Consider the following 130,999-nt stretch of genomic DNA (forward strand, 5'->3'; position numbering starts at 1 on the left):
ACAGTGCTCTACACACAGTAAGTGCTTAGTAAATGTCATTGATGGATTGATTCTGTCCAAGTGACTCCAGAGTTTATACTTCCAAGAGCCCTGAGATAATGAGGTGAAGTACAGAAGGAAGTCTGTACTTCAGGGCAGGGCAGGACATTGCCAAGAAATCCATCTAAACAACAGTAATAATTATTGTGGTATTTGTTAAGCACTTACTACATCCCAAGCACTGTACTAAACTCTGGGGTAGACACAAGCTAATTAGGTTGGACCCGATCCCTGTCCCACAAGGGGTTTGCAGTCTCAATCCCCATTTTACAGATTAAGTAACTGAGGCGCAGAAAAGTGATTTGCTCAAGGTCACACAATAAACAAGAGGCAGAGCCGGGGTTAGAACCCATGACCTTTGGACTCTCAGGCCAGTGGTTTATCCCCTACTCTGTGCTTCTTTGCGGTAATCCAATAATCTATGTAGAGATTCCCAGAGCTCTCCAAAAATTCTCCTTGCTCTTGGACTTTGAGGACCTGCTACTGCTATTTTCAGTAATAATAACGATGATGGTATTTTGAAACACCTACTATGTGCAAGGCAATATACTAAGTGCTGGGAAAGATACAGGCTAATTAAGTTAGACACAATCCCCGTCCCTCTCAAATGGGAAAGTTGGCTGCGTGAAAAGAACCCCATTTTTCTCTTCTTGAAGAGAGAGCTTTAGTTCCAGCAATTATAATTCAGGGATATAAAAGGCGCTGAATTTCTGGATAGACTCTCTTTTCTTCCTCTCTGCATTCTCCTCTCCTCCTCACTCTAACCCGGACACGAGTTATTCAAGTAAAGCACTTGGGAAAACAACCTGGGAAAAAGACCAACCAAGTCTTACTGTTAAGAAGCAGCGTGGTCTTGTTGAAAGAACACTGGCCTGGGAGTCAGGGGACCTGAGTTCTAATCCCAGATCTGCCACTCACCTGCTGTGTGACCTTGGACGAGCCACTTCACTCTCTGTCCTGTAGCTTTCTCATCTGTAGAATGGGGATTGAAACCTGCTCCCTCTTAGACTGTGAGCCTGGACTGTGACCGCGCTGCTTCTTAACAGTAAGACTTGGTTGTCCCTCATTTCCTCCTCTTAGACCCCTCCTCTTCCACCCTCTCCATCTCCCACTGTCCTTCTCTGTCCCTTTTACTTCCACCGAGATCCCCTCACCCCTTTCCTCAGGGTGATCCTTCACCTCCCCGTCCCATTTCCTATTTAAATAACATTTAAGGGCTTACTCTGTGCCAGGTACTGTACTAAGCACTGGGGTATTTCCAAGCTAATCAAGGTTGGACACAGTCCCTGTCCCACAAGGGGCTCACCATCTTAATCCCCGTTTTACAGATAACTGAGGCCCAGAGAAGTTAAGTGACTGTCCCAAGAACACGCACACCTATTCCGTCTCCCAGATTTCATGGGTGCTGCAGCTCAAGAGAGCTGAACTTTGCCAACTCTGTTCTCAATCTATTTCACCCCTTCTAACCCCTTCGGAGGCAAACCCCTCTTCCATCTCTCCTAGTTGCCCCTACTCAGAAAGACAAAGATGGAAACTCACTGGGTCTCTTCATTCTCATCCACATTCACACCGTCGGGAGCTGGTGTGATCTTGGGCAAGTCACTTCACTTCTCTGTCCCTCAGTTTCCCATCTGCAAAATGGGGATTTAATTCCTGTTCTCCCTCCTACTTAGACTGTGAGCCCCAAGTGGGACCTGATTAACTTATATCTACTACGGTGCTTGACACATGGTAAGCACTTAACAGGTACCACAATTATTACTACTCAGCCACTGCCCAGTTTTCCACTCTCCTGACTTACGTTTCATGGGTCATAGTAAGTGTGTGTTACCCTGCATATTTGCATGAAGCTTAGTGAGTAGTATCAACAATTTGAATCAGTCACAAAAACATAGACTATGTATGTGTATATATATACATATATAACTACATGTAATTAATATTGGTATTTGTTAAGCGCTTACTATGTGCAGAGCACTGTTCTAAGCGCCGGGGTAGACATAGGGGAATCAGGTTGTCCCACGTGGGGCTCACAGTCTTAATCCCCATTTTACGGATGAGGTAACTGAGGCCCAGAGAAGTTAAGTGACTTGCCCACAGTCACAGAGCTGATGAGTGGCAGAGCTGGGATTCAAACTCATGACCTCTGACTCGAAAGCCCGTGCTCTTTCCACTGAGCCACGCTGCTGCTTGTATATATGTATACATATATACAAATAAACACACAAATGGAGATAGATATATATATATATCTTGAATATCATAAATATATGAGGTATATTCATAAATATACCTATATACATTATACATGAATGAATATACTCACGTATATATCATATATTTGTGGTATTTGTCAAGCACTTCCTACGTGCCAGGGTAGATACAAGTTAGTCTGGTTGAACCCAGATCCTGTCCCACATGGGGCTCACAGTCTTAATCTCCATTTTACAAATAAGATAACTGAGGCACAGAGATGTGAAATGACTTGCCCAAGATCATGTAGCAGACAAATGGCTTAAGTACTCAGGTCCTTCTGACTCCCAGCTCCGTGCTCTATCCAACTGGGCCATGATGCTTATATATTTTTATACATACATACTCTAGCTATGTTTTCTAATTACAAATCCTAATTGGTAGTTATCTATATGCACATAACTATCAATTTTCTGCATGTGTACATAACTATCAATTAAGATTATATGTTATGATGTTGCTTAGAAGAATGTACTTCTTGTGTAAGAGACCGAAGACTAAGATTGAACCTTGTTATTCATACTTTTAAAAAATTCATAATTAAGCTGAAATAAATATCTAGAAAACCTTCCCCTCCTCCCCATTTGATTTTGGATTAACGCTCGTCTGATTATAATTATTTTTATGGCATTCGTTAAGGGCCTGCTATGTGACAAGCACTGTTCTAAGAGCTGGGGTAGATATAAGTTAATCAGGTCGTCAGAGTCCCTGCCCCACGTGGGGCTCGGAGTTTCAGTAGGAGGGAGAACAGGTATTGAATCCCCATTTTACAGGTGAGGAAACTGGGGCACGGAGAAGTTAAGTGACTTGCCCACAGCTCTAAGTTTTTAAAGGAAATGTAACAACACCCACTGGATTCCATTTTGCATGCAAAAGATCGAGCTCTGAGATCTTTCAATTTACAGTCTAGAGGGGGGGACAGACATTAGTATAAATAAGTAAATGACAGATATGGACATAAGTGCTGTGGGGCTGGGAGGGGGGCATGAATAAAGGGAGTAAGTCAGGGCGGTGCAGAAGGGAGTGAGAGAAGAGGAAAGGAGGGCTTAGTCAGGGAAGGCCTCTTGGAGGAGATGGGTCTTCAACAAGGCTTTGAAAGGGGGAGAGTCGTCCGTCTGACCTGAGGAGGGAGGGCGATCCAGGCCAGAGGCAGGATGTGGGCGAAAGGTTGGTGCTAAGATAGACAGGTCAACTGGCCACTTCCCATGGACCCAGAATGTCACTGGGCCCTATGATGGTTGCCCCAGACTCAGCCCCGAGAGGAAGCGTGGCCTGAGAAAATCCTTACAAGAGCCCTCTGGGAAGAGAAGTTGTGGTGGAGTGGAGAACTGAAAGGAGAAGGAGGCTAGTGGGGAACTCAAATCTAATGGCTTCCATCAGATTGCCGGTCATCTGTGAGGTCAGCAGGAGTTAGAGGCGGCGTCTTTGAGAGCCCTTGAGGTTAAATGATAATCTCCTTGAGGACAGGGATCCCGTCTTTGACTTCTACTGATCTCTCCTAAGTGTTTAGAGAAGCAGCATGGCCTCGTGGAAAGAGCACGGGCCTGGGAATCAGAAGACCTGGGTTCTATTCCCGGCTTCCCACTTGGCGGCTCTGTGACCTTGGGTGAGTCACTTCATTTCTCTGTGCCTGTTACCCCACCTGTAAAATGAGGATTCAATTCCTGTTCTCCTCTTTACTTAGCCTGTGAGCCCTATGTGGAACAGGGGCTGGGTCTAACCTGATTAACCTGTATCTTCCCCAGTGCTTACAGCAGTGCTTGACACACAGTAAGCTCTTAATAACTGGTGGCAAGTGGAAGAAAACCGTGACCGCTGACATTTTCTCTTTGATTCCGGGTCACAATTATGCAAGTTGTTTTCAGTCAATCCATCATCCATCAACCAAGCATATTATCGAGCGCTTACTGTGTGCAGAGCGCTGTACTAAGCACTCGGGAAAGGATGATAGAATCGGTGCCCACAGTGAGCTCACAGTCTAGAGAACCAGCGGTCTTATTCTGCAGTTGTTTTTGGAACTGTCGGCGTAGTCAATTCAAGTTCCTTGAACTTGCCCTTATCAATTCACCACCTTTCCAGTTGAAAGTTGGCCGTAAAATATCTCTCCCATCCACGCGCCCTTCATTCTCTGAATTCGAGTGAGTTTTCACAGCCTTTCCCTTTTCCCCACAGCCTCATTAAACGGGTTCTTACGGAGCATTAGTTATGTGGTATTTTCCTCTATTCGTGAGGATATTTAAATCGGACATAAACTGGCTTAGTAAAACGGTAAGAGCGGGACAGTGCTCCGTGGAGATATAGGAACACAAAGCGTATTACCGAAACGGTCTATGACTGAAGCAACATTAAAACAGAACAATAAAAGAAAAAGGTATGATGACTTTAAAGCTACTAGGGTCTCATAAAAATGGGAAATACATACCTTAGGTTCAGAATAAATCCACCCTGTGGAATGTTTCGAGGGTTGTGATTTTTACCCAGGGAAACCGAGAAGACGAGTGGCTTAGAGGAGAGAGCACAGGCCTGGGAGTCAGAAGGACCTGGGTTCTGATCCCAACTCCACCACTTGTCTGCTCTGTGACCTTGGGCAAATCACTCCACTTCTCTGCGCCTCAGTTATCTCATCTGTAAAATGGGGTTTAAGACTGTGAGCCCCATGTGAGACAGGGACTGTGTCCAGTCTGATTTGCTGGTAATAACAATAATAATAATAATGTTGGTATTTGTTAAGCGCTTACTATGTAATCAGATTGTCCCACATGAGGCTCACAGTCTTAATCCCCATTTTACAGATGAGGTAACCGAGGCACCGAGAATTTAAGTGACTTGTCGAAAGTCACACAGCTGACAGGTGGCGGAGCCGGGATTAGAACCCATGACCTCTGATTCCTAAGCCCGTGCTCCTTCCACTGAGCCACGCTGATACTCACCCCAGTGCTCAGTACAGAGCCTGGCACAGAGTAAGTGCTTAACAAATACCACAGCTATTATTTGCTGACCCCATTCTACTCAACGCCTACTCTCTCGGTGTCCCAAGCACAACGCCTCGTCATTTCCAGATGAAGGTCAGGATGGCGGCTCCTATGTGAGATGCCTGCAACCTGTTATTAGTATTATTGTTGTTGTTGTTGTACCAGTTTGGGGCCCGGGGTGAAGAGAAGATTCAGCTCTCGACAAGCTGTGGGCTAAGTTATCGCACAGGTCAATATCCCCCATTCTCTGGGGCTCATTTTGTTTCAAGCATGTGAGATTCATTCTCAGTGCTACTTGCCTTTTTTAAAATTTTTTTTATGGTATTTGGTAGTGACGATCGGTGCATCTGGACTGCATTTCCATGAGGTGGCTCATGACATTTGTTAAGCACTTACTATGTGCCAGACACTGTTCTAAGCGCTGGGTTAGATACAAGCTAATTAGCACGGACATATGTCCACGGACACAGAGAAGTAGAGTGGCTCAGTGGAAAAAGCACGAGCTTGGGAGTCAGAGGACGTAGGTTCTAATCCTGGCTGCCACTTGTCTGCTGTGAGACCTTGGCCAAACCACTTAACTTCCCTGTACCTCAGTTACCTCATCTGTAAAATGGGGATTAAGACCGTGAGTCCCATAGGGGACAACCTGATTACCTTGTATCTACCCCAGTACTTAGAACAGTGCTCAGCACAAAGTAAGCGCTTAACAAATACCGCAATTATTATTAGTACTAGTATGTCCCATATTGGACTATGGGACTCACAGTCTTAATCCCCTTTTTGCAGATGAGGTAAAATGAGGCCCAGAGAAGTTAAGTGATTTGCCCAAGATCACAGAGCAGACACCTGGTGGAGTTAGTATTTGAACCCACATCTTTCTGACTCCCGGGGCCAGTGTTTTATCCAGTAGGCCTCGCAGCTTCTTATAGTGGAGAGGAGTAAATGTCCTAAAATAATAATAATAGTATCTATTATTAGAGAAGCAGCGTGGCTCAGTGGAAAGAGCCCGGGCTTGGGAGTCAGAGGTGATGAGTTCGAATCCCAGCTCTGCCACTTGTCAGCTGTGTGACTGTGGGCAAGTCACTTAACTTCTCTGTGCCTCAGTTACCTCATCTGTAAAATGGGGATTAACTGTGAGCCTCACGTGGGACAACCTGATGACCCCGTATCTCCCCCAGTGCTTAGAACAGTGCTCTGCACATAGTAAGTGCTTAACAAATACTAACATTATTATTTATAAAGTCCTTCCTATAATAATAATGTGTGGTATTTGTCAGTGCTTTCAATGTACCAACCACTGTGCTAAGCACTGGGGTAAATACAGTTCACCTTCGCAGAAGTAAGTTTCAACTTACTTCTGCTTCCAAGTGATTCTTGGATGGTCTGGAGTCAGATATCTTCCAGCTTGTCTTCAGAGTTGTTTCAAAATTTACAACTACGGGAACCACAAAATCTATTCACTGTACATGGCTTATTTTAGGGTCATCGTGATGAAGATTTAGTATTTTTGTTTAAATGCTGAATTTTCCATTGGAGTGAACACCCTCCCTTGTGGTTAAACATTCTCTAGACCTTCCATGTTTATGAAGTGCTTGCCCATTATTTGCATGTTACTTTTTAAAAAAAATGGTATTTGTTTAATGCTTAATTTATGTGCCAGACAGTGCGCTAAATCCTAGGGTAGATACAAGCTTATCTGGTTGGACACAGTCCATGACGCACCTGGAGCTCACAGACTCAGTCCCCATTTTACAGATGAGATAGCTGAGGCACAGAGAAGTTAAGTGACTTGCCCAAGGCCACGCATCAGACAAGTGGCGGAGTCAAGATTAGAACTGGGATTAGATTAAATCTAGTGATGGACTTTTGATGTCACCATGCACTATTTAAAATTTTTTAAAAATTGCCCAAGAGGTTAATTGGAGTCTGAGGGCTCAGAAGTGAATATGCCATCTCGTAAGATGGGAGTACCTGGAGCAGGAAAAGCATACGTCTTTTTCCCCTGTGGAAGAAAGCAGTGAGGCCTATTGGATAGAATCCAGGCCTGGGAGTCAGAAGGACCCGCGTTCTAATTCCGGCTCTGCCCCTTGTTTGCTGTGTAACCTTGAGCAAGTCACTTAACTTCTCTGTGCCTCCGTTGCCTCACCTGTAAAATGCCTCAGTTACCTCATCCGTAAAATGGGAATTGATTCCGTGAGCTCCATGTGGGACATGGATGGGGTCCATCCTGATTAGCTTGAATCTCCGCCAGTGCTTAGTACAGTGGCTGGCACATAGTAAGTGCTGAATACATACCACAAAAGAGAAAGAACAAAAGAAAGACTTAACTGATCTTCCTCTCAATCATTTCTTTTCCTGTGGCCAAGAACTCAGAATTTTCCCCAGCTTTCTTTTAACTTTTAAAACTACTTCGAGTGGACAAAAGGACCTCTATATCATTTGTTTTATTTCTGTGTGCGCCTGACCAGAATTGTTTGGCAAATCCCTTCTTAGACTATGAGCCCATGTAGGACAGGGACCGTATCCAACCGGAATATCTCATATTTACCCTAGCGCTTAGTACAGCGTTTGGCACTTGGAAGGCACTTAAAAGAGCACCTTCTACAAACTTTGTTATTTAGAAAATTATCTTAAATATACAAATCATCTCTTAGAAAGTGTGAAAACAGGAAAGAACACGGCTCTGGATATGGTTAAATTTTGTTTAATTGTGTGAAGACTGCTAAAAACCCAAAGTGATGGTTTTCACAGTACCTATAATTCACATAAATGACATTTACGCATTAAGCCATTAAATTAAAGTCATTTGCAGGAATTCTGTTGGCTGTGAAAAACAGGACCTTGAATTTCTAGCCTTACGTGATTAAAATGAAACCTTCGAATAGCGAAGGGGTTTGTCGCTTCTTTTCAAACGACATATTGTATAATTTCCAGATTGAATATCTGCGGGGTGAAAAGACGTTCTGTCCTTTAGTTAAATACCAACCAAAGATGACCGCTGAAAATGTGCGTGAAAGTGCCCGCCTTCAAAAACAGAGATGCCCGACGTGAGCGGAGGGCATTAGATTGTTGCCCGGAAGACAAATAATGGTTATTATGTCAGCGATGGAAAGGGACAGATTATCAAAGGAGGGAAGGAATGAAACACAGAAAAAAGTCTCCTTACCGATCTAAGGCGGTGAACATCGTCACGACGCACTGAACTACGGATACAAGAGAGTGATTTCCATGAGTATATAGATTTATAGCGGGTCCTGGAAATCACTATCCTGAATGAAAGGAATCCATCAAAAACCTTTCAGATCAGTAAAGCAGATTAAATGATTTTAGCCAATTGCAAAAGAAAATGCACCATTTTACAACGCTTGAACGACGAATCCTTTTCAATCTACTGAGTCTTTCAAGCTCCTTGGCAACACAGAAGCCAAATGGTCTCTCTACCCAGATCTAGAAAATAATATTGAAAACTTTCCATGGGGCTGCAGTGCTTATCTAAATGAGAATCTTTTATCTAAAACGGACAGTTATTCTCATTTGGCGTGAGATCAAATTATCATCCCTCTCCCCTCTATTTTCCTGCTTACCACCTCACCTTTGCCCCTGGTCCCAGTGAACTACCCTCATGGGACTTTTGTACGTGTCCTTATACCTTGTGACTTCCCTTACCCATTATTTATTTTAACCTAATAGTAATAATAATAATTATGGTATTCGTTAAGCTCTTACTATGTGCCAGGCACTGGGGTAGATATAAGTGTTGAACGTGTTGAACGCAGTTCCTGTCCCTCATGGGCTCACAGTCCTAACCCCCATTTGACAGATGAAGTAACTGAGGCACACTTGGCCAAGGTCACCCAGCAGACAAGTGGCGGGACCGGGATTAGAACCCATGACCTTCTGACTTCCAGACCCGTGCTCTATCCACGTCTCCCCCGTTGGACTGTAGACTCCCTGAAGACTACCCACTGGATCGTAAAAATGATAATTGTGGTATTTGTGAAGGGCTTACAATGTGCCAGGCACTGTACTAAGCACTGGAGTAGATACAAAGTAACTGGGCTGGATACAGTCCCTGTCCCACATAGGGCTCACAGTCTTAATCTCCATTTTACAGATGAGGTAACTGAGGCCCGGAGAAGGGAAGTGACTTGCCCAGGGTCACACAGCAGACAAGTGACGGAGGCGGGATTAGGACCCAGGTACTCCCCTATGCATTTAGTCCAGCAATATGCACGGAGGAAGCTCTCGACAAAAATACTGCTGATGGATTGATTGACCAAGATTCCGTGAAGGAATGGATAATAGTTCTTATTGGTTCTATGGTGTCACTGACATGCCCCCATCCTTGCCAGCTGTATCATGCTGGGGTGGAGAGTCATAGCAAGGGAGGAGGAGAAGCAGCATGGCCTAGTAGAAAGAGCATGGGCCTGGATATCAGAAAGACCTGGGTTCCAATTCCGGCTCCGCCTCTTGTCCTCTGTGTGACCTTGGGTAAATCACCTAACCTCATCTCGGGGAGTAAGAGTTGGAGCTCTATGAGGGACAGGGACCGTGTCCAACCTTATTAGCTTGTATCGACCTCAGCGCTTAGTACAGTGCCTGACACTTAGCACTTAATAAATACTATAAATAAATAAAAAAAAAAGGAAAAGGGCAAGGCAGCGATCCGGTGCAAAGGCCCCTGAAGTATTTTACCTATAAAATGGCTTAAGGCCAAAGAAGCACAGTTGAGTGTCGATTTTCTCCCATCATATCGTGAGCCATTAGCCAGCTGCCAGTGGAGCTGAAATGGTAGATGCCGCCATTTTTCTTGTCTACCATAGCCAGCTATTTTCAGGTTTCCTCTGGTGCCGATCCACCAATCAGTCAGTCAGTCAGTCCGTTGATCGCATTTATCGAGTGCTTACCGTGTGCCCAGCACTGTACTAAGGGCTTGGGCGATTACACTGTAGCAAGAGAACGGAAACATTCCCTGCCCAAATCAAGCTGACGGTCCAGAGAGGGAGATAGATATTAATAGAAATGAGTACAATTATAGATATTCATTCGTTCAATCGTATTTACTGAGCGCTTACTATGTGCAAAGCACTGTACTAAGCGCTTGGGAGAGTACAACGTAACGATAGACACAGTCCAAAAATACATAAGGATGGTGGGGCTGGGAGGGAGGACGAGTAGAGGGAGCAAGTTGAGGCGACACAGAAAGGAGTGGGAGAAGAGGAAAGGAGGGTTTAGTCAGAGAAGGCCTCTTGGAGACGTGTCTTCGATAAGACTTCGAAGGTGGGGAGAGTCACTGTCTGTGGGATATGAAGAGGGAGGGCGTTCCAGGCCAGAGGCGGGACGTGGGCGAGAGGTCGGCGGCGAGATAGAGAGAAAGATAGTAGTCGTTACGGTATTTATAGAGCAACTACTACAGCAGCGCACAGTTCCAAGCACTTTGAGAAGTCTCTTCAAGCTCAACGTTCTCCCCCGTCCCTCCCCGACAGGATACTTCACCATCAACGCGGACCCCGGAATCCAGCCAACCTTGCTCAAGGTTTCAGCAGGCAAGCCTCGCTGTTAGGCCACTTCCCCCACCCCCCTGCCGCTCCTATCTCTTGGCCGACCTCCTACCCACGTCCTGCCTCTGGCCTGGGATGCTCTCCCTCCTCAAATCCCAAAGACAATTACTCGCCCCAGCTTCAAAGCCTTATTGAAGGCCCATCTCCTCCCAAAGGCCTCCCTAAGCCCCCCTTTCCACTTCTCCCTTTCCTTTCTGCATTCATCTCCCCTCCAAGCCCCACAGTGCTTATGGGCATAACTAATTTATTTCTATTAATGTATTCTCTCCCAAGTACTTAGTGCAGTGCTTTGCACACTGTAAGCCCTCGATAAATATGAGCTAACTGAATCGAATTCACGTCTGTCTCCTCCTCTAGATTGTAAGCTGCTTGTGGGGAGGGAACACGTCCGTTATCTCGTACTCTGCCAAGCGGTTTGTTTCCTACAGGCCTTCCCCAAATCCTCTTGGATGGTGCTGGGGAGGGGTGAGAGGTATCTCTGTACCGAGCCCCCCATCGAGGACACTCAACAAGGAGCACCCTCTCCCCCAGTGTCTTTCTCAGTTGCCCCCAAAACATGTCAATTTTGAGGAGAATACCATTTTTTAGGGACACAGCAAGTTCTATCATGTATTCTAGCGGTGTGGAAGAGCAGTCAGTTTTCAATTAGCTCCAATGAGCACACCCGTAGCTATAACATTCTTTAGCTTGGCAGAACGGCATTCAAAAAGAATGACAAAATGATTTCCTACCTTTGAAAACATCAAATGAATCACCTCCAGCCTCATCCTTATAACTGAACGCTCGCCGAGGAATATATTAAAAAGGTAACAACTCTAGCGAGAGAGGAAACTGGAAAGCCAAGTTGGATGGAAGATGGTTGTAGGTATGCTCAGGGTTTATTTAGTTAGCTGAGCCAAGGGGGAATGTCAGTCACCGTTTGCAACGTCCCAGCCCAGTTCATCTGGTGAAACAGAAGCCACGTCTTCAGGATCCTGGGTTCCGAGACTAATGGATTCATGGACTACAACACGCTTGTGATAAGCTACCAATTGGAAATTTGGGCTCCTTTTGGGCTGAGGGCATCCTCCGATGGGATCTCTGCTGTTCGTTGTGGGATATTAGTGCTGGACCGGATTTGGTGGGCTAGGCTTTGAAGGTTAAAGAAAAAGTTAACAGGGCTTTGAAAAAGAAACCAGAAATTGGGCAAGAAGCAGGAAGAGAGATAAAATCCTCTGGTTAAAAATGGAAAAAGCGTACCAGAAAGGTCAGGGCGGGTCTCTGTGGATTTAGCGGACTTTACCAACCCAGGGAAGTCTGTTCTTACTGACTAGATCCTGGAGAAGCATCAGGATACTCCCCAGCTTACCAGGAAGGAAAAAGGAAAATCTGAGGAGTAAAGGTACCGAGGTGTAACTTGTTATTCCGAGGCTCCGGCCTGGTCTCCTTCCCCTCGGGGCCTTTGGGGATCTCCCGGAGCCAGTGAGAAATGTAGCCACGGTGGGGCGTAGAAGTTATCCATTGGTCCGTTTTATACCACTTTATACCGGACTGTCTGGTTTTCGGCTAGTTTGTCCCATCCAGAATTGGCACCAAACACCTTTAGCTCTGGAATTTTTTATTTTCAGGTCCCTCCACCGTGACTTCTGTTGCCAAGATCTGGGACCTCACACGAAGCACCCATGTGGAGAGGGAACTGGGTTCGGGTTCAAGGGTTACGGGTCCCTCTCCCCCAGGGGAAAGTCTTGGCGGGTGGAGGGCCTCGGAACACGGATCTGGGAATCAGAGGAGCTGGGTTTCAACCCCGTAGTTGTAGTGAGAGAGACGAGAAAGAGGCCCAGCGAGTAGATCGGCTTGAGAAGAGGGAGTTGTGCGTGCCAGGGTGCTTCTTATTCTACTGCCAAGAGAAGCAGTGTGGCCTGATGGATGGAGCACAGGCCTGGAAGTCAAAAGGACCTAGGTTCTAATCCTGGCCTCACAACTTGCTCACTTTGTGACCCGGGGCAAGTAAGTCACTTGCCTTCTCTGTGCCCCGATTTCCTCATCTGCAAAATACTTGCCCTCCCTCTTACTTAGACTCTGAGCCCTATATGAGACCTGATGATCTTCTTGCATCTATTTGGGTGCTTAGTACAGTGCTTGGACCATCGTAGGAGCTTAACAGGTATCCCGATTATTATGATCAAGAACTGTCACAGAGCGGTGCGTAGGACACTGTTACGTTGCGTGTCCGGTCCGTGTCTATCTGTCCAGCACTCTTGAGGGTCATTAGCGGCCACTCGAAGTTTCCATAGTCTCAAAAGCCATCTGCTTTCTTTAGGTTTGCTTGGGGAAGAGAGGGTGCCTGCTTTTGTTGCCCGTATAGGTTAACTGGGTTTTTTGGTTTTGCTTTCATGGTTTTTGCTAAGCACTTATTAAGTGCCAGGCACCGTACTAAGCATTGAGATAAATATAAGTCGATCAGATTCGACACGGTCCACGGCTCACGTGGCGGCTCACGGTCTGAATCCCTATTTTACGGATGAGGTAACCGAGGCACAGCGGAGTGAAATGACTTACCCAAGGTCACCCGGCAGGCAAGGGGTGGAGCCGGGATTAGCACACCCAGGTTCTCTGACTCCAGGCCTGTGCCCCTTCCCCAGAGCCACGCTGCCACCAAACTCTATTGCACTGTACTCTCCCCAGCACTTAGCGCAGTGCTCTCCAAACAGTCGTATTTATTGAGCACTTACTGTGTGCAGAGCACTGGACTAAGCACTTGGGAGGGAGCGATGATGATGACCGTGGTATCTGTTAAGCATCTACCATGTGCCGAGGACTGTAGTAAGCTCTGGGGTAGATACGAGTTGATCAGGTCCCACTCGGGGTTCAGAGACTAAGTAAGAGGGAGAATAGGCATTCTCTAAAGGCACTATGGAATGTCCCTGGTACTTTCTGTGTACAACAAATAGACATTGCCTATCGTGAAATAAAGTGACGTGGGGTATTCAGTGGCTCAGAGGTCATATCGGAACACATGCCATTGTGTAGTCCCAGGACCCAGATTTTACTAAGCCTTCACAGAATATAGAGTTCAGAGTGAATGCTACCCGTATTTCAATAATTCTGGCAAAATCCTCAATTTTTCCCAGCAATTCAAGAATAAAGAGCCCAAGCAGAATTGTTTTTTTTCTTCTTGCTTTTTGCCTGAATCATCTGGAGAGGAAAAGTCAAAAAAAAAATGCCTAGAGCCAGAAACTTTAACAACAAAAAACCCCCCATAACAACCACACATTCACTAGCAGATTCATTTTCAAGTCAATAATCCATTCTTCGAGGATTGTTAAAATACAAATTTTGAAGTATGTACAGCAGCTATTTTATGCGTTAGACGCATAAATGTTTTGGGGAAGCAGCACAGTCTAGTGGAAAGAGTAAGGGGCTTGAGAGTCAGGAGATCTAGGTTCTAATTCCAGCTCTGCCACTTACCTGCTGTGTGACTTTGGGCAAGTCAATGCCTCTCTGTGCCTCAGTTTTCTCCTCTGTAAAATTGGGGTTCAATAGCTGTTCTCCCTCCTTCTTGGAATGAGAGCCCCAATGTCCAACCTGATGATCATAGATCTAATCTAGCACTTTCTCCCTGACTCAGAGGCCTTTTGAGCCTAGAAACAGCTCTCTTCTCCTGTAAAAAAACTATCTAACTTGGGTTTTTCTGACACGGTCCTTTCCTGTTTCTCCCCCTTGCTTCTTGCTGTTCCTTCTCAGTCTTTTTGGTCAGCTCTTTCTCTGCTTTCCACCCTTAACTGTGAGTCACCCCCAAAAGCTGTTTTCTGGTTCCCCATCTCACTTTATACTCATTTTCTGGGAGACTTCATCTGCTCCCACACTTTTGACTACCAACTCTAAGTGGACGATTCCCAAATAATAATTATGGTACTTGTTAAGCGCTTACTATATGCCAAGCACTCTTCTAAGCGCTGATGTAGATATAAGCTAATCAGGTTGGACACAGTTGCTGACCGACATGAGGCTCACATTCTTAATCGCCATGTTACAGAGGAGAAAGCTGAAGCACAGAGGAAGTGAAGTGACTTACCCAAGGTCACACGGCAGACAAGTGGTGGAGCCGGGATTAGAACTCAGGTCCTTCTGACTCCCAGGCTCGTGCTCTATCTACTAGGCCAGGCTGCTCTCTTCAGCACTTCTGCAACACCTAACCACTCAGTTTTCATGCCCCTGTCATCCTTAAGTACAGATATTCACAATCTAATCTATTTTAGGGTTTGTCTACAGGTAAACTGTAAGCTCCCTGAGGGCGGGGATCCAGTCTATTAACTGTAGCATTCTCTCCCGAGCACTTGGAACAGCATTCTGCATAAAATAAGTGCTCGATAAATAGACTAGTCGGGTTCAAAACTCAGATCTTGACCACCTGTGCCGCTAACACTCTCATGAGCATTCTACAGAATACGAAGGTTGAGTTGGCAGATGGATTCAGATATTTTCTGCCAATTTCAACAGTCAGTGACATTTAATTCTTTTCGAAGCCGCTAAAGCTTGTGGAGCACTGATACCATCTCAATAATAATTGTGGTATCTATTAAACGCTTCCTACGTGCCAGGCACTGTACTAAGCGCGGGGGTGGATAGAAGGAAATCGAGATGGACTTGGTCCCTGTCCCCTGTGGGGCTCGCAGTCTCAATCCCCCTTATCTAGATAGGGTAACTGAGGCCCACAGAAGCAAAGTGACTTGCCCAAAGTCACCCAGCAGGCAAGTGGCAGAGCCGGGATTAGGACCCGTGATCTGGTCTCCCAGGCCCACGCTCTATCCACTACACTGTGCTGCTTCTCTACACCGTGACAAGACTTGGGTCTGGTCCAGGAACTTTAATAACTACTTTCCTCCATTTTGCACATACCACTGGCAACCCACGAATAGTATTCTTTATGTGGACAAAACAGATGTGTCCAAGGAGTTATCGTCTAGGGATTTTGACCCTGTCATTATGACTGTGGGCAAGTCACTTAACTTCTCTGTGCCTCAGTTCACTCATCTGTAAAATGGGGATTAAGACTGTGTGCCTCATGAGGGACAACCTGATTACCCTGTATCTCCCCTAGCGCTTAGAACAGTGCTCTGCACATAGTAAGCGCTTAAATAACATTATTATTATTAATTTTCCTAACCAGGGCAATGAACCAACCGCCCATTTACTTCAAAAGATTTTAATGAGTCTAGCATTTAGCACGGGCCTGGAAGTCAGAAGGTCATGGGTTCTAATCCCGGCCCCGCCACGTGTCTCCTCTGTGACCTGGGGCAAATCACTTCACTCCTCTGGGCCTCGGTGATCTCTTCTGTAAAATGGGGATGGAGACTGTGAGCCCCTCATGGGACAGGGACTGTGCCCAACCGGATTTCCTTGAATCCACCACAGGGCCTAGTATGGTGCCTGGCAGCTAGGAAGGACTTAAATACTACAATTATTATTCACCCAAAAGAGCAAATGAATCATGAAAACTTGGTGAAAGTAGAACTGCAACTTCTAAAAAAAAAAAAAAAGAGAGAAAGGCTTGTAGTATACAACTATTACTACTATGACAACTTCTACAATTCCACCACAGTTGTCTAGGTACTTCGGCTACTTCCTGGTAGTAAATTAGGGGCCTAATTGCCCCGAGAGCATAGGTTAGGCACCACAGTTAATGGAGCCCATTGTTTTCTAAAGCCTCCGTAATGTTGCTTTTGAAATTGTGGAACTTCACAGAACCCCTTAGACCTATGAGATCCTTTAATCCTCTTCCTACTACTGATACTGAGTTGTTTTTCTTATTTTTACTGCGACCAACATATACTTTTATGCAGGCATTCTATTTCTATCGTGTAATTCCTTCAAGACCACAGCTCCCGATCAAGTCGCCGAGGCAATCTGCTTCCAAAAACTCCATTTCTGAGCTCTTTGAAAACTCCCGTCTTTTCATTTTTACTACTTTCGCTATCGTGCAAATATGAAGTTCAGCATCTGGCGGTTATTTACTTGGTAAAAGCGCGTCGCACTTGAGATTTCGTTTCCAAATCACGTTACCCAGGCCTGTTAAATCCATTCATCTGGCCTTTCACTTTTACCATTTCACTGCATGGTACGATAAACTCCACAGAGGGGGAAGAGGGAGCACGGACAAAGTCCGTTCGTCACCCGAGTCGCTACATCTTTACTTAACCCGAACAGCGCTTCCTCACACCTGTTCCCACACTCCTGTTGCAAACTTCCGCTTGCCCAACCCTTGCCGTACCCGGGATCTCTCCAGTGAATCGCTCACCGCTCCTCTAGCTCTCTTCTGAAAAGTTTCACCGGGTTTCAAGCCAAGGTCTTGGGACTTGGTACGGCACGGTCCGCGACCGTGTGGTTCGAAACGGGTGATCCGGCAGAAACCGACTCCAAATACGAGGCTTAAGAAAAGGGGGAAAAAAATGCCGCAGAACCCGTTCCCCACCCCAGCTCTGACGGGACAACGTCCACTGGCATGTAAAAGCCTTCTCGGGGCACCTACGGCCTGGTTTATCAGATCTTTTTGCTCATTACCGAAGACACGGCGAACGATACATTGAAAGCGTTTCTGGAAACTTCTCATTAAACTTTAACCTTTTCCTGCGGAGCGACATGATGGAAAAAAAGAAGGCCTAGAAGCACTTTAAAGGCACTAAAATATCTTCAACCCCAAAGAGCGGTGAATTAGAAACTCATTAGCGCATCATCTAGAGGTTGCCCACGGTGTATCGTCTGCGTAATCTGGCGCTCTCCAATAATCCAGTATATCGTTAACTGTCGCTCAGGATTTATTCTTCAAAGGTCAAGCCGCGTAAAAATATAATCTTGAGATCTTAAAGAAAATGCCCACCTGAGATCAAAGCACAGCCGGGTCCGCCGTATCAAAGAAAGAGAAAATGGCATCGAGACTACGCAGTCAAGAAATCGCGGTATCCGACGCGGTATTCGTTAAAAGCGCTTACTCCGTGCCGGGCACCGTGCTCAACCGCTGGGGTGGGATGCGAGCGAATGGGGTTGGACACGGTCCCCGTCCCACGTGGGGCTCCCAGTCTCCATCCCCATTTTACAGATGAGGGAACTGAGGCCCGGAGAAGAGGAGCGCCTTGCCCAAGGCCCCACGGCAGACAAGCAGTTCAACGAATAAACTGCCCCAAGTACTTATCTTCTCCAATACCTTACCGGACATTTTACTGCGGTACTGACGTCGGCACCTCCCATCCGCACGCTCCGCTCCTGGAGACTTATTTTTTCCCCCATTTCTGTCTGGCCCGGCGGCGTGCTCACTACTCATTCACGATAGCCGGCCAAGAGAGAAAACACCGAGGGGTTTTCGGCCGTCGCCGCTTACAAAGCCACGAAAACCAACCGCTTTCGGACAGAAATATCCGGCAACTTAAAGATACCTGAGGAAAAATAAAAATTTATTGTTTTGAAAAAAAAAAAAAGTAAACCAGTACTGTTTATTACCGAAAACCGGTCGGGGGGCGGGGAGGGGATCAGGATGGGTTGGCTGACAAAAAGTTTGGTCGGAGATGAGTTAATACATTTGCATATTTATTATTGGGGTTTTTTTTTTTTAGAATAGAACTCTACATCTGGATAAAAAAAAACAAGTCTTAAATAAAGGGATACCTATACAACCCTGGAACCCTTCATCGTTCTGTCGGGGAGCAAAAGCAGAACTGTCAGTTGGTTCCAGCGGAGGGGGGCGGGGAGTCTTTTTGAATCGTTGCGATTTTATTATTTTTATTGGCTTCTCAGCCCAAATCCGCCCCAGCGGGGGACGGGGCCGAGGGGGGAGGAGCCGCGTTGTAGAAGACGGAGGAGGCCCCAACGCCAGCTCGTAGTGGTCTAAGCGATGGCTCTTTTTTGCGCGGGTGGGGGACCGGAGGGGGATGGGGGGGGGGTCCCGCGCGTGCTCTTCCCCTCTGTCGCGACAGGCCATCATCGTCACGATTCAAGAAAAAAAAAAAATAGTGCAAAACCAGCGCCACCTCCCGCGGCCCCGCCCTTGCGGCTGGAAGCTCGTTGTTGGAGGGGGAGGGAGGGAAGGGGGGCCTGATCATTCGTCCGATGGCATTTATCGGGCGCCGGCTGCGTGCTGAGCGCCACCTCCGTCCGGCGCGTTGGGGGGAGGGGGGGCCCGGGCCTCAGTTTCCCCAGCTGCCGAAGCCGATCTCCTCCTTGTATCTGTTGGTGAGCACGTTGGCCTTGCGGGTGAGCTTGGAGAGGACGGTGTGCAGGCCCCGCAGGTGGTAGTGGAACTGCTGCTCCAGGTCCTCCTCGGCCCCCGCGGGGCCCCCGCCCCCGTCGCCGTCGTCGGGGGGCCTGTCCTTGCCCCTGCGGGCCTCGTCGGGCTGGGCCGGGGGCTGCAGGACCCCCCACTCGATGTCGTGGCGGATGGACTTGAGCAGCACGTAGTGGCTGTACATGTCCCGGCTGGGGGCGAAGAAGCCCCCCGGGCCCCCGTCCGGGCCGGACCCCGCCCCCGGCCCCGGGCCGCCCCCCGGGCCCCCGCCCCGGCCCGCCCGCTCGGGCTGCAGGAGCGGCACGTCCCGCAGCAGGCTGGGCACCATCACCGTCTGGTCCATGGTGTTGACGGCGCCGATGAAGCCGTTCATGGCGTGGAAGAGCGAGTGCTTCTGCTTCGACGAGTCGCACAGCTGCATCATCGCCGCGGCCGGGCGGGGGGCCCCGGGACGGGACGGGACGGGACGGGCCGGGCCGGGCCGGGGGGCCGACCCCTCCCTCCTCCTGCCTCCTGCTCCTCCTCCTCCCGGCGCTCCGGGACCCGCTGCGGGCACCGACCGGCTGCGAGGATCGGCTGCAAGGACCGGCTGCACGGGCTGCGGGCACCGACCGGCTGCAAGGACCGGCTGCAAGGACCGGCTGCAAGGACCGGCTGCACGGGCTGCGGAGGCAAAAGGGCGACAATTAGCGATTGGGCCGAGTCAGGCTCCCGGGGTGGGGGTGGGGGGGTCCTCCTCCCCTGCCCCTCCCTCCCTCCCGCCGTCCGTCCTGTCCCGGGCGGCTCGACTGGGGCAGCGGAGGGCACCGCCCCGGCTCGCTCGCCCGCCCACCCGGCGCCCCTCCCCGCCCCGGCGATCGCCCGATACCCACCGGCGCTAGCCCCGTCTCCTCCTCCTGCTGCTACTGCTGGGGGGCGGCTGGAGGAGGCGGCGGCGGTGACCCTCTCCCCATCGCACCGACCGTATTTATAGCCGGGAACTGCTCCGAGGAGGACGAGGAGGAGGAGGAGGAGGAGGAGGAGGACGACGAGGAGCCGCCCCCTCCGGTCCCGGCCCGGCCCGGCCCGTCCCCTCCCCTCCCCCCCGGCCGCGCGGGCTGGGGCTGCGCTCCCGGTGACCGCGAGTAACACGGCGGGGGCGGGGCTCAGGGCGCGCCCCCGGGAAGCCCCGCCCCCCGGCCTGCCTGACTCCCGCGCGCGGGCGGAGGGGAGGCGCGCCCCCGCGGGGCTCCGTCCTTCCACGCAGGCGCGGGAGCCCCTGGTGGAGGGGGGGGGACGCGCCCGCGCATGCGCCGGAGCCCCTCCCGGGGGGGGGGGGAGACAGACGAGGGCCGGGTGGGGGCCGCAGCCGCGCATGCGTCGGAGCCCCCGCCCGCCCTCCGGCCCTTTTCCGCGCTCCTTCCCGGCCGGTCTGCAGGCTTCCGCAGACCGGGCCCGGGCCGCCCCCCGCTTTATTATTAGCTGCTCGCACACAGGGTTGCTTCGCCCCTCTGCTTCCATCCCGGGATTGTTCTGTAATCCGAAGCGGCCGCGGCAGCGAGAGGAGGCAAGGGGGAGCATGCACCGGCCGCGTGGCTTTGCAGCCGGAGCCTGGCCGGCTCCTGCTGCTCGGTCGGCTGCCAGTTGCTTGGGGTTTTTTTTTTTTCCCTTCTCCCCCCTCCCCCTCTTGCAGGCGGTGTGTTTCCAAATCCCGAGCAGCTGCCGCTGCGGGAGAAGTGGGAGGGAAGGGAGGTCTCCCCGGGGTGGGGGGGTCTGCAGGAACCGACCAGCGAGCACGTGGGATCGGTAGCCTCGGATCGCATTTTGGCCGGCTGACGGCCGCTCACCCAGGTAGTTTCCCTTTTTTTTTCTCCTCCTTTCCCCCTCCTTTGGACGAAGAAGGAGCCGGGCGTGAGGAGTTGCTGGGTCTTGGCAGGGGGGAGCGTTCTGGTCACGAAGCCACCTTCTTCCCCTCTAGGAAAGGGAGAAGGTCGGGGTGAGGGAAATGCACCGACGTGAATTCCTTTTTGCTCTCAAGGGTTCACAGAACCGGACTTTTTGCATGGCGAGAAGGAATCGGGCCACCCTAGGATAAGCCACCTCCTCCCATTGCAGGGGCTTTTCCGGGGGGAAAGATGAGTGGAGGGGAAATGCACCGACACGAGCTCCTTTTTGCTTTCCACAGTTCCTAGAGTCGGACTTTTTACATGGCGAGAAGGAATCGGGCTACCTTAGCATCGGCCACCCGCTCCCACTGGGGTCTCTCTGCATCTCAAAGAACAAAAGCCCCCCTGCACCCCCAAAACCTTGACAACCGCCCCTCCGACCACCCATAGGTCAGTGAATTGCCCCCACAGGGCGCTCAGTGAAGGCGATTTCCACAGGGCCCGGGTCGGTGCATTTTGATCCCGATTTCCCTCATCAGAGCTGGATCCCCTCCCCTGTGTCACCCCTTGCATTTCTCCCTCCTTGCCTCCTCCCCTTCGGTTTTCAACATGTCCACCGAGGCACAGTCTAATCCCGCAAATTCTGGGAGGGGTTTCCTGGCTGTTTTAAAACACTTGGCTCGCTCTCCACAAGACCGACAGGGCCGCCAGATGAGGGAAAAATAAAAGGAAAGAAATATAAAAAGTCAGCCTATTTTCTGTATGCACATACTCACACACGGCCTCCCGTTTATTTCATCTGTGGACTTTAAAACCCTTCATCTTCTCTGAAGCAGCAATGAGATGCCCAGTAAATACTATGCTAAAACTCCCGTCACTTATTTTGTCATCGACAACAACGTCGTTAATTTGTTTTCGCAGTGTTTATCCCGTGGATTCTTTTCCGGGAGTCAGTCTTCAATTACCCCCTGAGATAATATGCTTGTCTCTCTTCCCGGCCTGTTCAAAATAAGCACTCACTCAGTCAACGCCAGAAATGATCATAGGCCCCATCACAGGGTCCGAACTGGTTAAAAGGTAGGGAGATAATTTCCCCTCTTCTGAAGTTTATGGGTTTCCCCCACCTCCCACCCCCATAATTATGGAAGACCCGGGGGAGTCTGGCAATGTCTGCTATGGCCCTGTGTCCCTTCACCCAACTCCCACCTTCTCGGTTATCTCTCGCTGTCTAAACTGTGAGACAAACTGCAAAGAAGTATGGGCTTCTCACTTAAACGCCACAGTAGAGAACTGACGGAGGATCTTGATAAGGCAAGGAGGTAGAAGCCTCACAACTAGAGAGCAAAAGACAATACAACTCAAGTTGAAAACACGGATTTTTTTTTCCCCCCCAACCCCTCCATTTCGGAGTGGTTTTCCACTTCCCAGTCTAGAGTTTCTCCGCTGCATTTAGATTTCTCAGGAGTCTAATAACAACCACTCTGATTAAAAAAAATAAAACAACACACAACTAATGGAACGGCCGGAATGGTCGACCTCTCCGTTTGCAAGCAGCTTCTCAAGGCCCATCTCTCATTCCTCGGCAGAAGATAAGGTATCCTTCACGATAAAAAGATAGCCGGTGCAGCTCTGCGCTCCTACCGACTTAATCCCCGACACTGCGCACATGGAACGGGAACATAGCTATCTGTCCTCTCTCCCTTTTCCCTTCTGCCTTTCCCAACAAGCTGGAGTTTGGTTTTTGTCCCCAACTATGCGAGTCCAAGCCATGCCCCTCTCAGGCCAAAGAGAACAAGGTTCTGTTCACCCGTGATCTTGGGTTCTCATCCCGGCACCTCTCCTAGTCTGCTGTGTGACTCACTTTTCCTGCACCTGCAACATGGGGATGAAGACGGTCAGCCCCGCGTGGGACAGGGACTGTCCCCAACCCGATTTGCTTGCATCCACCCCAGCGCTTATTCCGGTGCCTATCACATAGCACTTAGCAAATATCACACTTATTAGCATCCTCTGCTGTGTGACCTTGGGCAAGTCACCTCACTTCTGGGTGCCTCGGTTCCCTCCTCCGCAAAATGGGGATGGAGACTGAGCCCCGTGTGCCTACTTGTTGCCGAATTGTACTTTCCAAACGCTTAGCACAGTGCTCCGCACACAGTGAGTGCTCAACGGACGCGATCGAATGAATGTGGGACAGGGACCGTCTCCAGCCCGATCGCTTCGTCTGGTGCCTGCCACCTAATAAGTGCTTCACAAATCCCACGATCGTGATCGTCCGCAGTGTCACCTGGGGCAAGTAGAGAAGCAGCGTGGCTCGGTGGAAGGAGCCCGGGCTTGGGAGTCAGAGGTAACGGGTTCAAATCCCGGCTCAGCCGCCTGTCGGCCGGGTGGCTCTGGGCAAGTCACTTAACTTCTCTGGGCCTGTTACCCCATCTGTAAAATGGGGATGAAGACCGTGAGCCCTACATGGGCCAACCTGATCACCTTCTATCCTCCCCGGCGCTTAGAACAGTGCTTTGCACAGAGTAAGCGCTTAGTAAATGCCATCGTTTATTAAGTCCCCTCACTTCTCTGAGCCTCAGTTACCCCCTCTGTAAAATGGGGATGAAGACTGGGAGCCCCATGTGGGCCAACCTGGTCACCTTCTACCCTCCCCGGTGCTTAGAACAGCGCTTGGCACAGGGTAAGCGCTTAACAGATGCCGTCGTTCTCGTCCTCACTTCCCTGGGTTTCAGTTACCCATCTGTAAAATGGGGATGAAGACTGGGAGTCCCACGTGGGACAACCTGATCACCTTGTATCCCCCTGGTGCTTCGCACAGTGCTTGGCACGGAGTAAGCGCTTAAATGCCATCATTATTATTAAGTCCCCTCACTTCTCTGAGCCTCAGTCACCCCATCCGTACAATGGGGATGAAGACCGTGAGCCCCACGTGGGCCAACCTGATCACCTATCTTCCCCGTAGCTTAGAACGGTGCTTGGCACGGAGTAAGCGCTTAGCAAATGCCATCACCATCAAGTCCCCTCACTTCTGTGGGCCTCAGTTCCCTCATCTGCAAAATGGGGATGGGGCCTGGGAGGCCCAGGCGGGACGGGGACAGGGTCCAACTTGATGAGGTCGGTATCCGCCTCGACAGATCCCCCCGTTATTATTAGAGGACTAGTGCTCATTTCTGGGTGTGAGCTGCATCCCCCCCCCGCCCCGGGCCCCCGTGGCAACCGAGCGTCCGGGCCCGGAAAGGGGATCCGGCTGGTGAGCGGCCCCGGGATCACCCCATCGCCTCTCCTCCGGCCTCAGCCAATCAGCGCCCGCCTCCCCGCTCGGGCGCGGAAGGATATGCTAATGAGCGCCCTGGCCGCCAGCCAATCGGCGGCCTCCCCTGCTGCCCGGCTCCAATTTTTCCCTTCCGCCGTGTCCTCGCTCCCCCTCGGGAGGGGGCGGGGCGCCGGCGTCCCTAGCAACCGGCTCCGACTGCCCGAAGCCGCCTTCGGGCTCACGTGGGCCAGGCCGGGGCAGCGGGGCGAAGCAGGGATCCCCGGCCTAAATAAATAAAATGGTGGTATTAAATAATCATCATAATAATATTGGCATTTGTTAAGCGCTCACTATGTGCAGAGCACCGTTCTAAGCTCTGGGGTAGATACAAGGTAATCAGGGCGTCCCACGTGAGGCTCACAGTTAATCCCCATTTTACAGATGAGGGAACTGAGGCGCTGAGAAGTTGCCCACAGTCACAAGCTGACAAGTGGCGGAGCGGGGATTCGAACCCGTGACCTCTGACTCCCAAGCCCGTGCTCTTTCCACTGAGCCACGCTGCTTCTCTAGAGAAGGGAAGTGACCTGCCCACAGTCCCCCAGCTGACAAGTGGCAGAGCCGGGATTCGAACCCGTGACCTCCGACTCCCAAGCCCGAGCTCTCGCCGCTGAGCCACGCTGCTTCGCTGCGCTGGGGTGGATCCGGGCCGATCGGGTTGGACGCGGTCCCTTGTCCCGCGTGGGGCTCGCGGACCCCTTCCCCTTGAGGTCACTGAGGCTCAGAGAAGTGAAGCGACCCGCTCAAGGTCACAGAGCAGACAGGTGGCGGAGATAAGGTGACTTGCCAAGGAAAGCGCGCCAGCCGGGGAGTCGGGGGACCTAATTCTAGCTCCATCACTTCTTTTCAGTGACATTCGTTTAAACGCTTACTACGTGCCAGGCACCGTCCCGCGCACCGCGGGAGAGACAGGCAAGTGACCATAATAATAACGGTATTAGCTAAGCGCCTACTATGTGCCAGGCACCGTAGTAAGCACAAGGGTAGATAGGAGCAAATCGGGTTGGACCCGGTCTCTGACCCACGTGAGGCTCACAGTCTTAATCCCCATTTTACAGATGAGGGAAGTGAGGCCCAGAGAAGTGAAGTGACCCGCTCAAGGTCACACAGGAGAAAAGTGGCGGAGCCACTTGCCCAGGGTCACAGCAAAAAAGGGGTAGATGGGGGTTAGAACCCAGGTCCTTCTGACTCCCAGGCTCGTGCTCCAGCCGCTAAATCATGCTGCGTCTCCTGCTCGTCGGCCGCGTGAGCCGGGTCGAGTCACCCGACTTTTCCGTTCCTCGGTCACTTCGGCTGTAAAATGGGGATTAGGATCGCGAGCTCCATGTGGGACGGGATTAGGTCGCATCCACTCCGGCGCTTAGTACGGTGCCGGCACAAACCCCATTAAAAGAAAAGAAAAAAGAGCCTTCCCCGGGCAGGAGTGTGCCTTTAAGCTCAGAGCCGAGTGACCTTCCACAACGGGGTTGTGAGAGGCCCCTTGAGTTTTAGGAAGCGATCCCTTCAGCTGTCTTGCGATTCAACCATCCGGTAACCGCCGGCCAGCCCCAGCCGCGCATGTCACAATCCTCTCCCTTCTTTCTGGCTTCCTTCCCCGTTTCCTGCAGGAAACGTCCCGCTCCCGTGACACAGATGAGTTCCCCGGTTCACGATACCGTTCACTGTATTATTTTCACCGACCCAACTTAATTATCGAGGGTAAAAAAAAACAACCGGAGAAAGTCACCGGGGGGGCAGAAATGGAGTGAGGGGCAGTAGAGCAAATGCTTTCATCTCCCCCAGAAAAGGCCAGAAAAGATGGAGTGGAGGTCCTTTTTAAATGGTATTCGTTAAGGCGCTTACTAAGTAATAATGTTGGCATTTGTTAAGCGCTTACTATGTGCAAAGCACTGTTCTAAGCGCTGGTGCCGGGCACCGTACTAAACACCGGTGTAGATACGAAATAATCCGGTTGGACACGGTCCCCGTCCCACAGAGGGCTGGCCCAGTCTCAATCCCCGTTTTACACACGAGAGAACTGAGGCACGGAGAAGCGACTTGCCCAGTGTCAGGCGGCAGACAAGGCGCCGAGTCGGCATTATTCATTCATTCGATAGTATTTATTGAGCGCTTACTATGTGCACAGCACTACTAAGCGCTTGGAATGGACAACTGGGCGACTGATAGAGACGATCCCTGCCCAGGCTCATCAGAACACAGGTCCTTCTGACTCTCAGGCCGGGCTAGGCTACGCTGCTTCTCTTGGCAAGTAGAATAGAAGACAGCCCAGCACGCGCAATTTCCTCTCCTCAAGCCGACCTTCTCACTGGGCCTCTTCTCTCTCACCCCCGCTCCCTTGCTCACGCTCTGCCTCTTGCCTGGAATTCCCCCGTCACATCTAGCAGACCACAAGTCTCCCCGTCTTCAAAGCCCTCTGAAACCCCATCTCATCCAGAAAGCTTTTCATGATTAATCCCCCCAACTATCCCCCCTCACCCTTTTGCCTCTTCGGTACTTCTGCATCATCTAAGCACTCGGATACACATACATACACACTCAGATATATAAACACATACATGTACGCCCACATCTACATACATATATACGCACGCACATACACACCTATATACATAGATAATAATGTTGGTATTCGCTAAGCGCTTACTATGTGCCGAGCCCTGTTGTAAGCGATAATACGGGGTGATTAGGTTGTCCCACGTGAGGCTCCCAGTCTTCATCTCCATTTTACAGATGAGGGAACTGAGGCCCAGAGAAGTCAAGTGACTCGCCCACAGTCACACAGCTGACAAGTGGTAGAGCGGGGATCCGAACCCATGACCTCCGACTCCAAAGCCCTTGTTCTTTCCACTGAGCCATGCATGTGTTTGTGCAAGTCGCTATTTTTACACTTCCTACCGCAAGCTCCTGTCTGTAATCTATTTTAGTGCCTCTCTTCTCTGCTAGATTATAAAATTCTTGAGGGCAGGAATTGTGTCTGCAGACACTATTGTACTCTCCCAAGCTGTCAGCAGAGTGCTCTGCCCAGAGTAGCGGCGTGATCTAGCGGATAGAGCGCGGATTTGGGAGTCAGAAGGACCTGCGTTCTAATCTCTGCTCCGCCACTTGTCTGCTATGTGACTTTGGGCAAGTCATTTCACTTCCTCTGCGCCTCAGTTCTCCCATCGGTAAAATGGGGATGAAGACGGAGAGCCCCACGAGGGGCAATGGCCGTGTGCAGCCTCATTAGTACAGTACCTGGCACAGAGTAAGCACTTTAGAGATATTGTATAAAAATATATATCAAAAAGAGTAAATCCTCAATAAATACTATTGATTGGTTGATTCAGACTGGATCATGCATTCCGGAAAGTCAGCCTGAGCCCCTCTTAAAATTGTTCAGCGCGTCATCTACAAACTTGGATCTGCGACCTTTAGACATTCGATATTCACCCCGTGCCCAACCTTATAGCACTTAGGTACGTATCTTTAAATTATGCATTACAAGTGATCGATTTATTCATATTAATATCAGTCCCCCCCCCCCCCATAGACCGTAAACTCGTTACGGGAGGGAACACGTCTGCTTCTTCTGTGGTATTGTACTCTCCTAAGTGCTCAGGACAGTGCTCTGCACATAACCAACGCTCGATACCATCGATCGCTTGACGGATTGATTCAGGGCAGTTGCCTTATAGTTGTGGCTACTGCTTATGTGGCATTAAGGCCTTTCCTAGCCACAGAGGCAGATGACCTAACACGAAAAGTTTTCCTAGAATGCCTTGGGCACTCATCTACTCCCATGACCGGGCCGGGGAAGAAGTACGATCGGGGTCCTGTGTTTCGCACCCAGATCCTTACCGGGCCTTTTCCTGCGGAGCTACTCCTGCTTACATTTGTGATGTGACCTCTCAGGGCGCTTGGGAGCAGGAAGGGTGATAACGGAGGAGACGACGGGGGATAGTGGAGGGAACTGGGGCTTTGAGGAGAATGAAAGCAAAATGGATTCAAGATCTTGGACTCTCACAGGCTAGCGGGTGGGTGTGGGGGAAGGCAGAATTGGGAAGAACAAGGTATTTTCTTTGGGAGAAGAGAGAGGCTTGATCGGGAGGGGGCTCAGACAAGGTGTCCGAATACTTTTTGCTACGGGAGCAAATGAAATTGACGGAGGGAGAGAGAGGTGGGAAGGAACTCAGCGCTGCTGCTGATGACAGTGATGATTGTGGTCCAAGCGCCCGGCGTTGCCTTGCTTGAGATCACAATTTATTTTTTTATGGCATTTGTTATGCGCTTGCTATGTGCCAGGCACTGTACCAAGAGCTGCGGTAGATACGAGATAATCGGGTTGGACACAGCCCATGTCCCACACATGGCTCACGGTCTTAAGCCCCATTTTCCAGATAAAGTAACTGAGGTACAGAGGAAGCGAGGTGACTTGTCCAAGGTCATACGCTAGACTAGGGCCGCAGCCGGGATTCGAACCTAGGCCCTCTGACTCCCAGGCCCGTGCTCTGGCCACTAGGCCACGCTGCCACGATCTTCCTTGGTTACTGATTCCTGCCAGCCTGTCATTCATCAGCCGTGTCCGGGTTGTGAGGAGGAGAGAATGAACAAATGAAACGAGGCAGGAAAAATACCAAGGCCAGAGAAACAACCTAAGGCAGGGAAGAAGTCCGAGGAAGGAGAAAAGGAAGAGCTCTGAGGAAAACATCAACCCTCCTTGGATCCCAAATTCACAAGCTTCCTTTAGAAGATAAGCAAACCGGATCAACTGGTACTAGACTGCAAATAGATTTCGTGGCTATTTTTTGGGGTTGTCTCCGGGGTAGCGTAGAAAATCCTAGATCCGATCGTAAGAGACCTTCTTTCTCCAGACAACAGAAAAGTAAAACTTGGTATCCTAGGTCTTGGACTGTAGAAGCAGCTGTTGCAGCGTGGCTCAGTGGAAAGAGCACGGGCTTTGGAGTCAGAGGTCATGGGTTCGAATCCCGGCTCGGCCACTTGTCAGCTGTGTGACTTTGGGCAAGTCACTTCACTTCTCGCTGCCTCAGTTCCCTCATCTGTAAAATGGGGATGAAGACTGTGAGCCCCATGTGGGACGACCTCATTCCCCTGTGTCTACCCCAGCGCTTAGAACAGTGCTCGGCACATAGTAAGCGCTTAACGAATACCACCATTATTTCCATTATTATTATTATTATTGCAGGAGAGAAAGAATCAATCATTTGATTCATTAATAGCATATATTGAGTGCTCAGCTGGTGAAGAGCGCTGTGCGAAAAGTTTGGGAAAGTATAATAGGGGTAGACATGATCCCTGGCCTTAAGGAGCTGGCCATCCAGTGGAATAATAATAATTGCATTATCTGTACGATGCTTTTACTATGTGTCAAGCACTGTAATAATAATCATAATAGTTGGTATCTGTTAAGCGCTTACTATGTGCAGAGCACTGTTCTAAGCGCTGGGGTAGACACAGGGGAATCAGGACGTCCCACGTGGGGCTCACAGTCTTAATCCCCATTTTACAGATGAGGTAACTGAGGCACAGAGAAGTTAAGTGATTTGCCCACATTCACACAGCTGACAAGTGGCAGAGCCGGGATTCGAACCCATGACCTCGGACTCCAAAGCCCCGGCTCTTGCCACTGAGCCACGCTGCTTCTCTGTATTCACTGGTTCACTGTATTAAGCACCGGGGTAGATACCAGATAGATGGGCCAGAAACAGTCCCTGTCCCACATGGAGCTCAAAGTCTAAATTAGGAAGGAGAAGCAGCATGGCCTAGTGGAAGGAGCAGAGGCCTGGGCGTCAGAGGGCCCGGCTTCTAATTCCAGCTCTGCATCTGTCTGCTGCGTGACCTTGGGCAAGTCACTTCACTTCTACGTGCCTCAGTTACCTCACCTGTAAAATGGGGATTAAGACCGTGAGCCCCGGATGGGGCAAGGACGGTATCCAACCTGATTACCTGGCATCCACCCCAGTGTTTAGTACAATGCCTGGCACGTAGTAAACACTTAAATACTATAATAAAAAAAGAGGGAGAACAGGTATCGACTGAATCATCATTTTACAGATGAGGGATCTGGGGCACAGAAAAGCTGCCACTTGCCCAAAGTCACATAGCTAAGTAGCAGGATTAGAACTCAGATCCTCTGACTCCCAGGCCCCTTCTCTTTCCTCAAGGCTATGCTGCCCAAATTATTTTAGTTCTTAGAAACAGACTACGTTTATGGAGACTGAAATTGAGGTACGATGGAAGGGAAGATTATCATCATGGCATGCGTTGCGCGTTTACTAGGTGCCAAGCACCGTACTAAGTGTTGGGGTAGAGTCAGGGTTATCGGGTTGGACACGGGACACGGTCCCCATCTCGCCTGGGACTCACCGTGTTGTGAGGGAGAGGCAAGTGGTTAAGATTTAAAGAAGCTGGTAAGAGAAGAGAAATGAAACTTCATCTATTCATCATAAAGCTTAATCACTCCGTTCCCTGGAGTCCCCCAGCTACTTTGGAAAATGCCGCACATCTCATTATGGGCAGGGAGCGTATCCGCCAGTTCCGTTGTCTCCTACTCTCCCAACCGCTCAGTACGGTGCTCTGGACCTAATGAGCGCTCAATAAATACCACCGATCGATTGCTCCCCGGAACTGGAGCGAGAATCAGGGCGCCGGAGAGAAGACCCCACTTCCTTGCAGAGACATGCACATATCTCACAGTCTGAAGGATTCGTTCTCCCTCGCTTAGTTTGGAGTATCTGTACAGGTTCAGGGAGACACGAGCCAGGGGCTTTAAAGATTTTACCGGGTCTGAAAGTCCGGGAAGAGCCCAGAGAGGTATAATTTATTCTCATCTATGCAAATGATCTTGAAAATGATTTAACAGTAAGACAGCCAGGGCTCCCACAATTAATAATCTTAATTTTCCACTAAGAGGAAATGGGGAAGGTTATAATGGCTCGAGGATGTATATCCCGAACATATTGTAGAGTGGCTGAGGTTCTCTTGGCGGAAACAAACAGAAGACCCAACTTGGAATTGGTCTCAGTGATTAATGCTTGACTTTAGCAAGCTGTCGTGGGCAGGGATGGGGTCCTCCAACTGAACTGTACTCTCCCAAATGCTTATGGCAATGTTCCTCACGCAGGAAGTGCTGAATAGATGCCGTCGACTGACACAGAATCATCCCCGTCGTGAGAATTGTGGACAACCCTGAGCTCCGATAACTGGGCCTCTTCCTTCCAGTCTCCTAGACATCCTTCCGTCTCCCGGAATTCTGAAATGTGGCGGGGAGGGGAAGCAGATGCTACGGAGGCAGAATGCCCTAGTGGAAAGAGCACGGGCCCGGGAGTCAGAGGACCAGGGTTCTAATTCCGGCTCTGCCACTTGCCTGCTGTGTGACTTTGGGCAAGTCACTTCACTTCACCGGGCCTAAGTTACCTCATCTGGAAAATGGGGATTAAGACCGTGAGCCCCATGTGGGGCAGGGATTGCGTCTATCTCGATTAACTTGGATCTACCCCGGCGCTTGGAACGATGCTTGACAAACACCCGTATCGTCGGGCAGAGCTGAAAGATTGCAAATTCTTTATCAGTGAGGTCGGTAAATGATAATCTTGGGCACCCGTATCTCGTGTCTACCATCCAGAAAGCTTGAAAACCACGGCTGACCGTAAACGCTCTGACATCGATTATTCGTTTGCGGTGTAATCGGCACTTCACGGCCAGCCAGTCGCTAAGAAGATTCTATTTGCAAAATGATACTGTCTTTCAGTCACTGGTCTCTTAAGATGTGAAGAGGCAAACTCTACAATACAGTCGCGGCATAAATCATCCATGACAGGAGTGTCTTGTCGAATAATGTCACGCGTGTCGTTCACATGCATATTGATAGTAATCATGGTATTTGTTAAGCGCTAACTGTGTGCCAGGCACTGTACTGAGCACTGGAGTAGATACAAGCGAATCAGGTTGGACACAGTCCCTGTCCCACATGGGGCTCACTCTCTTAATCCCCGTTTTTCAAATGAGGGAACTGAGAACCAGAGAACAATAATAATAATAATTATGGTAATTGTGAAGCGCTTACTTCGTGCCAAGCACTGTCCTAAGTGCTGGGGGAGATACGAGGTAATCGGCTTGTCCCACATGGGGCGCCCAGTCTTAACCCCCATTGTTCAGAGGAAGTCACTGAGGCACAGAGAAGTTAAATGACTTGCTCAAGGTCACACAGCAGACAAGCGGTGGAGCCGAGATTAGTGACTTGTCCAAGGCTACATGGACAAGGGGCAGAGCCGGGATTAGAACTCAGTTCAAGGAGGGTGGGGGAAGGAAGCGGAGCAGGAAAGGATAGAGTGGGGGGGTTACCTTATCACTACCAGAGAGGGTGTCAGATCCAGATTACGGCGGCCTCCACGGCAACCGTCAGTTAATCCATGGCACTGAGGCCTAAATTATTAACATTTCCCATAATATATCCAAAACGGCCAACTTTTTCAAAGCCCATATCTAGCATAATAAAAGATCTCAGTTTTACCACACCTACGTCTTCACGATTCCCCCCCGCTCTAAAGATAATGGCTCCGTGGTAAATTCGGTCCTCCAAGATGGGAAGACTGGGATCCAATCCAGGCCCGATTTTTACGGATACAACAAAATTAGAAAGATGACTCTCAGATCACTCCGAAGAGTTGCAATAGTGTGAAACTCGGAAAGGTCTTGAATGTGTTCATCGTGAATAGGTTGCAATTTGACCCTCTGAATCAGAATTAAACAAGGAAACATATGTTTCCTATCTTTAGAACACTGGTTGTTCCACTCCGTTTCCTTTTGCTGAGAACGGCCCCTTGACTAACAATTTCTCAAGTTCGTCATTTTATGATAAAACACTGGGCCTCCGGTTCTGTTTTTTAAGTATTTTTTTCTCCAGTGTTAATCTCCTGTTTCTAGAGAAATGCACTGCCCCAAAATAATGATCATGGTGTTTGTTAAGTGTTTACTATGTGGCAGACACTTTACTGAGCACTGAGGTGGATTCGAGTGAACCGGGTCGGACACAGTCCCTGTCCCACACGGGACTCGCCGTCTTAATCCCCATTTGACGGATGAGTTGACCGAGGCCCAGAGAAGTTAAGTGACTCGCCCCAGGTCCCACAGCAGACGAGTGGCGGAGCCGGGGTTAGAACCCAGGTCCTTCCTTCTGACTCCCGGGCCCGGGCTCTATCCGCTTTGCTTCTGAACCAAAGGGAGAAGACCAAATCCGCTTTCAGGATTCGATCCAATCTATCATCAAGGAGAAATGAGCAGGCCAAAGTGCTTTATATAACAAATTCTAATGTGGGTGGGCACATTAATCTCTCAGCAACAGATGGATGTCAGCCACTTCCCAACAAGAAGGAGCCCCCCTCAAAAACCAAGACAAATTCAACACGTGTGAAAAATCAGTTAGTCTAAGAAACCTATAAGTGTCCTTAAATAACCCTGGGCAAATCACTTTACTTCTCTGGCCCTCAGTTACCTCATCTGTAAAATGGGGATTTCGACTGTGAGCCCCACGCATTCATTCATTCAGTCGTATTTATTGAGCGCTTACTGTGTGCAGAGCACTGTACTATGGGCTTGGGGGAGTACAATACAATAAACATCCCCATTCCCTGCCCAGGATCAGCTTACATGTAGAGCGGGGAGTTTAGGGATGATTTGCCTGGATCCTCTAGACTGTAAGCTCTTTGCGAACAAGGAACATTACAGTGTTACTGTACTGTACATTACTGTAACCAACTCCGTTACAGTGTACTTTCCCAAGCGCTTAGTATTCATTCATTCATTCATTCAATAGTATTTATTGAGCGCTTACTATGTGCAGAGCACCGTACTCAGCGCTTGGAATGAACAAGTCGGCAACAGAGACGGTCCCTGCCGATTGACGGGCATACGGTCTAATCGGGGGAGACGGACAGACGAGAACGATGGCAATAAATAGAGTCGAGGGGAAGAACATCTCGTAAAAACAATGGCGACTAAATAGAATCGAGGCGATGTACATCTCATTAACAAAATAAATAGGGTAATGAAAATATATACAGTTGAGCGGACGAGTTCAGTGCCAAGGGGATGGGAAGGGAGAGGGGGAGGAGCAGAGGGAGATGGGGGGAAAGAGGGTTAAGCTGCGGAGAGGTGAAGGGGGGGGTGGTAGAGGGAGTAGAGGGAGAAGGCTTTGCACACAGTAAGCACTCAATAAATGAGTGATTTATTGATTAAGAAGCAGCCTGGTGCAATGGATAGAGCACGGGCCTGGGAGTCCCAAGATCATGGGTTCTAATGCCGCCTCTGCCACTTTGCTGTGTGGCCTTGAGCAAGTCGCTTCACCTCCTCCGTGCCTCAGTTATCTCATCTATGAAATGAGGATTAAAACTGTGAGCCCCACATGAGACAGGGACTGCATCCAATCCAATTTGCTTGTATCCACCCCAGCGCATAGTACAGTGCTTGGCGCATAGTAAGCACTTAACACATATCATAATTATTATTATTATTATTATTGATTTACCCCAGCCTTGTAAAACTCTATGGATACGCTCCCCGAAAGATTGCAGACGAAGAGCGGGGCGTTCTGGGAGAGATGTGTCCATGGCGTCGCTGCGAGTCGGAGACGACCCGACAGCGAAAGACAAGACATAGTAAGCGTTTAACAAATACCATAAAAGAGCGAGGGGTTTAATTGCTCTCTACTCGTCATCGGCGACCCAGCGCAATTTAGAAAAATGGTTTTTTCATTTCTAACGTGACCCTAGTTGAACACACATCCATTTAAAATCAGATGAAGTTGTTTCGGACTTCTGGAGGAAACCTGCCATTGCAAACAAGTGGGCCGTAACTGCCCATGCTCAGGATCGAAGCCAGATCGGTGGGATTAAATTTCTTTGAACAGGCATTGATTTAATCCAATTTATTGAGCGCTTACTGTGTGAAGAGAACTCGACTAAACTCTCGGAAGAGTACAATAGAACCGTAAACAGACACCGTCTCTGCCCACAACCAGTTTACAGTCTATAGGACTGAACACCTGCAGCTAAAGCAGTTCCCAAAACACAGGCAGTGGTTTGCTGAGGTTTATGCTTCTGACTCAGCCACTCGCCTGTCGTGTGACCTTGGCCAAGTCACTTAACTCTTCTATGCCTCAGCTACCTCATCTGTAAAATGGGGATTCAATCCCCGTTCTCCCTCCTACTTAGACAGCGAGCCCCGGGGGGAAAAGGTAAATGGACTCGGACAATGCAATCTTGGAAAACGCGTAGCGATTTCACGTGGGTGAAGAGTGAGATGAATGTAAACGTTTGCATGTCATTTTCTAGGTCTTCAAAAGGTAGGTTCTATTTATCTCGAATATAAATATTTGATATCCTGAATTTAAATATAATTTGGGGGATCGAGTGTCTTTTTCAGCAGTCGATTTCTGTGGCGTTCCTTAGGTAATTGTTGAGAATTTCAAGTTTGCATTTTGGCTCTCTGCCAAGATCCACCTTGTCCCCTCTTCCATAAAACACTCTTTGTCCCTATTATTTTCACTTGATAGTAGCAAGCGTCACTGGTTTGCATTTTAAAACATCCGCTGGGCTTGTCATGATGCATAATCTGGAATTTTGCCCAGCCCGGCCCTGCCCTGAATCCTTCCATCAGACAGAAAGGTTAAGATAAAGTCAATTTGTAGAGGAAAAATGGGAGAACCGACCCAGTGCCAAAAGGAAAAACAAGTCCACGCCACTGGTCTTTTCAAACTTCTTCCTTAAAAGGATCGAGAATGGGGGACATGGACCAGGCCCAGAAGGGAAGGCCAATCTGGGAATAGCAAAATGTTGTTGATGTTCTTATTGGTTTTACTTGTACTGCGGCATTATAGAGCTGAAGAACACGATGAATTGAACACCCCATCCTTTGTCTTTGTAACTTTTAGCCAATTCTGTTGAACTTCAAATTGGGTTAAGCTCCTTTTTCAGCCTCAAAGTAAAAACGTTTAGAAGCCTGTAAATGGTAAAAAACCATCTGGGGGCAGTTTTAATAATAACTGTGGGACCTTTTTTTTAATGGTACCTGTTGAGTGCCTACTATGTGCCAGGCACTGAACTAAGCGCTGGGGTAGATACAAGCAAATCGGCTTGTATACAGTCCCTGTCCCGTGATGGACTCACAGTCTCGATCCCCATTTTTCAGATGAGGTCACTCAGGCCCAGAGAAGTGAAGCGACTTGCCCACGGTCACTGAGCAGACAAGAGGCAGAGCCGGGATTAGAACCCATGACTTTCTGACTCCCAGGCCCGTGCGCTATCCACTGCGCCACGCTGCTTCTCATACCAGACGGGCTCTGACGAGGTAAAGCAGATCTGTATATGCAGATGGAGGTTGATTTTGTTCTAGGAGCGATTCCGAATTGTGCCCCATCAGCAGTGCTAATACACGCCGTCATCGTGAAATTGAAACAGACACAATGAGGTCTATTCTTCAAAACTCATAGATGTTTGTTGTCTGCACAATCGAAAGAGAGCACACCAACGCCAAGATTCATTTTTCTACCCGAAACGACGCGCAGATTCTCAAGTTAGAGAAGCACCGTGGCCTCGTAGAAACAGCGGGGCCTTGGAGTCACAGGGACCCGGGTTCTAATCCCCGCTCCGCCACGTGTCTTCTGGGTGACCTTGGATAAATCACTTAACTTCTCTGTGCCTCCTTGTCCCTCCTACTTAGACTGTGAGCCCCAGGTGGGTCAGGGACTCTGTCCAACCTGGTTTATTTGTCATTACATTGTCATTTGGCTTAGAACAGCGCTTGACACATCATCGGCGCTTCACTAATACAATAATAATGATGATGATAATAATGGTAATGATTTGTAGTAAGGAGAAATGGAGATAACTAGGATTCCACCTCAGATGAGAAGTTGTCATAAAATACGGGTGTGGTGATTTCCAAGGATTTGGAAGTTCTGGACTTCTTCTGAATCATATAGGAATGAGCTGGGGTAGCAGGAAGATTTCTAGTTCACTTCCATTTCAATCTGCTTCTTATTATTACTGATAATAATAATAATAATGGTATTTGCTAAGCACTTTCTATGTGCCAAGCACTGTTCTAAGCATTGGGGTAGATTGACCAATCAATCAACCATATTTATGCTTAATATATACTGTACCAAGCACTTGGGAAAGTGCAACGTAACAGTGGGTAGGCACGTTCCTTGCCTACAACGAGATTAGTCTAGAGGGGGAGACAGATATTTATATAAAAAAGAAATTTCAGAGACGGATATAAGTGCCGTAGGGCTGAGGGAGGGGGTGAATAACGGGAGCGAATGAGGGCGATGCAGACGGGGGTGGAAGAGAAGGAAAAGAGGGTTTAGGGAAGGCCTCTTGGAGGACATGTGCCTTCCATAAGGCTTTGATGGAGGGGAGAGTCATTGTCAGATATGAAGAGGGAGGGCATTCCAGGCCAGAAGCAGGATGTAGGTGAGAAGTCAGAGGAGAGATAGACGAGATGTGGACTTAAAAATTGCTTCCTGGTTTCCACATTGTTCCCCCGTGCTCTCCTGCCTCCCACCCCGCACCCCTCAATCCCCACGTCCCCCCCAACTCCTTTCCAGCCTGGCTCTCCTCCCCAACCCGGTGCCACTTGGGTGGTTTTCAGTTGTTCGGGGTCACAGGGACCAAACTGCCTCCATTCCCGCCCCATCCCCGTCCTGGGGCTCTGCACCTCCCAGGAGCAACAGCTGGAGAACAGGCTGGTTCGTCAACAAAAACAAATAAAAGAATAAAGGAAAGTAGTGCCAGATGGGATGAGGGGAAGGGAGGGCGGGAGGAGCCCACGGCAGGAGCCTGGAAGCACAGAAGCAGCGGTGGGCTGGTGGATAGAGCCCCCGGGGCCTGGGTGTCAGAAGGACCTGGGTTCTAATCCCTGCTCCGCCGCTTGTCCGCCGTGGGACCTCGGGCAAGTCCCTTCGCTTGTCTGGGCCTCAGTTCCCTCATCTGGAAAATGGGGATAAGAGCGTGAGCCCCATGTGGGACAGGCACTGTGTCCGACCTGACTAATTTGCATCTACCCCAAGGCTTGGAACAGGGCTTGGCACATAGTAAGGGCTGCTTGGCACATAGTAAGGGCTTAACAAGTACCACAATGATAATAATAATAATGTCATTTCACTGTTCTGTGCCTCAGTTTCCTGATCTGTAAAATGGGGATCGAGACTGGGAGCCCTAAGTGGGATTCCCTCGTATCTATCCCAGCGCTTAGTAGAGGTCCTGGCACACAGTAAGCACTTAGAAAATACCACAGTTATCGTTATTATTGTTATTATCATTAGCCTCGAGAATGGGGGTCGGGGTGGGTGGGTGGGAGACCAGATCTGGAAGGCGTCCAAGAGATTGGGGAAATGGAGGGAAAGTTACCAAGACTATTTTACTTCCGCTAAAGAGTCAGTCTCCCGTTACAACACTCTTCGGGACTTGAAGGAGAAGACAGAACTGGGTGCTCTTAATTACTTACAAAATGCTAATGACTAATAAAAAAACGCAAAACCGTGGATTCGTTCTTCCCAATCATGCGTTCTATTTAGGCGCAAGCAAACCTAAAAGTAGCACACAGAAGCACACATAATTAAAGTCTGTGACAACCTCTAAACAAATATTTTCGAGAGGGCTTTAGAACGTTACTCTCACCGGCTCCGGAAAGACCTTTAACGATAATAATAATGATAATAATTGGGGTATTTAAGCGCTTACTATGTGCCAGGCACTGTACTAAGAGCTGGGGTGGCTACAAGCAAATCGGGTTGGACATAGTCCCCGTCCTAAGTGGGGCTCACGGTCTCAATCTCCATTTTACAGACAAGGTGAGGCACAGAGAAGTGAAGCGATCTGCCCAAGGTCACCCAGCAGACAAGTGGCGAATCTAGGATTAGAACCCATGACCTTCTGATCCCAGTCCCGTGCTCTCTCCACTACACCATGCTGCTTTAAGCGCCCTGAGCCTACTTCTGAACTATCCAGCGCTGTAATGGCAAGACTGTAAGTTCGCTGTGGGCAGGGAATGTGTCTGTTTATTGCTCTACTGTGCTCTCCCAAGCGGTTAGTACAGTGCTCTGCGCACAATAAGCACTCAGTAACCACGACCGACCGATCGACCGTATCCAACCGTGTCGGTTACGGGTGGCCGCTGACAGCTCTAGCGGATATTTGGAGCCCAGGACACGATTGACGTGCACATTTCAAGGCGCACGCAGCGTAAGGGAAAGGCAGAGAGCAGTGCTGCCCGGTGGATAGAGCACAGGCCTGGGAGTCAGAAGGACCCGGGTTCTGGTCCCGGTTCCACCGCTAGTCAGCTGTGTGACCTCGGGCAAGCCGCTTCACTTCTCTGGACCCCATCTTCCTCATCTGTAAAATGGGGATTAAGACCGAGTGCCCCCCGCGAGACACGGATTGCGTCCTCCTTGATACACCTGTGCCTACCCCAGCATTTAGAACAGTGCCTGGCACATAGTAAGCGCTTACCAAATACCAACGGACATCATACGGAATCTTTCGCCGAAGTCCACACTTGGAGAGAGGGAGTCTGGAGTCGTCGTTTTCCCTTCCCTTGTTCTATTTCACACGATTGTCCCTTCTAGGGCGGGGAGATCGGGTCGCAGGAGCTAAGGCAGAGGAAAAGTATTCATCAGCTCTCTCCCATCCTGCCTCTCTTTGTTCCTCTTCTGCTCCAACCAGCCCCCACACTTCGCTCCTTTAACGCCAACTTACTTTATCTCATTTTCATCTCTCCCGAAGTCAACCTCTTGCTCCCACCTCCCTCCTGCTCGGAACTCCTTCCCCTTTCATAATAATAATAATAATAATAATATCGGTATTTGTTAAGTGCTTACTATGGGCAGAGCACCGTTCTAAGCGCCGGGGGAGATACAGGGTCATCAGGTCGTCCCACGGGAGGCTCCCAGTTAATCCCCATTTTACAGATGAGGTAACTGAGGCACAGAGAAATGAAGTGACTTGCCCACGGTCACACAGCTGACAAGTGGCAGAGCCGGGAGTCGAACCCATGACCTCCGACTCCCAAGCCCGGGCTCTTTCCGCTGAGCCACGATATCCGGCACACCACGACTAGCCCTTATCAAAATCCTCCGGGAAGCCTTCCCTGACTATTCTCTCACCTCCTCACCGTATTCTAGCTCCCTTCTCCGACACCTCCGCACTTTAAGTCTTCGCTATTCACTCCCACTCCCAGAACGCTTTCGTACATATCCTTATACTCGGTTGCTTTTCTAACCTGTCTTGTCCTGCCTTATGCCGGCGAGTCGTCTCCGACCCATAGCGACGCCACGGACACAGCGTGGCTCAAGCAGCGTGGCTCAGTGGAAAGAGCCCGGGCTTTGGAGTCGGGGGTCATGAGTTCGAATCCCAGCTCTGCCACTTGTCAGCTGTGTGACTGTGGGCAAGTCATTGCACTTCTCTGGGCCTCAGTTACCTCATCTGTAAAATGGGGATTAAAAGCGTGTGAGCCCCACGTGGGATAACCTGATTCCCCTGTATCTACCCCAGCGCTTAGAACAGTGCTCTGCACATAGTAAACGCTTAACAAATACCAACATTATTATTATTATTATTATTATTATCTCTCTCAGAAGGCCCCACCTCCGCCTGCAATCGTTCCGGTAGTGGATCCAGAGAGGTTTCTGGCTAATAACACAAAAGCGGTTTCCTATTGGCTTGGGAGGACGTGGGTTCTAATCCCGGCTCCGCCACTTGTCAGCTGTGTGACCTTGGGGAAGGCACTTAACTTCTCTGTGCCTCAGTTACCTCATCTGTAAAATGGGGATTAAGACCGTGAGCCCCACGTGGGACCACCTGACCACCTTGTATCTATCTCAGGGCTTAGAATAGTGCTTGGCACATAGTAAGCGCCTGACAAATACCATCACTATTATTATTGTTATTATTATTGGTGGATTCCTTGGTTGGAGGCTGAGTAACTTAGAGGAAAAATAATGTCCGGTGCCTCATCTGAGCCGGACGCAGGCCAGACCAGGTGAAAATCAGACAACCGCAGGTGAGACCTTCCGACGGGTCACTTCGGGCCTGGCTTCCCGTGTATAAATCAGAGAGCAGGACTGAGCACGCTGTTCGTTTGGGCTGTTACCAGGGGAACCAGGGCGGCTCTGAACGCAGTTAACAGAAGCCTTGACAGACAACGGTTTGAATTATGAAGGGATGCTGAGTTTCAGGCAGCTGGGATTCCCTCCTAGGAACTTCTGTGGGCCTGGATTTAGGAGACAATAAGGAAGATGGGAAGTGGCCCAGCTTTCTTTCCAGGGACCCTAAAGGTGAAAGCTCTCTTCGGGAAGATAGAAAGTTCATCAGGAAGTTTGCTTCGTCGGTAATTTAACATGTACTGTTACCCCAAAATAAGATTAAGAGAAGCAGTGTGGCCTACTGGGAAGCGCTTCGGCTGGGAGTCAGAAGGACCTGGATTCTAATCCCCGTTCTGCCACCCATCTGCCGTGTGACCTTGGGCATGTCACAACTTCTCTCTGCCTCAGTTCCCTCATCTGTAAAACGGGGATTAAGGCTGTGAGCCCTGTGGGGGACAGGGACTGTGTCCAATCCAATTATCTCGTATTCACTCGATCGTATTTACTGAGCGCTTACTGTACGCAGAACACTATACTAAGCACTTGGGAGAGTCCAATACGGCAATGAACGGACATATTCCCTGCCCGCGATGAGCTTACAGGCTAGAAGACTGCATCTTAGTACAGTGCCTGACATATAGTAAGCGCTTAACAAATACCGTTAAAACAACGACAACAACAAAATAAGACAACCTAAAAGTTTCTGTCCTTTGATCATTTATAAAAGAACTTTAACACGGTCTAATCAGAAGGTTTTGCATGAGATGATCTCACTACGCTGTTTTTAATCTGCACGTCTTTTCAAAATCGATAAATCTAAATCGCATGTTTCCTAAACTGCTTATCTTAGGGGAAGTCTTGCAGGTTAATTCAAATGACTGCAATAGCATTTTTCTTTTTTTTTGCACCAGTCTAGCACCATCTACTGTAAATTTAAGAATCTGTGTTTCTGTTCTGCGTCTCCCAAAGGCAATATTTAGATTCCAGCAAGAATCTGGCCTAGTTTAACTGCGCTCGGAAAAGGATGAACAGTTTGGGATCAGCAAGCCGCGCTGCTTCTCCCTCAGTCAATCGATCAGAAGTAGGTACTGATCACCTACAGTGTGCGGAGCACTCTGCTATGCTCTTGGGAGAGTACAGAGAAGAAGCTGACGCTGTACCTGCCTACAGGGAGCTTACTGTCCAGCTGGGAATCACGGTCCTATGGCTTATTGGAGTATCGCTATTTAGAGCCAGGAGCTTTATAAATAAATGCAAACAATTTCCTAGGCTACCGTCTCCCAGGAGGTTCACAAGTAGTAAAAATAAATGAAATTAACTCTCTTTTCGACATGTCCGGCATCAATTATTACACGCTCTAAGCAAGTGGCTAATTCCCAGGCGGCAGAACACACAATCTGGTATGTATTTTCAGAGAAGCAGAGTACATATACACACATATATTCACGCACCTGAACCTAGGCACATATGCACATAAACTTGTATTTGTCCTATATAACTGCAGAACGGAGGCTGACAGATTATCGGGAATTCCTACGCCCTCCTGCCCCTCTCCTTTCTCAATTCCCTCTGTGCTGCTGTCGCTTATGTCCTTCTCTTAATGATTACGGTACTTGTTAAGTGCTTACTAAGTGCCAAGCACTGTTCTAGGCACTGGGGTAGAGCCAAGTCGATCAGGTCGGACACTGTCCCTGTCCCACATGGAGCTCACACTCTGAATCCCCATTTTCCAGGTGAGGAAACTGAGGACCAGAGAAGTAAAGTGATTTGCCCAAGGTCACACAGCAGACACGTGGCGAAGGAACGTGGGGAATGGAAGTGAATAGTGGAAAGGATTCCTGAGATGTGATTGGCCTGGCCTGGTGGAAAGAGCATGGGTCTGGGAGTCAGAGGACCTGAGTTCTAAACCCATTTCCGCCACTGTATCGGCTGATAAAATGACCATGAAGAATTAAGAAGAAATACTCATGACATTACCTGCGATTTCACTTCTTTGAGCATTCTTGCCTACAAAACTGAAAAGATTGCAGGTATTCCAGGATATCCGAAGGGCAAATTCCTTGTATCTTTGTCCTATGGAACCGCACTGCTTGTTTTATATGGAATTGTTCTTTTAACTCACCAGATACGCGTGTCTGATTATTGTTGTATTGTACTCTCCCAAGCGCTTAGTATGGCGCTCTGCATACAGTAAGCTCTCGATAAATACGATTGACTGAATGAACGAATCCTGCTGGAGCCTATAATCACTAGCTATCTAGTCAGTGATTTACAAAATGTTGAAAAAAATTTAGATTATTTACGCTTAATGGCACGAAATAGGGCAGGTTTACGTTCTCTTTCGCCTAATCTCTTCTAACCACCGACTTTAAGGAACTCAGCTTTCTCCCATTTATCCACTCTCTTCTCCCACTACACGCCAGCTTGCATTCCTCGGAGTACCTTATCCTCTTTTCTCCAACCACTGACCTCTTTCTTGCCCAAGACCTTTCGCCATCTGGACCTCCCACACTCTTCACATCCACCAGACCACAACCCTTCCTATCACCAAAATAATAATACTGCTAATAATAATAATGCTTGTTAGGTTCTTACCGTGTGCCTGGCACTGAATTAAGCTCTGGGGGAGTTACAAGCTAATCGGGTCCCACATGGAGCTCGCAGTCTAAGTAGGAGAGAGAACAGGTATCGAATCCCCATTTTGCTGAGGAGGGAACTGAGGCACAGAGAAATTAAGTGAGTTGCCGAAGGTCACACAGCAGACAAGTAGCTGAGCCAGGATTAGAACACAATTCCTCTGACTCCCAGGCCCTTGCTGTTTCCATTAAGCCATGCTGTTTGAGTAGGTCAGGGAGAAAAATAACCCAATTGTCTCCATTTCAGAAGAAAGGAGGGAATTCAGAAATTCCAGATATCTGCAGGTGTGCCTACTGGATTTCTGTTCTTTTTTGAGGAATTACAATGATATGTGAATTCATTTCCAAGCTTCTCTCTGGCAAATCCATTGGGTTCAATGTAGTGTTTCCTAAGGCAATTCTGTGCTGCCCAGGTTATTTCCACCTTGATAAAAATAGGGATTTTCTAATTTTAATGGCTGGGAACTTTTCACTTTGAGCATGTTGGGGTAAAAACGGGGAGAGGAAGAAAGGTGGGAAATAGAGACAGGCTGAGCTATAGGCTCTCAGTCTAAATAACCTTTCAGGGCACGTTTCCCCACTCCTCGAGAACCTCCAGTGGTTGCCATCCACTTCCGCATCAAACAGAAACTCCTCACCATTGGCTTTAAAGCAGTCCGTCACCTGGCCCCCTCCTACCTCACCTCGCTGCTCTCCTCCTCCAGCCCAGCCCGCACACTTGGCTCCTCTAATGCCTACCTTCTCGCCGTTCCTCCATCTCGTCTACCTTGCCGCCGACCTCTCGCCCACGTGGGATTCCCCCGCCCCTTCACGTCCGACGGACGGTTCCTCTCCCCACCTTCTCCCTACTGAAGACCCATCTCCTCCAAAAGGCCTTCCCTAAGCCCTCCTTTCCTCTTCTCCCACTCCCTCTCGGGCCCGAGCTCTTTCCATGAGGCCGCACTACCTCTAGCGGGATCATCAGGCTGACAGCTGCCCGTGATTCCATCTTAGATTTGGCCTGCAAACCCCAGAATCCAGAGCAGGCTCAGACACTCATAACTCGGCCAGCATCCCGAGTCCCACCGACTCGACGGGATAAAGATTGATTATCCATTTAAAGTTGTTTCACGATCCATGCTCATTTTTCCATTGGTGTTTTAAGTCGCTTTACCCAAGGTGACTCGGCATTGTTTAAACAAGTGCTAAGCAAATACTATAAAAAAAAAGAGAGACTTCAAACGATCGGCTTAGATCCCCCACTGTGTGAGAGCCACTCCAAGCCTGGCAGAGCTGACCCTCCTCGGACCAAGCAATTAATCAGTGGTATTTATTGAACACTCACTATGTGCAGACCACTGTACTAAGTGCTTGGGAGAGTACAATATGATAATTATGGTACTTGTTAAGTGCTTATTGTGTGCCAAGCACTGTATTAAGCACTGGGGTGAATACAAGGAAATTTGGCTCGTATCCCCATTTTACAGATGGAACAACTTATGTAACATATCCAAAATTAATTTCTATTAATGTCTGTTACCCCCTGGACGGTAAGCTCATTGTCTACCAACTCTGTTATATTGTACTCTCCCAAATGCTTAGTAGAGTGCTCTGCACACAGTAAGCACTCAATAAATAATCACAATAATGGTATTTGTTAAGCGCTTACTATGTCTTCCCCTTCTAGACTTGACTCCCCTTCTAGACTGTGAGCCCGCTGTTGGGTAGGGATTGTCTCTATCTGTTGCCAAATTGTACTTTCCAAGCACTTAGTACAGCATTCTGCACACAGTAAGTGCTCAATAAATACGACTGAATGAACATCTAGTCACCCAGAAAGATTTAAACAAAAAAGCCTCTCGGATTCTACGGTCTTCTAAACTGCTTTTCCTGGCTTTGGCCTTCTTCTCTTTTTTTCTTTCCCGGATCATCTCCTGGGCTAGATTTCCAGAACTGATATTCGGTCTTTCCCTTAGCCCTGTAGTTCAAGAAAAGGAAAAGGAGAGTCCTAGGATCTGCTCTTCATTCCTCAGGGATGCTGGCTCTTCCCTTCCGGAGGCACGTCTTCTCTCCCCGATAAACTAAACGTGCAGTACAGGCAAGGGAAGGGAAGTTCCCCAGCCCGTTGTCATAGCAACTCTCAAATGTCACCTGCCACTGCTGGGAGTGGGATGGAGGAGGGTTGGAAATGGCAGGGGGGAGGGAGAGGAGGAGGGAGAGACAGGGCGGAGGAAACCAGGCTACTTTCAAGAGGGTAGTGATGGGACAGATGTAAATAAACAGGACAGGAGTTGGTTCAGGAGGATCATTTTTCTATAAAAACATCCAGGATATGTCATCCCGCTCCTCAAAAAACTCCAGGGGTTGTCCATCCACCTCCACATCAAACAAAAACTCCTCGCCGGTGGCTTTAAAGCAGTCCACCACCTTGCCCCTTTCTACCTCATCTCGCTATTCTTCTACGATCCAGCCCGCACACCTGGCTCCTTTAACGGCAACCTTCTCACTGTGCCTCGACCTCGTCTATCTGGCCTCCGACCCCTGACCCACGTCCTCCTCTGGCCTGGAACGCCCTCCCTCCTCAAATCCGACAGACAGTGACTCTCCCCCTCTTCAAAGCCTTATTTAGGGCGCATCTCTTCCAAGAGGCCTTCTCGGACTAAGCCCCTTCTTTCCTCTCTTCCCACTCCCTTCTGCATCAACCTGACCTGCTCCCTTTGTTCATCCACCCTGCGAGCCCCACGGCACTTATGTACAGATCTGTCATTGATTTATTTGTCTTGATGTCACAACTTCTCTCTGCCTCAGTTCCCTCATCCGTAAAACGGGGATTAAGGCTGTGAGCCCTGTGGGGGACAGGGACTGTGTCCAATCCAATTATCTCGTATTCACTCGATCGTATTTACTGAGCGCTTACTGTACGCAGAACACTATACTAAGCACTTGGGAGAGTCCAATACGGCAATGAACGGACACATTCCCTGCCCGCGATGAGCTTACAGGCCAGAAGACTGCATCTCAGTACAGTGTCTGGCATCTAGTAAGCGCTTAACAAATACCATTAAAACAACAATGACAACAACAACAACAAGAAAACGACAACCTAAAAGTTTCTGTCCTTTGATCGCTTATAAAAGAACTTTAACACGGTCTAATCAGAAGGTTTTGCATGAGATGATCTCACTACGCTGTTTTTAATCTGCACGTCTTTTCAAAATCGATAAATCTAAATCGCATGTTTTCTAAACTGCTTATCTCAGGGGAAGTCTTGCAGGTTAATTCAAATCACTGCAATAGCATTTTTCTTTTTTTTTTTTTGCACCAGTCTAGCACCATCTACTGTAAATTTAAAAATCTGTGTTTCTGTTCTGCGTCTTGGCTGGTTCTCTCCCCCTGGGGGGAACTGGTTTTTGCGTTAGAAATCTTTTGCCAGTTGTTTTGGGCGACTGGACCTCGAGTAGACTGGTGAAAGCATTATTGAAAAAAAAAAAAGAGTTCCCTCCTCTTTGAACTTCTCGTGGTTCTTGGGCTGGAGGCAAACGGAGCTGGAGACTCTGCTTTAACGCTTGCCGTTTAACCATTAATCAATCGATCAATCAATCGATTGGATTTATTGAGCACTCACAGTGTGCAGAGCACTGTCCTTAGCGGTTGGGAGAGTACAAAAAGGGGGTTGAGAGACACAATCTGGACAATACAAGATTCAATATTTCCAAAGGAAACTTCACGCATAAGTGATGTAGATTTTAGCGCTTGCTTAGGGCAGTTTGTGGATTTATTTTTTGGGTAGAATTCAAAGGAAAAAATAGCCTTGTTCTACCATCTAGTGGAGCGAGGCCGCAACGGCATCGGAGTTACCACCGTGATTTCAATGCTCTCCCCGTTCAGACAGCTTAATTAATGAAAGATGATGGCATCTGTTACGTCCTTACTCTGTGCAGAGCACTGTTTTAAGCGCTGGGGAGGATACAAGGTGATCAGGTGGTCCCCCGTGGGGCTCACAGTCGTAATCCCCATTTTCCAGATGGGGTAACTGAGGCCCAGAGAAGTGAAGTGAGTTGCCCAAAGTCACACAGCTGACAAGTGGCTGAGCTGGATTTGAACCCGTGACCCAGGAGGAGATGTGCCTTCCATAAGGCTTTGAAGAGGGGGAGGGAAATCGTCTGTCAGATCTGAGGAGGGGAGGGAAGGCACTCCAGGGCAGAGTCAGGTTGGGGGCGAGGGGTCGGCTGCGAGATGGTCGAGATGGAGGCACAGTGAGCGGGTTGGTATTAGAGTCTTAATCCCCATTTTCCAGATGAGGCAACTGAGGCCCAGAGAAGTGAAGCGACTCGCCCAAAGTCACACAGCGGACAAGCGGCCGAGCCGGGATCTGAACCCATCACCTCTGACTCCCGAGCCCGGGCTCTTTCCACTGCTTTCCCATTACTGCCCCGCTGGGTGAATTTTGTAGCTCTCTTCCCTTTTTTTTTCAAAGGGTATTTATCAAGCGCTTACTATGTGCCAGGCACCGTACTGTGCGCCGAGGGATGCATATGTACAGATCTGCATCATATGTCTATATCTGCGATTTATTTCTCTATGATAATAATAATAATTCTGGTATTTGTTAAGCACTTACTGTGTGCCAGGCATTGACCAAGCATTTATTGATTCTATTTATTGCTCTTGATTCTATTTATTGCTACTGTTTTTGTCTGTCCGTCTCCCCCGATTAGACTGTAAGCCTGTCAAAGGGCAGGGACTGTCTCTATCTGATACCGATTTGTCCAATCCAAGCGCTTAGTACAGTGCTCTGCACATAGTAAGTGCTCAATAAATATTATTGAATGAATTTATATCTGTCACCTCCTCTAGAGTGTGAGCTTGTGTAGACAGGGTTGTGTCTGTCTGTTGCTATACTGTACTCTCTCAAGTGCTTAGTACAGTGCTCTGCACACAGTAAGTGCTCAATAAATATGACTGAATGAGGTAGATAGAAGCTAATCAGGGTGGACGCAGTCCATATCCCACAAGGGGCTCATACTCTTCATCCCCATTTGACGGATGACGTAACCGAGGCCCAAAGAAGTGAAGCGCCTTACCCAAGGTCACATAGCAGACAAGTGGCGGAGCGGGGATTAATAATGTTGGTATTTGTTAAGCGCTTACTATGTGCAGAGCACCGTTCTAAGCGCTGGAGTAGATACGGGGTAATCAGGTCGTCCCACTTGAGGCTCACAGTTAATCCCCATTTTCAGACGAGGTAACTGAGGCACAGAGAAGTGAAGTGACTCGCCCACGGTCACACAGCTGACAAGTGGCAGAGCCGGGAGTCGAACCCATGAGCTCTGACTCCCAAGCCCGGGCTCTTTCCACTGAGCCACGCTGCTTCCCCAGCCCTTAGAACAGTGCTCCGCACATAGTAAGCGCTTAACAAATTCCAACATTATTTATTGAGCACTTACAGTGTGCAGAGCACTGTACTAAGCACTTGGGAGAGTACAAAATCAGGGTTGGTAGACATATTCCCTGTCCACCGTGAGCTGACAGGCTAGAGGGGGGAGCCAAACACTAATAAATAAATTCTGGATAGGTACATAAGTGCTCTATAAAATATGGATTTGGTGTGTCATCTCGTAACGGCTCGTTAATTCAAAATTTGACCTGAATTCAGTGAGGCCGCATCCCAGCTCCTGTAGCTCCGGTTCTGACATGTCAGTCGGTCGGTTGTATTTATTGAGCGCTGACTGTGTGCAGAGCACTGCACTAAGTGCTTGGGAGAGTACAATATGATGTCAATCACCCAAGCAACCGATCGGTGGTATTTATTGAAGGCTTGCCGTGTACAGAGCACTGTACACTAAGCACTGGGGAGAGCACAAGACAATACGGCGTTGCCTAGCGGAAAGAGCACAGGCCCGCGCTAATTTTAATGTCTGCTACGTGACCTTGGGCGAGTCACTTATATCCAGCGTGGCTCAATGGAAAGAGCCCGGGCTTGGGAGTCAGAGGTCATGGGTTCGACTCCCAGCTCTGCCACTTGTCAGCTGTGTGACTGTGGGCGAGTCACTTCACTTCTCTGTGCCTCAGTTCCCTCATCTGTAAAATGGGGATTAACTGTGAGCCTCACGTGGGATGACCTGATTCCCCTGTATCTACCCCAGCGCTTAGAACAGTGCTCTGCACATAGTAAGCGCTTAACAAATACCAACATTATTATTATTATATCCTCCGTGCCTCGGTTCTCTCATCTGTAAAATGGGGATTTAGACTGTGAGTTCCACGTGGGACAGGGACCGTATCGAACCCGATTAGCTCGTATCTACCCCTGAGTTTAATACAGGGCCTGGCACATAGTAAGTGCTTAACAAATACCACGGTCATTTTTAGACATGATCCCTGCTCTCAAGGAGCTTAGAGTCTAGTGGGGGAGACAGACGGGAAAAGAGATTACTGATGGGAGAAAGAGTAAGAGGATAGGGACATAATTGCTATGGGGTTGCCATCACTTTCTAGATTGTGAGCTGAATTGTACTCTCCAAGCGCTTAGTACAGTGCTCCGCACACAGTAAGCGCTCAATAAATGCATTTGAACGAATGAATGAGAGTAATAGTCCTCTGGTGCTTCTACAGGACAGGTTTCACCTATAAACTTTGGATGGAATGCGGTGAGGGAATAAGGAAAAATATTTTGTATCACGGGGGGGAGATGTAGTATGGTGCTGGAAGAAATGGTTTTCTGTTAATATTTTTAATGGTATTAATTAAGCGCTTACACGTATGAGGAGGAGCAAGAGGATGAGGAGGAAGAAGGGAAGGAGGAGAAGAAGAATTTGCTAAATGCTTACTATGTGTCGTAGAGACAAGATAATCGGGTCCCACATGGGGTTCACGGTCACAGTAAGAGGGAGAACAGGGATTGAATCCCCGTTTTGCAGATGAGGGAACCGAGACACAGAGGAACTGAAGTGACTTACCCAAGGTCACTCAGTAGATACGTGGCGGAGCCGGGATTAGAATCCGGGTCCTCCGCCTCCCAGGCCCGGTATCTTTCCACTAGGACTCGCTGCTTGCTCTATCAGAGCCACAGTCACGAACAATAACCCGTGGATGTTTTCTTGGAGAAGCTAAATTAAAAAAAAAAAATGTTGTCGTTAATGTTTTCACGGGGCCGAATGAGTTGGGAAACCAAGGGATTTCCAAATTGGTCTCAGGAGCATCTTTCTTAAGGAGGATGGAAACCAGCAGAGAGACGAGGAAGTTTGCTAGTCGCCCTAATTAGAGCAGATGGGGTTCACCGGGTCAGGGAGAAATCCGAACTCTCAGTTTCCTCTGAAATGAGGTTTAGGTGGCTAGAAATTCTGAAATTGATATTCTCTAAATGAGGGCTTGCAGATTTAGGAGATTTATCTGGGGATTACTACCCAGAGACGGAGCGGCGTATCTGATTTCCGCAAGTATTTTAATCTATCCAGTGCACTTTGAATAAAAGGCTGGGAGGAGAGATAATCACAGCGGAGGTCTAAGTGAGTTCTGGGTTTTTTAAAAAATCACGTATTAGGTTTAAGGAGGAACCTAGTTGAAGACAATGAGGAAAACTGGGAAAATGGGAAGCAGCGTGGCCTAGCGGAGAGAGCCTGGGCCTGGGAGTCGGAAGGACCCGGGTGCTAATCCCAGCTCTGCCAATTGCTTGCTGTGTGACCTTGGGCAAGTCACTTTTCTTCTCTGCGCCTCAGTTTCCTCAACTGAAAAATGGGGATTCTTGTTCTCCCTCCTACCGAGACTGTGAGCCCCACGTGGGAAAGGCACTGTGTCCAACCTAATTAACTTATACCTACCCCCCGAGCATAGATCGGTGTTTGACAGATAGTAAGCACTTGATGAATACCATAAAAAAAATACAGATTTGCAGTTTTATGAACCAGGAAAATGGTACTGTTCACTCCCAGATCTCATAAGCGGGGAAGTAGCATTTACTAGTGGAAAAAATACATGGGCCTGGGAGTCAGAGGACCTGGGTTCTAATCCTGGCTCCGTCACATGTTTGCTGTGTGACCTTGGGCAAGTCACTCAACTTCTCTGTGCCTCAGTTCCCTCAGCTGAAAAACGGGGATTCGATACCCGGTCTCCCAACTCCCTAGACCGTGAACCCCATGCGGGACGGGGACTGCGTCCAACCTGATAACTTTGTTTCCACCCAGCACTCGGGACGGTGCTTAGCACATAGTAAGTGCTTAACAAAACCCGCAATTATCATCATCATCATCAAGGTAGTAAAGGTATTTACTGAGATAGGCAAGGCACTGAACTGAGCAGCTGGGAAAGTAAAACAAAAGCCAAAAACTCTAACCCTGGCTCCGCCACGTACTTGCTATGGGACCTTGGGCAAGTCACTTCACTTCTCTGCGTGTGCCTCAGTCCCTTCATCTGTACTCCCCATTACCAGTCAATACCAGCCAATGAAGGGTGTCAAGCTCTTAATAAATGGGAAGACGATGAGGTGAATAATAACAATAATAATAATGATGGCATTTCTTATGCACTTAATATGTGTCAATTACTGTACTATGCGCCGGGGCAGGTACAAGATAATCAAGTCCCACATGGGTCGCACAGTCTCACTTGGAGGGAGAACAGGGATTGAATCCCCATTTTCCAGATGATGAAATGGAGGCCCAGGGAATATTAATAATAATGTTGGTATTTGTTAAGCGCTTACTATGTGCAGAGCACTGTTCTAAGCGCTGGGGTAGACACAGGGGAATCAGGTTGTCCCACGTGGGGCTCACAGTCTTAATCCCCATTTTACAGATGAGGGAACTGAGGCACAGAGAAGTTAAGTGACTTGCCCACAGTCACACAGCTGACAAGTGGCAGAGCTGGGATTCGAACTCATAAGCCCTGACTCCAAAGCCCGTGCTCTTTCCACTGCGCCACGCTGCTTCTCTACCTTCTCTCTCTTCTCTCTCTCGGGAAGCGACTTGCCCGAGGTCACGCAGCAGACAAGTGGCGGAGCCGAGATTAGAACCCAGGCCCTCGGACTCCCAGGCCCAGCCTGTTTTCTACTAGGCTTCTCTCTGTATGTACACCCTCAGCCCTCCGTGAAATGTAGCGGAGAAGCAGCGTGGCTTAGAGATTGAGTCTGGGCCTGGGAATCAGAAGGACCCGGGTTCTAATCCCGGCTCCACCACGTGTCTGCTGTGTGACCTCGGGCAAGTTGCTTTACTTCTCTGGGCCTCCATTCCCTCATCTATGAAATAGAGATTAAGACTGTCAGCCCCATGTGTGACAGGGACTGTGGCCAATACGGTTCACTCATATCTGCCCCAGCGCTTGGAACAGCGCTTGGCACATAATTAGCCCTTAACAAGTACCATAATTATTATTATGTCTTCTGGGAAATGTGAGATTCTCCCCAGTTAGGGGAAGGACATTTTTGGAACAGGTCTTAAGTCAGGTCAGCAAAAGGAGAGTAGGCTTAGGCATGGGCAGGAGGTTAGTTCAGAGTCCCAGGGAAGGGCAAGCCAGGATGTCTCTTTCCTCAGGGGATTCAGGTCCTGGTGTCTCGTGTCTCTCTCCTTTCCCGAGTGGAAGTTCCAAGTCCGTGTCAGCCGCCATTTCCCCCAACCTTGGAGGGGAGTGGGTTTGGCAGCCCAATCAATAGGGACCAGACGACAATCCATTTCAGGTGATCGCGCCTGGTTTTCCATCAATTTCAATGCTGGCTCCAAGACAGAATAATGAAGGAAAGGCGATGCCAATCACTGCCTGTGAATGCCACTGCACACTTCTCTGGGTGACTGAACTGCATGGCCCTGGGAGGCGAGAGGGGAGATCAAGAGGGGAAGATGAGGAGAGAGAGAGAAGAAAGGGTGTATGGGGGAAAAGGGAGAGAGAGAAGAGAGAGAAGGGAGAGAGAGTGGGGAAAAGGGAGAAAGAAAGGGGAGGGGGAAGAAGGAGTGGGGAAAAGGGGAGAACGAAAGGAGAGAGGAGAGATAGTGAGGGGAAATGGAGAGAGAAGGGAGAATGGAAAAAAGGGAGAAAAAAGGAGGAGTGGGGGGGAGGAGAGAGGAAAACAGGGAGAAAGAGGGGAGAGAAGAGAGAGTGTAGGGGAAAAGGGAGAAAGGAGAGAGGAGAGGGGAAAAGGAGAGAGAAAGAAGGGAGAGTGGGAAAAAGGGAGAAAGAAAGGAGAGAGTGGGGGGGGGAAGGGAGAAAGGAGAGAGAAAGTGAGGGGGGGAAAGGGTGAAGAAAATGAGAAAGAATAAAGACAGGAGAGAGGGAATGGGGAGAGGGGAAAGTGGAAAAGGGAGGCGAGGGGATGGTGCTAGAAGAGAGGGCAAGGGGAAAGGGAAATCAATCAGTGAGTGTATTGAAAGTAGAGAGGGGAAGAAAAAGGGAGAGGAGAAGAAAAGCAGAAGAGAGAAAGAGAGGGAAGGATGTTGGAGGGGAGAAAAGAAAAGGGGGAGGGAGGAGGGAAAGTGGGAAAGAAGGAAAGGAAAATTTTCATATGGAAAGATTTATAAATAGGTATTGGTGAAGGTCAGTGGGAAATACAAAAGAGGAGACTGAAGAAATCTCCCTTGGTCTCAAATTGGAAGCTATTGTATGCCTGGCAATTTTTGGCACACAAAGTTAATATGAATATTCGGGGAATCAAAGACAGTCTAGTCTGAGGAGACACGATAAAGGGACAGACATCTCTGCTGGTGAAATACCACTGGAAGGTTTGGGCTAGGGAACTGGGGGACACGGAGTGGAGGGTTTTAATGTATAAGAAAAGAAAGCATTATGTTTTTGAAGCTAAATCCCAGGAATTACAGTTAATCACTAGACTGTAAAATCCTTGAGGGCAGAGTTCTTGTTTAGAAATCTTCTGTACTCTAGACTATCAGCTTGTCGTGGACAGGGAGCGTGTCTACCAACACTGTTGTATTAAACTCTCCCAAGCTCTTAGTCCAGCTCTGCACACAATAAAGACCATGGGACGATTGATTGTACTCCCCCAAGGATCTAGGTGCACTCACTGCACAGAGTTGGGTGCTCGATAAAAACTATTATTTATTTTTTATTATTATTGATCGATAGAAAACTTCCTCAGGAGAAACATTTTGCAGGACAGCTCTGAGGGGGAGCTGTTAAGAGGCCTTCCCTCAGGTGGCTACGAAGCGATGGAAAGGACTGGGGAAAATTAGAAAAGAATGCAAGAGAAAAATCAATCCACCAATCAATCAACTGTATTTAATGAGTGCTTACTGTGTTCAGGGCACTGTACTAAGCATTTAGGAGAGTTCAGCACAATATCAGAGACACTTTCCCTGCCTACAGCGAGCCTAGAGAGGGATAGACGTTAATGGAAATAAATAAACGGACATGAACAGAAGTGCAGTGGGGCTGGGGTAGGTGGTGAATAAAGGGAGCAAGTCAGGGTGAAGTAGAAGGCCATGGGAAACGAGGAAATGAGGACTTAGGCAGGAAAGACATCCTGAAAGAGATGTGCCTTCAGTAAGGCTTTGAAGGGGGGAGAGTAATTGTCTTTCGGACGTGAAAAGGGAGGGTGTTGAGAACTCTGTGTCAGGCTATTTTAATGTTACTTTTTGGACGAACTGTTTTTAATGGAAGATTCTCGTAACATCAAAAGACAGAAAAGTTTCTCTTCTGCAGGTTCTAACGCATCCTTCTAGAAAAGTGTGAGAACAGAAATGAGAGCAAAAGATTGAACAAGAGTACAAGAGAGAAAGGCATGAATCCTCAAACAATGTAACAAGATTCTTTCACACAAGATTATGGTATTTGTTAAGCGCTTACTATGTGTCAAGTACGATATTAAGTTCTGAGGCAGAGACAAGATAATCGAACTGGGCATAGTTCCTGTCCCACATAGGGGTCCCAGTCTAAACAGGAGGATTTAATCCCCACAGTATAAAGACACGGAGGGACAGAGAAGTTAAGTAACTTGTCCAAGGTCACACAGAGGGCATTTGTGGAGCAGAACCCAGGTCTCCTGCCTCCCAGGCCCATGTTCTTTCCACTAGAGCCACTGTGTTCTCCAAGGGAAAGGCAGAAAGAAGGTAGAAACGACTGTCGTCTTGCATCACTCTACTAGAAACTTTCCGGGCAGCTTCACAATAATAATCCCGACGGTATACCTTAATTAAAACTCCTCAATATTGGCTTCAAAGCTCTATGTCACCTTGTCCCCTCCTACCTCACCTCACTTCTCTCCTCCTCCATTTCAGCCGGCACACTCTGCTCCTCGGGTGCTAACCTTCTCCCTGTGCCTCATTATCGCCTGGCCCACCGTTGGCCCCCCGTTGGCCCCTGGCCTGGATCGCCCTCCCTCTTCAAATCCTCCAAACAATCACACTTTCCCCCTTCCAAGCCTTACTGTGTGCCAGGCACCGTACTAAGCACTGGGGCTGAAACAAGTAAATCAGGTTGGACACAGTCCCTGTTCGGCATAGGGCTCACAGTCTTAATCCTCCCAGCAGACAAGTGGTGGAGCTGGGATTAGAACCCATGACATCATGACTTCCGGGTCTGGGCTCTATCCACCACTCCACGCTACTTCCCACTTGGATTTGGACCCTTTATTAACCCCTCCCTCGGCCCCACCAGACTTATATCCATATCCTCAATTCATTTATTCCTATTAATGTCCGTATCCCCCTCTAGACGTAAACTCACCGTGGCCAGGGGACGTGCCTACCAATGCTGTTGTATGGGACCCTCCACAGCGCTTAGTCCAGCGCTCCGCACATGATAAGCGCTCCATAAATTCCACTGATCAATCAATCGATTGACAGAGCACAGGGTTGCCTTATTCTCTCCTGGGTCTCTCTCTATCTCACCCACAAATACACCGTCTCTGCCTTTCCATTTCCTATTTCTGCCTTTCCTTTCTGGACCCATGGTGTAGCAGATTGAGCAGAGGGTTCTAATCTCAGCTCCTCCACACGTCTGCTCTGGGGCCTTGGGCAAGTCACTTCTCATCTCTGGGCCTCAGTTACCTCATTTGGAAAATGCAGATTGAGCCCGTGAGCCCCACGTGGGGCAGGGACCGTGTCCAACCCCATTTGCTTATATCCACCCCAGAGCATAAGTGCTTAACAAATACCGCAATTATTAATTATTGTTATTATCATACCCTAGAGACCCGATTCCACGCCCACTTTGGCTGAGGAAAATACGATAGCCTGACTTTTCCCACTCAGTTGTTATGTAGGAGGTACCTCAATCATGAAATTAAGATGAATGGCGCACGGTAGCCAATGATTTTCAGTCTAATTCTGTCTTTCTCAGAAGGTCCGAAGGCGTTTGCTCGAAGGGCAATAGATTTGATTGATTGACTGTGTTTTCAGCTCATTACAGTTGGCTCCATTTTAATGGGAAGTTTAAAGCTTCTCTCCCCAGCATCTTCCACAGGTTTCCCAGAAAATGGCAGAATCGTCCTCGTGTCTGGCCCGGGTTTGGGAAGATGATCCTTGCAGAGATTACGTCTCTGCTGATCCGGGACGCTGGGCAAGAATTTGTCAGTTTATTGTTGCACTGTGCTCTCCCAAGCGCTTAGTACGGCGCTCTGCACTCAGTAAGCGCTCAATAAATACAATCGAATGAATGACAGCGAAGGGCGGCTGGACTCTGTTGGATTTTCATGGCCCTCGGGTGGTCCGTAAATCCGGGAGGGTCTCTCGTCGTGATTTACTCACTGAGGGTCACGCTGTTCCCAGCTGTGGAAAGGTCAGGGGTCAGGAGATACAGGTGGAATGAGGGCCAGTGGAGATGGAAGCACAAATCAATCCACTGTTAATCAGTTGAATTTACTGAGTGCCTACGGCGGGTAAAGCCGGTCCCCTCGACGCTGGCAGCGGTGAGGCGCGGGGCCCCAAGCCCCGACCTCGACACTAATGGCACGGAGGCCGGTCCACCCCTCCTCCCGACTCAGCACTCGCAGGAAGCAGAGCTTGGTGGAGAGTCAGAAGGCACGCGGCACTGGGAAGATGACGGCGCTTAAGAAACAGTGTGGCCTAGCGGAAGGAGCGCGGGCCTAGGGGGTCAGAGGACCCGCGTTCTAATCCCGGGCTCTGCCACGTGTCTGCCTGTGACCCCGGGCAAGTCCCTTCCCTTCTCAGGGCTCGGTTATCTCATCTGGAAAATGGGGATTAAGACTGTGAAGGTCTGTGTTGTGAAGGTCACAGAGCAGACAAGTGGCAGAGCTGGGATTAGAACCCGGGTCCTCCTGACTCCCGGGCCCGTGCTCTACCCATTACGCCACGCTGCTTCCCAAGGGACTCTTTAAAAGATTACCATCCACTTACCATTTCCCCAACCCGGATGGTCCCCCGCTGTGATCTCTGCCATCTTCTAATCGGGTGCTTCTTTGGTCTTGTCCTGTCCCCACCATCAGCAGAGGTAACAAAACACTACCCATACCAGGAGTCAGCAATACTTTCAGGAGGAAGTGCTACTCGAGCAGCTCTTGGGCAAAGAACCCGGCATATAAATTCAAGTCGCACTGAATTAACTTTGATGCGACCTACTTCGTTGTGGCGGTGTAATTATGAAACAGTAATAGAGGGAACCGGAGAAAAGAGTGGTGGGGTGGGAGAGAGAAGCGGAGAAGGCAAAGGGAGGAAAAGGGGGAGGGAGGAAGAGGAGAGAGGGAGCTCGTTATGGACAGGGAACGTGTCTGCTAATTCTGCATTGTACTCTCCAAAATAACAATAATAATAATAATTACGGTATTTGTTAAGCGCTTACCAGGTGCCAGACACTGTTCTAACACACTGGGCTCAAGGTCTCAATCCCCATTTTACAGATGAGGTAACTGAAGCATGGGGAAGTGAAGGGACTTGCCCCAAGTCACGCAGCAGACAAGTGGCAGAGCGGGGATGCCGAGTACGGTGCTCTGCAAAGAGTAACTGCTCAATAAATATCTTTGACTGACTGAAGGGAGGAGGAGGAAGAGGAGAGAGGGAGAAGGGAAGGGGGAAGAAGAGAGGGAAAAATAAGGGAAAGGAAAAACCATCCAGCTTCAGGTCCTCCCCTCCCTCCTTCCTCCCTCTCTCTCTCAGTGGATGCTAGAGGTGCAAAACACTGCATTTATCCATTAAGCAGACTTGTTAATGGGGGTCAGTGGTAATTCAAGTAGGAGAGGTTGCTCCTATGCCGGTCTCGGCTAGATAATAAGAGGCGTTCATTCGTTCAGTCGTATTTATTGAGTGCTTATTGGGGGCCGAGCACCGTCCTAAGCACTTGGGAATTGGTAGTAGGGCGGGGGAAGGGGGACCTGTACAGACATAGGCTTAGCTGGGCAGGTTTCAAGTTTAGCTGTAAAGCCCAACTACGAAGATAGGGGCACGTCTTAAAATGTTAAGAGTATTTATTTAGGTTAATGTCTGCTTCTCCGTCCGGACTGAAAGCTCGTGGTGGGCACGGATCATGTCTGCCAACTCTGTCGTACTGTCCTCTCCCAAGTGCTTAGTACGGTGCTCTGCAGATAGTAAGGGCTCAAGAAATGCCACCGGTTGATGAAATGCCTTTGATGATCCAATTATATCAATCAATTTATTCATAGTAATGTCTGTCTCTCCCTCTAGACCCAAAACCCTACTCTCTCAGGTGCTCGGACACAGTAAGCGCTCAATAAATAGCACTGATTGACCGACACCTCCTCCGGGAAGCCTTCCCTAACATCTCATCTCCCCACTTCATTTGGTCTCCTGGGTCACTTTATTCGCTTGCGTTCATACCTCCTAGCGCTGTGACTTTCAACCCGACCCTACCACCAGAGCACTTACAAACGTATTCTTGGGAAGCAGAGCTAAATCTGTTCAAGTGTAGTAAAGATGAAGGTATTTGTTAAATGCTTACTAGGTGCCAAGCACTGTTCTAAACACTGGGGGAGATAGAAGGTTATCAGGTTGTCCCATGTGGGGCTCACAGTCTTAATCCCCATTTTTCAGGTAACTGAGGCCCAGAGAAGTTAAGTGACTTGCCCAAAGTCAACAGCTGACGAGCGGCAGAGCCGGGATTAGAACCCATGACCTCTGACTCTCTCAGGCACTTAGTCCAGGGCTTTGCCCACAGTAAGCGCTCAATAAATACCACTGATCGACTAGGCCACGTGCGGGGAATCTGTCGCATTATGGAGGATCACCCGGGCACCAGGTAATGGAAATTTATGAAATTTGGTCTGCAGATGGAGTTTATCCCTCTGGAAAATCAAGAAGGAGAGGGCTACCTGTTGCATTCACTCCACAGTCTGGAAGTATTTTGGGAATACCACTCGAATGATTTCATCGATTTACAACTGCAGAAATCTGATTGTTCCCGTCGCTTCCCGAGAGCGAGTATCTCGGCATTTGGAGGACAAAGGTGAAGCAGCTAGATATCTGTAATGGTTCCATTTATTAATATGTATATCACAAACGCTCACAATATCAACGCATTCTTATTGGCATGCTAGACAGAGGCATTGTTAAAAAATTCCTATTTTTTTTTAAAAAGGTTTTTGATTTTCTCTTACCCCTCCTTATGCTTTTTTTTAAATAGATTTGACCATGTGCTTGATGAAATATCATTGCGTGACAAAAAAGAAAAAGAGACGGGCACAGTTAGGATTAGTTTAGAATTCACTTATTTAAAAATAATAAGAATAATAATAATGATAATAATAATAATAATAAAACAAAAGAAGCAATTGAACTGCCTTTACAGCAAGCAACGACACAGCTTATTAACGGTACTACACACAGCTTCAGAGTCAAAGATGCACCAAAGTCTCAAACACCACACGAAGCATACGACATTGAGTAATAATCAAAGGTGACTCTAAACATCAAGGCAAAATTCCCTCCGGGCATGACATTTTAATATATATATTTTTTTCAAGTATCTCCGTGCTAGATTTCTGATCTCGTTTCTTTCTGGGTCCAGGGCAGTTTGAGAAAGGGGATTAAAAAAAACAAAACAATAACAAAAAACAAACCTTAGTGAAGCCATAAAACAAAAGAGAAGATTAAACCAAAGGAATGAACGTATATATATATATATATCTATATAGATTTAGATTTTATATATTTGTTTCTATGAACGTGTGCAACGTTGATTGGCCGTAGTGAAAGGCTAATGATGCCCTTTAGTCATTCATGCAAAACCTGAACCAGGCCCGAACGGGTTACTTTTGTTCATTTTCTACGCATCTACGATGTGACCTCCCCAGCAAGTAAACTCGGGGTCCCCCCGTCTCCCCTTCCGCCCCGACCTTATGAGGCTGGAGTGGGCCTCCAACGAATGACCTGGTCAACTCCCGTGGGACGACAAGACTTCACAGAATGGGATCCGAAGCATGGGAACGGGTTTGAAAGGTGGAGCCGTGTCTCCGTGTCGGCACGTCTGGGCCCACGCGCACACATGCGTGGGGCATGTATGTGTGTGTGGCTATTCATGGACGTGGGGGGGGTGTATGTGGGGGTGTGTGTGGGGGTTTGTGTGTGCGCGCTCACGCGCTCGCTAAGGTTCTCTGAGTCTTCCTAGGATCGCCGCGGTTCCCGGTTTTTCCAAAGAGCTCTTTTTTTCTTCCCTGAAAGACTGAGAGGAGTCAAACAATCGGAGCGTTGTTCTAACGGGACGCAGGGAAATGGCATGAGATGGAATGAGGGATTTAACAAAGCCTTCTGTATTGGCCGCCTCTCCTTCCCCCTCCTCCCCCTCTCTCCGTGCTCCAGTTCCACGGCGGAAGACTCCCCCCGAAGAATATTCTGGAAGATGATGAGAGATGGAAGGAGAATGGGAACCCCTTTTGGCGGCTGAAGAGCAAGGGGACTGGGGAAGGTTGGGTCATTCATTCATTCATTCATTCAATCTCTCGTTGGGTCGATTTATCGAGCGCTTACTGTGCGCGGGACATTGTACTGAGCACTTGGGTGAGTACGGCATGGAAAAAAAAACCCCAGAGGAACTCACCTTATTAAACCATCTCATACTGATTGGCAGTGATAAATCTGGATAGACAGCACGCCAGCAGCATACCGATCAACTGTTGCAAGGAGGCAAAATACATACAGAAATAAATTAAGCCTCGGAAAAACACGCACGGCCTAATGGCTAGAGCCCGGACCCAGGAGTCTGAAGGACCTGGGTTCTAATCCCGACCACTTGTCTACTGTGCGATCCTGGGAGAGTCATTTCACTTCTCCGGGCCTCAGTTACCTCATCTGTCAAATGGGGATTAAGACTGTGAACCCCATGTGGGACGGGGACGGTGTCCAACCTGACTAGCTCGCCAGGACACAGAACGGTTCTCGACACATAGTAAGCGCTCAACAGATACCGTTATTATTATTCTTTATGGTTTTTTAGTGGTTTTTGTTAAGCGCCTGTCGTGTCAAACACCATTCTCAGTGCTGGGGTAGATACCAGTGAGAGCCGGGATTACAACCCAGGTCCTCTATCAGGCCTGTGCTCTTTCCACTAGGCCATGCAGCTTCCCCACTTTATTGAGTGCTTACTAGGTGCAGGACACTGTACTAAGCGCTTGGGAGAGGACACTACAACAGAGGTGGTAGGCATGTTCTCTGCCCTCCACGAGCTTAATAATAATGTTGGTATTTGTTAAGCGCTTACTATGTGCCGAGCACTGTTCTAAGCGCTGGGGAGACACAGGGGAATCAGGTTGTCCCACGTGGGGCTCCCAGTCTTCATCCCCATTTTACAGATGAGGGAACTGAGGCCCAGAGAAGTGAAGTGACTTGCCCACAGTCACACAGCTGACAAGTGGCAGAGCTGGGATTCGAACTCATGAGCCCTGACTCCAAAGCCCATGCTCTTTCCACTGAGCCACGCTGCTTCTGCTGCTTAGAGTCTTCTTAAGTCTCCCTTCTCCCATTAAGTGCTTTGAGTCCTTGAACGGAGATGTTTGATCAATAGCACGATCTCCTTAGAGTGTAGAATCAATAATCGGTGGTATTTATTGAGCGCTTACCACGCGCAGAGCACGATCTAAGCGCTCGGGTAATTACAGTACAACGGAATCGGTAGAAACGATTCCTAACAAATACCATAAAAAACCAGGCGGGGAGGGATGGGACTAAGAACAGATCACAGAGGAACGCTCACAGTTACAAGAGATGGAAGCAGAGGAAAAACCGACACAAAAGATGGAGAAGGATCGGCAAGAGAGGTTTCAGATTGATCGGATCTGGCAGGTTGGACGCACGGTTGACTTGTATCTACCCTAGTGCTTAGTACAGTGCCTGGCACATAGTAAACGCTTAACAGATACCATCATTAAAAAAATATTCCTTCCCCTCACTCTGTGAGCTCCACGTGGGTCAGGGAGCTCCAACTCGATAATTTGTACCTACCTCAGTGCTAAATACACTGTTAACGCGGAACAAATACCACAGCGAATTATTATTCTACACCTACAAATTGGCCCTTTCAAATCAGCATGTCCAGCCTCTATCACAGATACGGGGATACTCAGACAAGTGCTATCTTCCCCAAACTGTTTTATATATGGGGAATAAATTGTGCTAATCCTAGGCAGGTGTCTTCTTTCAATGTGACTGGGTCGTAAAACAATGAATCACTGCCAGGCCCGATTAATCTGAAACTGGTCCATTCCAGTCTTACTCCGATTAAATAAACATCGGATTAATTGGCGTGGGTTGAACGGGGTCTGTCCTCCATAATGGGGTGATTGCTTTTCCGAGCCATAGCGCTCAGACCAATTAAGAATTCTGACCTTCGGAGTGGCTACGTTATCTAGGCGCTTTGACAAATGTCTAGTTGTACCTCAGGAAAAAAGGCCTGTTTGTCAAAAATTGGGCTCTGGCTATCCTTCCTGAGGCGAAGTAATCCGCATAGTTCTGTCACCCTGGAGATGAGAGGCCATTATTTATCTCTGGTTGATAAGGCTCTGTAATTAGGTACAATCCACTGATAAAAGGCACCTTATTTTTAACATCCGCATCCAGAAGGCCAATAGTTTTTCTACTTCTGAGTCGCCTCAGATACGGGGGTTCTCGACAAACAGAGTGAGGGGACCCAACTCAGAGGAGTCCATTAATTCCGGGAACCAGAGGAGGTTTAGTTTTCGTCCAAATGGGTCATCCACCTGCAACTGGCTTCAATTTCCCCTCAGGCCAACCAAGCCAGGAGCCCAATTCTAGCATCTCTGAAGAGTTCAATTTCCAGACCCAGATCGGAGTACGTTTAACTTGTGGCCCTCCAGAGAAAACATTGCTATATTCTGGGCTACAGATTGCCACATCCCAGCCCGGCCCTCACAGCGGGAAGAGAGAAGTGAAAAAAACTGAGTTCTGGGTAAGAGGGAACGAGAAAGGCTGAGGCAAAGAGAATGCTATCGAAATACAACCAACTAGCGTCCGGGGGTTAATTTCACTTCTAGCCAGCTCTATTCATCAGTAGATCGTATTTATTGAGCACTTACTGTGTGTACTAGACGCTTGGGAGAGTACGATACGACGAGATAACAGAAACATTCCCTGCCCAAAACGGGCTTACAGTCCAGAGGGGGAGACGGACCTTAATATCAGTGAATTAATTACGGGTAGGTATATAAGTTCTGTGGGGCTGACAGCGGTGGTGAATGAAGGGAGCGAGTCAGGGCGACACAGAAGAGGGCGGGAGAAGAGGAAAGGAGGGCCTAGTCAGGGAAGGCCTCTTGGAGGAGATGTGCCTTCAATAAGGCTTTGGAGGTGCGGAGAGTAACTGTCGGATATGAAAAGGGAGAGCGTTCCAGGCCAGAGGCAGGATGTGGGCGAGGGGTTGGCGGCGAGCGAGACGAGATCGAGAGACAATGAGAAGGTTTGAGTTAGAAGAGGAAACTGTGCAGGCTGGGTTCTAAACTCCTGAGACTGTGAGCCCCGTGCGGCGGGGGGCTGTGTCTAACCTGATTAGCTTGTATCTTGCCCAGCATTTAGAACAGTGTTGGCCACATAGTAAAGCGCTTCACAAATGCCATAATCAGAATTATCATTAGATTGGATTCATCTAAACACCGTAAACTCCTTGAGGGCAGGGAACGTGACTGCCGGTTCTGTATATTGCACTTTCCCTTTCATACTTATCGTTTATTGTCATCCTTGTCTTTTATATTTTTGTCTCATCTTTCCCAACTCATCCGTCTCCAACCCTCTCTCCTGCCTTGCTCCAAGACTGTGAGTCCTCCGACCAGATCTCTAATAATCTCACCCCCTTACATCTTTCCCAATGCTTAGTACAGTGTTTCCGCACCAAGAAGGCATTTAATAAATAAAAATAATAATAATAATGATGGTATCGGATACGTGCTTATTATGTGTCAAGCACTCTTCTAATCGCCGGGGGGAGATACAAGTTAATCAGGTTGGACACAGTCCCTGTCCCGCTTGGGGCTCACGGTCAATTCCCCATTATACAGATGAGGGAACTGAGGCCCAGGGAAGCGAAGTGACTTGCCCAAGGTCACACAGCAGACGAGTAGCAGAGCCGGGATTAGAACCCAGGACCTCCTGACTCCCAGGGCCGTGCTCTAACCACTACGCCACACAGCTTCCAATAGCTTCTTCCAGCACAAGAGTCAAAAAGGCGGGAAAGACGCTAAGGGATGGGGGCGGGAGGGAATGGGAGGAGGATATTACCCAATTCCCACCTCAGTACCTGTGAGAATGCAATTCCAAAAGCCACTCCAGCTATGATTCCCATGTTGGTCTCCATGAAACTGGTCACCAGATCATAGCAGCCCTGGAAGGGAGAGACACGGGTCTTCAGTCGTGTTCCAAACCGAATCGGGTTCAGCTTCGGTGCTTTGCAAACAGTAAACCCTCAATAAATAATAACAATGATAATGATAATTTCCCATGGATCTCCAAAATGAAATTTTAAGCCCATCCTTGAGTAAATTACAAGTCTTTCCAGCAAATGATAATAATAATAGAACAGAAAGAACGACAGTGGTAGTACCATTTAATAACGATCAAAATAATAATAATGTATTTGTAAAGTGCTCACTGTGTGCCAGGCACAATATTAAGCGCTACAGGCAAATAGGATTGGACATGTGGGGCTCACAGTCGCAATCCCCATTTTACAGATGAGGGAACTGAGGCACAGGGAAGAAGTGACTTGCCCAAGGTTAAACAGCAGAGAAGCGGCAGGGCCGGGGTTAGAACCCATGACCTTCTGACTCCCGGCCCGTGTTCTATCCACTGTGCCATAAGCACTTACTCTGTAACAAAAACCGGGCTATGCCCTGGGGCGATATGATAAAATTAGATAAAACGCGTCCTCTCTCCTCTGTGATGCTCTCAGTCTAAAGGGGAGGGAGAAGAGGTATTTAATCCCCTTCTACAGATGAAGAAACTGAGGCACAGATAAGTTAGGTGACTTATCCAAGGTCACACACAGCAGGTAAGTGGCAGAGCTGGGATCAGAACCCAGGTCCTTTGACTTCCAGGCCTGTGTTCTTTTCACTAGGCCACACCACCTCATATAAAGCAATAGTTTAAAAAAAAAAAATCTCACCAAGAGAACCCAACCAAAACTGTATAGGAACGAGAGCAACAGATGAGTTACAACAAATTTTCAAACCCTTTTATTCATACTATCCTATTCAAGAGGACAAGCACATGAACACCATCAAACTTCCATAAGGAGGAGGAGGGGAGATGGGATTTTAAGTGATGCCAGGCATTTCTAAGGATCATCTGAACCTGCTTCGTAAAGTCACCGAAACATTCATTTATTGTCGTATTTACTGAGCGCTTACTGCGTGCAGAGCACTGTACATTAAACATTAAAGTGAACAGAAAGTAAAGCTTGGACCATCTCATTGCATTTGGATCTGTACCCTTTGGACACTCGATATTCACCCCACCCTCAATCCCACAGCTCTTATGTAAATATCCATGTATTTATTTAATAATAATAACGTTGGTATTTGTTAAGCGCTTACTATGTGCAGAGAGCACTGTTCTAAGCGCTGGGGTAGGTGCAGGGTAATCAGGTTGTCCCACATGAGGCTCACAGTCTTCATCCCCATTTTACAGATGAGGGAACTGAGGCACAGAGAAGTGAAGTGACTTGCCCACAGTCACGCAGCTTATGTCCGTCCCTTCCTCAAAACTAGCAGCTTGCTGTGGGCAGGGAATGTGACTAACAACTCTGTGGTACTGTACTTTTCCAAGCACTTAGAACAATGCTCTGCACACAGTAAGTGCTTAATAAATACTTCTGATTGTTTGATCTCATCTCTTCAGAAGACCCAGGTCAAGGACACTGATAGGACACCATGAGGGTGCGCATAGGTAAGAACGCAGCATTGCTTAGCGGAAAGAGCCCGGGCTTGGGAGTCGGAGGACGCGGGATCTAATCCCGGCTCCGCCCCTCGTCTGCCGTGTGATCCTGGGCCAGCCACTTAACTTCTCTGTGCCTCAGTTACCTCGTCTGTAAAATGCGGATTAAGACTGTGAGACAATCTGATTATCTCGTGGGACAACCCGATTACCTCACATCTATCCCAGTGCTTAGAACAGTGCTTGGCACATAGTAAGCGCTTAACAAATATAATTATTATTACTATTTCCCTTTTTAAATCCTTGCCCCCAACTCAAGACCATGGTTATGCCCAAGCATTTTTTTTCCATTCGATAATTACAGAAGAAGCACTGCCTAGTGGATAGAGCACAGGTCTGGGACTCTGAGTACCTGGGTTCTAATCCCGGCTATGTGATCTCGGGCAAGTCACTTCACTTCTCTGTGCCTCAGTTACCTCATCTGTCAAATCGGGATGAAAACCGTGGAACACGGACTGGGTCCAACCTGATTGCTGTGTACCAACCCCAGTGCACAGTACAGTGCCCGGCACGTAGTAAGCGCTTAACAAATACCACTAAAAATAAAAAAAGAGAGAAGATCGTGCTTCCGAAGTAAAAGGTTCTGCGGAACCCAAGTGCCCACAGACCAGTAATAATTACGTAAGCTGCGTCTCTGCCATCTTTGCCGGCACTATTCATTTAACTCTATTCATTTTCTGAATTAAGCAACTGCTGTTCTGCGGCCTACATGTTACGAAACCAAGCTAAATATACCCGCCTAGACATCTGAACCACTTTCATTTCGCTCATCAAACCTATTTCGCCATTCTGACTGAAACACTTTCAACTTGATTTCCCATGACCTTGTATCTCGCGAGACACAAACAGCTCGCCCATTTTATATTATAAACATAAAGCCGGTCGGTCGTATTTATCGAGCGCTTCCTGTGTGCAGAGCACTGTACTAAGCGCTCGGGAGAGTGAATATATTGAGGGAGACTGAGAGTGTAATATTGAATGCAACAGTAAACAGACACATTCCCTGCCCCCGGCGAGTTTACAATCTAGTGGGGGAGGCAGACGTTAATAGAAATAAATTACGGATCTGTATGTAAGTGCTGTGGGGATGGGAGGGAGGGATTAATAAAGGGAGATAACCCCGAAGGGTGTCGGGGGGCTAGGCTAGAACCCCCAGACATGCAGATCCTCCCCCCCAGGGAAAGACCGCTCCCTTCCATTCCGGGTAATAATAATAATAATGTTGGTATTTGTTAAGCGCTTACTATGTGCAGAGCACTGTTCTAAGCGCTGGGGTAGACACAGGGGAATCAGGTTGTCCCACGTGGGGCTCACAGTCTTAATCCCCATTTTACAGATGAGGGAACTGAGGCACAGAGAAGTTAAGTGACTTGCCCACAGTCACACAGCTGACAAGTGGCAGAGCTGGGATTCGAACTCATGAGCCCTGACTCCAAAGCCCGTGCTCTTTCCACTGCGCCATGCTGCTTCTCCGGGTGACCTTGGGTAAGTCACCTGTCTCTGTCTCATCTGGAAAATGTGGAAAATGTGCGCCTTATGTGGGACAGGGACTTTGTCCAACTCAATTACCTTGCATCTAGACTGTCAGCTCGTTGTGGGCAGAGGAGGTGTCTGTTTATTGTTGCACCGGACTCTCCCAAGCGCTCAGTACGGCGCTCTCCACATGGTAAACGCCAGGGAAGTACGATCGAGCAGAACGAACGCCCGGAGCAAGCGCTCGGTAAACGGCAATGCCGGATAAGCACCGACCTTCTGGTTGACTTTGGTGGCGGCCACGGTCATATTGCGCAGATCCTGGGGGTTGCAGTCGCTGGCGTTCACACAGCAGCTGGGGGGCACGCCGTGCTCCAAGTAGTAGGGGCTGCTGCTCCAGTTGGTGTAGTTCTGGACGCCGCAGCAGCTCAGCTGAGGGAACCCAATGAGAGACCGTTAAATGGCGCCCGGCTCCACCAATCAATCCATCAGTCCACGCCTCAGCGGCAGCTCGGCTAGAGAAGCAGCGAGGCTTAGCGAGAAGAGCCCGGGTTTGGGAGTCAGAGGTCGTGGGTTCTAAACCCACCGCTGATCAGCTGAGTGATTCTGGGCAAGTCGTTTAACTTCCCTGGGTCTCGTGACCTCATCTGGAAAATGGGGATTAACCTGATTTCCTTGTATCTACCCCAGTGCTCAGAACAGTGCTTGGCACATAGTAAGCCCTTAACAAATGCCATCATTATTATTTTATTATCTTTCCAGAACGGTTGCTCAAACTCCTTTGCTTTTCGCTTAGTTTCCCAAATAGAACGGAGGGGAGAGAATGGGCTCCTGGGGGATAGGGAACGTGTCAACGACTCCGTTCTATTAGACTCTCCCAACTGCTTAGTACAGTGCCCATAGTAAGTGCTCAGCAAATACCGCTGACTGCTTGACTGAATCTCTAGCTGGACTAATTTCCTGGTGGACTTAGCTCTCTCTTCCAAAATCAAAGTGAGTTTCTTCCTCCATTATGTCCTCAGGAAAGTGTTCCTTCCTCCCCCTCCCAGCCCCTCAGAGTGCTTACGTCCATATCTGTCATTTATTTATTTCTATTAATGTCTGTTTCCCCCTCTAGACTGTAAGCTCATTGTGGGCAGGGAATACGTCTGTTAAACTGAGTCCGCTAGTCTCCCAAGCTCTTAGTACAGTGTTCTGCTCGTGATAAGCACTCAATAAATTCAACTGCCTGACTGACTGAAAGTCCATCTCTCCCATTCATTCAGTCGTATTTATTGAGTCCTTACTGTGTGCAAAACACTGTACTGAGCGCTTGGGAGCGGACAATATGACAATGAAGAGCCACATTCCCTGCCCATAACGAGCAAATAGTCTCTGTCTCTTGGGAAGACCATCGATTGGAAACAGAACATCACTGTTCACTAAACTAACTTTGGAATTGATAAATCCAAGATTTAGATTCCAAGTCCTCTCACCTCCCCGCCCGCATCCTCTCCACCTTCTGTCCCCCGCCCCCAGTGGCTCAAACAAACGTACGCTGTGTTGGACGTCATCCACCGCCCGGCTCCTCTCGTCATTTCCGTTGTAGTTCTGCATGGCTTCGGTGTACGTCCGCAGGAAAGTGTCCTTGATCTGTGCGGGGAAGAGTTAGAGGAGCAGCGTGACTTAGTGGAAAGAGCTCGGGCTTGGGTGTCAGAGGATGTGGGTTCTAATCCCAGTTCCCCCACTTGTCTGCTGTGTGACCTTGGGCAAGCCACTTAACTTCCCTGTGCCTCAGTTACCTCGTCTTTAAAATGGGGATTAAGGCTGTGAGCCCCACGTGGGACAACTTGATTGCTACCTCAGTGCTTAGAACAGTGCTTGGCCCATAATCAGTGCTTAAAAATACCATAATTATTATTATTACTATTATTATTACAGGACAAGATGTTCTTCCATTCAGAGGCTCTCATTTTCACATCAATCCCCCTTGTTGGAAATCTGTGATTTATATTGTAATGATATGTACTATATAATGATATATATAGCAATGATTTGGCTTCTGTGCGACCTTGGGCAAGTCACTTAACTTCTCTGTGCCTCGATTCCCTCATCTATAAATGACTCTAAGCTCAATGTGGGCAGGGAATGGGTCTGCTAACTCTGCTGTACTGTACTCTCCCAGGTACTCAGTACAGTGGTCTGCACGTAGTAAGCGCTCAATAAATACCACTGATTGACTAAAGTTGTGAGTCCTATGTGGGATATGTGCAGCCCGATAATCTTTTAGGTACCCGAGTGCTTAGTACAGTGCCTGGTACATAGAAAGTGCTTAAATGTCATAAAAAAAGTACTTGGGGGAGTACAGTAGCACAGGATCAGGTTTAGCTATTCTACTGTACTCTCCCAAGTGCTCAGGACAGTGTTCTGCACACAGTAAGTGCTCAATAAATACCACTGACTGGGAAAGTGCTCAATTATCACTGTTTGAACAGAGTCAGGGGGCATGATACTTGACTTCAAGGATCTTGAAGTACTCTACTAGGTGATACAAGTCGATAGGTCCTACATGGGGGTCAAAGTCGGAGAACAGGGATTGAACCCCCATTTTGCAGATGAGGGAACCGAGGCACAGAGAAGTTACGTGACTTGCCTTAAGGTAACACAGAAAACAGGTGGTGGAGCTGGGATTCAAAACCCAGGTCCGGGTTCGTCCCACTAGGCCACACTGCTTCTCGAAAAGCCAATTCTGTGGTTTGGGGCCTCTTGGAGGGGTCGCTGCAGGTTCAGCCCTCCGGGGACAGGGACTGTATCCAACGTGATCAATCACCTGTATCTACCCCAGTGCTTAGAACAGTGCCTGAGGTATAATAAACACTTAAGTACCATTATCGTTATTTTTAGGTATGGCCCAATCTACAAAGCAACAAGGAAATTAATTTAGCCATTTTTGTGAACCTGCTTGTGAGGTGAATATACACAAACACCCGCTCTGCTGAGGTCAGGGCTTTAAGAGGGTTTTTGGACCTGTTCTGCTGTGCTCTGAGGTAACAAGACAGAGACAGATTTGGTCTGGCCAACCTAATGACTTCTCTAGGGCAATATCAAGCAGCTAAAGCCTTCAACCTTGAAGAAACCCCCTCTTATGGGATCGTATTCGATTTCGGAGTACTGAACGTCCAACTGCTAGGCACCCAGGTTTCTAGACCCTTCAACCAGGCTTCCGGTGCTATGGAAAGAAGAAGCATGGCAGAGCGGACAGAGCACGGGCCCGGGAGTCAGGAGGCCATGGGTTCTAATCCCGGCTCCGTCACTCGTCCGCCGTGTGACCTCGGGCAAGTCACTTCACTTCTCTGGGCCTCGGTTCCCTCCTTTGTAAAATGGGGGTTGAGACCGTGAGCTCCACGTGGGACGGGGCCTGGGTCCAACCCAACTTGCTCGTATCCACCCCGGTGTTTCGTGCCGTGCCAGACACGTAGTAAGCGTTAACGGATACCATTATTAGTACTAACTATTCTTATTACTCTGGTGGCTACATACTCACCTCATGGCGAAACACAAACCCTGAAATGCCAGCCACGAGCTCAGCCAGGAACACCAAGGACAGGAACATAGCATACTGGAAAGCAAACGCACAGAGTCAGGGTTACGTGCCGGACTTCTTTCGGGAAAACAAACCTCCCCTTTCGGAGTAAAGGTTGTCTGGGATACATGTCTTTCCCGCTTCTGGGTGGCTAAAAAATGGCAGCATGGATCACTTTTCTTAAAAATGGTTTTAGGCCTGTCTCCCCCTTGTCAAAAACCTCCAGTGGTTGCCCATCCAATTTAGCGTCGAACAGAAACTCCCCCCCACCCCCGGCTCTAGAGTAGACTGAAGTAGCATGGCCTAGTGGAAAGAGCAGGGACCTGGGAGTCAGGTCATGGGTTCTAATCCCGGGTCTGCCACATGTCTGCTGTGTGACCTCGGGCAAGTCACATCGCTGCTCTGTGCCTCAGTTACCTCATCTGTAAAAACGGGGATCAAGACTGTGAGGCCCATGAGGGACACGGACCGTGTCCAACCCGATCACCTTGTATCTAACCCGGTGTTTAGAACTGTGCTTGGCACATAGTAAGCGCTTCACAGATTCCACACTTATGATTAGACCGTAAGCTCATTGTGGGCAGGGAATGCGTCTGCTTACTGCTGTTTGTACTCTCCCAAATGCTTAGTACAGTGCTCTGCCCACAGTAAGCACTCAGTAAGTAGGATTCAATGAATGAAACTCCTGACCGTCGGCTTTTAGGCACTCAATCAGCTCTCCCCTTCTACCTCACCTCATTTCTCCTCACGCTTTGCTCCTCTAGCAGCAACCAACTCGGCTGTGCCTCGATCTCGTCTGTCTCGTCACTGATCCCTTCGCCCACGTCCTCCTCCTTTCTAGCCGACAGATCACCACTCTCTCCATCTACAGAGCCCTGGAAAAATCCTACCTCCTCCACGAAGCCTTCCTTGACTGAGCTCTCATCTCCTCTCCTCATTTCCCTCCCTTCTACGTCACCTATGCACTTGGGCATCTTTCCCTTAAGCCTTTTGATACTGGCCCGGTTCAGTTTCTTGCCCCCTCGTCTGGAAGTTGGTTGAGGAAGACGGATGGCACTCAATTCTCTCTTGGTACCAAGGAGAAACCATCAATGGAGGTAGTTTCTTGGTGTGAATCGAAGAACGGGGGCCCGGGAGTCAGGAGACCCAGGTTCTAATGCTGACTCCAACCCTCGCCTCCTACCTAAGCTTGGGAAAGTCACTCAATTTCCCCTGTGCCTCAATTTCCCCATTAGTAAAATGACGATTGCGTAGCTGTTCCCCCTCCTCCTTTTGACTGTGAGCCGCATGTGGGACCGGGACTGGGACTGAGCTGGTATCTACCCCAGGGCCTAGCACAGGCCTTGGCACATAATCAGGACTTAAACACCATTGTTAAGATTATAATCAATAATCACAACAATAATCATGCTTGTTAAGCACTTATCATATCATTGAGAAGCAGGATGGCGTAGTGGATAGAGCACGGGCCTGGGAGTCAAAAGGTCATGGGTTCTAATCCCAGCTCTGCCACTTGTCTACTGTGTGACTTTGGGCAAGGCCCTTACATCTGTAAAATGGGGATTCAGACTGAGAGTCCCACATGGGATAGGAATGGTGTCCAACCCGATTCGCTTGTGTCCACCCCAGCGCTTAGAACAGTGCCTGACACATAGTAAGCGCTTAACAAACACCATAATTATTATTATCATTAATAATAATAATGACGATAATAAGGACATTCCACCAGAGGGCAACGGACAGAAGGGGCCGAAGGAGTTTTAATTGGGCTTTAAAAAGCATTCGATATTTTCAGATGAACTCCATTTTAAGCAGGTCTTTTCAGTGGTATAGTTTGTTGGAAAAGTAACATGCCCTAGTGGATAAAGTCTGGGCCTGGGAGTCAGAAAAACCTGGGTTCTAATCCTGGCTCTGCCACTTGTCTGCTGTGTGACCTTGGGCAAGTTTATTAACTGCTCTGTGCCTCAGTTATCTTATCTGTAAAATGGGGATTGAGACCGTGAGCCCCACGTAGGACGGGAACATTTCCAAGCCGAGTAGATTGGATCTACCCTAGTGCTTGGCACTTGAATATCATTTAAAAAAAAAAGCAAAAAAAACCCCAAAGAGCCCCACATAGCCAGAATTAGAACCCAGAGCCTCTGACTCCCAGACCTGTGCTCTTGCCATTAGGCCATGCTGCTTCCCGTAAGCATTTGAAACCTATAAATAAGTTCTCCATTTCATAAAACATGCAGCAGCTTGGCTTGCTGCTCGGTGAAGACATTCGACTCCTGCTGGGGCTGAACAGAAAATTGTTGCTGGAGATTTTGTTTCCTGGAGAATGGGCAGGATTATTTTGCACGACTCTGTGCGGAGCTTTCTAATGCAAAGAGAACTCAGGATTTAAAGCGGTGATTGCCAAGAACAGCCACGGCGGTAATATCAGAACGGTTTGGCTTCTCATTTCACAAAGGGCTGCCTTATAGAATGCTCTTCTAGGGTAACACTATTATTATTAGTCCGTTATGTTTTATGCATTTAAAATGTGTCAAGCACTGTTTTAAGTCCTGGTTTAGCACAAAAGAACCGGGACAGATATAGTCCCTGTCCCACGTGGGACTTCCATTCTAAGTAATGGGAGAACGGGGAAGCAGTGTGGCCTACTGGATAGAGAGCGGGCCTGGGAGTCAGAAGGTCTTGGGTTCTGATCCCGCTTCCGCCACTTGTCTGCTGTGACCTTGGGCAAGTCACCTGGCTTCTCTGGGCTGCAGTCACCTTATCTGGAAAATGGGGATCGACGGGGACTCAGACTGGGAGCCCCATGTGGGGTGGGGACCGGGTCCAACCTTATCAGCTTGTATCTATCCCGGCGCTGAACGCGGTGCCCGGCACATAGTAAGCGCTCAACAAATACCGTAAATAAAAGAAGAGAGGCCTTCCCTGTTTAAGCCTTCTTTTCCCCGATGACCTCTCCCTTCTGAATGCTGTCTATGAATATGACCGCTCTTCCTCATAATAATAATAATATCTGTGGTATTTGCTAAGCGGTTACTATGTGCCCAACACTGTACTAAGCCCTGGGGTAGACACAAGATCGTCAGGTCCCACATGGGGCTCACAGCCTCAGCAGGAGGGAGAAGGGGTAGCGAATCCCCATTTTGCAGACGAGGGAACCGAGGCCCAGAGAAGTTAAGTGACTCGACCAAGGTCACGCAGCAGACGAGGCCACGCTGCTTCCTAGCTGACACCGGTGAACCGGGGAGGTTACAGGGCTCCATATCGGCAAGCCACATTACCCTCCCCACGGGAACGTTTCATCTAATTTCATCGTCCGCTCTGCCGTCTCCTGCCTCCTTTTCCTCGTGCTACCTTTAATCCGCCGCCTTTAATCCGCCGCTCCGTTTGCAGCCGGGGAAACACCCGAAGTGCAGGCTTCCGAATATTAAACTGGCCACCGAGCATTCTGACAGCAGGCCAGCAGGGATGTGAGTCCCCCATGGCGGTTTTCTCAGGAGATTTCTCCACTTGCTGCTGAGGGAGCCACCGGGGAGGCGATTCCCATATATTAACGGAGTTGGAGGAACAACGCGATTTTGAAAAATCTAGTCAGGGAAGGCTAGTGGGGCAAGATGCCTCGGGAAAGCAGCAGCGATTCACGTCTGTCTACGTCTCATGAAAATCCCCCGACTGGGCAGTGTGGCCCACTGGCAAGAGCGTGGGCTTGGGAGTCAGAGGTCGTGGGTTCTGATCCCGGCTCCGCCACTTGTCTGCTGGATGACCTTGGGCAAGTCCCTTAGTATCCGTGGGCCTCAGTGACCTCACCTGCAGAATGGGGATTAAAGCGTGAGCCCCATGAGGGACAGGGACTTGCCCAACCTGATTAACCTGTGTCTACCCCAGCGCTTAGAATAGTGTTTGGCACATAGTAAGCACTTAAGTACGATAATTATTATTATGTTCCAGATATATGTCGCATTAATATTATTAATATTGCTAATAACAGTTTCAGCATTGAAACCCATATACCGGATGGGACTGTGAGCCCGTTGTCGGGTAGGAAATGTCTCTATTTGTGGCCGAACTGTACTTGCCAAGCGCTTAGTACAGGACTCTGCACCAGTAAGCGCTCAATAAATACGAACGACTGACTGAACGAATGAAGATAGCCATATCATCAATCTTATTATTGTTCATAACAGTTTCAGCATCGGAACCCACATTCCAGACACAGTATTATCGATGTTGTTTTTGTTCATGACAGTTTCGGCGTCAGAACCCGCTTCCCAGGTAGGCGCATCATTATGATCGTTCCTAACGGTTTCGGCGTTAGAACCCACGTCCCAGATAGACGAATTATTATCCGTATCGTTATGGTTCGAAAGTTCCAGCGTGTGGAAACCAAATCTTAACCGGCCTTACTCCATCTTGTTTTCCGTCTCCATTTCGCGTCAATCCCCCTTGTCTTCCCAAATCGTGCTTCAGCCCCACCCTCCCCCTTTCATCCGTTAAGAAAACCGGCGCCATACTTCTCCCTCTCTAGACTGTGAGCTCGCTGTGGGCAGGGAATGTGTCTGATGTTGTACTGTCCTCTTCCACACGCTTAGGACAGTGCTCTGCACAAGCAGGCGCTCAATAAGTACGATTAACCTGAATCGAGAAATACTTAATGGGATTCCGTCGTTGGTGAGAAGGACCACCATGTCCATAACGGACTAAAAATAGCTACCTCTCCCACCTTTCGGGGATGAGGTTGAATCCGCTTTTACAGCAACATCCTCACCCGCCCACATTCGTATGAATACTGCAGTGAAAATCCTTTGCGCGGCCGCGACCTGATTTTTTTCGGTGGGGCTCGACGAGCGTTAGCACCGCGTCCCACCTGGACGTAAGGTTATTATCGTTCAGAACCGTGTCGGCGTTGGAACGCCACGTCCCCTCCGGGCATTCTATCATTCCCAATATTATGCCCAATATTATTATCGTTCCCAACCGTGTCGGCAGAACTCCCCCGTCCGGGGTCGCCCCAACTCACTAGTTTCAGCATCCATGGGCTGCCGCGGCATGTGGCAAAGCAGCCGAACAGGCCGAAGACCACGATCGTGGTGCCAGTTCCGATGAGCACGTAAGGGGCATTGGTGGAGTTCTCGGCGATGAGGGAGATGTAGGTGCCCAAAGTGAGTTTTCCCCAGACGCCGACGGCCAGGAGGATAACACCGGTGATCTGGAAGAAGAAGAAGAAAAGACAACTTTCGTCAGGAACCAGGAGCGGTTCACAGGAAAAGATGCCTGAATATGAAACCTAATTTCGAATTCAGGTAAGCGGCGGCACGGCCTAGTGGGTACAGCACGGCCCCGGGAGCCAGAAGGTCACGGGTTCTAATCCCGGCTCCTCTGCCTGTCTGCGGTGTGGCCTTGGGCAAGTCACTTCACGTCTCTGGGCCTCAGTTACCTCATCTACAAAATGGGGTATGAGACTGTGAGCCCCACATGGGACAGGGACTGCGTCCAACCCATTATGCTTGGATCCACCCCAGAGCTTAGTACAGTGGCTGGCACACGGTAAGCACTTAACAAATACCACAATTATTATCAATAATAATTAATAACGATGGTATTTGTTAAACACTTACTTTGCGCCAAGCGCTGGGGTAGATACAAGGTAACCAGGTCGTCCCACGTGGGGCTCACAGTCTTAATCACTCAATGGTATTCATCGAGCGCTTACTGTGTGCAGAGCACTATACTAAGCACGTGGGAGAGTACAATACGACAAAGTATGGCAGGGTCTGGACGTCTGTGACTCTACCTGTGTGTGGTGGGACGAGGTAAAACCCAGGCCCTTCAAGCAGACAAATCTTTTTTTTAAGAGAACATTGTGAGGACACTCCCCTCCCAGTCCGACAGCACCTACGTCTGTATTTGTAATTTATTTATTTCTGTTAACATCGCTCTCCCCCTCTCTAGAACGTAGAGGGCAGGGAGTGTGTCTGTTTATTGTTCTATTGTGCTCTCCCAAGCGCTTAGCACGGTACTCTGCACTGAGTATGCGCTCAGTAATTACAATTGACCCACTGAATGCAAATTTCTATGTTGAAATGGGGGCTGGAGAAGTGGAGAATTGCCAAATTGTACATTCCAAGCGCTTAGTGGAGTGGTCTGCACATAGTAAGCGCTCAATAAATCCGAATGAATGAATGAATCAATGAATGAATGAATGAATGAATGGAGGCCAAACGCTGTCGAGTCTTTAACTGCCATCTTGTGGACAACTTCAAAATATCTTTCCATGAGCTTTTCCTTGCAGACTCTCTGCCGATGATGAACCGATCTAACAATAATGATAATAATAACAACAATAACAATGGTACTTGTTATGCTTACTCTGTGCCAAGCTCAGGACTACGGATCCTAAGCGCTGGGGCACATACAGGTCATTCAGGTTGGACACATTCTAATCTACAAAAAATAATAAAAATAATAGTAGCAATAATAGTGGTGAATGGTAAGCGCTTACTATGTGTCAAACGCTGTACTAAGTGCTGGGGTAGGTATGAGATGATCAGGTCCCACAGGGGGCTCGCATTCGAAGTAGCAGGGACTGAACCCCCATTTTGTAGATGGGGGAACTGAGGCATAGAGTAGTTAAGACACTTGCCCAAGGTCACACAGCAAGCCAGTGGCAGAGCCGGGATTAGAACCCAGGACCTCTGACTCCCAGGCCCGGGCTCTATCCACTAGGCTATGCTGCCCATCTTTGAGGAAGGAAAAATGGAAAACGCAGGTTGGCTTCTCCTTTGTTGGGGTCTCTCATAGCCTCATAATTTGTTCGACTCGCCCTCTGCCAGATTCTCCCCGATTCCTTCCCTTTCCCCCAAATTCTGGGACAAGGATCTCCTGGCTTTTCTGGGCCCCACTTGCGGCTGAAATTCCGGGCAAACTGACTCAGTTTCCTCTTGGCTCCTCGTTGTCATCTACTTCACAGACACCGGGCTGACTTACGGTTTCCCTGGGGAACCCGGATGCCACAGAACTGGAATCATCTGCCAAAACCCAGGCACTTCCTTCTACCTCACAGAAAATGAAACACCTTCTATGGTTGAAATCTCCAGACTGTACGCTCGTTGTGGGCAGGGAACCTGACTACCAACTCTCCTGTCAGTCAGTCATATTTATTGAGCGCTTACTGTGTGCAAAGCACCGTAACATGCACTTGGGAAAGTACAATATTAATTGAGCTCTGTGTGCAGAGCACTGTACTAAGCGCTTGAGAAATACTCTCCCAAGTTCTGCACTTAGGAAGTGCTCAATAAATACTGATGGACTGATGGATTAATTGGTGGATTCTAGGCCAAATGACTCGATTTAGATGAGCATATTTTGGACACATAATCAGGAGGACTGATTATCTGGAGAAGACACCAATGCTAGGAAAAATCCAAGGAAAACATGGAAGAGGCAGGCCGGCAGCTAGATGGATAGGGACCGTAACAGCGATAACGGAAGCACCATTAGAAAGGCTGCGGATTATGGCAAAGGATGGGATGTTCTGGAGAAAGTATATCCATGGAGTCGCTGTGAATCGGAAACGACTCGTCGGCACTTAATAATAATAATAAGGCAAACCCTGACCACAGCTATGCTAAGTGGCTCACGTGTTTGCTTAAGATACTACCATTTTCTGGCCCGGAAAGGGAATCGACGCCTTATCAGTAGCAGGAGGGCTTGTATACGCCGACGAAGCTTAGAGCTATCTCATTTAGACCTACCCATGATGGAAAGGTCTGTGTTGAAGGGTCAAAGTCGATTTATCTGCGCTGGGCAGCAGAGGTCCGGGAAAGAGCCAAAGGCGGGCGATCGAGTGATCAAAACGTTGATCCAAGACAACGGCAGAGACGCAAGTTTTTACCACGCGGAAGAAGGCGACGGTAAACCACTCCCGTATCTTTACCAAGAAAGCTCCACGGACACAGACACCGGCACGGCTTTATGGCAGAAGATGGGACTTGCTAAAGAGGGGGTGTCCTTGGAGCGGCCGAGGGTCGGAAACCACTCGCCGGCATTTGAAGATGAAGCGGCACGGGGCCGTAGGCGCGACGTTAGCTTGTCTAGGGCTCAGACTCCTTTGGTTTAGCCCAGCCTTTTAGTAACAATCTAGGGGGTGTTTATAGACGTTCGTAGTTCAGTGCAGTAGATAACCAACAGACACAGCTGGTTATTGTACATTCACGCCTGGGAACTGTCAACAGAACAGTCCTGCTACCACTCAGGAAAGCGGAAGCCGCTGACTTTCGATCAAGCCTTAGACTTTAGGGGTTTGTACATTAGCAGGGCCCTGTTTCAGGACGTGACTTCGCGCATTTACGGTGCCTGTCAGCGATCCTATTTTTTTTAAAATTGTATTTGTTAATCACTTTCTACGTTCCAGGCAAAGTACTAAGTGCTGTGGTAGATCCTACATAATACAGTAATAATAACTGTGGCATTTGTTAAGCGCTTACTGTGTGTCAGGCACTGTACTGAGCGCTGGGGTGGATACAAGCAAATCGGGTTGGGGACAGTCCCTGCCCCACATAGGGCTCACAGTTTCAATCCCCATTTTACAGATGGGGTAACTGAGGCCCAGAGAAGTGAAAAGACAAGTGGCAGAGCCGGGAGAAGAACCCAGGACTTTCTGACTCCCAGGCCCGTGCCCTACCCACCGTGCCACGCTGCTCCTGGGGAAGCAGTGTGGCTCAGTGGAAAGATCACGAACCCGAGAATCAGAAGACCAGGGTTCTAATCCCAGCTCCCTCACTTGTATGCTGTGGGGTTTTGGGTAAGTCACTTAACAACTCTTAGCCTCAATGACCTCACCTGTAAAATGGTAATTATTTTAATGGTATCTGTGAAACATCTGCTCTGTGCCAGGCACTGTCCTAAGTACTGGGGTACATCAGAGCTAATCAGGTGAGACACGGTCCATGTCCCACACGGGGCTCACAGTCTTAATCCCGATTTTACCGATGAGGTAATTTAGGCCCAGAGACGTGAAGTGACTTGCTTAAGTCACACAGCAGACAAGGGGTTGGAACTGGGATTAGAACCCAGGTCCTCTGCACACAGTAAGCGCTCAGTAAATACGACTGAATGAATATACCTTAAATAATTGCCTCACCAGAACCATGTCACTATACAATAAGATGAAAAGGAATCTGTTGACTTTTAAAAGAAGCCTATCTCCTCGATTTCACAGAAGCTCTGGAAAGAGAACGAAGAAGCAAATGGACATGGCATGTGAACTAAAGTAAAAGCAGCCTGCAGTGTTTTTGTGTTTGAGAAAAGATCCGTCATATCATGTACCAGTAGCAATCAATTATTATAAACATTATTTACAAATCATAAAGGCAGGAGGAAGAATAAAGATAGAGGAGGAAAGCAGAACATAAAATCAGTGTCCAAGCCTGCTCTTCAGTGAATGTAGTGGGGGGAAAAAATCTTCTTTTGTCCCTCGGACACGATTCAAGGTAGAGGGGAGTTTGGAGAGAAACAAGAAGATCCACCCATCTCAACTTTTTCAGCAAATCATGATAGACCCTTTCCCATTTTGTCCATCCTAACCCTGCAACACTCCAAAGATATATTCCTGAAGTGCTTAAAGATGATCTCAATGCTTATTAGCTCAAACAGACTTGGGGCAGATGGCAGTGATAGCCCAGAGTTTAGAACAGTGCTCGGCACATAGTAAGCGCTTAACAAATACCATCATTATCATCTTAGTTCGCTTTATGGGCAAATATATGTTTCCGCTTCCACACATCACACCTGGCACGGGCCTGCTTAGTTGTTAAAATAGACGATGGATCTTAAACAATATTTCTACATCTTCTCTCTGAGGTTTGTTATGCATCCTCTACTTCCCGCAAGAAAAAAATCAGTTGATTTGCATGAGTCAATGAGCTAAGATTGCTGGTTTCTTAGTGCCTTACCCTACCACCTCATTAGAGCTGGGAAGAGAGGAAGACAAAAAATAATTTTGTCAACCACCATTAAATTAGAATTCCTTTATGGCTTCATAGGGTCAATTAGTCTCTTGAACCCCCCAATTAAGATGCACACGCATATCCTTTCTGTGTTTTACAATTATGTTTTGATTCTAAAATGTCTCTCTCACAGTATTTCCAGGTGGGAATTAGAAATTCAGAAGCACGGTCTGTCTGGCAGACTGGAGTATTAACGATCGAAGAAGATTTATTGGGCGTTCATTGTGTGTAGAGTACTGTACTGAGCGCTTGGGAGAGTAAAACGCAACGGAGTTGGTAGGTGTGTTTCCCGCCCACGACGAGCTTACGGTCTAGAGGGGGAGGCAGATATTAATATAATAATTATTGCCCAGGGAAGTTGGGCAGATTAATGGTTACAGCCTTTTTTAAATGAATAGAGAGCAATCGTAAAAGCTGAAAATTCAGCTTCAGTTCCATCAATGACATGGAAGCTCAACCTCTCTCCGTCTCCTTTTCTTCAACTGAAGAGTGAAACTGATTATTCACTGAACGCTTAACGGTGTGCAGGGCACTGTACTAAGCATTTGCTCAAGTTGAATGCCGCATTAAGAATTAATCCTACTACACTGTGCCAATCTATCCGGATCTCCCAAGGCATCAATCGGTGAGCGGCGTAGCCTAGGGGAAAGAGCATGACCTGGGAGATTGAGGACCCAGGTTCTAATCCCGGCCCCGCTTCGTATCGGCTGTGCGACTTTGGGCAAATCTCTTAACGTCTCTGTGCCTCGGTTGCTACCTTGGGGAAGTGGGGATTAAATCATCTTCCCCACGGTTTAAAATGTGAGCCTCATGTGGGACAGGAGCTGGATCCAACTTGATCTTTCTCAGTGGTTGGTAGAGTTCTTGGTGCACAGTAAGTGCTCAAGAAGTGCCACAAGAAAATAAAGGGGGTGAGGGGATGGGGAAGACTTCAGATTTTTGTGATAGGGAGGCCGGCCAGGTGACGCTCCTGGTGATGTAGAGTTATTCATTCATTTAATCGCATTTATTGAGTGCTTACTGTGTGCAAAGCACTGTACTGAGTGCTTGGGAGAATACAATTTAACAACAAATAGACACATTCCTGCCTGCAGCAAGGCCCTGGTCTACAATTGTCCATTCACATGCCCTGTCCATCACCCCTGGAGGGGTTGGCTCACTCGGGAGCCTTATAAAAAAATAAATTTGGTATCTGTTAAGCGCTATGTGCCAGGCACCGTACTAAGCACTGGGGTGGATACAAGCAAATCCATTTGGACACAATTCCTGTCCCACATGGGGCTCACAGTCTCAATCCCCATTTCCCAGATGAGGTCACTGAGGCCCCCAGAAGTGAAGTGACTGGCCCCAGGTCACACAACAGATAAGTGAGGGAGCTGAGATTAGAACCCTTGATCTTCTGACTCCCAGACCCGATCTCTAACCACTCTGCAATGCTGCGTCTTGTGAGGAGACCGAATGGAGTCTCACCGATCCAAAGAACACAACTGGGCAAAGGGGAGAGGAGGACTGGTTTGGATTCCAGAGCTGGTAAATTCTGCCGGGCTGAAAGGAGACAATATGCTCACTGTGGGCAGGGAACATGTCTACCAACTCTCCCAAGCATTTAGAACAGTGCTCTGCACACAGGAAGAGCTCAATAAATACCACTGATTGACTGAAGTTGTGCTGGCACCTAGAAGGGAGAATAACAAATACCACAACTATTAATAATAATGATGGTATTTGTTAAGCATTTACTACATGCCAAGCACTGTTCTAAGTTCTGGGATACATACAAGGTCATCAGGTTGTCCCCTGTGGGGCTCACAGTCTTAATCCCCATTTTTCAGGTGAGGTCACTGCGGCACAGAAAAGCCCCAAGTCACACAGCTGACAAGTGGTGGAGCCGGTATTAGAACCCACCACCTCTGACTCCCAAGCCCGGGGTCTTTCCACTAAGCCACGCTGCTTCTCCACTTCTCCACACTTAGATCATTATTACTAATTATCATCGTATCAACCCCAGTGTTTAGCACGGGACTTGACATGTAGCAAGCGCTTAAATACCAGAATTGATTTTATTTTCTGTGCAGAGCACTAAATGCTTGGGAGAGTAGGCTCGTCCTCTGGTCTGTAAGCTTGTTGTGGGTGGGGGATGTGTCTGTTCATTGTTGTATGGGATTTCCCAAGCGCTTAATACAGTGCTCCGCACCCAATAAGCGCTCAATAAATATGACAGAATGATTGGAGTGAATGGACCCGATCTATTCCTGATCTGCTCACACTGTATCTACCCCTGGCCCTGAACACAGTGTTTGGCACGGAGAAAGATTCACAGGTGCCCCAATTTCCTTTATTTCAATTTTATTCTTGTAATTCTCCCAGCATTTGGTAAACTGCTTCTCACACATTAACCAGTAGTATTTATTGGGCGCTTACCGAGCGCATAAGGTCCAAAGCAATAGTGCTTTTGTTGACCAGCCATGGCCCGAGGCGAGGGAATTGGTAATTCTCCTCATTCAAATCAATGGTATTTCTTCATTCATTCACTCATTCAATCGTATTTATCGAGTGCTTACTGCGTGCAGAGCACTGTACTAAGCACTTGGGAGAGTACAATACAGCAGAGTTGGTTCTCGGCCCGAGACGAGCTTACCATCTAGAGGGGGAGACGGAGATCGATCTAGAGAAATGATTTATGTAACGCAAGCTGGCGTTAGGGGAGTCAAATGAGATGGATTCAATGGCCATTCTCCCTTCTACAGGGAGGGCAATCCCTGTGAAGGACAGGGGCTGTGTCTGACCTGATTAACTTGTATCTGTCCCAGCTTTTAGGGCAGTGCTGACGCATAGCAAGCTCTTAACAAATAGGAGAAGAAGAAAGAAGGAGGAGGAAGGAGAAAGAAGGAGAAGAAACGTTGCCCTGCGTTTATTCTGAAAAGCGGCTCTGACAGCGTAGTGTGCCAGAAGAACAAGGACATTTTTCCTGGCCCAATCATTTTGCAGACTCTTCTCATGCTAATCACCATAAGTATCAGTACCACGGCAACGGGATGAACGCTTTCTCCAGACTCTGCAGTTTTGTTTCCTTTGATATATGAAAGGAACTGATAAACCGCATAATTTAGCTTCACACTCAAGGGCACTAGAAATACGGGCTCGGTGTAATCAAGTTGCCACTAAAATGAGGCATGTTCTTGGGAAAAAAAAGGGACACGATACTTGACGGTGATTTCATTCAATTATCTCTGAACCTCAGTTTCCCAAGGGTAAAATCATCCCCACCATCGATCGGCTCGAAAGGATCAGGGAGGCAGTGAGATGTTTGGCAGATTTAAACACCGGCTCTAGGGATTAATCGAGTGAACGCGTTTCGTGAGCACTTGGTCTGGGCAAAGAGCACTGTACTGAGCGCTTGAGAGAGTATCAATAAGGTTCAGAGAGTCCAGTTTCATCAGTGGCATATTCTGAGCACTTACGGTGTGCAAAATCCTGTGCACTATAGAGGGAGCAGACATGATACCTGCCCTCAGGGAGTTTATAATTTGAAAGTGAGAAGCAGCGTGCCTTGTGAACAGAGCTTGGACCTGAGAGCAAGAGAAGCCACACATCGTAATAAATAATAATAAATAATGATAGCATTTGTTAAGCGCTTACTATGTGCCAAGCACTGTTCTAAGCGCTGGGGTAGATATGAGGTAGTCAGGCTGTCCCACGTGGGGCTCACAGTCTTAATCCCCATTTTTACAGATGAGGGAACCGAGGCCCAGAGAAGTTCAGTGACTTGCCCAAAGTCACATGGCTGTGGCTAGAGCATGGGCCTGGGAATCAGAAGATCATGGATTCTAATCCTGGCTCTGCCACTTGTCTGCTGTGTGACTTGGGGCATGCCACTTCACTTCTCTGTGCCTCAGTTACCACATCTGTAAAATGGAGAATGAGACTCTGAACCCCACGTGGGACAGGAACTGTGTCTAACCCAATTTGTTTGCATCTACCCCAGTAATTAGTACAGTGCCTGGTCCATAGTAAGCGCTTAACAAGTGACATAATTATTAGTATTAATATTGTACTAAGCGCTCATGTAGCACTTAAATGTCATAATTATTATTACTGTACTAAGCGCTCATGTATGCGCTACAGAGTGAGCATTTATTCATTCAATCGTATTTATTGAGCGCTTACTGTGTATACGGCACAGTATGTGATACCTGTCCTCGGGGAGTTCGACTTTAAACGATCACTTCCAGACCTGAAAATCCTAGAACGGGACAGAAGACACCTAGAATCCAGGTCTCCTCATTCCCAAGGGATCAGAATGCAGGTCCTTGGATTCCCAGGCCTGTGCTCTTTCCACTAGGCCACACTGCTCTCCTATTATCAGCTGTGTGACTCTGGGCCAGTCACTTCACTTCTCTCTGCCTCAGTTACCTCATCTGGAAAATGGGGATTAAGACTGTGAGCCCCACGTGGGACAACCTTGATGACTTTGAATCTACCCCAGCAATCAGAACAGTGCTTGGCACATTAATAAGCGCTTAACAAATACCATCACTATTATTATTATCATCATTATGAGAGTGTAAGCACCCTGGGGAGAGAGACGAGTATTCTTCCTTTCAAAACTGCCTCGGCCCCAGACAGAGCTCTACACCTCACACCCAAATGCTGTGAATTAATCTCAGGAAAAGGACATTTTATACAAGGTGGAATAAACGACCGTGAGCTAATCTTTCTCTTTTTAAAGGAAAAGGACATTTTACAGAAGGTGGAATAAACGACGTACGGCTCGCAGGTCAGCACAGCACGACTGTCGAAAACAAAACGTCCACCGTCGTTGCTGGCGTCCCAGCAGGTAGGAAGTCCATTCGTTCAATCGCTCCCCAAGTCAGATGGCAGAAATCTGAAGGGCATTAGTACGGACGGGAGGCAAAGCGGTTTACCCCAATTAACCCAACACCGGTCTAATTTAGGATCTAATCGGAGGAAGAATGTTCCCATAATGCTAAGTCTCCTTGCTGCTGGATCCTCGGAACTCAGTCACAAGAACTAGGGAGAATGACGCCGTAAAGCCGAATCAGCTGTGGAGACGTCTTTCTGCTGCACACGGACACGTTCCTCGTTTGAGCGGAGGGCCGGCGAGGCCTGGGAGGCGGGGGACTTGGGTTCCAATCCCGCCTCCGCCACTTGCCTGCTAGGTCGCCTTGAGGTGCCTCAGTTACCTCAGCTGGAAAATAAGGTCTCCCTCCCTCTTGGGCTGTGAGTCTTTCGAGGGGCGGGGATTATGTTCCATCTGCTTGGACTGCATCAAGCCCAGCACTTAGCAGGCGCTTAACAAACATCACAATTATTATTATCATTAGTAATAACTACAGATACCGTGATGGACAAGCGCCACCACAGAGCCCTAGTTGTCTCTCTTCTCCCCAACTGGGAAGCCGTGTGGCCTAGTGGATAGAGCAGTCAGTCGATTGTATTTATTGAGCACTTGCTTTGTGCAGAAGACTGTACTGAGCGGTTGGGAGAGTATAATATAACAGACACATTCCCTGCCCACAACCAACTTACAATACAGAGGGGGAGACTGACATTAATGAAATAAATACAATGACAGATCTGAACATAAGAGATGTGGGGCTTGGAGTGGGGGGATGAGTAAAGGGAGCAGGTGAGATGCAGAATTATTATTATTATCTACCCCAGTGCTTAGTACAGTGTCTGGCACATAGTATGTGCTTAACAGATCCATATATATATATATATATATATATATATATATATATATACACATACATACTAAGCACATAGTAAGTGCTTGGGGCTTGGGAGAGTATGATATATCAGACACATTCTCTGCCCACAATGAGCTTACTTGGTAGCTACAGTAGAGATAATGATGATAATAATAATAATAATAATGATAATTGTGGTATCTGTTAAGAGCTTACTATGTGCCAAGCACTGTACTAAGCGCTGGGATGGATATAAGCAAATCAGGTTGGACACGGTCTCTGTCCCACATGGGGTTCACAGTCTCAATCCCCGTTTTACAGCCGAGGTAACTGAGGCCCAGAGAAGTGAAGTGACTGGCCACGGTCACACAGCGGTCAAGCGGCGGAGTCAGGTTTCGAACCCATGACCTTCTGGCTCCCAGGCCCGGGCTCTAGCCACTATGCCATGCTGGCCTATGGGGAGCAGAGGAAACAGGACAAGTGTCTGTCTGTGTGGGATCTAACGACACATCAGCTAACAGGAGTTGTGGCCTAGATTTTTCATCACGGACAATAATAATAATAATAATGTTGGTATTTGTTAAGCGCTTACTATGTGCCGAGCACTGTTCTAAGCGCTGGGGTAGACACAGGGGAATCAGGTTGTCCCACGTGGGGTTCACAGTGTTAATCCCCATTTTACAGATGAGGGAACTGAGGCCCAGAGAAGTTAAGTGACTTGCCCACAGTCACACAGCCGACAAGTGGCAGAGCTGGGATTCGAACTCATGAGCCCTGACTCCAAAGCCCGTGCTCTTTCCACTGAGCCACGCTGCTTATTTCCTAGAGCAATCTTCCACATCCCGAAAAAGCCAATCAGCAGGAGGAGGAGGAGAATTACACTTCCCAAATTTTTGAAGAGACCACAGCCGTTCAATTGGCAAATATGAGTTCCAACCATGACAGCTTCGCTAATCTCGCTCACCAAGATCAAAAAGGCATTCTCGAAAGAGAAAATCAGATGATGTTTGCCGCAAAACAGAAGAACTGACGAAAAGCTGTCGCCTGGATCTTTAACCTAATTTGACGGATTAGGGAACGTGTCAGAAAACCAAGCCCGGCAGTGGGTGTTATTTTTTGATTACGCCGCTTCGGTTGAAGCGTTTGGGGTGGAACTGTGTAACCGGACAGTGTCGGCACATAAAACGTCGGTTCGCTCTATCCTCCGATGTGAGATCGGGAGTTGAGCCTCGGATGTTCTGAATTTCTTTCCCACCACAACCGGGTCTTAGCCAGATTGAACAGAAATCCCATTCATTGCTCTGAGTTCTTAGGAAGCAGCATGGCTTAGTAGGAAGCAACACGAACGAACAAAGGACACTGAGGCACAGAGAAGTGAAGTAACTCGCCCGAGGTCACACAGTAACAGAGCGAATAAGCGACAAAGTAGAAACAAACAAAAAAATCTCACTTTCTCCGTGCAATAATAACTGTGGCTTTTGTTAAACGCTTAGCCTGTGCTAACTACGGTACTAAATGCTGGGGGAGATTACGTATAAGCGGATCGGACGCAATCCCCCTCTGACAGGACACTCCTAGTCTGAGAGGGAAAGAGACGAGGAATATTCTCCCCATTTCATAGATGGGGAGACCGAGGCCCAGGGAAGTTCATTCATCCATTCATTCAATCCTATTCATTGAGCACTGACTCTGTGCAGAGCACTGTACCGAGCCTTGGGGGAGTATGATATCACAGTAAACAGACACATCCCTTGTTCAAGACAAATGACTCGACCAAGGACGTGCAGCAGGAAGCAGGTGGAGGCACATTCGAACCCAGGTCGCCTGCCCCCGAGGCATGTGCTGTTTCTACTAGGCCATGCTTATTTTTAGCCCCGGATGAGCTAAGCGATCGGGTCGCCTTGCAAACAGTCTCCGCCTTCTATTGAGCACACCCCCGGCTGCCCCCGTCTGTCGGAATCTGCTCCGGGGACATATTCTGGCGCTCTCGGTTGGTCTGCTCCCGTTTTGAAAGTCTACAAACACTGCACTCTGTCCTCTTGGAGGGGCTGCGTCTGACGGAGCGGAACAGCTGCCGGTAGCTAAAGTTCGGCCTGACAGCAGATGCATTATGGATCGCTTATTTAACGTCCCCTGACTTTATTGTTTAAAAGGTGCATTTCTTTCGCCTGGTTTGAAATGAATCCAATCTGCACTCACCCTGCATTTCTTCCCTGCCATGTTGGACGCCAACCCTTCTCCTCTTCCTTCCCAAGGAATTTGTCTCTTGTCTTTCCGATGCCCTCCCAGTGCCCCCCATATTCTAAGTCTAAAGAGCCTTCAGGTTCTTTCAAATTGAACGACCGGGAGGAAAAGGTTTTGCCAGCGTGCTGTACCCAAGGGGAAGAGTTTAGAGGGTTGCGGGGGAGGTAAAAAGGCCACAAGAAACAGAAGCAGCATGGCCTAATGGATAGAGTACAGGCCTGGGAGTCAGAAGGTCTTGGATTCTAATCCTGGAACTGCCAACTGTCTGCTATGTGACCGTGGCACTTCTCTTGGCCTCAGTTAACTCATCTGGAAAACGGGGATTCAGATCCTGAGGCCTATGCGGGACAGGAACTCTGTCCAACCTGATTAGCTTGTATCTATCCCGGTGCTTAGGACAGTGCCTGGCACATAGTAGGCGCTTAACAGATACTACAAAAAAGGTGGTTCAAAAAAGCATTTATACCTGAGTTGAGGCATTTGGAATTCCCAAGGGCATGAGCAGGTGAAACTGTGAGAGGGAGGAGGAGAGGTTGCTCTCTAAATTTGAGAAGCAGTTTTGCCTCGTGGATAGAGACAAGAGGTAGAGCCGGGATTAGAACCCAGGTCCTTCTGACTCCCAGGCCTGAGCTCCTTCCACTAGGCCACGCTGCTTCTCGGGAATCCGAACTATTTCTTCTTCTTAGGAATAAGAACGGTATTCCTAAACCCTTCGACAAGTAACATCTGTAAATGTCCCCTGAAGCTGAAAGTGTTATATAAATGCTAACGAATCCTCAATGCCCCTGAAATGATTGGATTATTTACCAACATTTTTATACTCCTATCCATTTATTTCACGGTTTAACAGCGGTGAAGGAGAATTTTGAGCCCTGAGGAGGCTTTCGGTTTCTTTCTGTGAAGCTAAAGGCAGCCCTAAGAGGTTACGGGTTGCATTTTTGCACAAAATCAATCATATGGAGTCGTGGTCCCATCTGTCGGTCAATCAGTAACTTCTCAACCGCCGAATGGGCAGAAAGCAAAGACGAGAAACGTTTCTCTCCCCTCCCATCCCTCCCAGAGCCTTTCCCTACTAAGCCCTCATTTCCTCTTCTCCCACTCCTTTCTGCGCCGCTTTGACTTTCTCCCTTTATTCATCCCCCTTCCCAGCCCCAAGTCACATCTGTAATTCATTTGTGTCCAACACGATTTGCGTGTAGCCACCCCAGCGCTTAGTCCAGTGCCTGGCACATAGTAAGCGCTTAACAAACACTATGATTCTTATTCTTATTTATTTCTGTTAATGCCTGTCTCCCCCCTAGACCGAAAGCTCGCTGTGGCCAGGGAATGTGTCTGTTCTATTGTCCTCTCCTTAGGACAGTGCTCGGCACACACAGTAAGCACTCAATACGATGGACTGACTGAAAAGCCTGAGAATGAAATGAAACATTAATCAACAGGGCTGTTGGCCTATTTGCTGCCTGGTCTGGTGGTTTCACTAGAAGTCCACGGACATCCTTCAGCGGACAAAGTTCCCAACCATCCCGCTAAGAAACAAATAGCGGCAGAATCTGGCCCCAGAGTTCCGGCAGCTGGGAGAAACAGGTGCATCTGAAGCTGGTTTCTCGGCTCTGGTTGACATTCTTGGCTCATTTGGTCAAGCGGGCTATAGGTTGCCGGGAAATCATTCCCTCTCTGAAAAGGGGCCGGGAGAGAAGTCTATCTTTTAACCCCACGCGGAAGATTTTGTGGGTCAGAGCACCAGGGCTCGAGGACAAGGGAGCTGTTTCTAACCTTCCTTAAATCGAAATTAGCTTTTTCCTTTCGTAAGCGACCCACTGAGCCGCATTAGACGATCGCGCCCGGAGAGTTTCACTACCCGACACGAATGAAACACCTCGAGTTCTGGGGAAGCAGTGTGGCCCAGAGGAAACGGCCTGGTCCCGGGAGTCAGGCGAGCTGGGTTCTTATGCCAGCGCTGCTGATTCTCTGCTGTGTGACCTTGGGCGAGTCACTTATCTTCTCTGAGCCTCATTTACCTTCTCTGTCAGATGGGGATGAAAGCCCCGTTTTGCCTTGCCCTCAGTCCGCGAGCCCCGGTTGGGTCGGTGGCTGGGGCTGATCTCCCCTAGCCTGTCGCGTAGTAAGCGCTCAACAAATACCACAATTACTAGGCCACGCTGACACGTGTGGCTTCTTGAGATCAGTGATGAAAGCCCCCATGCAGCAAAATGTTTCCATAACCTCCTCCTGGCACGTTACTATCAGTCAGTCGTATTTATCAAGCGCCTACTATGTGCAGAGCACTGTACTGAGTGCTTGGGAGAGGACAATAGAACAGAACAGACTCATTCCTTGCCCACGGTGAGCTGACCGTCTAGACAATGGCTCTAAAGGTTCATTTCCAAAGACCAAAGGTCATGGGTTCTAATCCCGGCTCTACCATGTGTCTGTGTGACCTTGGACATGTCACTTCACTTCTCTGAACCTCTGGTACCTCATCTGTAAAATGGGACTTGAGAATGTGAACCCTATGTTGGACGGGGACTGTGTCTGGAACTGATGAACGTGAATCTACCCCAGCACTCAGTATGGTGCCTGGCACAAAGTAAGCACTTAAATATCATTATTATCATTATCGTTATTATTAATTTATTTATTCATGTTAATGTCTGTCTTCCCCTCTACACTGTAAGCTCGTTGTGGGTGGGGAATGGGTCCGTTTATTGTTCTATTGCCTTCTCCCAAGCGATTAATACAGTGCTTTGCACACAGTAAACGCTCGATAAATACGATTGAATCGAACGACTGAATGATTGAGACCGCCAACCCCCTTTATTGATCGCTTTACCGTTTCATGGATTGCTTGGATTTTCAGAAGATCGGATGTTTGAGGTCCCGCTCCCTTTATTTATACCGATCCAGGGAACGGGATAAGGCCGAGGCGGACGACGGAAGGCTTTAGACTTTTAAAGTCAGGGTGGGCGAGGGACCGTGTCTGCTAACTGTTGCACTGTGCTCTCCCAGGTGCTTATTACAGCGCTCTGCACATAGTGAGTGCTCAATAAATACGACCGATGGATGGATGAAGGCGCCAAAGTGATTAGCCGATTCTGGCACACTGGGTCTCTTCACGGAGCTGGCATCCGAAAGTTGTTGGTGCTCAGCATTGAAATGAGGTTGCAAGATTTGCTGCTTGTCGGCCAACTCCTGCTAATTATCCATCTCGCCGCGATGAATGTTTTAAAAATAAGCTGGGGGGTTGTGCCTATCTGCCTTTTTTTCTACGGTGCTTGTTAAACACCTACTACGTGCCAGGCACGGTACTAAGCGCAGGGGTAGATACGAGCTCATCGGGTTGGACACGGCCCTTTTTCCCACCTAAGTAGGAGGGAGACTAGGTGCCGAACCCCCGTTTTACAGATGAGAAAACCGAGACATTCAGTCAAGTGACTCGCCCAAGGTCACGCAGCGCTCGAGCGGCAGAGCCTGGAATAGAACCAGCTTCTCTTTCTCCCAGGCCTGGGTTCTTTCCACCAGGCCGCGCCTTTGTCAGAAGACAGTCAACTGCAGTTATTTTAAGGAGTCAAGTTTATTTAAAATAAGTTAAGGCCTTTGACACTTGGATTGGTGGAGATCACTATAAAAGAAATGCGCAAGGCAACCGAAACTAGACTCCGGCTCTTAGATCAGCAGAATGGCACTAAAACCGGAACTTTTTGCCCATGACCCAGGAAAGATCAGACAATGAGTGGATTGGGATCAAACAGGTGGTTATTTCGGTTATCCCACCCTGCCGCCTGTCAGATCTGCAATGAGGCCGGTCTGGAAAAATCTTGTCTCCTCTGTGATTCTGGGCAAGTCATTCACTTCTCAGGGTCTCAGTTCCCTCATCTGTACAATGGGGATTAAGAATGTGAGCCCCACATGGGACATGGACTGTGTCCAACTCGATGAGTTTATATCTCCCCGGTGCTTAGTACAGTGCCTGGCACATAGTAAGTGCTCAACAAATACCATTAAAAAGAAGCGTGTCTCACTTATCCTTTTTTGGTTTTTGTTTGTTTTTGGTTTTTTAAAGCGCTTACTAAGTGCCAGGTTTGGAAAAAAGGCTACCACATCCTTTGATGACCACTCAAATCAAACAATCAATGGGCATTTATTGAGTGTTTCCTGTAGGCAGAGCACTACACTAAGCACCTAAGGGATTTCAGTAGGAGCAGCCCGGCCTAGGGGATAGAGCACGGGCCTGGGAGTCCGAAGGACCTGGGTTCTAATCCCGGCTCCGCCACTCGCCTGCTGTGTGACCTTGGACAAGTCATGTCACTTCTTCATGTCTCAGTTACCTCATCTATAAAATGGGAATTGAGACAGGAAGCCCCAAGTGGGACAGGGACTGTATCCAACCTGATTCCTTTGTATCTACCTCAGTTAAAACAGTGCTTGTTAAGCAGTAAGTGCCTAACATACCATTATGATTATTATTACAGTAACAATAGAAATGGAAGACATGATCCCTCTACTCGAGGAGTTTATATTTCAGTAACTCAGCATCTGGAGAGTCAGATTTGTGGCTGTCTTCTCCAAATTTAAATGGCTATACCTCCTTAGATCAACGGCCTACAAGTCAAATTCTCCTCCAATCTGTTTTTAAACCCAGAGGCTAATCTACTTTCCACTTCAGCGGTCTTGAACCTGTTTGCGACCAGAGGCAAGTTGTTTGTGGTTTTATTGTTATAGGCCGTCAGCTGCGTGAGGGAAGGGATTGTGCTTGCCAACTCTATTGCATCACACTCTCCCCAGTGCTCAGTGCGTGCTCTGCGCACAGTAAGCGCTCAATAAATACCACTAATTGTCCAGGAGTAAAACCCGCAGAGAGCTAGCACTGAGATGACACAAAATGAAAAGGAAAGAAGGCCCTAGAAAATCAGCTACCATTTCCAGCCATCAACCCATCCATCAAGGGTATTTATTTACTGAGCGCCACGTGCGGCCCGCCGCACGAAGCGGTTGGACGAGTACAAACCACCAGAAGTAGCAGACGCCGCCACCCCCCGCCCCGTAGCCAGCTTGTAGCCATGATGAGAAATGCCTCAGGGGTCTACGAGCTCCACAAAACGAATGGTCACACTGGCCCGATGGATCGGATCCAAGTTCCGATCACCAAAGGGATGAGAAGAATTTTCTCATTTCTCCGCTGGGTTGCCTTCACGGATAAACTGCAGATACTTAAGTGACGGCAGGAGAGCGCCCACCAAATTCCCTTTTCTAGATTCTTTTTTAGGAGAGGGCGACGGTAGAATTATTTGCCCTTCAAACGCTCAGAGGCCGGTCCCAGAAAAACCACGTCAGGTGTCCCGTTTTCCTGGCTCGGCAGTTTGCAGCTTCACGGAATCCAATTTCCCTGAGAAGACGGTTTGTTGCCCAACTTCACAAGCTGTTCTCATTGTGAAGCTTTCTCCAGCTCCTTCCTTGCTGAATCCTTCCCTTTTTATTGGAATTTGTCAGGGGACAAACGGCTTCGGACATTTTGAACCATGATTTTGACACCGAGTATAACGCAAAAGCCGAGCGGAGAAGCAACGTGGTCGAGTGGTTAGGCATGGGTCTGGAAGTCTGAGGACGTGGGTATTAATCCCGGCTCTGCCACTTCCTTGCTGTGTGACCTTGGTCAGGTCACTTCTCTGTGCCTCAGTTCCCGCATCTGTAAAATGGGGATTAAGCCTGCAAGTCCCATGTGAGGCATGACCTATGTCCAATTAGCTGGTATCTACTCTGGCACTTATTGTAGTGCCTGGCACGCAGTAAGTGCTAGAAAAATAACAAAAAAAATAGCAATATGCAGAAGGATAAAATAAAAATGGACTGTGATTCCTCAATTAAAGACTGCAGCCTGTTTTTTCCAGGACGCAGACCTGAGTCATGACTCAGTTCTGCCATTTTGATTCTAGCTATGAAGTGGTAAAAATCGTGCCACTACTTACTACCTACATTCCACTACGGTTCCCGGCTCAAATGTTAGAAAAAGATTAAAAAAAAATGCGAGGGGCTGGGTGCGACCAAGACATTCTAAATAACGCTGTCATTTTCCCCATCCGATTTCATGACTCGCGGTAGGATTCAGACTCTCTGGATACTTTTGATTCTCACCTCATTATCATGAAAAATCGTCCAGGCGAAATTGGCAATCCAGCCCCGTGCCGTCTCGAGAGCCGGAATGGGGTTTAATTCAAACTCTCAAAATGGATTAATGAAACTCATTATACGGGGGGCTTCTAGGACGCTGATTGTTCAGAGACCGTACTTAGTATTCTGAACTTCAGGCTTCTTGGTTAACACACACCAGAGGAGGAGAAGTGATTTCACATCACTGAGGACTTTACTCTGCCCGTTTTCTAAGCAATCTCTTCCAGTTTTATCTGGCGGATTCCTGAAGGTGCATCGCCATTTGAGGAACTGAGATCGAAGGCTTTAAGGGGCCTAGATTTTATATACCCCAAATGGTTTTTCCCCCTAATTGGACTATTCTATCCCCTCAGACGGTCTGAGTACTAAAATCGGACACCACGGATAACTGTCTCTTTCATGGTATTTATTAAGTGTTTATTATGTGCCAGGCACTGCACTAAGTGCTGGGGTGAGTTCGTTGAGGGCAGGGAACACGTCTACCAATTCCAGCACACCGTTAGCGCTCAATAAATACAACTGATTGACAAGAACCGAGGAAACTCCCTGAGTGGAGAAGGGGCTGGAAATACAGGTCAGACAAGGAGGGAAAATATGCCACCATTTTGCTCTATTTCTACCACCATGCAGTTCTAAAGCCCTTGATGGGGTTTTCTTTGAATCCATGATGGACCGGGGCAAATTCCATTTCTTTGGCAAAGACACCAGTGGCTGGAAAATGGAGGAAAGAGACCAGAATAAAGGAAGGAAGGCATGGTGGGAGAAGCAGCGTGGCCTAGTGGATAGAGCCCAGACCTGGGAGTCAGAAGGATCTGGGTTCTAATCCCGCAACCGCCATTTGTCTGCTGTGTGACCCGGGGCACGTCACTTCGCTTCTCTGTTTCCTCATCTGCAACATGGATATTAAATAACGTTTCTTCCTTCTCCTCCTAATAATAATTATGATGGTATTTGTTAAGTTCTTCCTCTGTGCCAGGCACTGTACTAAATGCTGGGGTGGATACAAGTAAATCAAATTGGACACAGTCCCTGTCCCACTTGGGGATCACAGGCTCGATCTCCATTTTACAGATGAGGGAACTGAGGCCCGCAGAAGTGAAGTGACTTGCCCAGGGCCGCACATCAGACGAGCGGCGAGCCGGGATTAGGATCCATAACCTTCTGACTCTCAGGCCCGGACTCTATCCACTGGGTCATGCTGCTTCCCTAGCTAAGACCGAGTGTTCCTTATGGGACAGGGAGTCCGTCTGTTCTGCTTCTACTGCAGTGCTCGGTAGAGTGCTTGACACAGAAACCTTAAGAAATACCAGTATTATTTTTATTATTGTTATTATTATTACTATTATGCCCTTCACAGTGGGTCATCTGACACTTTGGTCCTACATAAAGAGCTATTGTCTTTGATTTCCCCCCACCCTCCCAATCTCCAAATCTTATGCTGCAGGTATTTGCTGTTCACATCAGAAATAGGGAAATGGTGTAGTCTAGTAAAAAAAAAGCATAGCACTGGGAGTGAAGAAACCTGGGTTCTAATCTGGGATCCATCGCTTTCCTGCTGTGTGACCATGGGCAAGTCACTTAGCCTCTCTGTGCCTCAATGCCCTGTCTGTAAAGTATATCTCTCCCGATGTAGAAATATCCTACATCTTCCACAGCATGATAACAGAGCGGTTCCACCCACGGCCCAAAATCAACTCATCGGTCAGACAAGAGAAGAAACCTTTCTGAATATAATAATAATAATAACAATTGTGGTATTTGTGAAGCGCTTACCATGTGCCAGGCACTGTCCTCGGAGCCGGGGCAGATACAAGGTATCGGGTTGGACACAGTCCCCATCCCACGAGAGGCTCACAGTCTTAATCCTCATTTTCCAGATGAGGTGACCGAGGCCCAGAGAGGTGGAGCGACTCGCCCAGGGTCACACAGCGGACAAGTGGCAGAGTCGGGATTAGAACCCAGGTCCTTCTGAGTTCCAGGCCTGAGCTCTATCTACTAGGCTAGGATCCCTCCCATATAAAGATCAAACGGGGTTCCGTTCCCTCCCATTTACAATTTTGATTGCTCTTATCTGAAAGAGTCTCCCAAAAGTTGAAGGTCGTCGCATCTCCCGAAAGTCCCTCTCCCAGACGATAAATGCATTATGACAAGATTTCATTTCGGCAGCAAAGGAGACATAAACTTGCCAGGAAACGGAACGGAAATTTGCAAACGGGTCAAATTTATGTTTCCCATTTTTAAGATGTATGAAAAAAATAATCAAGGACTTTTATGGGGAAGAGTAATTTCAAGTTTCCTTTCCTTTATGCCTGGGGCCAATCTGCACAGGTTTCTTCCCATAAAGGACATCCTTATGGGAAATGGAAACACTATTCCACACAACCTGATACGCAGGGAGGGGAATCTCACTTCTCTCGGCTCCCTCCCTGCTGGGAAGAAAATGTTGGGAAGACACACCCCATCGATGGTATGTATTGAATGCTTACTGTGTGCACAGCATTCTACTAAACATTCAGGACAGGAGGAAGCAGTGCTCAGGAAGCAGCGTGACCTAGTAGACAGAGGTCAGAGGAAGAGTCAGAAGGACCTAAGTCCCCTTTCCGGCTCTGCCACTTATCCGCTGTGTGACCTCGGGCAAGTGGCTTCACTTCTCTGGGCCTCAGTTACCTCTTCTGTAAAAATGGGGGTGAAGACAGGAACTGGGTCCAAACCGATTATCTCGTATCTGTCCCAGTGCTTAGTACGGTGCCCGGAACATATTATGTGCTTATTAACAGACACCATTTTAAAAAACCTTATTTTCCCTATTGTTCTGCAAAAGCTTTAATTTAGAAGAGGAAAGAAAATATCCCGTGTCTTTCGACTCAAGCGAGATTTTTCTCTACCTACCTAAACGGTCTCTATTGTTATGAAAGCTATAGCGGAGATTTATAATTTCTGATAATAAATGTCAAAAAAAGTATCTGCATTGCTTTATTTTAGCAGCATCCCAATGCTCATTAATATTAATATTTTCTCTAACAGCAGCAAGCCGATTAGTATGCACGTTACCCTGTTTTTATGAAGACTTATGCAACTGCTGTGGTTTCAAGTGGCATTTTGAAGGCCCGGATTTACGCGGCTCACGGTAACAGATGATAAGCGACCATCGCATCATCATCGGTGGTATTTGTTGAGCGCTAGCTGTGTGCACGGCGCTGTGCTGAGTACTGGAGTAGATCCAAGATCATCAGGATATACACAGCACCTCGCCCATAACCACCATTCAACTGTGTTTATTGAGCGCGTACTGTGTACTAAGCGCCTGGGAGAGTACAATTCAACAGGGTTGGTAGACACGTTCTCTGCCCAAATAAGAGCAAGCACAAGTCTTGTCTACATAAGCGCTGCATAATTAGCCATATGAGATATTTTGCTATTATTGCTTGTCATATAGTTTTATACCCAGAGAGAGAGGTAGAACTTTATCCTACATTGAGCAGCAACGGCATTTCACCGACCCGAAGAACACACTTCAGGATTTGGAAAATAATATCTGAATGTTGTTGTTTTTTTAAAATGGCATCTGTTAAGCGCTTAATATGTGTCAGGCACTGTACTAAACGCTGAGGTAGATATAAGCCGATCAGGTTGGACACAGTCCATGTCCCACATGGGGCTCACGGTCTTGAGCCTCATTTTACAGTTGAGGTAACTGAAGCACAGAGAAGCTAAATGACTTGCCCAAGGTCACACTGAAGACGAGGGGCGGAGCTGGAATTAGAACCCGGTCCCCTGGCGGCTCTGCGGCCGGCTCAGAGGCTCACGCAGTCCATCGATCGATGGTATGTATCGATGGTAGCACTGGACTACCATCTCGGGGAAGCACGATATCATGGAATTGGGATGCACGTTCCCGGCTCTCAGGGGTGGCAGTCGGTTTCCTCAGCCAAAGATGGACACCGAACCAGACAGGAGCCGGCTACCTCCTGTTTCCCTACCCTCACGCTGACGGGCGAGAAAACTTGGCACGTGCCTCTCCCGTGCCTACAAATTTTCTAAGTGGCCCTTGGTCAAAACGTCCCAAGCTCTCTGCTTCTGACCCACCCATAAAAATCCCCATTACGAAACCCTCGACTTTCATTTCGGGTCACGATAACAACGGAAATGGGGAAGAGTAGAGGGTGGGAAAAAAAAAATCTCCTGGATATAAATACAGCATCTGTTCCACAAAACAAATAATCCAGATGGACCGACGGTCTTGATTTCCTCCACCACAAGTCCAACATTCTTCTCCGATTAAACAGGAGATAAAAAAGCCACCGTAGATTGTGTCCTCGTTACGGTCTTTCAGATAAGACCTTGGGGCTTTTCAATAGAATATTAATCAGGTTAGGAGATGGGGAAAAAAAAAAACCCCACAGTGAAATGAAAAGTACAATAGGTATCCTTTCCGAGCAGTGGCCCGATAAAAGTCATCTGGACTATTTTGACACGCATATACATAGCTCCTGGTTCTCCATTCTTCATCTTTAAGGAAAGCCACTAGTATCTCATCACATAATAATAATAATAATGATGGTATTTGTTAAGCACTTACTATGTGCCAACCACCGTTCTAAGCGCTGGGGTGGATACAAGGTAATCAGGTTGCCCCACGTGGGGCTCACAGTCTTAATCCCCATTTTACAGATGAGGTGACTGAGGCCCAGAGACGCTAAGTGACTTGGCCAAAGTCACACAGCTGTGCTCTTATCAAGTTCAAATCCCAACTCTGGATATTTTTAGATCGTGAGAGCCCTGAGGGATAGGAACTGTGTCTAATACTTTCCCAGGGCTTAATTCACTGCTCTGAACACAGTAATCGGTAATGTCCCCCTGGCAGTACTAAAAGTTTTCACTGACCAGATACGACAATGATATGATGTACACCCATCCTTACAATCCCATCTGATTAGAGTTTCATCTTCCAAAGAAACTTGAGTGTATATTCCTATATATACACTGCCTCTGGCCCGGAACGCCCTCCCTCTTCATATCAGACATACGATGACTCTCCCCCGCCTTCAGTGACTTACTGAAGTCACATCTCCTTCAAGAGGCCTTCCCAGACTAAGCCCTCTTTTCCTTTTCTTCCACACTCCCTTTTGCGTCACCCTGACTTGGTTCCTTTATTCATCCCCCCTCCCAGCCCCATGGCGCTTATGTCCATATCTGTCATTTATTTATATTAATGTCTGTCTACCCCTCCAGACTAGCGCTTAGAACAGTGCTCGGCGCTTAGTAAGCGCCTAACAAATTCCATCGTTGCTATAAGGTCGTTATGGCAGGGAATACGTCTCTTATATTGTCCTATTGTACTCTCCACAGAGCTTAGTACAAGGCTCTGCACACAGTAAGCGCTCAATAAACACGATTGCTATATATGTATATAAATTATATATACACACGTATATATAGAAAGAAACAGAGAGGAAGGGGAGGAAGAGGAAAAGAGAGAGTGAGAGAAAAAGAATATTACATTCTCCTTAGGTCAGAGAACTGCTACAGAAAGCGATAATTTCTAGGTAAGCTCTTTAATGGTAAAGTGAACCCAAATAGAGATTTGTAATGCCTCAGTTTTTTCAGGATTTCTTATTTTTCAAATCTTCCAAGGAAAGGCTGGTATTGCAAAATTCAATTGGTACTTTTTTTTTTTGACAGCCCAAGGTGTGCAGATGACTGCATTAACTGCTTGGGAAGATACACCAGAGCTAATAGACACGATCCCTGCCTTCGAGGAGATTACAATCTAACAGATTAGCGGTTTAGCGGTCGTAGTAGTTGCGGGCATAATTTATGTTTCTTCCCCAGCCACCGATCTGTAGGTTCGTACCACCGCTTCGTGGGTTTTAAATTCGGAAACCGCAAGAGCTCGTGGCCACGGGGGAGGAGGTGATGAGAGTTATTTTGAGCAGCCACCTTCTTCAAACTGGGATTTTTTTTTTTCAGAAATCAAGTTCTTACTGCAAGTTTAAATCCTTTACGAGTCCACGGGCCCTGGAGATCGGCCACATCCGGTTTTCACGCCGGACACCGGGTGGTTTAAATTTTAATTCTCTTCCACAGAAAAGAACGCGGGTGACGGATTAATCGTGTGACTGCACATAATCCGTCTCGAACATGAGAGACCCCCTTCGGAAGACGCCTATCGGTTTCCCCTCACTTTCCTCTAAACCGCCAACGCGACGACAATGACTCTGTGCTTTAGAAAATGGTTCCCCTGGCAGAAAGGAAGAAAATGCTGCATGCCTCCACATACGTTGAGCGTAAACAGTAACGGTGGACCTTTACGAAGTTTACACGGTCAAAATTTTTCTGGGCCAAGTTCCTCCTGCCCGCTACTCACCAAGCCGTAGGCGACGACGTAGCAGAAAATTTGATTTGCTGTTCATAACTGATTTTAAATGAGGTCAGCGCTCGAACGCCGGGGCAGAGAGGCCATAAAAAGCCATCCCTCAGCAAACAGGAGCACGGACATAAACGTGGTTCACGCTTATTTTGGCCTTGGTTGAATTGGATAGTGCCTAAATGCAGTTGGGTTTTTAGCATTTAGGCTCTGAGTCGCAGGAGGGATGGAAACTGTGTCCAGCCTAATGAACCTGTGCTTAGAACAGCGCTTGACACACAATTGCTTAATATCATAAAAAAGCACTTTGATAATCACCCCGCCCCAGAGCCGCAGCACGTGTGTATGTGTTTTTTATTTATTTCTATGTCTGTCTCCCCTACTAGGACATAAGCTCCTTGAGGGCAGGAATTGTCTACCAACTCCATTGTACTGTACTCTCCTAAATATTTAGTGTAAGCTCATTGTAGGCAGGGAATGTATGTATCTGTCATAGTGTGCTCTCCCAAATACTTGCGACAGTGCTCTGCATACAGTAAGCGCTCAATAAATACAATCGAATGAGTCCTTCACACACAATTAAGCGCTCCATAAATTCCTTTGATTGACTGTGGATGGCAAACCCAAAGAAAAAGCTTCTTCTGTGCACGGTGAACAGGGAATGTGTCTGCTAATCTTGGTGAATTGTACCCCCCCAAGCACTTACTACAGTGCTCTGCACATAGTAAACACTCAATAAATCCCCTTGATTGATTGACTGATTCTGGTTTGGTTTGGCCAAGCTTGGCCCATTTGGAAGAATGGCGACATCTCAAGTTCTGCTGAGAGGGAAGAGGAGGAGGTTAAGATGGAGGGACTGAGGTGAGAAGAAACTGAGTTCTCCGAATTGTCTGTGGATTTAGGAGAGTGGGAAAAACAGTATCATGACTACCAGCTCTGTCTTAATGTGGAATCCAGGTTAGGAGAAGGGAAAGCAAGAAAGGAGGGAGGGGAAGGCAGGCAATGTAACAGTTTAAAGTTCTTGGACTCCAAACCACTCAGAGAAACGGCATGGCCTGATGTTCAAAGGCCGGGCCTGGGAGTCAGAAGGCTCTGGGTTCTAATCCCAGCTCCGCCACCTGGCCGCTGTGGGACCTCGGGTGGGTCACCTCACTTCTCTGGGCCTCAGTTACCTCATCTGGAAAATGGGGAATAAGACTGTGAGTCCCACGTGGGACAGGGGCTGTGTCCAACAGGCTTAGAACAGTGCCCAGCACATAGTAAGTGCTCAACAAACGCCACAAAAAAAGGGTTATCCAAAATCAAGGCACCCTTCACAATGTCCATGTTACAAAGAAAAAAATGCAGCTTCAGTAAGTCAGGGCAGATCACTTGTCCTTGTTATAAAGATAGATGCTGGCGACTCCTCTGTTATTCACAGCATGACCTATTTATAACACAAGGGATAACTAAACAGCTAATCCCGGGGTTAAGGGGAGTCTCTTTTCTTTTTTTTTTTTTAGCAGTAAATACCCACAAAACAAGAAGTGGGGGACAATGGAAGAGACAAAATAATTCTGTGTAAGTTCTACAGAAAACACACGAGTGTAGAGAATCGTCCTTCATCTCCCTGCCCCCTAAAATCTTTTTTCTAGGAGGAGGGTTCCATGAAAATAAAGCCTGTAGTTGATGTAACACTTTCAGGGCACCGCACAAAGATGCTAGCCTAGAAGATAAAACGACAGTGCCGCACCACTCTCCGTGCCAAGCTGTGCAAACTGACCCCCAGGGCCAGACACCAAACATCTGCAGATAAACCTTACAGCGAGTCCGGAAAGAGGTGTGCAAGAAAAGAAAGCCTCCAAATACCTCGCCTCCCTTGGACGAAACGGCTCTGAATTGCGGCTACTATCATTACCCTCCTTGCACTTAGCGGTGTTCAAATGTTCCCTTTGAAAACTGCTGCTCTTCTGCTCCTATGACGTCTGGCAGAATATTCCACGTGCACGAGAAAAGGAGGCAGAGGCGCATTGCAGCTGGACCCGATTCAGGGGACCACGTGCTTCATCAACTTGTCAACCAGGGGCATTTATTGGGCGCTTATTGTGTGCAGAGCACTGTACTAAGTGCTTGGGAGAGCCCAATACAACAGAGCTGGCAGAGACATTCCCTGCCATTGACGAGCTTACCCACTGTGACCTAAGCTTGAGAAGAATTGCGAGGCAGCTAAGATGCCTTGAAAAAAAATAAATCACGGGATGAGTTTTTCCCAGCTGCAGAGAAGCGTCTCGGACTACGTACCGGACACTGTCGAAAGGACTTGGGGGAACCCGGAAACCAGAGTTGGTAGACATGTAACCTGCTCACAGTGAGCTTACGGTCTCAAGGGGGGACGGTTTCTCATGAGCCGGTGGCAGTCGCTGGCCTTCGCGTCTCCTCCCTCGGAAGGTTCAGGCGAGGAGATGTCCTGGACCCACAATAATAATAATTGTGGTATTTGCTAGGCGCCATAATAAGAGCCGGGGTGGAAACAAGCAAATACGGTCGGACGCGGTCCCCGCCCCATACGGGCTCACAGTTTCGATCCCCATTTTCCAGATGAGGTAACTGAGGCCCGGAGAAGTCAAGTGACTTGCCTGAGGCCACACAGTAGACAAGTGGCAGAGCCGGGATTAAAACCCACAACTTTCTGACTCCCAGGCCCGGGCTCTAGCCACTACGCCATGCTGCTCCCCCAAGAATCCAAATCTGGTGCGACCTGACTTCGAGGGGAAACCCGACGCGGCTAAGACTCCTCAAGGATAATCACCGGACCAGTTTTTCCCCGCCGCAGAGAACCGTCTCGGAACCTTGGAGGACTCGAATTACAGGAAATGTCATTATTCCGTAGGGAACCGGTGGGCTAATTCTGTCGTACTGTACTCCCCCAAGCGCTTCGTTCAGTGCTCCGTACACGGTGAGCGCTCAATAAATAAATAAATAAATAAATAAATAAATAAATAAATAAATACGATGGATTGATTGAGGTTGGGGAAACCTCTGGGGACTGAGAAACCATTTTGTTCTGGATGATTTAGCCATTCCCTCGCCTTGCGACAGAGGACTTTATCAAATATCTCAAGGTCCCTTCCCCGGTCTAGAAGTTTATAAACTGAAGCCCGGCGGGCTTTCCTCAATGTCAGACAAGCCAAGGTCTTGTTTAAATCATCGAAAGGGGCCTGGCTACAGTAATAGACCCAGCCTGCTGCGTTCCCAGGATCCGACCCCCCCTCCCCGCAACGCCTCCCACTCCCAGCAGTTACCGTACATTCAATCTCCTCGCCCCCTCCTACCTCACCTCCCTACTCTCATGGGTTCGAATCCCGGCTCTGCCGCTTGTCAGCTGTGTGACTGTGGGCAAGTCACTTCACTTCTCTGTGCCTCAGTTACCTCATCTGTAAAATGGGGATGAAGACTGTGAGCCTCACGTGGGACAACCTGATTACCCTGTATCTTCCCCGGCGCTTAGAACAGCGCTCCGTACATAGTAAGCGCTTAACAAATACCAACATTATTATTATTATTACAACCCAGCCCGCACGCTTCGCTCCTCTAACGCCAACCTTCTCACCGTGCCTCCATCTCGTCTATCTCACCGCCGACCCCTCGCCCACGTCCTGCCTCCGGCCTGCAACGTCCTCCCGCCTCAAATCTGACCGACATCGACCCTCCCCCGGTTCAAAGCCTTATAGAGGGCCCATCTCCCCCAAGAGGCCTTCCCTGACTAATAATAATGCTGGTATCTGTTAAGCGCTTACTATGGGCAGAGCACTGTTCTAAGCACTGGGGGAGATACAGGGCAATCAGGTCGTCCCACGTGAGGCTCACAGTTCATCCCCATTTTACAGATGAGGTAACAGGCCCGGGGAAGTGAAGTGACTCGCCCACGGTCACACAGCTGACGAGTGGCAGAGCCGGGAGTCGAACCCATGACCTCTGACTCCCAAGCCCGGGCTCTTTCCACTGAGCCACGCTGCTTCCCCCACTCCTGAGCCCCCCTTCCTCTTCTCCCACTCCTTTTTGCGTCACCTTGGTTCGCTCCCTTTATTCTCCAACACCATATGTCCGAAGAATCGATGCTTAACGAATACCATCATTGAAAAGAACCATAATTATTAGGGGGGAGGGGGAGAACTCAAAACTATAGGTGCTGCAGTAGGAGCAGAAATAGGGTGGGAGAGGGTCAGGAGGGTGTCCTGAAGGAGAAGTGATTTCAGTAGGACTCGGAAGCTATCTCCGTTTTCAGCTGAGATACAGAAAGAACCCAGTGGAGCACTGAATAGCATTACTGAATAGCATTAGAGAAGCAGCGTGGCTCAGTGGAAAGAGCCCGGGCTTGGGAGTCAGAGGTCATGAGTTCGAATCCCAGCTCTGCCACTCGTCAGCTGTGGGACTGTGGGCGAGTCACTTCACTTCTCTGTGCCTCAGTGACCTCATCTGTAAAATGGGGATTAAGACTGTGAGCCCCACGTGGGACATCCTGATTCCCCTGTGTCTACCCCAGCGCTTAGAACAGTGCTCGGCACATAGCAAGCGCTTAACAAATACCAACATTATTATTATTATTATTATAGGGGCTGTGTCCAACCTAATTAAGTTGTACCTACCCCAGTGCTTAGAACAATGTTTGACGCACAGTAAGAGCTTGATACCGTTGAAAATAATAAGAAGAAGAAGAATCATGCCCTACTGGAAAGATCACAAGATTGAGAATCAGGTGACTTGTGGGTTCTAATCCTGGCTCCAACACATAATAATAATAGCAATAATAATTGTTGTATTTGTTAAACGCTTCCTATGTGCCAGGCACCGTTCCCAAGCCCTGGGGTAGATACCAACAAATCGGGTGGGACGGAGTCCCTGTCCCACCCGGGGCTCACAATCTTAATCCCCATTTGACAGACGAGGTGACTAAGGTACAAAGAGGCGAAGTGACTCGTCCAAGGTCACACACAGCAGACAAGTGACGAAGCCGGGACTAGAACACGGGTCCTCTGACTTCCAGGCCCGGGCTCTTTCCCCTCGGCCGTAATGCTTCTCTCGCTCGTCCCGCACGACCTCTGACTTGATGTGCGAGCGCCCAGTCCAGTGTTCTGCACACAATAAGCGCTCAGTAAATACAGACGACTGATCCATTACTCCCCCTCCCACCTGCAACCACGCTAGTCCAAGGACTCGTCATATCCCGTCTCGACCGCTTCGTCGGTCTCGGGCCTCTCCTCCGCCTCCATCTTCTCCCTTTTCCGGTCCACACAACAAATTCCATAATCGCCATCATCCCTTCCTCAGGGAGCACAACGGAGGAGTGCTTGCGGTTAATAAAGGGCGCTGATCGTTATTTGCTCCGAGATGAATAAAGGCCATATCTCCAGTCAACGGACCTCCGAGTTCTGCGGCCTAAAAGAGAAAGGTCTGCCGAAATGGCCTAACGTTCGAAACCTGGTTTCAAAGAAACAGCGCTTGGAAGACTTCCGTCCCTGCCTCGCGTGCTACGCTGAGTTATCGCGTAGCGTGATGAACGAGACCCGGATTACATAATGCGACCGGCAGCTTTTGCTTCCACGGGGACTTTCTCAAGCCATCGGCGAATGCAGGATGAAGCAGGGCAAGTAGAAACAGCCAGTGTAGCATTTTCCCGAAAGGGGGTATAATTTTTTCCTTTCCCAGGGTATCGTTTTTTAATGCCGTTGCTACAGCACCGAGTAGAAACCACAAATGAAGCCGGGAGAGTTCCCGATTCTGTTGAGAGGCTGGGAAATATTCAAGTGGAGTTATGAGGCTGCTCTTTCGTGTTGCATTGCCTCAATGTCCATCTCGTGAAAACACTCAATATTCACTTGTATTTACTGAGCGCTTGCTGTCTGCAGGGCACTGTACTAAGCGCTTAGTTTCTGCCAGGACGGGTGCTTTTACCGCGTGATTTCGATGTGTCCGTTATATTGTTACAGCGTACTCTCCCGGGCGCTTAGTATAGTGCTCTGCACGTAGTAAATGCCCAGTAAATACGATTGATTGATCGATAGGAAGCCACAGCAAAATTGGGGAACACTCTTCTGGCCTTGCAAAGTTACAGCAATAAAAATGATATTTGCTAAGCACTCACTATGTGCCAGGCACTGTACTAAGTGCCGGGGTAGATGCAAGATAGTCAAATGCATTTATTGAGCACTCACGGTGTGCGGAGCACTGTACTAGGCGCTTGGGAGAGTACGATGTAACCAGAAACAGATGCAGTCTCTGTCCCCAACGAGTTTACAGTCTAGCATTCTAATTCCAGCTCTGCCCCTCTGCTGTGTGACCACGGGTAGTCTCTTGACTTCTCTGTGCCTCGGTTTCCTCAACTGTACCATGGGGATCCAATACCTGCTCTCCCCCTCTCTTAGCTGCTGAGCCCCACGTGGAAGAAGGGACGGTATCCAACAGGTTTAACTCATATCTACCCCACCACTTAGTACAGTGCTCAGCACATTCATATATTCATTCAATCGTATTTATTGAGCGCTTACTGTGTGCTGAGCACTGCACTAAGCGCTTGGAAAGTACGATTCGGCAACGGATACAGACGATCCCTACCCAACAACGGGCTCACAGTCTGGAAAGGGGGAGACAGACAACAAGACAAAACAAGTAGACTGGCATCAGTAGCATCAGAATGGATAAAAAGAATTGTAGATACCTACGCATCACTGATATAATAAATAGAATAATAAACATGTACAAATACACACAAGTGCTGCGGGGGGAGGGGTGGAGCAGAGGGAGGGAGTCGGGGCGATGGGGAGGGGAGGAGGAACAGAGGAAAAGGGGGGCTCGGTCTGGGAAGGCCTCCTGGAGGAGGTGAGCTTTCAGTAGGGCTTTGAAGGGAGGGAGAGTAAACACAGTAAACACTTAAGAGATACCACTGTTACTATGTATTGGGAAGCAGCGGGGCTCAGTGGAAAGAGCCTGGGCTTCGGAGTCAGAGATCATGGGTTCGACTCCCGGCTCTGCCACTTATCAGCTGCGTGACTGTGGGCGAGTCGCTTCCCTTCTCTGTGCCTCAGTGCCCTCGTCTGTAAAATGGGGATGAACTGCGAGCCTCACGTGGGACGACCTGATGACCCTGTATCTACCCCAGCGCTTAGAACGGTGCTCTGCACATAGTAAGCGCTTAATACCAACATTATTATTGTACTCTCCCCTGGGCAGGTGTTTACACTACAGTCGAGAACGGTGCTTTGCACAAAGTAAGCGTTCCATAATATCAATGGTATTTATTAAGTACTTCCTATGTGCAGAGCACTGTACTAAGACCTGGGGGGAGTCCTCCGTGGCAATATTGGCAGACACGTTCCCTGCCCGTAACGAGCTTACAGTCTAGAGGGGAGCTTGAATTCTAGAGGGGGTGTTCAATCAATCAGTCGTATTTTTTGAGCACTAACTGGGTGCAGAGCGCTGTACTAAGTGCTCGGGAGAGCACGACAGGACAGCGGAATAGATCTGGTAGGCACGCCTCCGGCCCACGTAGAGCCGAAAGCGCAAAAAAGTCTACAAGCGAAAACAGGAATCAAACGCTTCCACCTTCTGCCCCGTCAAACTGAAGGAGCAAATCCCTTCGAACTCCCAACGCGAACGCCAGCAGAAGAACCATTTCTTTAACTGTGGCGCTCCAGCCGACCGCTCGCTCTTGGACTCCCGATTCACATCCTGACGTCTCTCGGGTTTCAGCATTTAGGGGGGAAACGCCAGCCTCTTCCCTTACCGACTCTGGCGCCGAGACCGATGTTCTCAATTCACGTCGCTACAGACGCTCAGCTCTTGCCAGCTGAGATGAGACTCAACCACAAGATCAAACGCACTGAGAGGATTTTTTTTTTTTTTCCAGAACGGAGAAGCCAAGGATTGGGGTTCGGGGGGAAGGGAGGAAACAAGGGCGGGGGGAATGTGCAAAACCCCAAAAAATAAAAGGTTCTCTCCGCTACATGAACCTCAGAACTAGGAATGCCATAAGAACCCTTCCACGTGTTGATTGGTCAGAAAAACCAACGTCCCTTTCTTTCTTTCGTCACTCGGATACGAACCACGGGGTCTGGATTTTCACTTCGGCGGTCACCGTACGTGCGGATGTGGAATATTTGGAGTGCGCCACGACACCCCGTTTTGAAGGCAGAGGGAAACTAGTGATTCACAACTAACTGTATATCTAGAAAAGCAACGCAGCCTAATGGAAAAAGCCCGGGCCCGGGGGTCGGAAGGACCTAGGTTCTAATCCTGGCTCCGCCTGTTGCTTGCTCTGTGACCTCGGGTGAGTCACTCTGCTTCTCTGGGCCTCATTTTCCTCCTCTGTAAAATGGAGGCTCAATATCTATTTGTTTCTCTGGGCCTCATTTTCCTCCTCTGTCAAATGGAGGTTCAATTACCTATTTGCTTCTCTGGGCCTCATTTTCCTCTGCTGTAAAATGGAGGCTCAATATCTATTCTCCCTCCTACTTAGACTATAAGCTGGATCCAATCCATTAAAGAGGCAACTTCCCCAACTACACAGTCTTCTCCTCTTCTCTCACTCCCCTCTGCGTCGCCCCGGCGCTTGGATTTGCTCCCTTCGTTCACCTCTGCCCCACGGCTCTTAAGTACACAGTCGTGATTTTTCATTTCTACGAATGCCTGCCTCCCCCTCTAAACTTTAAAGTCCTTATGGTCAGGGAACGAGTCTACCGCCTCTTATATTGTGATAATGATAATTGTAATTATCACGGTATTTGTGAAGCGCTTACTATGTGCCGGGCACTCTACTGAGCGCTGGGGTGAATACAGACAAATCGGGTTGGACACAGTCCCTGTCCCACATGGGGCTCACGGTCTTAATCTCCGTCTTACAGATGAGGAAACTCCAGGGGAGCAGCCTTTTCATTCACTCATTCATTCGATCATATTTATTGAGCACTTACTGTGCGCAGAGCACTGTATTAAGCACCTGGGAGAGTACAATAAACAGATGCATTCCCTGCCCACGAGGAGCTTAGAGTCTAGAGCACTGTACAACTTCAACTCCAGCACTGTATCTCCACCGGTGAACGTTTATACAGCGCAAATAAGAATGAATAATTACGGTACTTGTTAAGTGCTTATTGCGATATAAGCGCTGGGGTACAGAGTGGAAGCGGCGCGGCTCAGTGGAAAGAGCCCGGGCTTGGGAGTCGGAGGTCACGGGTTCGAATCCCGGCTCTGCCACGTGTCAGCTGTGTGACCGTGGGCAGGTCACTTAACTTCTCTGTGCCTCAGTGACCTCATCTGTAAAATGGGGATGAAGACTGTGAGCCCTATAAGAACGTTGGTATTTGTTAAGCGCTTACTGTGGGCAGAGCACTGTTCTAAGCGCTGGGGTAGATACAGGGTCATCAGGTGGTCCCACGTGAGGCTCACAGTTAATCCCCATTTTACAGACGAGGTCACCGAGGCACAGAGAAGTGAAGTGACTCGCCCGCAGTCACACAGCTGACAAGCGGCGGAGCCGGGAGTCGAACTCATGACCTCTGACTCCGAAGCCCGGGCTCTTTCCACTGAGCCGCGTCCAACCCGATCATCTTGTATCTACCCCAGCGTTCAGACCGGTGACTGGCACATAGTAAGCGCTTAACAAATACCATGATTCTTCCGGGATGAAACGGGCTTTGCGGCACCTGGGATGAGCTCCAGTGAGGAGCTGGCATCCCAGGTGTAGCGCTGGGCCTCGGAACGGTCAACTGAAACTCTTTCCCTGGCTCATGCGGATTTTCACACGCCGGTGCCATCACGACCGGTCCCGAAGGATGCAGAAAAACAAGTCTGCAGTGAGATTTGCTTCGGTTCATGCTACAGGTCAGTGGCGGGGCTGAATCTAGAACGCGGGTCCTCTTCACTAAACCACGGGGCCTCGAGAAGCTACTGGGAGCAGCTGAACGTTAACTCCAGATGGAATGTCGCATTTCAGCGTCGCGGGGAAGAATGTGCCATTTTCCCCGTTCTCTTTTCCGTCCCCTTCTTGGCTCCGATCACGTCAGTTAGTCTAGTTGACGATTTGGAACGTCACCTAGCTTTGTCCGTTTGTTTATTGCTCGCGTTCCGCATAGATCAAGCCCCTCCGCTTCTCTCATTTGGTCGATTTTGGGGGGAACGTTTGGGTACCCGCGTTTTCCCCGTCGGCGCCTTTAGGTGAACAGCTCCGAGGACCACAGACAGACCCAGAGAAAGCGCGTGCGTTCTCGGCTACGTGCTCCCAACCCGGCTTTCCGCGAAATAGCTAAAGATTCCCAGAATCGGTGCCAGACTATTCTAGCAAGCTCCATCAAGAACGGAGACAATGACGAACGTTTCGGGCGATATTTTCTTTTCCTCGGGCAGATACCGGATGTTTCTTCCAGAGATTAGAGAACTCTCTCTGCAGTTAGACACAGCTAGTCTCCAGCCTACAGGGGAGAAAATGAGAATGCGCGTAGCGCCAGGAGAAGCCAACCAAAATGGAAAGAGAGGGAGGATTATAAGGCAACAGAATGGGGAAACGTGCTCAAGCCGGAGGGGGAAGTAAACTGTGGACACGGTAGGGTGAGCAGAGAGGGATAAAGAGAGCAGAGTCGCATTTTAAGAAGGCAAAGGTGAGCGTCCAACTCGGTCTGCAAATGGGGGTTAATGGGAAGAAGCTTCCTCCTTGATTTCCCCCTTCCTGGTTGGTTTGTCGTCCTAAAGCAGCGTGGCACAGTGGAAAGAGCCCGGGCTTGGGAGTCAGAGTTCATGGGTTCGAGTCCCAGCTCCACCGCTTGCCAGCTGTGTGACTTGGGGCAAGTCACTTCACTTCTCTGGGCCTCAGTGACCTCATCTGCAAAATGGGGATTAACTGTGAGCCTCATGTGGGACAACCTGATGACCCTGTAGCTCCCCCAGCGCTCTGCACATAGTAAGCGCTTAACAAATACCAACATTATTTTATTATATTCCCTGCCCACAACAGAGCAACCAAATGCCTCTTATGCAAATCTCCACCTTCCACCCTTCCCGCCGCCCAAGTTCATATTGTCCCGGCCCCTGCCTTCACATGATCCTGAACTGATGAAAACCTTCCTTATTTTTACATTCCTCCGGAGAACCACATCAGCAGTTGGGATGCTAAATAAACCAGAAGCGTTCTAAAAATAGGGGGCTTTGTTTCCTAAAATGTTTGTCCCTGGTATACGCTGCTTTCCGAACAAACAAATAGCTATTTACAAACCATTTAAGAGGAGTTATTCACCCCACAGGAATTCCAGTAGGTTGAGGCTCTTCACCTCATCCATCTGGACACTTCAGAGGGTACGGTCGCTTAGCACAGTGCTCTGCCCACGGTAAGCGCTCAATAAATACCACTGATTGACAACGTCAGCTTCTTCGGCGGGAGCGGCGTACGACTCCAGGGTTGGGGGAACGAATTCCAGACGGGACCTTGCTCTAGTCGACCAGTTTACACTTGTTCTCCGTTCGACGTACTCGATAAACCCGTGCTGCTTTGTTACGGCTAATTTACACCGGTGTAGACTGTAGAATGTCTTACTCTGCAGTTAGGTCACGTAACCGGAGCAGATCAACAGACTGACCTTAAAATATCTCCCCCTCTAGACCGTTAACTCGGCGCGGACGAGGAACGTGTCTGCCGACCGTCGGATAGCTCTCTCCCGAGCGCCTAGTACAGTGCTCTGCACACAGGAAGTGCTCGACAGATACTGAGTGCTCGATAAACACCATCGGTGACGACGACCTGATCGTCTGGAGGTGAGGAGAGTACTTTTCTCTCAGCTTAGACTCCCAGACTGCGAGCCCCACGTGGGACAGGGATTGTGTCCAGCCCAACTGGCTCGTGTCCATCCCAGTGCTCGGCACACAGTAGGTGCTTAACAAATACCACAATTATTATTATTATTATTATTAGGGCTATGATCCAACCTGCTGCTCCTCCCCCAGTAAATGGCAAAAGGAGGGGAAGCCTGAGAATGCCAGGAAAGCTGAATCTCGGGGTGTCCCATGAGGCCAATCCGACCTTATAGACAGAGACCCTCCCGTTCGGCGAATTCCCCACAGACTGTTTTCAAAAGAGTGATGGTGGCAGACGAACAAGCCGCAAACCGATCGTTTTGTTGGTTTGCTGCCAAACACTGAACTGAGCGCTGGGGTAGATAGAAGCTCAGCTCCGCCTCCATTCCGTGTCACCTCGCCTCGCTCCCTTTGCTCTCCTCCCCACCCTCACCCCACAGCACTTATGTACATGTCTTTAATTCTATTCATATTGATGCCTGTTTCCTCGTTTTGATGTCTGTCTCCCCCTCCTCTAGATCGGAAGCCCGGTGTGGGCAGGGATTGTCTCTCTTTTCTACTGTACTTCCCAAGCGCTCAGTACAGTGCTCTGCACACGGTAAGCACTCGATAAATACGACCGAATGAATGAAGCTAATCAGGTTGGACACAGTCCCTTTCCCACCCCCTGTGAGTAGGGGGGGAATGGGATTTAATCCCCATTTTACAGACGGGGAAACAGGCACAGAGAAGTCAAGTAACTTGCCCCAGGTCACACAGGCGGGGACCTGGGATCGACGCCCAGGTCCTCCGACTCCCAGGCCTGGGCTCCCTCCACTAGGCAACACTGCTTCACGCCTGGTCGTGGACCGGGGAAGAGCGAGCAGGAAAAGGGGAGAGAAATGAAAACGTCTAATTCTTAGTCAACCGCCTGAAATCGCCTTTCAGATGACCACGTGAACTACAGCATTGAGAGCTGATCTATTTTCGAACGACAGGAATCATCCGGGTTTCCAGCAACACGATATCTTGGGTTCCCCTTTAACCCTCACGCGCCCCCCCACACAGTGAGGATCCCTCATCCTCCCGTCTATCGCTCTTCCCGGCCAAAAAAATAAAAACCTCAGCCGGAAGAAGACCGGGGAGTCTCACTTAATAAATGTGGTCATTTATTCCCAGCTTCTTTTAAGCGGAGCCCTCTGAGGATATTCATTAAAACCTGCGATTCGGAATAAATCGATGAGATCTTGGGGAATATCGTGTAAATGTTGTGGGACAGTTAACATATTTTCGGTGCTCTGAAACGCAATGGGATATTTTTGAAAAGCCTCCAAGAGCCACATCTAAAAAGAAAGGAAGTCCCTCGCCAACTCAAAAATTCCCAAGAGGGGGGTACGGGTCTTCTCGACGGGAGTGCCTAGGGGAGGAGGTGGGTCGTGCCCTGGTTAAAATGAGACAGGAGCCTTTGGGAAGAGACTGTAAAAGAAACCCGGCGACCTATCTGAACGTGCTCACTGTGAAATGGTCGATTCATCGATCCTATTTATTGAGTACTGTGCAGAGCCCAGTACTGAGCGCTTGGGAGAGGACCGCCGAATCAGCAGACACGTTCCCCGCCTGGTTCCAGACGTGTCGTGTATTGCACTCTCCCAAGAGCTTAGCCCAGTGCTTTGCTCCGAGTAAGCGCTCAATAATTACCATCGAATGATGTCCCAAGAGGGGGCCTCTCAATCCATCGATGGTATTTATCGAGCATTTACTGCGCGCAGGGGACTGTGCTAAGCACTTGGGAGAGTACAGTATAATAGAGTTGGTGGATATGTATCATCATCATCATCATCATCAGTCGTAGGTTGCCGAACTGTACTCTCCCAAGCGCTCGGTACAGTGCCCTGCACACGGTAAGAGCTCAATAAATACGATCGAATGAATGAATCGAGTGCTTACCGTGTGCAGAGCACTGAACTAAGCGCTTGGAAGAGTACAATAAAACAGAATCGGGAGACACATCCCCGGTCCAAACCAAGCTTACATTCCAGAGGACTGTACTAAGCGCTTGGGAAAGAATATCACAGTAGAGGAGCTTCGTTGACACTCCCGGCGGTTTTGAGAACCATCGATCGGATTTATCGAGCGCTGACTGCGCGTGAGGCACCGTACTAGGCGCTTGGGGGAGTACAACCCAGCGACAGAACGGACGCATCCGCCGCCCACGACGAGCTGACAGTCTAGAGGGGAGACGGACGTTAACGGGAGTAAATAAACGTACGCCTCCAAAGGAGTTCTGCCAGCTGAACGGTCTTGATAAGCCGCTCTTAAATTCGCCGAATGGGGCCCTCCCGGGAGAGTTGCCAACGTCCGCCGGACGGCCCGAGTGGTGCCAACCGGTGGTAGAGCAAGCTGAGGAGAGAGAAGATGGATCCCTGGCGCGTGAGCATCTGGAAAGCTCGTCACCAAGTACGGTTTCCAAAGGGTAGGGGGCCGAGGTCTTCGGGACCACTATCGCCTGAGGTTTCGTCCCGATTTCGGACCGGGGCCCGGAGATCTCCCGGCGTCAGATCCACTCTCGCCCTCGTAGCCGGCCAGGCTAAGGGCAGAGGAGATGCGGAAACTCGTTGCGGACAGGAAACGGGTCTGTTTATTGTTGTATCGGCCTCTCCCCGGCTCCCGGTACAGCGCTCTGCACACGGTGAGCGTTCGATAAATATCGACCGAATGACCGTGCGGGAGTGTGTTTGGGACGCCCTCCCTAGTAGTTGAAGGATGTGACTCGCGTAATAATAAGCGCCGTACGATTTAAGCGCTTGCGACGTGCCAGGCTCTGTTCAAAGCGCTGGGTCAGATACAGGCTTATCAGGTTGGATTCAGGCCCTGTCCCACACGGAGCTCACGGTCCTAATTCCCATTTTACAGACGAGGGAACCGAGGCACGGAGAAGCGAAGCGACCCGAGGTCACGCAGCGGACAAGAGGTGGAGCCGGGATTAGAACCCAGGTCCTTCCGACTCCCGGGCCCTATTCCCGAAACCACGCTCCCTCTCGTGAAATTGGGATTTGCCTGGAGAAATACCAGGGCGCTCCTGATACTGGGCAGCGAAACTGAGCATCTCGAGATCCAATCCCAGGTCGGCGGGACAGAATAAGACACCAGACTCTCCCGGCTCCTCACTCCCGAGGCTCATCTACATTTGTCATTAGCCACACCGTTTCCTCACCTTAAGGTCTGAAACTTAATAACGGCCATCTCTCCCTCGAGAACGTAAGCTCCACGTGGGCAGCGAACGTGTCCGCCAACTCTACTGTAGCGTACTCTCCCAAGTGCTCCGCACGGGGTAAGCGCTCAAATTCCACCGACCGACGATCACTCCCTCTTCATCTGCGTCTCCTTCTCGAGGGAGGGAGAGAGAGAGAGAGAGAGAGGGACCTGTCCGGGGCAGATATATTTTAACTCCCTGGTGATCACAGATCTCCACAGAGGCGGTCGATACCACGTCATCGACTGCCTCGGCGGGAAGCCTATCACTCCATTCGCCCGGCAAGAGACGAGACAGAACGGCAGGAGACCTCCCATTTCCGGCTCGCTAATTTCCTCTCGACAGACGGGGCGACGCTCCTCGCCTCTGAGGCGTTCACACGATTCTTCGTGGGAAGCGGCACGGGCCCGGGAGTCGGAAGGTTGTGGGTTCTGATCCCGGCTCCGCCACCTGCCCGCTGTGTGGCTTCGGGCAAGTCACTTCCGTTCTCTGGGCCTCGGTTCCCTCATCCGTACAGCGGAGACCGAGACCGTGAGCCCCGCGTGGGACAGGGGACTGCGTCCCGCCCGATTTGCTCGTATCCACACCGGCGCTTAGGACGGAGCCCGGCGCATAGTAAACGCTTAACAGATCAGGATGGTCACCGAGATCATCGTTACGTAAATGAGAACACAACCTCCCCTCCCCTCCCTTTAGCCGACGGCGTCGGCAATCCAAAATCTCTCCTTCTCTTTCCCCTTTCCGGGGACGACAGGGATCAGAGTCCCTTGTCTGGGGTCTCCCAGGGCACTTGCCACGCACCATTTTTCCTTCGTGAGACACGCGGGCAAGTTTACGTATGTTAGCACGCCCCCGCTCCCTCAAATTTCTGTCAGAGATGGCCATTTCACATACATTTCGCTCATCCTTTGTGAAGAATTCCCTTTCGGTTTCAATACCTACGAGAGAGAGAGAGCGTGTGTGTGATCTCGGCAACCGGAGCGTCTCGACAGGGTCAGACCGGAGGCTCCGGAGCTCGGGAAAACCCCGTTCCGTTGGGCGGCTCGCCTTCGCCCACCTCCCCGAGCAATCTCCTCCGCCCCCAACCCACTGAGGCCGGAAGGAAGGGTCGAGGGCGGGGGTCACCTCAAAGCCCCTTCCGACAACGGGGCCGGATCGAGCACGGATCTGAAGCAATTCTTCCGACGGTCACTTTCAAAAAAGGCAAGGGGCGCAGAAGAGGCACGACGACGGTAACGCATCGTCACCCTGGTCCGCGGTCTGCCGTCCTCCAGAACGGTCGAAGAGGGCGCGTCCGACGTCCGAGGATCGGCCGCTCATTCCCCGTGGGACGTCACCAGCGGAAAGGTTCCCGAGGCGTCCCGCCGTAGGTCACGTGAACGAATCTATACCGTGGACTCCCGGATTTAGACCTCGGCACGCTCACAGACACGCACGCGCACACACGCATCGGGATTCGCAACGGCGACGTCCCATTAAACGAAGAAGGGACTATTACGCATCGCCGGCGCTAGCGAGCCTAAGGCACGGCGGGCCGCGTCTCCGGGAAGACGCTCGTTCCCCGGAGACACCGAGGGGGAGATGAAAGAGATAACCCGACCGGGCATCTCCTCATCCTCCCCCGCGAGTCGGCCGCCGCGCCCAACGGCGTCCGCTCGGGGCCGTTTCCGGCGGCACCCGGGCCGGGGGGTCCCCGGGACGGGGTCGCGGGGCGGACGGGGGCGAGGGCCCGGCGGGCCGCGGGGGATCCGGCCCACCCCGCCGCCGCCCCCAGCCCCGGGTTCCGGGAGGACCCGGCGGGGCGGCTAGGGGAGCCTCACGCCCGACGACGACGGGCGGGAAAACACGAGGACGCGCGAACCGTCTCCCGTCTCAAACGCGAGCCCGAAGCCGAGGACGAGCCTCGTCGACGGGTAGCGGGTATCGGCCGGAGATCCCGGTCGGGGCGGAGCGACGCCCCTCGAGCCCGTCTCCGGGCCAGGCCGGGGGACCACGGCGTCGCCCCGACGGGGGAGCCGGATCCGACGGGGACCAGGCGCGGAGCCCCGGGCCCGCCACCGGACGAGGCCGTCGGAAGGGGCCGGGGTCCCCCCGGGGACGGCCGAGCCTCGGCGCGACGTCACCTCTCCGCGTCACACGGTGCCGCGAACGGGCGGCGCCGACCCCTACGACGCACCTCGACGGAGACGCCGTCGCGGCCCCCCGTCCGGACCGGGCTCCCCCCGGGACCCCTAGAATAAAACGGAGCCCGGCCCACGGGGGATGGAGAGGATCATCGGGGGGGGAGCGGGGTGGGGGGGAAAGTGGAGGGAGGGAAGATTTGGGGAGGGGCGCGTTGGAAAATGGGGACGACGGGGGGAGGAGGAGGGATGCTCTGGGGGGTGGGAGGGGGAGGCCGAGGAGGCTCGGGGGGGGGGGATGCGGAGGGGATGGGGGGGCGGGGGGGCTCGGGAGGGGGGATGCCGATGGAGCTCGGGAATGGGAAGCCAAGGAGGGGAGACTGGGGTGGCTTAGAAGGGGGGCGATGCCCGGGGGGCTTAGAAGGGGGGGATGTTGAGGGGGCTCAGGAGGGGGGTCGCCCGGGGGGATGGGGGGGATGCCCGGGGGGCTCAGAAGGGGGGGTGCCGAAGGGCCTTGGAAGGGGAGGATGCCGAGGGAGATGGGGGGGGCTGAGGGGGCTCAGAAGGGGGGGGATGCCCGGGGGGCTCGGAAGGGGAGGATGCGGAGGGGGTTTAGAAGGGGCGATGCCGAGGGGGCTAAGAAGCGGGGGGGGCCGAGGAGGCTTAGAAGGGGGGATGCCTAGAGGGATGGGGGGGCCGAGGGGGGTCGGAAGGGGGGGGATGGATATTGAGGGGGCTAAGAAGGGGGGGATGCCCGGGGGGCTCGGAAGGGGGGACGCCCAGGGGGCTGGAGGGTGGGGGAGGCGGAGGGGGTCAGCCGGGGTGGGGGCCGCGAGGTCTCGGAGCGGGGAGGGACGGCGGGGGGGGGGGCCGCCGGTTGGGACGGTGTCAGCGGGGACGGGCCCCCTCCTTCCTCCCGCCCACGGAGCGCGCTCACTGTGCGCAGGGCGCTGCGGCCGGGGCGGGGGCCGGGGGCCGGGGCCGGGGCCGGGCAGGCCCGGAGGAGCGGGGTCCCCCGGGGCGGGGCGGGGCGGGACGGGAGCTCACCCAGAAGACGAAGGAGTAGATGATGAGGAGGGTCTTGAGGCAGGTGATGACGGGTTTGGTCTCCATCCTCCTCGATGCCATACTACACGGCCCGGGCGAAGGCGGGAGCGGCGGCGGGGGCGGGGGCGGCGGCGGCGGGGGCGCGCGGGACAGGCGGGGGCGCGCCCGGGGGAGGGAGCGAGGGAGCGAGCCGGGGGCACGGTGCACGCGCAGGGGCGCGCGCTGTGACTGCCGCCGCTCCCGCCGCCGCGGCTCGGCGCTCCGGCTCCGGCTCCCCGGGCCCCGCCCGCTCGCCCCGCCCGCTCGCCCCGCCCATTCGCCCCGCCCGCCAATGGACGCGGCCGCCCGGGCCCCGCCCTCCAGGTCCCGCCCGCCGATTGGCCGACCCGGCCGGGACGCGCCCACTCGCCCCGCCCACCGAGGAGCGATGGGGCAGCCGATGGGCCGACGGCCTCCCGTCGCCCCGCGGCCGAGCCCGGCCCCGCCCCCCCGCCCGGGGACGGCAGCCAATCAGACGACGGTCTCGCCCGGCCCCGCCCCTACGCCCGGGGACCGCAGCCAATCAGATGACGGCCCCGCCCCTAGTCCCGGGGACGGCAGCCAATCAGACGACGGCCTCGCCCGGCCCCTTCCCTCGGAGACTCATCCGAGTCTCCAGCTCCTCTCATCTCAGGCCCTGAGCCTGCCGGGAGCGATGATGACGATTATGATCCTCGTAATTATTATTAATAATAATCCTATCTATTGAGCGCTTACTGCGTGCGCGGCCCTGGATTGATAATAATCATAATGTTGGTATTTGTTAAGCCCTTATTATGGGCAGAGCACCGTTCTAAGCAATGGGGGAGATACGGGGTCATCAGCTTGTCCCACGTGAGGCTCACTGTCTTCATCCCCATTTTACAGATGAGGTTCCTGAGGCCCAGAGAAGTGAAGTGACTCGCCCCCGGTCCCACGGCTGACGAGAGGCGCAGCCGGGATTCGAACCCATGACCTCCGACTCCCAAGCCCGGCCTCTTTCCGCTGGGCCACGCAAGCACTCGGGGGGAGTGCGACCTCCAACACCTACATAGAGAAGCAGCACGGCCTAGCGGATAGAGTGCGGGAGTCACAGATCGTGGGTTCCAATCCCGACTCCGCCGCGTCGGCCGCGTGACTTTCGGCAGGTCACTTAACTTGGCCCTCGTCGTTAACCTGCGGTTGGGGAAAATCTCCATTTGCTCAGTCGGGCCCGGTTGGGATTGGCTTTGTATCTACCCCAAGCGCTCAGTATGGTGCCTGGCGCCTAGTGAGTGTTTAACACATACCATTAAAAAAAAAGAAGCGCTTTTGGGGGGCACGTCTGTTTTGTTTTCATTCCTAGCAAACTTCGCGAAAGGCATTAGGATTATTTGAGATTATTAGGACGGTGCTCCGCACAGTGAGCACACTCACTAAATACGACTGGTTGATGCATCGTAACGTGACTGGGGGGGGGGGGTGGTCACGGTCTAAGTGGGAGGGAAAATGGGTATCCGATCACCAGTTACAGAGAAGAAAACTGAGGCCCATAGGGAGGCCGGGTGATTGACCTAAGGTCACCCAGCAGGGAGATGGGAGAGCCGGGATTAGAACCAGGTCTCCTGACTCTCATCCCGATGCTCTTACCACTAGGCGACACTGCTTCTCCCCCATGACTAGTTTCTCTCTTTTTTTTAAATGGCATCGGTGAAATGATAATGACGACGTTGGCATCTGTTAAGCGCTTACTCTGTGCGGGGCACCGTTCTAAGCGCCGGCGGAGATCCGGGGTCATCAGGTCGTCCCACGTGAGGCTCACGGTCTTCAGCCCCGTTTTCCAGATGAGGGAACTGAGGCCCAGAGAAGTGAAGTGACTCGCCCCCGGTCACACGGCTGACGAGTGGCAGATCCGGGATTTGAACCCATGACCTCTGACTCCCGAGCCCGGGCTCTTTCCACTGAGCCACATACCTTACTATGTGCCAGGCACTGCCCAACTGTCCATTCCAAGCGCTCGGTACGCTGCTCTGCACCTAGTCAGCGCTCAATAAACGTGACTGAATATCTGAATGCTCTAAGCGCTGGGGTAGATAGAACCTGACCGGGACGGACGCGGTCCCCGACCCGCACGGGGCTCCCGGTCTTAATGCCCATTTGACAGATGAGGGAACTGAGGGCCAGAGGAAGTGAAATGACTTGCCCAAGGTCACCCGGCGGACAAGTGGCGGAGCCGGGATCGGAACCCGGGTCCTCCTGACTGGCAGGCCCGGGCTCCAGCCACTAGGCCACACTGCTTCTGCTGAATCTGTCTGGGGGGGCGAGAGCGCGTGGCGAGTAGTCCGAGAAACCGTGACGGGGATACGGGGTCGGTTTCTCCCCGCTGTTTTTCCCGGTTTTATGCCTCCGCCCCGAGACGGCCCTCAGGGACCTGAGGACTGGAGGCAGGGACCCCCCAAGTTTAGGTTGGCCCACCCACTCCCCCGTCCCCCCCAGACTATGTTCTCCCCGCTTCTCCCGGCGCGTCTGTTGATTTTACTTATTTTTCTATCGGTGTAGGTGGCCTGGCAGATTGACAAGTATTTCCCAATCGGATTCGTCCGTCTGTTTCCCTGCCTCCCATCTCCCCTCTCCTCCCAGGCGACTGTGAGGGGGAGCCCCCGAAGACAGTCCGATCGATTCATCCTCCTCCTCGCCGACCGTAAGCCCGTCGAAGGGCAGGGACTGTCTCTATCTGTTGCCGATCTGTCCATCCCAAGCGCTTAGTCCAGTGCTCTGCACAGAGTAAGCGCTCGATAAATACTACCGAATGAATGACTCGCTGTGGTTCGAGGGAGCGAACAGTGAGCGCTCAACGCATACCATTAAAAACGAATCGCGTTCATTCACTCGTATTTCCTGGTGCCTTGAGTGCGGAGCTCGCGCCAGGCACTGTACTAAGCGCTGGGGTAGATACAAGCAAACCGGGTTGGACGCGGTCCCTGTCCCACATGGGGCTCACAGTCTTAATCCCCATTTTCCAGCTGAGGGAACTGAGGCACGGAGAGGCGATGCGACTTGTCCAAGGTCACGCGGCAGACGAGTGGCGGAGCGGGGATCGGAACCCACGACCTTCTGACGCCCAAGCCCGTGTTCTATCCACTACGCCGTGCTGCATCTTCTAGTGACCTTCTCGGGCTTCTTCGCTAGCCCCCTCTCCCTTGGATCTAAGCTGGGAGGATCCGGTGGGCAGTCGATCGATGAATCGATCATATTGACGGAGCGGTTACGGCGTGCAGAACGCTCCACTCCGTGCTTGGGAGAGTACGGGTCGTGGGTTCGAATCCCACTTGTCAGCTGTGTGACTGTGGGCAAGTCACTTGACTTCTCTGGGCCTCAGTTCCCTCATCTGTAAAATGGGGATTAACTGTGAGCCTCACGTGGGACAACCTGTATCTCCCCCAGCGCTTAGAACAGTGCTCCGCACATAGCAAGCGCTTAACAAATACCAACATTATTATTATTATTACAGTGTAACAGATGGGCAGACACGTTCCCTGCTCACACGGGGCTTAAAGTCTGGGACTGTGGGTGTGTGTGGGGGGCGACATTAACAGAAATAAATGATAATCGATGTTTGTCATTAATGCTCCAGCTCTCTAACAGTGTCCATTCTAGACTATAAGCTCACTGTGGGCCGAGAATCTGACTGTTGATTGCCGTGTCGGACTCTCCCAAGTGCTTAGCACAGTGCTCCGCACACAGTAAGCGCTCAGCACGAACTAACGAACGAATGAAAAGGAATGGTGTGCCCTCTTCTGCCTCAGTTATCTCATCTGTAAAATGGGGATCGAGAATGTGAGCCTCACGTGGGACAACCTCACTGCCCTGTATCTACCCCCCTGCTTAGAACGGTACTTGGCACATAGTAAGCGCTTAACAAGTACCATCGTTACCGTTAGGGAAGCGGCTTGGCCTAGTGGATAGATGACGGGCCTGGGAGTCAGAAGGGATGAAAGTGCAGAAAGCTCGTCGTGGGGAGGGAATGTGTCGGTTTACTGTTCTGTTGTACTAATAATAGTAATGATGTTGGTTTTTGTTAAGCGCTCACTACGTGCAGAGCACTGTTCTAAGCACTGGGGGAGATACAGGGTCATCGGGTCGTCCCACGTGAGGCTCACAGTTAATCCCATTTTGCAGATGAGGGAACTGAGGCACAGAGAAGTCAAGTGGCTTGCCCACAGTCACACGGCTGACAAGGGGCAGAGCCGGGAGTCGAACCCATGACCTCTGGCTCCGAAGCCCGGGCTCTTTCCACTGAGCCATGCTGCTTCCCACTTTCCCAAGCGCTTAGTACGGTGCTCTGCCCGCGGTAGGCGCTTAATAAATACGATTGAATTGAACGGGTGGGTGCTAGAGTAGCTAGGTAAAGTTTCCTATTTGGGGCGGGGAGGGGGCCTAGAGAACGCAGCTGGAGAGTTTCCAGTCCTCTACCAGTCTCGGCTACGGGAGGGAGAGTCGAGCAGAGGCCGGTCCATTCCGTTCCTAGCCTGGCCAGTGGCTAGCGAGCAGCAGAAGTAGGAGAAGCAGCGTGGCTCAGTGGAAAGAGCGTGGGCTTGGGAGTCAGAGGTCATGGGTTCTAACCCCTCTCCACTGTGTGACTCTGGGCAAGTCGCTTAACTTCTCTGGGCCTCAGTTACCTCGTCTGTAAAATGGGGATTAAAACCGTGAGCCCCATGTGGGACAACCCGATCACCTTGTATCCCCCCCAGTGCTTAGAACAGTGCTTTGCACATAGTAAGCGATTAACAGATACCACCATTGTTATTATCAGCAGGCCATCTGCTACAAGGCAAAACTCACCAAGGGCTGGGCAGCAGCGGCGCGAGAGAGAGTCGAGGGCGGAGACTCGAGTTGACTGCGCGGAAGAATTAGACAAATCTAATCCCCCCGATTAGACCGTAAGCCCATCAACGGGCAGGGACCGTCTCTATCTGTTACCGATTTGTACATTCCAAGCGCATAGTACAGTGCTCTGCACATAGTAAGCGCTCCATAAACGCTACTGGATGAATGAATGAATGAATGAATGAATGAAAAGAAGGCGATGGTAAACCGCTTCTGGATTTTTACCGAGAAAACTCTCCGGATCCACAAGCGGAACGATTGCAGACGGGGAGCGGGGCGTCCTGGGAGAGAGACGTCCGTGGAGTCGCTTCGGGTCGGAGACGACCCGACGGCTTAAGGCGAGACAAGTCTAGAGACGTGGGGAAGGTTTTTAAGTACGTTTACACTCTGGACCTCCACCTCGGGAGGTGCTGGGAGCGACTGGAACGATTACTCTTCAGAGCCAGTCAGCTCTGGGGTGAAATTATTGTTTCCATTCACCTCCCCCGACAGACCAGTGCACAGCGGACAGTCCGATCCACGCCGCGTTCATTTCGAGATGGCCCCCTCTTCTGCCGAGTGCGCCGGGGCACCTGCTATTTGCTCTCCTCGTGGGGTTTTCGATTTTTGCCACTTAGGATCGTAATCTTCTCGAAACCTCTGCTGGAAAAAGGCCACTTGGACGCTGATTACCTCCAATCGGCCCGGTCTCTTTGGCGCCGTTGCTTCTCAGCGGTTCGTTGCTCTGGTGAATCGTTTGAGATCGGGCCTTTGAAACTTTTTCTCTGTCCTCCCTGTCCTTAATTCACGTTAGAACGGTCAAAAACTAGACTTTATAGCGTGACCGTAAGGGCCGCCTATTGGCACAGAAGGCGCCAATAAATACATCTCTTAGACTTGTCTTACGCTGTTGAGTCGTCTCTGACCCGTAGGGACTCCATGGACGCATCTCTCCCAGAACGCCCCACCTGCATCTTCAATCGGTGGTGTATCCGTAGAGTTTTCTTGATAAAAATCCGGAAATGGTTGACCACGGCCTTCTTCCGCGCAGTAAACTCGAGTCTCCGTCCTCGACTCGCTCCCGGGCCGCAGCAGCCCGGCACGGGGGAGTTTTGCCTTGTAGCAGATGGGCTTCCCCGCGCTAGCCACTGCCCAAATCAGGAATGGAATGGACAGGCCTCTGGCTTGACTCTCCCTCCCGTAGTCGAGTACTGAGAACTCTCCAGGTGCGATCCTGAGAGGGGTCTCTCAGACTTAATAATAATAATAATGGTATTTGTTAGGCGCTTACTATGTGTCAGGCACTGTACTGAGCACTGGGGTGGACAAAAGCAAATAGAGTTGGACACAGTCTATGTCCCGCGTGAGGCTCACAGTCTCAATCCCCATTTTATAGATGAGAGAACCGAGGCCCAGAGAAGTGAGGTGTCTTGCCCGAGGTCACACAGAAGACAAGTGGCGGAGGCGAGATTAGAACCCTGGTCCTCTGACTCCCAGGCCAGGGCTCTAGCCCTCTCTCCACGATGTCCACTAACTCTTCTGTACTGTCCCTAGCACTTAGTTTGAGGTCCTGTCCACAGTGGGTTCTCAGTGAATGAGTCGACCTTATTCTTCTCAACGGCTCCCCGAGGAACAATTCTATTATCGTTATCATCTTTATTATTATCGTCATTAGCCGCTAACACTATTATCATTATCATTGGTATTGTTTTTGCCCGTCTGTCTCCCCCGATTAGACTGTAAGCCCGTCAGTGGGCAGGGACTGTCTCCATCTGTTGCCAATTTGTACATTCCAAGCGCTTAGAACAGTGCTCTGCACATAGTAAGCGCTCAATAAATATTATTGAATGAATGACTGCTAGTTATTAAGTAACCGTTAGCTATTCATTAAATAACCATTAAACCTTTTCCCTTCTAGGATCTCCCATGGCAGTGGGCTAACTGCAGTCCAACGTTCACTTGTCTCCAAATTCCCACCTTGAATCACTAGGGTGACTCAGTGAATTGGGAACATATTGAATCACTAAAAGTGATAATAATAATTGTGGTACTTAAGTGCTCACCGTGTGCCGAGCACCGTTCTGAGCGCTGAGGTAGATAAAAGTTAATCAGGTCGGACGCCGTCCCTGTCCCACGTGGGGCTCGCACTCGTAACCCCCATTTTACAGATGAGGTAACTGAGGCCCTCACAAGTAAGGTGACTTTTCCGAGGTCAAACAGCAGGCATGTGGCAGAGCCGGATTTAGAACCCAGTTCCTTCTGACTCCCAGGCCCGTGCTCTATCCACTGAGCCACGCTGCTTCTCACTAGACTGCAAGCCCGTTGCGGGCAGGGAATGCGTCTGCTTATAGCGCGCTCTCCTGAGCGCTCGGTACAGTGCTTTGGACACAGTAAGTGGTCAGTGAGTACAATCGAATGAACGAATGGTATTGTACTCTCCCAAGTGCTCAGGACAGTGCTCTGCACACGGTAAGTGCATCTTCCCTCCCAAACCCGGTCCGCTCCCAGACTTCTCTATCACCGTGGATGGCACGACCATCCTTCCCGTCCCGCAGGCCCGCAATCTCGGTGTCATCCTTGACTCGTCCCTCTCGTTCACCCCACACATCCTATCCGTTACCGAGACCTGCCGGTTTCACCTCTACAATATCGCCAAGATCCGCCCTTTCCTCTCCACCCGAACGGCTACCTTACTATTACGGGCTCTCGTTATATCCCGGCTAGACTACCGTGTCGGCCTTCTCTCTGACCTCCCTTCCTCCTCTCTCGCCCCGCTCCGGTCTATTCTTCACTCCGCCGCCCGGCTCATCTTCCCGCAGAAACGATCTGGGCATGTCACTCCCCTTCTTAAACAACTCCAGTGGTTGCCTATCGACCTCCGCTCCGAACAAAAACTCCTCACTCTAGGCTTCGAGGCTCTCCATCACCTTGCCCCTTCCTACCTCTCCTCCCTTCTCTCTTTCTACCGCCCACCCCGCACGCTCCGCTCCTCCGCCGCCCACCTCCTCGCCGTCCCTCGGTCTCGCCCGTCCCGCCGTCGACCCCCGGGTCGCGTCCTCCCACGGTCCCGGGACGCCCTCCCTCCTCACCTCTGCCAGACTGATTCTCTTTCCCTCTTCAAAACCTTACTTAAAAATCACCTCCTCCAAGAGGCGTTCCCAGACCGAGCTCCTCTTCCCCCTCTACCCCCTCTGCCATCCCCCCTTTACCTCTCCGCAGCTAAAGCCTCATTTTCCCCTTTTCCCTCCGCTCCTCCACCTCTCCCTTCCCATCCCCACAGCACCGTACCCGTCCGCTCAACTGTATATATTTTCGTTACCCTATTTATTTTGTTAATGAATTGTACATCGCCTTGATTCTATTTAGTTGCCATCGGTTTTTACGAGATGTTCTTCCTCTTGACGCTGTTTAGTGCCATCGTTCTCGTCTGTCCGTCTCCCCCGATTAGACTGTAAGCCCGTCAAACGGCAGGGACTGTCTCTATCTGTTGCCGACTTGTTCATCCCAAGCGCTTAGTACAGTGCTCTGCACATAGTAAGCGCTCAATAAATACTATTGAATGAATGGTAAGTGCTTAATAAATACGTCTGAATGAATAAGTGAATGACTGGGTTAGAGAAGCAGCGTGGCTCAGTGGAAAGAGCCCCGGCTTGGGAGTCATAAACTCATGGGTTCGAATCCCGGGTCTGCCACTTCTCAGCTGTGCGACTGTGGGCAAGTCACTTCACTTCTCTGGGCCTCAGTTCCCTCATCTGTAAAATGGCGAATAACCGTGAGTCTCACGTGGGACGACCTGATTACCGTGTATCTACCCCAGTGCTTAGAACAGTGCTCTGCACATAGTAAGCGCTTAACAAATACCAACAATATTATTATTATGATTAGTGGGCCATGTGGGAATATGCTGAGTCACTGCAAGGCGAATGTGCTGACTCAGTGGGGTCACTCAGCGAAAAGGGAATGTGCTGAGTCACTACGGTCACTCAGTTCAAAGGAAACATTCTGAGTCACCAGGGTCACTGGGATCGATGGACAAGTACGGAAACACCCGATCCATCCATCCATCGTATTTCCTGAGCACTTACCGCGTGTACAGCGTTGTACTAAGTGCCGGGGGAGGCTACTGTGTGCCAGGCCTCAGTTCTTTCGTCTGTAAAATGGGGATTAAGACCGTGAGCCCCATGTGGGACATGGACTGTGTCCAACCCGACTAGGCTGTACCGACCCCAGCGCTCAGAACAGCGCCTGGCACATAGTTGTCTTGGGCCGTCGAGTCGTCTCCGACCCCCAGCGACGCCACGGACTCATCTCTCCCAGAACGCCGTCTGCGATCGTTCCGGTAGTGGATCCAGAGAGTTTTCTCGGTAGAAATACGGAAGTGGTTTACCATTGCCGCCTTCCACGTAGTAAACTCGAGTCTCTGCCCTCGACTCTCTCCGATGCCGCTGCTGCCCAGCACGGGGGAGTTTTGCCTTGTAGCAGATGGCCTGCCGCTCGCTAGCCACTGGCCGAGCTAGGACTCTCCCTCCCGTAGTCGAGACTGGTAGAGGACTGGAAACTCTCCAGTTGTCATCCTGAAAGGGAAGCACATGGTGCTTAACAAATGCCAGAAAAGAAAAAAAAATGGAGTACTTACATATACGTTTGTCCATATATATTTATATATGTATATTTAGATAATATATAAATATATCATATATATATTTATAATATATATAAAAATATTATATAATATTTATATGGACAAACGCATATAAGTACTCCATTTTAAATATATATATGTACTCCATATATATAAGTACTCCATTTTATATATATATAAACATATACATGTTCATTTATATATATATATATGTGTGTATATATATATGTTTGTGATTGTAGTATTGGGAAGAAATCCATTTTTCTTAACTTACATTTTATTCCTCTCTTAAATTCAATTTTCAACTTACTTTCGAACGAACGCATTAAAATTAATTCATTTAAATGCTTTTTTTCCTCTCTTAAATTATTTCTATCCGTCACAGCTTCCCAAATCTAGGATGA

General features: G+C 49.5%; 2 protein-coding genes and 1 long non-coding RNA gene across 6 annotated transcripts; 1 reads left to right on the forward strand and 2 right to left on the reverse strand.

Moving 5' to 3' along the window:
* Positions 1–18,231: 18,231 nt before the first annotated feature.
* On the reverse strand, positions 18,232–20,119 carry MID1IP1 (MID1 interacting protein 1). 2 transcript variants are annotated; one of them, XM_029046835.2, is made up of 3 exons: positions 19,952–20,119; positions 19,713–19,742; positions 18,232–19,673 (listed from the first exon to the last, which is right to left on the reverse strand). In XM_029046835.2, the coding sequence occupies exon 3, from the start codon at positions 19,501–19,503 to the stop codon at positions 18,982–18,984; it is 522 nt and encodes a 173-aa protein (XP_028902668.1). In that variant the 5' UTR covers positions 19,504–19,673; positions 19,713–19,742; positions 19,952–20,119; the 3' UTR covers positions 18,232–18,981. The 2 variants fall into 2 exon arrangements, with proteins under 2 accessions (XP_028902668.1, XP_028902667.1); XM_029046834.2 differs by having other exon boundaries at positions 18,232–19,742.
* A 314-nt stretch (positions 20,120–20,433) lies between these two features.
* Positions 20,434–21,688, forward strand: LOC103170220. The gene is made up of 2 exons (XR_486034.4): positions 20,434–20,909; positions 21,244–21,688. It is a non-coding gene; the product is annotated as an uncharacterized LOC103170220 (long non-coding RNA).
* Positions 21,689–60,379: 38,691 nt separating this feature from the next.
* TSPAN7 (tetraspanin 7) lies at positions 60,380–121,222 on the reverse strand. Of its 3 annotated transcripts, none has more exons than XM_029083355.2 (8): positions 121,091–121,222; positions 77,401–77,589; positions 72,348–72,422; positions 70,361–70,456; positions 69,101–69,256; positions 65,658–65,741; positions 61,956–62,028; positions 60,380–61,580 (listed from the first exon to the last, which is right to left on the reverse strand). In XM_029083355.2, exons 1-7 carry the CDS (start codon positions 121,169–121,171, stop codon positions 61,960–61,962), a joined length of 750 nt encoding a protein of 249 aa, XP_028939188.1. In that variant the 5' UTR covers positions 121,172–121,222; the 3' UTR covers positions 60,380–61,580; positions 61,956–61,959. The 3 variants fall into 3 exon arrangements, with proteins under 3 accessions (XP_028939188.1, XP_028939186.1, XP_028939187.1); XM_029083353.1 differs by lacking the exon at positions 121,091–121,222 and adding an exon at positions 118,725–118,811; XM_029083354.1 differs by lacking the exons at positions 60,380–61,580; positions 121,091–121,222 and adding exons at positions 61,732–61,750; positions 118,725–118,811.
* Positions 121,223–130,999: the final 9,777 nt, after the last annotated feature.

This window comes from Ornithorhynchus anatinus, chromosome 18 (genome assembly GCF_004115215.2).
Source record: "Ornithorhynchus anatinus isolate Pmale09 chromosome 18, mOrnAna1.pri.v4, whole genome shotgun sequence".
Lineage (NCBI taxonomy): Eukaryota > Metazoa > Chordata > Mammalia > Monotremata > Ornithorhynchidae > Ornithorhynchus > Ornithorhynchus anatinus.

What these genes read in the sequence shown, in the direction of transcription:
- MID1IP1 (XM_029046835.2), bottom strand. Translation starts at nt 19,503, where the DNA reads ATGATGCAGCTGTGCGACTCGTCGAAGCAGAAGCACTCGCTCTTCCAC.
- TSPAN7 (XM_029083353.1), bottom strand. Translation starts at nt 118,808, where the DNA reads ATGGCCATCTCTGACAGAAATTTGAGGGAGCGGGGGCGTGCTAACATA. An exon ending in TGGATGACGTCCAACACAGC is followed by an intron (nt 69,257 to 70,360) that starts GTACGTTTGTTT and finishes GGGTTCCCTCAG; the next exon opens with CTGAGCTGCTGCGGCGTCCA. An exon ending in CCACCAAAGTCAACCAGAAG is followed by an intron (nt 65,742 to 69,100) that starts GTCGGTGCTTAT and finishes TCTCCCTTCCAG; the next exon opens with GGCTGCTATGATCTGGTGAC.